General features: G+C 39.9%; 2 protein-coding genes and 1 pseudogene across 4 annotated transcripts; 1 reads left to right on the top strand and 2 right to left on the bottom strand.

Moving 5' to 3' along the window:
- Positions 1 to 1,729: 1,729 nt before the first annotated feature.
- NCK1 (NCK adaptor protein 1) lies at positions 1,730 to 70,090 on the bottom strand. 2 transcript variants are annotated; one of them, XM_081106195.1, is made up of 4 exons: positions 70,008 to 70,090; positions 19,557 to 19,800; positions 4,665 to 5,377; positions 1,730 to 2,651 (listed from the first exon to the last, which is right to left on the bottom strand). In XM_081106195.1, the coding sequence occupies exons 2-4, from the start codon at positions 19,780 to 19,782 to the stop codon at positions 2,457 to 2,459; spliced, it is 1,134 nt and encodes a 377-aa protein (XP_080962321.1). In that variant the 5' UTR covers positions 19,783 to 19,800; positions 70,008 to 70,090; the 3' UTR covers positions 1,730 to 2,456. The 2 variants fall into 2 exon arrangements, with proteins under 2 accessions (XP_080962321.1, XP_080962322.1); XM_081106196.1 differs by lacking the exons at positions 19,557 to 19,800; positions 70,008 to 70,090 and adding an exon at positions 16,952 to 17,044.
- LOC308529845 (small ribosomal subunit protein mS33-like) lies at positions 9,936 to 10,295 on the top strand (annotated as a pseudogene). The gene has a single exon. The product of its transcript is annotated as a small ribosomal subunit protein mS33-like (transcript).
- A 6,347-nt stretch (positions 70,091 to 76,437) lies between the features above and the next one.
- SLC35G2 (solute carrier family 35 member G2) lies at positions 76,438 to 106,878 on the bottom strand. Its single transcript, XM_081106166.1, has 2 exons — positions 106,697 to 106,878; positions 76,438 to 77,871 (listed from the first exon to the last, which is right to left on the bottom strand). Exon 2 carries the CDS (start codon positions 77,855 to 77,857, stop codon positions 76,619 to 76,621), a length of 1,239 nt encoding a protein of 412 aa, XP_080962292.1. The 5' UTR covers positions 77,858 to 77,871; positions 106,697 to 106,878; the 3' UTR covers positions 76,438 to 76,618.
- Between the last annotated feature and the right edge of the window lie 1,796 nt (positions 106,879 to 108,674).

A 108,674-nucleotide genomic window follows, 5' to 3' on the forward strand; every position in this document is an offset into this window, starting at 1 on the left:
TTCTATTTCTTATGAAAATGGCTTCAAGTAAAATTCATGCTTATAAAACCAACCATTGGTGTGAAGACTGGTTTAAAACTTTTTAAAAAATTGCTAAAATGTTACAGCACAAAATTAAGTAATTCCTAGTGAGGTTTTTGTCCCATAATATGAAGAGATCAGAGTAGGTATTACTGGCATATATGGGCTATCTGGGAACTCTCTAGTTATTATAAATCTATTTATGGCACAAAAATATGCAGTTTCCAGTGCTACTCTCTTCCTAGCTATTTTCTCAAAACCAACTCACTGGGGTTTGCTATAAATTGTTCATGTCTATGATGCAAAGTATTAATTGCTCCCTTTATAAAAAATCAATTTTTTAATAACACTGGATAAAAAAGTGATGGAGAAAACAAAACATCATCAAACGTTTGTTTGAAATTAAATAAAAAGATGTTTCCTATCTAGTCATTTAAAGAGCACTTTATAACTGTTTTCTTCAATTTATGTTCAAGTGATTTTACAGCAAAAAGATAAGCATACATAACTTTTTTTTCATTAAACTTATTTACTAATAATCACCTTAAACAAAGGGAGACTGATGTCTAACCACTATGCTGTACACCAGACACTAATACAAAATAATACTGAATATAAATTGTAATTTTAAAAATTAAAAAAATAAAGGGGGGGCTGAGAAAGATAATGAAATATAAACTAAAAGGCTTTAAATGCAGATGCAATGCAGATGAAAGCTTGTACATCGATGTCTTATTTATATTTGCTGACTCCTGTTGCTTAGTGGGAGAAGCCAGGCCTGCCACCCAGTGGCAACATCTTTTAAAATGATTTTAAAATAATTTTAAGATTAAAAAAGTATTTTTTTACTAAAACAAATTAAAAAAAAAAATTCAGCCCTAGCCAGTTTGGCTCAGTGGATAGAGTTACGGGTTCGATTCTGGCCAAGGACACATGCCTGGGTTGCAGGCCCAATCCCTCGTAGGGGGTGTGCAGAAGGCAGCCAATCAATGATTCTCTTTCATCAGTGATGTTTCTCTCTTCCTCTCCCTTCCTCTCTGAAATCAATAAAATATATATATATATATAAACTTATACATTAGATGACTTTAATTTTAGCATCAGTAATTCTGATGTATTAAGTGTTTGCTTATAACATATTAAGAATGGAAACATTAATTTGCTTAGGTTGCACTGGGAAATTTTTCAAAATATATGACTTCTATTTACAAGTTTTGTGATTTTAGTAAGAACTGTCAATTAAAATACTAAAGGTTGCTTTGCTCAAATTTCAATCTATAGAATAATGGAGGGAGAAGCTATGACCACAAAATACAACTGGTTTTCTTCTGTGACCTATAGAATTAAATTTAATACTCTACAGTAGCCTCTCATCCATACACCCAAACTTCTGCTTGGTAAACAAAAACATAATAGAAGCACTTGCAAAAATAAGATTTAAAAATATTTTCTCTAACTATGAGTTCATCCCAGGTATACATCAATTTTAGTGTCCCAGTCAACAAAACTCAAGCTGAAAGGCGGAAATAGAAATAGTAGGAATATCATGTCTGATAATTATTGATGTTAAGGAATGGGGGTGGGAGGGAGACCAAGTATCTCATTGCCTCTTGTTTACCCCAAATTTGGCCATAGCTTTTTTTACACTGGCACAGATATATCTTAACACAAGATGCTTTGGGAAAAAATAACACTAGAGCCTCCATTTACAGTTTGAAAAACGGCTTTGTTCTCTTGAATAACCAGATGAAAAAGAAGCACCCCAAGAAAGTCTTAGAAATTTAGAGATTTTTGTTTCCAACACTTGTAAATTAAAATTGTACAAGATATGTTTTCTAACCTATGTCCCATTTACAGTGAAGACAAATGAATTTTTAAAAATGGCAGACAAAACATACTTGATTGGTATTTACAATGGCTTATGACAAATATAATACCTAAAAATAATTTCTAATTTTCCATTTATTATTGCTATTTAGTCACAGAAATGATTAACACTCTCCAAGAAATTTATTTTAGCATATGTCATATATTGATATAATTTTATATGAAGAGAAACCATTGAGAAAGTGACTAATATGGTGCCCTTACAAGGAAATAAAAGAGAGACAATAAGGAAATTCTTCCATAAAAAGACTTTTGATTTGCATCATTTTTTCAAAATATAAAACCTTATTATTAGAAGCAAAGAAAAAAACAACAAAGGAAACAATAAAACAGAAGACCAAGGAAAAAGAATCGCTTATGCAGATGCTTTGCATACGTAGTATATATGTATGGGCCGAGTTATAATAAAAATACTTATGTATTATAGTCATTCTCATATAGAGTTAGAAATAGCAATATCCAATCAAGTATGATTGGACTGACAGTTTCTCAGTCTTCAATTACATGACGAATTAGAGCTGTGCAGCAATCATTTCTGGTCAGCAGTATCATGATAAATGCTTGATAAGATATAATTTTTCTCCTTGTTCACTTGTAAAAATTGGTGCCTTTTTGTAATGTTCTACAAGTTCTTCCATGGTGCTGAATTTACGCTGCCCAATGCAGTAGACAGTCTCTTTTAGTTGGACTTTAAAATGCTTGTTTTTCCCTTGTGCTTTCAGTGATACTGAGAAATCATTTGGCTAAAAGAGAAAAAACATGTAGGGTAAACATTTTGAAAGACATCTGTTAGCATTTTTATATTAAACTAATAACAGTTAAAATGTGAACACTTATTAGGTGCTAGGCACTATGCTAAATTACTTATGTCTCAAAACAAACCCATTTTACTGATGAGAAAATTGAGGATGAGAGAAGCTAAATTATCCAAGATCATCCATCTAGTTAACAATAGTCAGGATTCAAACCCAAGCAGTAAGATTCCGAAGTCTCAACATGTTCTGCCTAACACCATAGCAAATCCTTTTAGTTTAATATCTGAAGCACATCTGGAGCTATCTTCTCTCTAGTCAGACTACTAGAGAAAATCCAAGACATCTACATCTACCTCTTTCCAATTAGTAATGAATAGTAGCTGTCTTACAGAGTAGCTGGTACAATATTCTGAATTCTCAAAGAAGCAGAATAATGTAAACTTATGAGAGGTCATAAACTCAAATGCCTACGGGGCGGGGGTGGGGGGGTGGGTGTAAATAAGTGACAGGATAGATAGAGGGAACTACAGTGCTATTCTTCCCTATCAAGCACCTGCTCTTCCTGAGGGTTATACAAGGCCCCAGTCTAAGGGAGGTGGCCACTTAGCTGTGATTGCTGCCCTGTAGGAATATGGACTTAATGTTGACAGGTCTTCCAATTTTAAAAGGGAGGTCTGCTATCTAAATTTTTATAATTAATCTCCCAATATTTAAATGCTGAAAATATATTCAAATGTTTTTTAAAAACATTGTGCAGGTCAAACAAAATATGCCTAAGATCTCTACTTCAAAACCTCTGCTGCTAAAAAACAACGGTATATTTTGGTTAATATCTATGCTCAATTAGCCACAAGAAAATATACAGTATTCTGTAATTAAGCTACTTCCTTAGACTTTTTAATTTAACTTAACACTCTTTTGAATAGTCAGTATTAACCCCAGAATCCTCTTTTATCCAATTACTGCCAAAGCTTCAAACAGTGGGCTACTTGGAAACATCCCCATACTTTACCAATCACTCCAAGGTCACTCCCTTCCTAACCCGCCCATTGCTTGTCCTGGAAAGCAGGGCCAGGTCAGGCATCCAACCGCTTCCCTATGGTCAATCACCTGCTCTTCCTGGGGGGTTGGGTATGCATGTTACAGGCTTCATTTCCTGAACTTTAGACTTTGGCAGTTCAGTCATTATCTTTCCTCCCTCTATCCCTTCCTTCCTCTTGTGCGCATGCGTGCATACACACACACACACACACACACACACACACACACACACACACACACCCCTTGCACCAGATAGCTAACTTCTGACTTTTTTTCAACCTTTGTACAATCACACATTCACTTTTGTACAACTACATACACACAGACAAAACCAATACTAATCATAATTTGAAAGTGGAAACACAGTGGTATCCTTTATCAAAGAAAAATACAGGCCATTTTTAAGGGAAATGAGTATCATCAAATTCTAATATCCCTAGACAGTACCCAAGAGTCCACATAACTATTTTTTATGGTTTATAGCTTTGTTAGTATTAGAATAAAATTTAACTTTTATCACAAGTGCATTTTAAATACCATAACCGTTTTAAAAAAGTTTTTGAAGTACATAATAAAAGTGTATTCCAATTTCTAAACAAGCAATTTATGAAGAAACTTAAATATAAAATTTTTAAATTTAAGAATTCCCTTTATTATATGGACAATAGTGCATCCAATATGCAATTTAAGAAATGTTTTCAAAAGAAATATTTTCCCAGTTTCTCCCCTTTTCAGTTTAATGCAACAGAAAATAATTCAGGAATGCAAAACCAACAATACTAGACTAGACCAAATAATCCAGTAGAGTATCACTACTAGGGCTGTATTATATTAAAAATAAAGTTGGAAAAAATGTTGACTTAAGCTTCAGAACATTTATAGGGAAGCCAATTAACCCCTCCAATTTTTTTTTTTAATACCCAGTGCTCTACTTCCATTTACCTTTGAAAACCAACTTACCGAAGACTCACTATCACGAATGAGGAAATCACCTTCATGCCCCCTTTCATTTAATGCCATTTCTGCTTGATGCCTGGTGACTTTCCCATAATACCAAGGATTGCCAGCAAACTTTCCAGTGAGTGAAGGCCTAATGTAATCACACTGTGGAGGTGATGGTTCCAAACCTGAGGTTAATGGATTATTCTGCATAATGGTAACGTAGTTTTTTGGTACCAGACCAACCATTCCATTGATCTTCCTGCATTTCCACCACTCGGGGTCATTTTCAGGTTTTTCAAGAACATCCATTACATCTCCTTTCTCAAAATTAAGTTCTTCATCATTGGATGAGCTGAATGGGTAAAGAGCCTGTACCACATGCAACACTTGCCCAGTATTTAGGTTATTGACGACTGCTGCTAATTTCTCTGACAGAGAACCCACATGGTCACCCAAAGGACTGTCACCTTCCTCAGTTACATAGTTTGAAGGGAACCATCCAACTTGTCCATTGTAGCTACCTCGCCACCACCCATCACTGCACTTCTCCATGACGATCACCTTCGTCCCTTTTATCAATGATAATTCATCCTCTCTCTCTGCCATGTAGTTAAATTTCACATATGCAGGCATGTTGAGGTCATAGAGACGTTCCCCTGGGTCAACAAAGCTATCATCAGCAGGAGATGCAGAATCTGGTACACTGGGTTTTCTTTTCACTTTTCCAATGCCTGTTTAAATTAGAAAAAAAAGTAATGAGAAAACAAAACAATGATAACCTAAAAAACCAATTTGCTCATTAAGAAATCTTTGGCTAGTTTTGTAAGCCTTTAAAGTTAAATTCCTCTTTCTTTCTTTCCACCCACCCTCTTCTCCCTTCCTTCCATTCCCATGACTAATAACTAGAAATTTGTACTTTTTGACCACCTCCTTTACCAATTCTCTTTTCATAACCACTTAACTGTAGTTATATGACAATTTACCTTTTCATCTTTCTTATCAAAGACCCTAAAATAACTGCACAATTATAAAATTGTCCTAAATTAATGCATTTTCTCTGAAATGTAAATACAGATTATTTCTCTCATACCTACAATCTAAGTACATACATAAAGGATCCACCAAACCCATCTTCTTCTTGTCTTATTTTTAAAACCTAGATTTTTATAATTAAAGTAAACAATAAATTAATTTAGAACTTGATGTATACAATATAAAATTGTAGTTATGTCTGGGTAATACTCTCATTTGCTTTCTTAGTTCTAAGACCCAAGTTGCTCTTATTTGTTTCCTATGTTTATTTTAAAATAATATATTATTTGTTTGCTTCCTATCATTCCATTCACATGTAAGCTCCACAAGGGTAGGAATTTTGTTTACTTTGTTCATGGATGTAATCCCAAGGATCTCACAATGGGTGATTAATATAAACTTGTTGAAAGATATGAAAAAATCATCAAATGGTGCCATCATCACAAATGTATGTTACATCAACTCTAATCAGGCATTTTCACCACTGCTCATTTCTTATCACATGATTTTATATTCTATTTTTAGCAAGAAAATGAAGGCATTCCTAGGTAAAATTTTTCAAATACCTTCTCACTCTCTCAAAACTTTCTCATTACTCTTACTCCATTTCTTCACCCAAGTTTCTAACTACTGATCCTTCTGGGTTCTTGCCATCTTTACTGCCTCTTTTATGACACTTGATCATCCTTGTTTCCTATCTACTCTATTGTTTAAAACCACACTCAGATCACCTCTATTCTTAAATAATTTTATTTCAACTCTGCTACTCCCTTTAAACTATGCCATTATTTAAAAAGTTGTCTTCCCTTTTTCCTTCAATTTTTTCACCATTCACTCCTAACTTCTTATAATATTAAATTTTTATTCTAAACCTTGTTATAAAATTGCATTCTATTTGTTTACTAGTCTGTCTTCTTAATAAGAGAATTAGCTTCCCTCGGATAGAAAACGATTTTATTACCTTGTATCTCCAGTGCTTAGCAGTACAGCACCTACACTAGTAGTAGAAACAAAGTCAATTTTTGTGGATGAATCCAAAGGCGAATGATTCCTTAGTTGAAAGTGTTTCCTGAGATGTCATGCTTGGACTTCCCCTATACCTCAAGGAAATCATACACTTTCATTTTCTATAACTTCTGTATAGACGGTTCCAAGGTCTCTTTGCAGCTCTAAGCTTTTTCTGGAATTCAAGCACTACAATTCCAATTGTCACTAGATATCTACAGATTGTACCACAGCACCTCAAATACAAACACCCATGTCCAAATAAAATATGCATAAATCAACTCCATTCCTCCCAATTTTCTTATTTCTGGTTAGTAGTACCATCATCCTTTAAAATCCTCACATTAGAATTCCTATGGAGTAGAAAACTCTAGGCCTCCATTCATCCACCAAAAAGTAATGAATGAGCTGGCAAATACGGTCAGAATCAACTTTTCCAGAATTCTGGAATGTAGTAAAAAACTAGGGCCAGATTTAAAAAAAAATCGGGAAGAAGCTGCTGCTTTGTAGCATAGCAGTGGCATTCTAAGTTGCTTGCCAACAATCACTTATATCCCCAAACAGTAGTGGTTGTGAGAATAGCAATCTGCACTCCTAATGCCAGAAGAAGCACCAAAGATCTTATTCTCAAAGAACTGTAGTTGTGGGTTTCAATCTATCTCAGCTACCTGAAGGACCAGCACAATGGCTTGCTTTAGTTTCACCTGACTTGGAGCATTCCCAGGGCAAGAGTGTCTTTTGCTGAAATCATTAATTGATACAGCAGTCTGGGGCAAGTGACAACAATTGGACAAGAAACAGACATTAAAAACCTGAGAAAGAAGAGTTTGCGAAAGGATATACATGGGGTAATAAGGGCTTTTAAATGTTGCTGTGTATACCAGATAATCAAGATCTCTGAAATACATCCATACATAAATGGTCAACTGATTTTCAACAAGGAGGCAAACATCATTCAATGGGGAAAAGAATAGTCTCTTCAACAAATGGTGCTAGGACAACTGGATATCCACATGCAAAAGAATGAAGTTGAACTCCTACTTGACAACACATAAAAAATTAACTCAAAATGGATCAAAGAGCCGAAACCGGTTTGGCTCAGTGGATGGAGCGTCGGCCTGCGGACTGAAGGGTCCCAGGTTCGATTCCGGTCAGGGGCATGTACCTGGGTTGCGGGCACATCCCCAGTGGGGGATGTGCAGGAGGCGGCTGATCGATGTTTCTCTCTCATCGATGTTTCTGACTCTCTGTCTCTCTCCCTTCCTCTCTGTAAAAAATCAATAAAATATATTTTTAAAAAAATGGATCAAAGACACAAATATAATAGTTAAAACTTTAAAACTTTCAGAAAAAAACATACAGTGAAGTTTTCCTGAGCTTGGATATAGCAATGAATCCTTAAGATTTGACACCAAAAAAGCACAAGCAAAAAAGATAAATTGTACTTCATTAAAGTAAACATTTGTGCAAAGACTATCAAGAAAATGAAAAGACAACCTACAGAATTAGGAAAGAATATTTTCAAGTCATATTCTGTTAAAGGTATATATCTTAGAACATATATATGTTAGAACCAACAACAAAAAGAAAAATCCCATTTTAAAAAATGGGCAAAGAATTTGAATAAACGTTTCTCCAATGAATATATGCAAATGCCCCAAAAGCACATGAAAAGATGCTCAATATCATTAGTCATTAGGGAAATGTAGATCAAAACCACAATGCAATACCACTTCACACCTACTGGGATGGCGATAATAAAACCAAACCAAAATAAATAAGAAAGTAAGGGTTGGTGAGAATATGGAGAAACTGGAACTCTTCTTACATGGCTGGGCAAAGTGTAAAAAGGTGCAAGTGCTATGGAAACAGTATGATGGCTCCTCAAAATGTTAAACACAGAATTACCATATGATCCAGTAATTCCATTCCAGGTGTAGGCCCCCCCCCCCCAAAAAAAAGGTATTCAAATACTTGTACACAAATGTTCACAGCTTCACTATTCACAATAACCAAAAAGTAGAAACAACTTAAATGTCCATCAACAAATGAATGGATAAACAAAGTGGTATATTCATATAATGTAACATTATTTGACCATAAAAGGGTTGAAACAGTGATACATGCTACAACATGGGTGCACCTTAAAAACAGTGTGCTAAATGAAAGAAATTGGACACAAAAGGACACATATTATACACATTTATATTAAATAGCTAGAATAGGTAAATCCATACAGACCAATTTTTTATTTATTGACACCCACATTTTCAGAGGAGAACACTAAGATACCAGAAAGCTAAGTCAGTTTTCTAAGTTAACTCAGCTGAAGTCTAAATCTGGCCTGGACATAGAGCTAGATTTGGACAGAAAGCAGATTAGTGCTTGCTAGAGGCTGAAGGAAAGGGGTAACAGGGAGTGACTGCTTAACAGGGATGGGTTTCCTTTTGGGATAAAAACGGCTTGCAATCAGATAGATGTAATTACACATCATTGTTAATGTTCTAAACTGCATTAAATTGTACACCTTAAAAAGATTAATTTTATGTTACATAAATTTTACCTCATAAATTTTTTTCTTAAAAGATTCCCACATCAGAATCTATAAAACAAAATAAAAAAACAAGCAAAACAGAAATAAGCTAATAGATACTGAAAACTTTTTTTTTCTTCTTGATACTCCTCTCCCCAGGATATTTTTTTCCACTGATTTTTTTAAAAAAGAGAGTGGCCCCTTGCCGTAACTGGTTTGGCTCAGTGGAAAGAGCATCGGCCTGCGGACTCAAGGGTCCCAGGTTCAATTCCGGTCAAGGGCATGTACCTTGGTTGCGGGCACATCCCCGGTGGGAGGTGTACAGGAGGCAGCTGATCGATATTTCTCTCTCATCGATGTTTCTGACTCTCTCTCTCTCTCTCTCTCTCCCTTCCTCTCTGTAAAAAAATCAATAAAATATGTTTAAAAAATTTTTTAAAAAAAGGAGAGTGGCCCCTTAAATCAATTTCCTGAATAGATATTTCCACCTTCATGACTTAGTTTACCTTGTTGGCTAGTTTCTTACCCAAATCTTATTAAAACTTCTACCTTTCAAAAATCTATTCAAGGACCATTTCAAATTAACAATTTTATTATTTTATTCATCTTTCCACTCCATGTTTCTCAACATCCTTCATTTCCCACCTTCACTCTCAGTAGTGAGCAACTTCACTCCTTTCTTTTTTTAAGAACTGCAGGGAAGGGCGCTTGGGAGAGGAAGGTCACCACTGGGGACTCTTCCTCCCTCCTGCCCCAGAAATGTCTTCACTTTCAGAATATGCCTTGCGCATGACTCGCCTGAGTGCCCAGCTATTTGGTGAAGTTGCCAGGCCTACTGATTCCAAATCCATGAAAGTGGTGAAACTGTTTAGTGAGCAGCCTTTGGCCAAGAGGAAGGAGACATATGACTGGTATCCAAATCACAACACTTATTTTGCGCTCATGGGGATACTGCGTTTTTATGGCCTCTACAGAGACGAGATCAGGACTTCAAGGAGGAGCAGAGACGTTTGAAGAAACTTCGTGGAAAGGGGAAACCAAGAAAAGGAGAAGGAAAAAGAGCAGCAAAAAAGAAATAGTGTTTGTTAGTGCAGAGAGAAACTTCCTCCTCTGCAACTGAGAGCAGAAGCAAGAGTTTATTCCCGTTCCCCAAGTTGAATGAGGAACATAAATGCTCCGTGTTGAAGTCTGATCCAGTTAGTGTGACCGGTTTCTTGACCACATTCTAATTCTGCAAAGTTATTTTGGCCTTGGTTTTGTAATCTGAGGTTTACCACACTCCCTAAAGAAATGAATGCAGCCTAGCCGGTGTGGCTCAGAGGCTGAGCACTGACCCAGGAACCAAGAGGTCATCGATTGGATTCCAGGTTGTAGGCTCAATCCCCAGTGGAGGGCATGGAGGAGGCTATCGATCAATGATGTTGCTCTCTCACTCATAAGTGTTTCTCTCCTTCGCCCATCCTCTCTCTAAAAATCGATAAAAACATTTATAAATGTATATATATATAAAACAAAAAACAAAAAACACCTCTAGCACCTTATATTTCTGGAATCCTTGTATGACAATGTTTCCTGTGTCTGTCTTTTAAGCCCCCCCCCCCCCTTTTTTAGCATAAGCTTCCAGAGAAGAGCATTCTGTCTCACTGATCTTTTTATTTTCCTATACTTTAGAACTGTGTAATAGCAGATGCTCAATAAATGTTTGTTAAATTGATTAAAATTGAATACTGATAAAAGAAAATACAAAATTTTAAACCTGAAAATAAAGGCAAGTTACAAAATGATTTTTTAAAAATTAAATTTATTGGGATGACTTGGTTAATAAGATACAGGTTTCAAGCATACATTTATATGATACATGATCTGTATATTATATTGTGTGCCCATTTAAAAATTTCTGAATAAGATAACCTTTAAGACTAATTATACAGTGTCAAAAAGAAAAAGAAAAAAGAATTTTTGGACAGACCCAAAAATGAAAGTCCCTAATGGGAAAACACAAAAAATAACCTATTTTAACCTTGGAAGCCAGAAATATTTTAGGGAAAACATAAGCTTAGAATATTCATTTTTCTATGCAATACAAAGCCTTTTGTGATCTCTCTTTTGAGCATGTCTTTAACCTCATACCTAATACCTAATGCTATAGCCATACAAGCTCCTCCGTTACCAAAATACACATTCTATTTCAAGGATATGAGCCTTTGCACATGGTGTTTTTCTGCCCTAGGACATTCACCACCCTCAGTCTTCAAGATTCAGTCATGGTATCTTCTCACTAAAGATTGTCCTATTTCATACTAAGTGTTCCATTACCATTTATCATGTGAACAACAGACAAATGTATGCATAATCAACAACTTGCTTTTTTACCCTGCTTCTACAATTCTTTGGGAAGGGCCTGTTTACTGCCCTTTGTTTCTGTTGCTAAAAAATAGTCTTCCCAATCTTTCAGCAATGAGAGTCGATGTGAAACTACTTTATAAAGTTATACAAATATAAAGTATTAATACCTCTTAATTTCTAAATTATGTTATAACTAGTAGCCCGGTGCACGAAATTTGTGCACATTAAAAGGGAATTAATTGCCCTGACCGGTTTGGCTCAGTGGATAGAGCATTGGCCTGCAGACTCAAGGGTCCCAGGTTCGATTCTGATCAAGAGCATGTACCTTGGTTGCAGGCACATCCCCAGTGGGGAGTGTGCAGGAGGCAGCTGATTGATGTTTCTCTCTCATTGATGTTTCTAACTCTCTATCCTTCTCCCTTCCTCTCTGTAAAAAAATCAGTATTTTTTTTAAAAAGGGAATTAATTAGCAGAGATATTTTAATATTGCTATTTGCCCTTTCTCTATAATAGAAGTGTGAGAGATGAAAGGGAATTAGTAAAATGTATATGAAAATAATATATAAATTTATTAATAAATAAACAGTAACAAAAGGATATAACAACAGACGCATGATATAAAAATGACAAAAACATATGAAAACAACAAAAACATGATATAAAAACAACAGTGATGAAAACAATGACTGATAAAGTGATTAAACTTATTCTAATATCTCCCTGTATACCATATTAAGAGTGAAAACACTTTCAGGGTGTTGGACTAATTTCCCTTGTGATGAAGTACTTAGAACTTTAACTGTAACATCACATGCTCTTCAAACTCGAGAGAAAGTAACATATAACTGACCATGTGCAAAAACGGGTTCAGGTAGGAACATGCCTACTCTGTCTAGAGTTTGTCCTTGTGATTTATTAATAGTCATCACAAATGCTGGCATCACGGGAAACCGCCGTCGAATCAATTTAAATGGGAGGCCAGTGTCAGATGGGGACAAATTAATTCTTGGAATCAGAACAGTCTCTCCCTCTGCAGATCCTGTTAATACTTCAGCTTCGATACTGTTAGGGCGTAATCTTTTGATAATAAATCTGGTACCATTACAAAGACCCCATTTACTATTGAGATTTCTCAATAGCATGATGATTGCACCCACTTTCAATTTTAATTTATGACATGGCATTCCCGAAGGAGTAATACTATTCAGAAATTCGATGGGGAAATTTTCCTTTGTTTCTTTGTTATGGGGTGGGGCCACAAAATTAGTAACAAAGAAACAGAATTAAAACTTTATTGTGAGGAGCCGCTACAGTGTTTTGGACAAGTTCAAGCCTTGGACGTGCAAGTCCCAGCTTGGAGGGCAGGGCCCTCCCAGCACAATTATAGCCAACAGCTGTAGCTGTAAGCTTGAACCTATGGTCCGAACACATGGCCCACATGCCTGAGTGATGTGGGCTTGACAGAGTTCAGGTACATGTAGTTGAGTAGGATTGAAACCCAGGAGAATGTTTGTAAACATCACGGTCATGCCCTTACTTTGCCTCGTAGCATCTGCTATAAAATAAAGGCATGGCTGTGGGCATGGTCGCTGTCTCTCAGAGAAGCAGTGTCCCACCGAGACCGGCTTTCATTCTCTTGTCTGTCTTTTCTAAGCCTTTCAGCCGCCCCACTCAGGTTCACCCCGTGTTGGCGCGACACACTTTAGAAAGATCTGCCTCCACGCTCCCAGGGTGGGTTCCTGCCTCAAATTCCGCCCTTACAGGAAACAGTTCTGGGAAACAGCTTGGGGGAAGGCACAGCAGTTGTCAAGACAACCACTGGAGGACTGGCTTCCTTCAGCTGTACGTTCGTCTGTATTTGACCAACACCACCCATGGTTTTTATATAAGTAGATCAGCAACAATTAAATCACCTTACAAGTAGACTTGCACAGGTATTTTTCTCTTTTGTTAATCCTCACCTGAGGAGATTTCTTCCATTGATTTTTAGAGAGTGGAAGGGATGGAGTAGGGGGGAGAGAGAGAAATTTGTTTGCCTCCCGCATGTGGCCCGACTACCCACTTGCAACTCAGGTACATATCCTTGAGCTGGAATCAAACCGTCAACCCTTTGATGCAAGGGGGGTGGGGGGGAGGGAGGGGGAGGGAGTGCTTTAACTGCTGAGCCACACTGGCCAGGGCCTCTCTCAGGTTTGTTTTTCCTAAATTCTTCCCAACTTCCCAGTTAGTATACCTCCTAATCTCAATTGGTCCCTTTTGCATTAAATCTTTCTAATCCATTGCTTGACTCTAACCTTCTCTAATCGTTAGTCAATATGGGTACAAAAGAGACCCTAAATATAAATTTCGTCCTGCTATTTACTGGTTAATTTGATCTTGGTCAAGTTATTTAATCTTCTTTAAACTCTGGTTGCCTTGCTTGTGAAATGATGGTGCGGTATTAAGTACCTACCTCATAAAATTTTTGTTAAGCACTCAGCATAGTGCATAGCACATAGCAAGCAATGGTAGTTACTACTTTTCAACCCCTAGTATTGGTATTTACTTTTTCAAAAATACTTAAACCTTTATTATAGCATTATATAGCTGACCCTGGCCAGGACTGGGAGGGAAATGACCAGGTCTAAACACTGAGGAGTTGCATAACTCTGAGGCATTCATTTTTATTGTTAGCTTTGTTTTGGAAAAAAAAAAACAAAACAAACAAGTGTCAGTATACCTTCCAATCCTTCCCTTGCTCCTAACCACTGGTCTAACTTCTCTCTTCCTACAACAGTTTCTTAACCAAAACAATATACTGATAACTCCAAAAGTTGTTAAGAACCCTGGTTAAGAAGTGTGAATATTGCATCTTCACATGATAGTTGTCCTCTTCCTAAGGTAAATCTTTGTACCCACAACTATTCTTTATGTAACCTGGTTTTCAAATCTTTAATATACTGGATGCCAAGATTTGGAAGCATCTGAGTTTCTCAATACCCCTGGTTAAAGTATGCCTATCCAAAGTATATAAACTAAGCCATGCTTTATTTGGCCAATATACACAGAAAGAAGCTATAGCATCCCATCACCCGAGCACCTCATAAATTTGAATCGATGCCATTATGAACTGTCTTGAGATCTTTTAGCATCTAACTATCACAGCAGCTCTTACTAAGTCTTTTTTACTCATGCAAACCGCTGCCAGGCCAGATTCTCAACACTTTCAATTTCTTTTAAAAACTTAAATTTATGTTAATGTCTGTTCCTACTTACCTTGTTTATTTCTGTTGCAGTTTTTAGCTTTCAAATATATTTCTGTACACAATGTATTTGTCATTCTTCCAGCATTAGGTCTTTACGTTAAGCATGTTATTTTCCCTCCATCTAAATCACTGAGTAAATAAATGTTCAATAGACTGAGGCCAAAGAAAGTATTCTTCTTTCTTGAGGGAACTATAATTCTGTTATGTTCATACTTCAAAACCAGTTTCTCCCTCCTGGATATCCCCAGGTTTTTATGGCACATCTAAGATTGGTCAGCTGTTTACCAGGACTATAAGACTTCTAGAGTTCAAAGGGACTTTCCAGGGTCATAGTCTTGCCCAATTCTCTCATTTACAAATAAGGAATAGGAAAAGTTTAGTTATATACCCTTGGCCACATGACTAATAATTGGTGTATCTGGAGGCAGAACTAAGGAATTCTAAATACAAATATATGGTGTTCTTCCCATTAAAGAGTTTTATTTAATTTGTTTGTATTTTCTGTTCATTTTTATCTACATAAAATAGAGAAATTAATGTTTTTTATTATTCTGCTTGATCTAAACTATTGTGCACTTTTTGTTTTCAAGGGTATTTTCACTGCCACACAAGGAGCACACATACTATTTCCTCAAATTTTTAAGTCCATTTAGGGACTAGGTGGGTGAATAGCCTAGATCTACTCTGACAAGCTGGAAAGCAAGATAAATGTAAACTCTGGCTTGCTGCTAGTGAGGAAAGGAGTATTTTGGTTACAAATCTCAAATCCTGACCCTAAACCTACAAATGTATTTAGGATTAACTATCAACTTTCTATGACTCAAGAGAGAATGATGATTTTATCATTGTATTGACAGTATATACTGAATCATTATATAAATGATACAATATATTCATTTTATACTATTTCTGGTTGATTTATAGTCAACATCAATTATGACCAGACTTAGATACAAAAATCCACTATGTAATTAGTAAGTAACCACCACCATCTACCTCCCCACCAGAACGTCAATTCTGTGAGAGTATTAGTTTTATATTCTATTATTTTTGCCTTGCTTGCAGTAGGCTCTCAATAAAAATATGCTGATAAACAAATAAATGAATAAGTTAAAGAATAAACTGTAAAAGGAACACTGACCAAAAAAGCAGACCTAAAAATTTTTATAACTCCCCAAAAAGCAAACAAAAGAGATATATCTCTTGGCCACTAAAGTTAACTAAATAATAAAAGGAGTCTTAATATTACAATTACAATATTCTTTTTCAACGAAGTGCTTGCTCCTTTTCCATTTTGCCCCTTACCTTGAAATTTCAACAGGTTACACTTCGTTTCCTTACACTCCCTATGTATGAGACTTGTACAACAATTCTCTGTTCATTTTTCTAGAAATATCAAGTAAATGTTCAGAGACCAAATCAATTTCATTGTCATAAGATTATAAGAAGTCCATCACTAGATAGAAAGATTAGGCTCTTGTATTAGTATTACTTTATGATCAGATCTTAAAAACAAGCCAAATAATTTCCTATTTTCCGCACTGTTTTTATTTTCTTTGCAAGCAGTTGTTGTCAGAAATCATTTCAAACTATAAAATTTCACATTTACTGAAACAGTAACTTCTAACAATCCTACATGGATTAAATGAAAACATTGCATTTACTGTGCTTTTATTAAATGTTTTCGTCTACATTGGTCCTCTAAAATCTAAGTAAAAAGTACTAAAACAATAGTGTGTTAATTCAAATGTTGAGGATCATGTGAAAATCATGTTGACAATAAAGGAACTTGCTTACCCAATCCTTTTTTCTGTTTTTAATTTATTTAATTCACTTCAAATGTCTACGCTAAGTTCAAAGTTACTGAATTAGAACTGCATCAAAGTCAAATCATTTATTTATATCCTTTTGCTATCTGTTAAAGAGTGATACAATATTTTAAAACTACATTACTTATAAAGTCAAAACTAATATTATTTATCACAAATCATTTAGCTTATGTTTAATAAACCACATAAGCACCAGCCCATATAAACCCCCTCCCGTAGGTTCTCTCCATACAGTTTTCCTTTAAATTACAAAAGTGAAAAATCTAATTTGAAAACTACAAGAAAACTATGGATTTAATAAACAGATTAACTTACTGAAAAAATCTTTAAAGGCGTTTAACCAATCCATTTAGAATAAAAATCCCGTGTTTTCTTTTGTCAGTTACAGCTCAGGATAATTCTGAGTGAGCTTCCTGGTCTGTTCTGCAACACTGAAACTTCCCACACCCAAGCCATGTGACTTGGCCCACACCCAGGCAATAGAAAGTTTTTCTAAGGCTCCTCTCTTTCCAAACATTTCCCCCCCCCCGAATTATAACAGAACCTGTAAAGCAAGTATATCATGATGGCCACAAATGTGACCTTATTATTCAGAGTTATTTTAGAAGAAGCTTTATGTCATATATATTTTCAACAGTTGAAAATATATTCACATATTCATTTTTTTCTGTGTTTTCTTAACTTTCAAACAATGTCTATCAGCATGATCATTGTGAAACAAATTAATTATATGGGACATTTAAGTTACCAATAAGGAGTTCAGAAATTCTGAGAAAGGAGAGAAGGCTGTCTGATGCAAACGCTGAATTTACATCACTATACAAGGCTAACTACAGATCACTAACTTAAAATGAATAATTAAAAAATGTACCTAATTGGACTTTAAAATTTATATGCAGTAATATCTAAAACTGGGAAACTTATCCTCTTTGCTCTATGATATTAGTTTTTTCACTACCTTTTGTTAATTACCATCACATTTGCTCTAGTTGCAGGATACCAGCATTCTTTAAAAATACCTATTTAGATGTGGTTCTAGTCCTTTTCGTGCTTTCATCACTATAAGGCACACTTTCTTCACAAAAGTTACCTTAATTATCCCCAATAGCTCTAATCAACATGCTTTAAATCAGTGGTTCTCGACCTTCTGGCCCTTTAAATACAGTTCCTCATGTTGTGACCCAACTATAAAATTATTTTCGTTGCTACTTCATGACAGTAATGTTGCTACTGCTATGAATCGTAATGTAAATATGTGATATGCAGGATGGTCTTAGGCGACCCCTGTGAAAGGGCTGTTTGACCGCCAAATGGGTCGCGCCCCACAGGTTGAGAATAGCTGCTTTAAATAAATGTCCAGTATTCACAAAATAATAAATATTCCTGGTTCTAACTCTGGTCTCTTTTAGCTACTCAAGGAAAATCTCTTTCTGGTTTGTCTTCCAATAAAAAACTAATAATGGTCTTATATGCAAAACCTTAAAAATCTCAAAAAGGTAACCTCACTACAGCAGTTAAATGTCATGGTGAAAATTTAGATTAATAACTTCATTTATTAAGTTATTTAGAATACTGAATTTTTGGTTTAGAAACCAATTTTCTAATACTTTATATCTTACTTTGAATTGTGCAATAAATTTTTGCTATTTTATAATGGTTAAAAACAAAAAAAGATTTGTCTTCTATTGCTGATTTAGTCTAGAATAACAATAATAAATAAGAAATAAAAAATAATATAAAGTAGTTAATCAATAATATTTTATATTTGTCAGTTATGCCATATTACTTTCAAACTTTCACAAGGAAAAATTTTATTTTCTCTTCTACATATATACAAAGAATCCTTAAGTAATAGAATGTCTGCATGCTTGCCTGAATACAAAAAATGAAATTCTGTCCCTCCCAATTCCTTCCTGTCAGCCAAGGAGACTTTAATTAAAAAAAAAAAAAAAAAGAGGCCACTCCTCATCTGGACATATTTCCTTCCTATCAGCTCAGCCAAGGCAAGTGTGAAAGCAGGTTCCACTATCTTTGGCCCTAATGAGGGCCAGTAAAAACACACAAACTTTACAGCTATAGCAGTGGTTCTCAACCTTCTGGCTCTTTAAATACAGTTCCTCATGTTGTGACGCAACCATAAAATTATTTTCGTTGCTACTTCATAACTGTAATGTTGCTACTGTTATGAATCGTAATGTAAATATCTGATATGCAGGATGGTTTTAGGCGACCTGTGAAAGGGTCATTCGACCACCAAAGGGGTCGCGACCCACAGGTTGAGAACCGCTGAGCTAGAGGAAGAAAGAATGGGGGGAAAAGGAGAAACAAAATAAAAAAGATCAGCCTTATAGAGGCTAATCTACAGTAATGAATCTAATTTACTTTTATACAGTAATGATTCACAATTTAAAATTCTATTATCAACTATAAGAATAAAATAATGGTTTGCTTTTAAAAGTTAAGTTCAAAGTGTAAACCATTAGATATTTAAAATATAGCAATGTGCCAGGCAAAATAAACTGCCTTAATTTCAAGGCGGTAATTCTGCATCTTACTCATTTATCCCTGTATCATTTAGATGCAGAATTTGCCTAACTCCATCAGGTACTCAGAGTTCAAGAAGCCCCTGCTACATCAGTCAGTTCTGCTCCTTAGCACCACCCTGGCTTGATTTTTGAACTCCGGCCAGACCCACCAGAGCTAGATTCATAGAAACTTCCCACAAACACTTATGACGTCCACTGGTCTCCTGATGTGAACACCTACTATGAGCCAAACTTACCTTGTCTTGCTAAAATTCCAGTTCAGCCCTTTTCTAGTCAGATCTGCCCACTGCTGCCAAAATTATGTACAAAGAACCAAGCTCTAACATCTACTTAAAAGAAAGTATTGTTGCTGTTTTAGTACAAGAATAACTTACCTAATGTATCCTTTAGGTTTTTTACAATAGATGCTTTCCGAGCACTGTTTTTCCTTTCCACATAGTTAGAAGGCACAAAACCTGTTTTATTCATAGAATTTCGAACTCGCCACCAAGACTTAGAATCATCTAGAAGCCATAATCTCTCATTCTTCTTGATGTCCAGCTCTTGTTCTTGTTGGGCCACATAATCAAATTTGGCTACTACAACCACTTCCTCTGCCATCTTTCAGCAGCTTCAGCACTGTAACCACATAGAAAATATTTTTAAGATGTAAATAATAGCAGTCTACATACTTTTCAAAAGAGATACACCTAAAAAACCTAAGAGCACTGAAAGGTTAAAAGTAAAAATATGAAAAAACAAATACACCAAGCAAATACAAATCAAAACACAATTGGTTTAGCTATATTAATAACACACTAAAAGACTTTGAGGCAAAACCATTACTGATAATAAAGAAGTTTACTATACAGTGATAAAAAGCCTATAACCTCTATACTTATGATTGACATAGCTCCAAAATAGATTACTAGAACTACAAAGAAAAATAGACATCTATGGTCACAGAGGACAATTTTTAACAACATATTTATCTCAGTTAACACATTGTATGCGGGAAATGTATTTATACATTTTACGTATTTATACGTTCTACCAGTGTAGTAGAGCGCGGGACACGTATTAATACGTTTTTTATAGACTAGCGGTAGAATGCGGGTAACGTATAAATACGTAAACTAAAGTTATAGTAATTTTACTGAACGTTGCCATTTGCGCAAAAAATTAGCAAAAATGGCCGGTGTCACCTGTTAGCGCACGATAAAAACTACCCGCAAACAATGTGTTAATAAATAAAGGAGACCAAAAAATTAGTAAAGCTAGAACAGAACTGATATCATAACCATGTAGTTTGAACTAATCTATAATAATCTATTTTAATAATAGAGATATATGCAAAGTGTCTGGGACACTGTAACAGTAATAACAATGATCAAACAGCAGGCTGAGTGGGGCGACCAGGCTGGCGGGGGGGCGGGGGGGAGTTAGGAGCGGCCAGGCCGGCAGAGGGAGGCAATTGGGGTGATCAGGCCGGCAGGGGAGAGGGCAATTAGGGGCAATCAGGCAGTCAGGCAGGTGAGCAGTTAGGAGCCAGCGGTCCTGGACTGTGAGAGTGATGTCCGACTGCCAGCTTAGGCCCTATAAATTGGCAGTTGGACATTTTCCAAGGGGTCCCGGATTGGAGAGGGTGCAGGCTGGGTTGAGGGGTCCCCCCCTCCCCCCCCACGAATTTTGTGCACCGGGCCTCTAGTCTATAATAATAAAAGCACATAATATGCAAATCAACTGAATAGCCAAACAGCAGGATGACCTTCCAGACAAAGCTGGGGCTGTGAGGGCCGAGGCAGTAAGGGGCTGAAAAGGCCTACTCTTGCACAGATCTCGTGCATTGGGCCTCTAGCCCTATATAATAAAAGTGTAATATGCAAATCGACCAAACAGCAAAACAACCGGTCCCTATGATGCGCACTGACCACCAGGGGAACGCTGCTCAGCCAGAAGCCCAGCTAACAGCTGGCGAGCGTAGCAGCAGTAAGGAGCGAGGGGCCAGAGCTGTGAGAGCCCCAGATTGCGAGAGGGGTTCTGCCTGCCGGGGTATCGGCCCTAAGCCGGCAGGCAGACATCCCCTGAGGAGTCCTGGACTGCGAGAGGGCACAGGCCGGGCTGAGGGATAACCCCCCTCATCAGTGCACAAATCTCATGCACCAGGCCTCTAGTAAACATAAAAATACTAGAGGCCCGATGCACAAAATTCGTGCAAGGGGCTTGGCCCTTGCAACCGTGGCAGCTGCCTCAGCTTCATCTGGAAGGTCATCCAGAAGGTCGTTTGGCCATCTGGTCTAATTAGCATATTATACTTTTATTCTAATTTCCAAACAGACAAATATAAAAATTCATCAAATGCCAGGCAATTAAAAAAAGTCTCAAGAACTTTAATGTACTTGATATCCTACAACCACATTCTCTGACAACCATAACAGAAAGATAGCTTTTTAAAAAACCACGTTTAGAAATTTCTAAAAACTCATGTGTCAGAAAATAAATAACAGAATTTAAAAAATATTAAAAGTAAAGTAATAAAGACTATACTGCCAACCTGTGGGGTGCAGCAAAAGGAATAAATAGGGTGGGGCAAAAGTAGGTCCTTAGTTGTACACAGTTACAACAGAAAAATAAGAAAACTAAAAATAAATTAATGAACTGAGCATGTCTCTTAAGCAGTTAGAAATGCTGAAGAATATAAAAAAGGTAGATAAAAGGAAATAATACAAATAAAAGCAGGACTTAATGAAACAGAAAATAAACATAGAGGACAAAAGCTAAAAAAAAAAACTAACAAGAAAAACCTAAACCAAAAAAACCAACCACAAAAAGGTAGCTCTTTGTCAAAACTAACAAAATGGATATAATTCTGGTAAGATTCAGTAATGAAAAAAGGAAGATGCACAACCAAATACTAGGAAAGAAAGGGAGTTATACTTATAGATACTGCAGACATTCAAAAAATAATTTTTATAAACAACTTCAATAGCTCTAAAAACAAGTACAATATACACATATGAAAACAAATGCAAATGTCCCTTAAGTTTGGGAAACGATGTTCAATCTCATTGTAATAGAGAAATGCAAATAAAAACTGCTCCGTAATATGATTTTTTACCTATCCGGTTAGCAAAAATCCAAAAGATTGACAACACAGATTGTTGGCAAGGCTATCAGGAAGTAATCACTCTCATATATCTAATCTAATAAATGACAAACATGCAAATTAACTGTACCTTTGCTATGCCTTAAGCCACACCCACCAGCCAATCAGAGCAACTATATGCAAATTAACCCAACCAAGATGGCAGCCAGCAGCCATGGAGCTGAAGCGAGCAGGAGGCTTGGTTGCTCCAGTGATGGAGGAAGCCAAGCTTCCCGGCCGGCTCTGAGCTCCACCGAAGGCAACAACGTTTCAATTATAGAAGGTAAATAAACCCCAGAATAAAAAAGAAAAAGAAAAAAAGGAGAGGCTGGGAGCTTCTGTCCCTGGGGGGCTTGGCCAGCCTGAAAACAGCCCTTAGCCCCTCACCCAGACTGGCCAGGCACCCCAGTGGGGACCCCGTACCCTAAAGGGGGTGTGACCAGCCTGCAAACACCCATCAGCCCCTCACCCAGGCTGGCCAGGCACCCAAGCAGGACCCCCACCCTGATCCGGGACACCCTTCAGGGCAAACCAGCAGGCCCCCACCCGTGCACCAGGCCTCGATCCTATATAATAAAAGGGTAATATGCAAACTGACCCTAACAGCAGAAAGACTGGGACTGACTGGTCATTGTGACACACACTGACCACTAGGGAGCAGACGCTCAATGTAGGAGCTGCCCCCTGGTGGTCAGTGCACTCCCACAGGGGGAGCCCTGCTCAGCCACAAGCCAGGCTGATGGCTGCCAGTACAGCGGTGGTGGTGGGAGCCTCTCCTGCCTCCTAGGCAGCGGTAAGGATGTCCAAATGCAGCTTAGGCCTGCTTCCCGTTGGAAAGTGGACATCCCCCGAGGGCTCCCGGGCTGCCAGAGTGATGTCTGACTGCCAGCTTAGGCCCAATTCCCCAGGGAGCGAGCCTAAACCAACAGGTGGTCATCCCCCAAGGGGTCCCAGTCTGCGAGAGGGCATAGGCCAGGCTGAGGGACCCCCCCCAAGTGCACAAATTTTTGTGCACCAGGCCTCTAGTTGAGAATATAAAAAGATTAACAGCCTATGGATAGGGAATTTGGCAATATTTTACAAAATTATATAAACCTTAAGCTTCAACTCAACATATACTGTCAAGGTTCAGATAGTATTCCTGGAGGCAAAGACCAGCAGTCATATAAATGAGAGAAGTCCCTGGAAGGCTAATGGACTCTGATATTCAGCAAGGGCTGAAAATCAGCATTGTATTACCCTGCTGCTGGCTGAATGGTTGAAGACAATCCGCTAACCTGATCATCTTTTATTGTTTACCAAACCTTGCCATTCAAATGTGTGTTTGCTTTGCTAAAGGGCAAATGTGTATTCTAGTAAATAAAAAGCTATGGGTCTGGAGATTCAGGGAACATCTCCGCTAGAGAGTAAGGTCTCCGCCTGACTCCCCCATGCCTTCTAAATTTATATTTCTTATCTAGTATATCCGTTTGTGTGCAGCCCCTTCTCCAGACCTTGAACCCTAGCCACAGACGGATGCAGCATTCACAAGTATACATAATGTGTGTACATATTTTGTTGTGGGGGAGCATGAAAATTAGAATTTCCAATTTATCTTTATTCACAAAGAAACACTAAAAAGATAAAACCAAAAAATGGTTATCCTGTGGGAAGAAAAGAGAGAGAACCTCAGTATGGGAGCAGACCTCTCTGGGTGTACTTTTAGAAGCACCTAAATCAATGGTTTTCAACCTTCATAATGCCACGCCCCTTTAATTCAGTTCCTCATGTTGTGGTGACCCCTAATTTCATTGTTACAAATTGAACATAATTAAAGCATACGATTAATCACAAAAACAATATGTAATTATATATGTGTTTTCCGATGGTCTTAGGCGACCCCTGTGAAAGGGTCGTCAGACCCCCCAAAGGGGTCTCGACCCACAGGTTAAGAACCACTGTCCTAGGGTTTTGTGGAAGGTATAACTGTGAGGATGAAATTGGCTATTTGGCCGCAGCAATTACTAAGCAAAGTGTTGAAAGTGTAACTTTACTTCTCTTGGATGCTCAGAGTAAAATTTGAGAAGAGAAAAAACATAAAGATGAATTGTTAATCAAAAGGGAAGCAGAAATTTAATTTAAATGTTGGAAAATTCTCAGACTATCCATATTGCAAAAAATATGTTATGAACTCTAAAGGTATGTACGGCCAAGGGACGGGACTCTTTGATACATTAGTTTGGGTGTGAATACCAGACTCAATCAGCCACCGTAATTATGGAGAAATTAAAAATTACATGCTAGTCTGAAACAAATGCTAATTAAAATAAAGGCCTTTATTTTAAACGATAGGTCAAATAAAATGCCACCTTACACTATTCACTTTTGGAAATATCACTTTGGAAACATCCACAATATGAAAAACCACAAAATTATGACAAAGGCAATCTGTACTGGCAGAAATCAGGAAGGAATAATGGAAGATTGTTGGCCAGTCTTCTTAGATTTTACAGGATAAGACCACAGATATTCTTCAAGACAAGGAAAGAAGAACCACAAAGGCTGCCTCCTCCATTTCAAAAGGGGCCATTGCCTGGGTTTCAACCCAAAGATGTGGGGCCCAGGCCAGGAGAGCCACTGGCATGTGATTGTAGCACAGCAAGAGCTGCCTTGAGCTGCACTCAGCAAAGCCATAGGGGAAACACAGGTAAGTATTTAATAGTTTTAAATAGAGAACAAACATAAACAGATATTTCACACACAAAAAAGGAATCTGAATGGCATATAAGCACATGAAAAGATTCTCAAATTCATTAGTCATTATAGGAATGAAAATTAAAACCACCAAGTGATATCACTACACAGCTATTAAATGGCTTACGAAGAGAAGAGAGGTGGAGAAGAATGAAAGGGGGAAAGAAATAGGGGAGAGGAAAGATAGAGATACAGAGATAGAGAGATAAAGATAAAGATAGGGAAGGAAACAAAGAAAAAAAAGTACTAAGTTGCCAATGAGGATGCTAATCAACTGGAAATAATGCATTGCTTGTGGGAATGCAAAAGTAGTACAACCATTATGGGTAACAGTTTGACAGCTTCAAGTTCAACATACCTTTACCATATGACACAGCAATCTCACTGACCTAGACTCAAAAGGCTATGTATGGCCCTGACCAGTTTGGCTCAGTGGATAGAGCATCGGCCTGAGGACTCAAGGGTCCCAGGTTCGATTCCGGTCAAGGGCATGTACCTTGGTTGCGGGCACATACCCAGCAGGAGGCAGCTGATCGATGTTTCTCACTCACTATCCCTCTCCCTTCCTCTTTATAAAATATCAGTAAAAATATATTTTTTAAAAAAAGGCTATGTATGACATTCTAGAAAAGGCAAAATTATAGGGATTAGTGGTTTTCATAGGTTAATGGTGAGGGTAAGAGTCTGACTATAAAGCATGAGAAAATTTTATTTTCTTGAGAGGGGGTGAAGAAACTGTTCTGCATTCAGGCTGTGGTAGTGATTAACTTAGATGCACAAAGTGTGTTAACTTCCATGCACAAGGTATGTTAACTCAGATATACAAGAACAATGGACAGGGCTGCTTAAGGCAAAAACAAATCTTTTACTAAAGAAGTCATTTGCCTCTCGATATGTCTAATCTCCTTCACACTCAAAAACGTATGAATCTTACTATATTTAAACTAAATATATAGCAGAAAACATTCATTGCACTTTCTTATACTTTAAATGGACCTGTTTTTATAATTTTATGTCACCATGCAATATACATTCACTAAGTTTTGCAGATCTTCCAAATGTTGACATCTTATAAAATATCATTGCATTTCATGCAGTCTCTGGAAACTTGAGTGAAAATGAAAATTAACATCCCAGTATATGAAAATAGTTTTGGCCTTACAGACTCCCTAAAAGGTCTACTTTAGGAACTCTGCTCATCTAAATATGGGAATAACATCAGGACAAATACCTAAAAACATGTTCTTCCCCAACCTACTTTTACAAATTAATTCGGTATATCTACAGATTAATGGCACTAAGTTTGTCAAATCATTTTACCAATCATATTGTGTATGACATGTAAACTATGCGAAAGGGCACTGTTTGCTATGTATGACAAATATCACCATTTTTGGCAAGCCAGTTGTTATATTCTGAGGAAAAAGGAACCAGCTAGTGATAGAAAAAATTCTAAAGGGAAATCTCTCAGGCAAGTACAAATACAATTTTAGAGTCTGTCGTACTTTGACATGTAACTTGACAATTTCCTGTTTCTGATAAAAATCAGCAGAGTGACAATACCCAAGTGACTAACTCCGGAAGTTTGGTTGGGCTATAGATCTCTCAGTAAACAATTAAGAGGGAAAAATCCCCAAATAAGTAACTTCAATATTCTACAAGTAATGCAAAAAGACAAGGCAATTCATAAGATAATTTTATTCTATTCAATGTATTATACCTTACTATTTTGTCTAGTTATTTTAATTGTTAAATACTCTTATTAATGAAACAACATAGACAAGAAACCCAGCATGGGGAAATTAAAAATTACATGCTAGTCTGAAACAAAGGCTACTTAAAATAAGGCCTTTATTTTAAATGATGGATCAAATAAAATGCCACCCTATATTATTCACTTTTGGAAATATCACTTTGGAAATATCCCCAATATGAAAAAGCACAAAATAATGACAAAGGTAAAAGTTATTAAATAGTTATTACAGATGAAGAATACACTGAGCTAAGGCCTGAGAATAACTATAGGCACATCAAGCAAAAATCCTGCTCTCTAAAAATATCAACTATAATTCTATTTCAACAACTTATTTAATGTCTTAGGCATTACTCCCTATATGATTACTTTGTGAAGCATCACAAAATTTTACTTATTACCCTCTCTGAATTAAAATGTCACGTAGTGCTGTGGGGTGAGGGCATGTGCCAGGGGTTAGGGGAGGCCGGGGAAAGGTCAGTGGGGAAAAAAAGGAGACATATGTACTACTATTTGTAATACTTTAAACAATAAAAAAATTTTAAAAAAATGTCACGTAGTGCTAAGAGGTCTATAACAAAAGTAACAGTAAGTCTAGTATCCATCTGACACCATATAGTTATTACAGTATTATTGATTATATTCCCTTACATATATTTTTAAAATTGTGATAAAATACCTATTATGGGCTGAATTTCACCCCCACCCCACCCCCAAAATTCAAATGCTTAAGTCCTATCCTCCAGTACCTCAGACTATAACTATATTTGGAGTTAAGTTCTTTAAAGAAGTAATTAAGGTAAAATAGGTGGATCCTAATCAAGTATGACTAGTGTCATTATAATTTGGTTCGGCCAGAGTGGCTCAGTTGGTTGAGTATCGCCCTGTGCACCAAAAGGCTGCCACAGTTCAATTCCCGGTCAAGGTACACAGGTAGATTGTGGGTTCGATCCCCAATTGGGGCATGTATGGAAGGCAACCTATAAGTCTCTCAGTCTTCCCCACCCCTTCCCCTTCCTCTAAGCATATCCTCAGGTGATATTTAAAAATAATCTATATATAAAAAAAGCTAATATGCTAAGTGCCCAACCGTCCAACCGGTCGCTGACTCACAATGACCACCAAGAGGCAGATACTCAACGCTGGAACTGCCATGACCCACACTGCCCCTTTACAGAGAAAGGGCACCATGGACTTGGCGCCCACAAAGCAACACTTGCCTTCCCCCAAGTGGTACACAGGCCCTACCACCACCTCAGAGTGATACCCCACCAAATCGCAGCCAGTGGTGCCAAGACTCCATGGCGCAAAATGTGGCCCACAGCCCAGCCCAGCCCAGTCCAACCCAGAAACGGTTGCTGTGGGTGCCAGGTAATGATGTCACGTAGCAATGCCTGGCTTCCTCTCCCTAGAAACTGGACTCCTTGGAATTGCTTTTTTTAAAAAAAATGTATTGTATTGATTTTTTACAGAGAGGAAGGGAGAGAGAGAATCAGAAAGATCGATGAGAGGGAAACATCGATTGAGCTGCCTCCTGCATACTCCCTACTGGGGATGTGCCCACAACCAAGGTGCATGCCCTTGACTGGAATCGAACCTGGGACCCTTCAGTCCGCAGGCCAATGCTCCATCCACTGAGCCAAACCAGTCAGGGCCTCCTTGGAATTTCTTTAGCCCAGAAACCTGAATTGCTTTACAGCCAGGTGCAAACATTTTACAGTTTAACCAAATGTCTGTGAAGCATTTTCTGGTGCCTCATCTCATTTGATCCTAACAGAAATCCTGGAGTAGGTAGATAGGAGACTCGGTGGAATACTATTTTCTCTTTATTAGCCAGAAAAACAGATTTAGAAAGCTTAGAAACTTGACCCGACTGAAAAGAAGAAATGGTGGACCTTGAAAACGACTTCAGGTTTTCTCACTGCGCAGAATATAGTCAAACACTGCTGCCATTAAATATTTTACCCTTTGTTCTCCCTGCGTGATCTACAATAATAATCTGCTTCATGTTGGTATTTACTGCTGTGTTGCTGACAATTACCTGAAAGAGAAGATGAGGTGCTTCACTGGGCTGGAAAAAGTTTAGCTAAATCAGAAAGCAGGTCTAATTAAGCAAGTTTATTTTATACATATAAAAGGCTAAGCTGACTCGCACCTGCGCGATACATATAAAGCTCTTGCTGGCGCCAATCACACACATGTGTTTTGATCTGTCAATGTCAATCGTGAATTTGGTTGACACTTCTATTATAAAGAAAGGGCAAATAGCGATATTAAATTATTTCTTCTAATAATTTCCTTTCAATGTGCATGAATCTACGTTCCGGGACACTAGTAATAAAATAAGAAGAGCCAATTTTAACACAGACATGCTCCATTTGAAAACTATATGAAGACATTGGGAGAAGACAACCATCTACAAGCCAAGGAGAGGCCTCCGAAGAAACAACCATGATAACAACTTGATCTCTCAGACTTTAGCCTCCAGAATTTTGAGAAAATAAATTTCTGTTGTTTAACCACCCAGTCTGTGATACTTTGCTATGGCAGCCTTACCTAACTAATCCATATAAAATGTAACATCTGAACCATTTTTAAGTGTACAGTTAAGTGGCATCAAATATATTTACAATGTTGATGAACAAGTATAGCCATCCATTGCCAGAACAATTTTCATCTTGCAAAACTGAAACTCTATACCCAGTAAAAAATTACTCCCTCATATACAGCCAAACTGGTACTGTTAGCTAGATATTAATGTGGGAAAGGAAGCAAAAGGGAGTCAGAAATTGGTGAGCATATTCAGCTGGGAAACAGAGGCCTGTTGGCTTCACCAGGAAGCTACAGCTCAGGGAACCACCAGTCCATTCCCAGCAGATGACTGGGGGAAGGGATAGAACAAAAGGGCAGGTAAACATATACGCAGTAAAGTCAAAATGGTGCAAGGGGTATAGGTGACCATGGAGACCTGTCAGTCTTATCTGGGGAAAGGATCACTCAGCAGTGGGTGCACCCTATCAGAAGCCCATGAAGGTTTGAGAAGCTGACTGGCTATTTTGAATAATCTCCTGGTTAAAACCCCAGGAGAACAAAGCGCGCGTGCTCTCTCTCTCTCTCTCTCTCTCTTGCTTGGGACTGTAACCGCACTCGCCCTGAGTGGTCTCTTCTTCCTGGGAGCATGCGACCCTGTGGGTCTAGTGGCCACCTGGAGCCTGAGAAAGGCCATGCAGGCCCAAATGAAGCAGAAGCTCTGGACATTGGCCTTGGCCTTTGCCCTGATAAAGACTCAATTGGACTTTTTCCACGGCGGCATGGACGAAATGGGACATTGGAAAGCCAGGAGAACTCTTTCGATATTGCATCACAAATAAACCACCTTGCCACATCACAATCAAATCGCTGATTTTTACCAAGCTTTTACTTAGAAAGATGTTTCCCAGGTTTTCTGAGGTCCCACTATATGCCAGGCACAGTATGAGCTATCCAGCTCATAAAGCTAAAGCTGTCGTGGAAGAGTTTACAGACTAGTGGGGAAAGTTCTGTTTCTTTGCTAATCTTATTTTATCTTTAATGCTAACATACTCTGCTTCCATTAACATCATAAAATATGCTAACTACCTCTATAAACTAGGTTAAATGTGCTGCTACTGTTTATATATTTAACCACCTCTGACTGGACTAATAAAACCACCTGTCTTTTCACTTTATAAAGTCTTATTTAGTCTTCAGCAGTAACTGGTTTGGCTCAGTGGATAGAGCAGGGGTGGGCAAACTTTTTGACTCGAGGGCCACAATGGGCTCTTAAACTGGACCGGAGGGCCGGAACAAAAGCATGGATGGAGTGTTTGTGTGAACTAATATAAATTCAAAGTAAACACCATTACATAAAAGGGTACGGTCTTTTTTTTTTTTTTTAGTTTTATTCATTTCAAAAGGGCCGGATCCGGCCCGCGGGCCATAGTTTGCCCATGGCTGGGATAGAGTGTCAGCCTGTGGACTGAAGGGTCCCGGGTTCAATTCCAGTCAAGGGCACATGCCCAGATTGCAGGCTGGATCCCCAGTAGGGGGCGTGAAGGTAGCAGTCAATGATTCTCTCCCATCATTGATGTTTCTATCTCTCTCTCCTTCTCCCTTTCTCTCTCTGAAATCAATAAAAACATATTCTGTAAAAAAAGGGAAAAAGAAGAATAGGAACCAGTCAGGCCTGAGTTATTATTCTTAAATAAAGTGAAGCAATGATCCACAGGTTCTTGCAAACTTCGATTACTGCATACAGAGGACTAGGTCTTAAAGACTAATTCTCTTCTATCTTCACTGTATCTAAGCTTCCTCCAGCTATCCCTAATCTGGAGGGCTGAGAGGTGCCGCTTAGCACTATTTGACATTTTAAGCCATGTTCATATATTACTTGCAAGAGTTTGCACCTAGTCCAAGTCGTGCTTTAATGCCGCTATAAATAAAATATGCTTATGATACATTCAATTTACTTTCTTAACTTCATAATTCTGTACTAGACACTGTTCTGCCATTAGCTATGACTCTGGGAATGTCCTATCAACCTCCCAGAAACTCCATGTTCTTATCTGTAAAGCAAAAGAACTGAATCAGATAAGATCAAAAAGTCTCTTTTGAGTGCCAAAACTATGATCTAAGTTCCTCCTTAAATTTTCTGGACTAAACAAAACCAGATTTGTATTGTGTTTTCTAAGTATTTTCATTACAAGAGGTGGCAAAAAGTAGGTTTACAGATGTAATACAAATAAATAATCTATAGTGATAAAAAGCTAATATGCAAAGTGTCCCCTCAAGAGTTTGACCAGGAGACTGGGAGTTCGGTCACTCACTATAACGTGCGCTGACCACCAGGGGGCAGCACGGAATGAAGGAAGGCCCCAGCTGGCAGCTGGGGAAGGGAGGCCCCAGCCGGCAGCCTTGATCTCTAGCCAGCAGCCTTGATCTCTAGCCAGCCCTAGGGACCCTACTAGTGCATGAATTTTGTGCACTGGGCCTCTAGCTAGTAAATAATAAGAATAAACTTGTATTTTGTGTACTCACAACTATAAGCCTACTTTTGCCAACCCCTGTATATTACCACTATTCCAATCATTTAAAAAATATATTTTTATTGATTTCAGAGAGGAAGAGAGAGAGAAACATCAATGATGAGAGAGAGTCAACGATTGGCTGCTTGCTGCATGCCTCCTACTAGGAATTGAGCCTGCAACCCGGGCATATGCCCTGAATAGGAATCAAACCATGACCACGGGGTTCATAGGTGGAAGCTCAACCATTGAGCCACACCCACTGGGCAATCTTTATTCTTTTATATTCTACCTAGTGTCCCGGGGCATGGATTCGTGCACATTAAAAGGAAATTAATTAGAAGAAATATTTCAATATTGCTATTTGACCTTTTTCTATGAGAAATGTCAACCAAATTATTGACAATGAAACACACGCGTGAGACTGGTGCCAGCAAGAGCTTTATATGTATCGCGCATGTGTGAGTCAACTTAGCCTTTTATATATATAGAATAAACTTACTTAATTAGACCTGCTTTCTGATTTAGCTAAACTTTTTCCAGCCCAGGGAAGCACCTCATCTTCTCTTTCAGGTAATTGTCAGCAACACAGCAGTAAGCATCAACACGAAGCAGATTATTAATGTAGATCATGTAGGGAAAACAAAGGGTAAAATATTTAATGGCAGCAGTGTTTTGACTATATTCTGCACAGTGAGAAAACCTGAAGTCATTTTCAAGGTCCACCATTTCTTATTTCTTTTCAGTCGGGTCAAGTTTCTAAGCTTTCTAAATCTCCGTTTTCTGGCTAATAAAAAGAAAATAGTATTCCACCGAGTCTCCTATCTACCTACTCCAGGACTTCTGTGAGGATCAAATGAGATGAGGCACCAGAAAATGCTTCACAGACATTTGGTTAAACTGTAAAATGTTTGCACCTGGCTATAAAGCAAGTCAGGTTCCTGGGCTGAAGAAACTCAAAGGAAGCTAGTCGCTAGGGAGAGGAAGCCAGGCGTTGCTACATGACGTCATTATCAGGAGCCCATAGCAACCATTTCTGGGCTGTGCGCTGCATTTTGTGCCATGGGGTCTTGGCAGTGTAGGCTGTGATTTGGTGGGGTGTCACTCTGGGGTGGTGGCAGGGCCTGTGTCCCACTTGGGGGAAGTGGAGTATTTATTTGTCAGTGTCAGGTCCATGGTATTGTTTATTTTTAAATGGCCAGTGTGCATCATGGCAGCTCCAGCGCTGAGCATCTGCCCCCTGGTGGTCAGTGTGTGTCATAGCTATCAGTCAGTAGGACGTATGGACACTTAGCTTTTTATATACATAGATTACTATGTCTCTTAAAAGTGTCACTCAAGTTGTACATATTCTCAAAAGAATACACACATCTCAGGAACAATAGTACTACCATTTCCCCATACTGTACAGTATAAGTAAGGTTAAGATTATGGCATCATTTTTAGCAACCATATTCTCCTGACACACCAAACTGTGGTCACCTGAAATCCCAGACATATTTAACATGATTTTAACCATAACATTTGAGTATCTTTCACATTAATTGCTGTCCTTAATTCTTTTTTTTAAATCCTCACCTGAGAATATTTTTTCTTTATATTTTATTGATTGTTTTTTTACAGAGAGGAAGGGAGAAGGACAGAGAGCTAGAAACATCAATGAGAAACATTGATCAGCCGCTTCCTGCACCCCACCCCACCCCGCCCCACTGGGGATGTGCCCGCAACCAAGGCACATGCCCCTGACCGGAATGGAAGGTGGGTCCCCTCAGTCCGCAGGCTGACACTCCATCCACTGAGCAAAACCAGCTAGGGCCCATGGATTTTTTTAGAGAGTGTAAGACAGTGGTTCTCAACCTTCCTAATGCCACATGACCCTTTAATACTGTTCCTCATGTTGTGATGACCCCCAATTTCATTGTTACAAATTGAACATAATTAAAGCATAGTGATTAATCACAAAAATATGTAATTATATATGTGTTTTCCGATGGCCTTAAGCGACCCCTGTGAAAGGGTCGTTTGACCCCCAAAGGGGTCACGACTCACGGATTGAGAACCGCTGGTGTAAGAGAAAGGGAAAGACAGAGAAATATCAATGTGAGAGAAACACATCAATTGTTTGCCTCCTGCACAAGCCCCGACCAGGGCAGGGGCCAGGGAAGAGCCTGCAACTGAGGTACATGCCCTTGACTGGAATCGAATCCAGAATCATTCGGTCCATAGGCTGACACTCTAGCCAGAGTCAAACTGGCTAGGATTGCCCTTAATTCTAATGTTTCCTCTCAGGCCCACCATTGCTTATATAATTTTTATTCAAAAACAGTTTTAGGACATTACCACTTAGCCCTATTAAAGTTTATTGTGCCTCCCATTATCCTTTTGGCCTATGCATACAATAGGACCCATTGGAGTTACAGGAAACCAGTACACTAGTACTTAAAAACTCCTAAGTATAAAAATGTGTGCTAAATTGTAAAGCATTGTGCATGTCTACTCCTTAAGCACCTCACACTTAACTTTCCCTGCAGTTTCTGCATCTGTGTTTTATAATTCAGTAAATAGTACCACTATCAATCCAATTATCTGAATTAATGAAACCTACTCAGTCAACCCCCACATCTCAAGTCATTTAGATGAAGTATAAGAAATTTCTGAGAGAATCTACCTCTTGCTGTTGGCCTCTCCTTTGATTCTAGCTGTATTTGCTTCCTATTGCTGTGTAACAAATTGCCACAAATTTAGTGGCTTAAAACACAAATTTAACTATAACTGGAAAATAAATTAATTTTTAAAATCACAAATTTACTGTCTTTTTTTTAAAAAATATATTTTATTGATTTTTTACAGAGAGGAAGGTAGAGGGATAGAGTTGGAAACATCAGATGAGAGAAAAACATCGATCAGCTGCCTCCTGCACAACCCCCACTGGGAATGTGCCCGCAACCAAGATACATGCCCTTGACCCTTTAGTCCCCAGGCCGACGCTCTATCCACAGAGCCAAACCGGTTAGGGCACAAATTTATTGTCTTTAAGTACTAGAGATAAGAAGGTTGAAACTGGATTTACAGAGCTAAAATCAAAGTCTGTATTCCCACAGGAGGCTCTAGGGCAGCGGTTCTCAACCTGTGGGTCGCGACCACTTTGGGGGTCGAACGACCCTTTCACAGGGGTCGCCTAAGACCATCGGAGAACACATATGTAATTATGTGAACGAAAGGGGCCACATGCTGGCTGACCTGACAATCTCAGGGGAGGCCTGCATGGCGGTCTTGCAAACACAGAGACCTAAAGTAACCACAAAGGATGGTCAGAAATTAAACTTTAACTAAAAGCAGTTATGGTGGGCAGTTACATCCTAGGGCAGTATCTTCACTGACAAGGTCAACCTTTACCTTAACTGAGCCTGTCTGTCTTTTTGCATCTATAATAACACACCTTTGAAATGTCTGGGTAACTTGTAGCTTCCCTTTTTCTGGAGCCCCTGGGGAACAACCAGATACGCTGGGCGCCAGGACAGATACCACAAATTCCTTCATTATCATGTTAATTGATCCTGCACCCACCTAAGTATGCGTCCATCATTTTACTTTTTATCCAATCCCAAGGATTTCCCTGCTTTGCTTTATCCCTCCTCCTTAATCTATCACCAATGAATTTCATGTAACCCACCTATGTCCCTCCTTTGATTGCAAATGTATAAATACAAATGTAACCCCACCATTCTCCGGAGCACTATCCCAATTAGTTGAGGTTCTGCTTCCCGGCATATGTCAACAGTTTGGCTCAAATAAACTCACAAAAAATTCTTTACAGGTTTCAATGGGTTTTTTTACGTTAACATTTAAATATTGTTTTTGTGATTAATCACTATGCTTTACTTATGTTCAATTTGTTGTTTTTAAAAAATATATATTTTATTGATTTTTTACAGAGAGGAAGGGAGAGGGATAGAGAGTTAGAAACATCGATGAGAGAGAAACATCAATCAGCTGCCTCCTGCACACCCCCTACTGGGGATGTGCCAGCAACTAAGGTACATGCCCTTGACCAGAATCGAACCCGGGACCCTTCAGTCTGTAGGTCGACACTCTAAGCCAAACCAGTCAGGGCTAATTATGTTCAATTTGTAACAATGAAATTGGGGGTCACCCCAACATGAGGGACTGTATTAAAGGGTCCTGGGGCATTAGGAAGATTGAGAACCACTGCTCTAGGGGAAAATCCATTCTATGCTAATTCCTTAGCCCCCAGCCATATCATCTTGACCTCAGCTTCCATTGCCACTTTCTTTCTTACACTCCTGCCTTCCTCTTATGAGATTCCTTGTGATTACACTGGGCCCAGGGATAGATAATCCAGGAAAATCCGCAAAGTCCTTTTTGCCATACAAGGTAACATATTCACAATTTTAGAAGACTAGACTGGAGACATCTTTGGGAGACCATCATTCTACTGACCATGATAATCTTAAACTTAGGCTAATGATTCCAGGTAGATCTGACTAAATTTCCCCATATTACTCACTGTGATTCTTTTGCTTTCTGCTCTGGGACTTCCTGAGGCAATGAAATGAGATACCACTGGGAACACAATTGGCAGGCTCTTATGTGCAGCTGAAAGTGGGGGAGGGAAGGAGAAAGAATTTATACCACACTGGGGAAACTGCCAACTGATGGGAGAACAAGAGCAGATGAGTAGAAAATATGAGACTAGATCAGGGGTGGGCAACTTTTTTGAGTGCGTGCCAAAACCAGCAAAATCTCTGACTCAAAATTCTGCATGCCAACCCTAATTTTTTGAGAACATGTTACGCCTACTTGATATCTCTTAAGGTGTACGTATGTGAAGAACCTTGAAGAAATAATAAAATTCATTCGAGCGACAAAAACACAGTATATGATGATGAAAGTACATTAATTTTTTAATGTATACATGTTATATAAGATTATTTCTTTATCTAAGATGTACCTACACTGAATTTATCTGAAAAATAAAAAAGTCAATATTAAGAAAAAAATTGTAAATGGAAGATTATAAGAGAGGGTTTCGCGTGCCAGCAAAAGTTACTGGCATGCCATGTTTGGCACGCGTGCCAAGGGTTGCCCACCCCTGATCCAGATCCTCAGAAGTTCCTACTGGAATTGAGCCCTAGTTGCAACAGCAGTGAATAATTCAATAACAGTCTTATACTGGCTTTTCTTTTTTTTATTCACTCTGGTCCCTCACTCTTGTTCCCTAAAAACATCCACAAATAAATTACCTGCACACAACTCCTTCGCTTTTAGATTGTTGTACTTTAGGGGAGAGGATGAGAAGGATAACTGGTTAAGACAATCAAGTAAAGAGTTTTACAACACAGAAAAGGAAAACACGATGACTTAACAAAATGAAAGCTATATACATAGTAGGGTATCTAGTCTTAATGCTATAACGTATAACTTTAGGTCAAATCTCTAAGTTTTATCAACTGTAAAATGAACAGCTTGACTCCTATTATTATCTACTAGAGGCCCAGTGCACAAAAATTTGTGCACTTGGGGGTAAGGGGGGGGGGTCCCTCAGCCTGGCCTGTGCCCTCTCGCAGTCTGGGACCCCTCGGGAGATAACGCCCTGCTGGCTTAGGCCTGCTCCCAGGTGGCAGAGGGCAGGCCCAATCCCTAGGTGCAGCCCCTGGTCAGGCTCAGAGCAGGGTCGATTGCGGAGTTGAGGCACCGCCCCCTGTCATGCACAGAGCAGGGCGGATTGGGAGGTTTCGATGCCACCCTCAGTCACGCTCAGGGTAGAGCCGATTGGGGGGTTGGGGCACCGCCCCCTGTCACACTCAAGGCAGGGTCGATAGGGAGGTTGCGGCACCACCCCCTGGCATGCACAGAGCAGGGCCCATGGGGGGGGGGGGAGGGGGTTGGGGCGCCGCACCCTGTCACACACAGGGCCGCAGGGCAATCAGGGGGTTGGGGAGCTCCCCCATCACACACAGAGCCGCAGGGGGATCAGGGGGTTGGGGAGCTCCCCCGTATCAGGCACAGAGCAGGGCTGATCAGGAGGTTGGAGCGCCTTCCCCTGTCACGAACAGAGCAGGACGGAGAGGGAGGTTGTGGCCCCGCCCCCTGTCACACACAGAGCCGCAGGGCAATCGGGGTTTGGGCGCTGCCCCGTCACACTGATCCCGGTGCTGGAAGGCCTCATGGCTCTGCTGATCCTGGTGCTGGGAGGCATATTACCCTTTTACTATATAGGATAGAGGCCTGGTGCATGGGTGGGGCTGCCTGGTTTGCCCTGAAGGGTGTCCTGGATCAGGGTGGGGGTCCCCACTGGGGTGCCTGGCCAGCCTGGGTGAGGGGATGATGGCTGTTTGCAGCTGGTCACACACCCTTCAGGGTGGGGGTCCCCACTGGGGTGCCTGGCCAGTCTGGGTGAGGGGCTGAGGGCTGAAGCTCCCAACTGCTCCTTTTTTTCTTTTCTTTTTTTTTTATTCTGGGCCAGCTTTAGCTCTGGCTCCAGCTCTGAGGCCTCTGCTGCTGAAAGCAGGTATCTGGTTTGTTTGGGTTCTATAATTGAAACAATGTATAACTCCAGCTCTGAGATCCCGGCTCGATGAAAGCAGGTTTCTGGGGTTTTGTTTAGCTTCTATATTTGTTACAATGTTTCCAACTGCAGGCTCAGAGGCCGGCAAGGCAGGCGGGGAACGTTGGTTTCCTCCGTCACTGAAGCAAGAAAGCCTCATGTTAGTTTTAAGCTGCCTGGCTGACGGCAGCCATCTTGGCTGGCAGTTGATTTGCATATCGCCCTGATTAGCCAATGGGAAGGGTAGTGGTCGTACGCTAATTACCATGTTTCTCTTTTATTAGATAGGATAGTTCCTTTCAGCTGTAAACTTTTATGACATAGTATAAGCATCATTATGGATTGGTGAAAAGGGACAGCAGAAAGGCAGAGTAGTGAGATTATCACCAAAGAGACCAGCCAAGGAAATTCTGAAATAAGCCAGTCAGCAGGTAATATAATTTGGATTTGAAAAGCCATGGAAAAATTAAAACCCTCATACAGTGCTGGAGGGAACGTAAAATGGTATACCCACTTTGGAAAACAGTTCAGCAGTTCCTTCAAAAGGTCAAACATAGTTACCATAGAACCCAGGAATTCCATTCCTAATAATACACCAAGAGAAATTAAAACATATCTATATGTCTATATCTCTATATCTCTATATCTCTCTATCTCTATCTCTATCTCTATCTCTATCTCTATCTCTATCTCTATCTATATCTAAAAGGCTAATATGCAAAGTGTCCCCTTGGGATTTCGAATGGGAGACCGGGAGTTCGATTGCTCGGTATGACGTGCACTGACCACCACGGGGAGGCGAGGAACAAAGGAAGGCCCGGCCGACAGCTGGAAGGCCCCGATCAGCCCTGATCACAGGCCAGGCTTAGGGACCCTACCTGTACACAAATTTCGTGCACCAGGCCTCTAGTACAGGCAGTCCTCGGATTACGTTGGACTCGTTGTACGTCGTTTTGTGGTTACATCGCCAACTCCCATTTATTTATATATATTAAAAAAGGTTCCGTCATTTCGACATATGTACATATGTGCTTTATGTTTTTTGGTTTTTTGTTTTTATTTTTATTTTTTATTTATTAAATCTTTATTGTTCAGATTATTACATTTGTTCCTCTTTTTTTTTCCCCATAGCTCCCCTCCACCCAGTTCCCACCCCACCCTCTGCCCTTACCCCCCACTGTCCTCATCCATAGGTGCACGATTTTTATCCAGTCTCTTCCCGCATCTCCCACACCCCTTTCCCCCCCAAGAATAGTCAGTCCATTCCCTTTCTATGTCCCTGATTCTATTATAATCAACAGTCCATTCTGTTCATCAGATTATTTATTCACTTGATTCTTAGATTCAGTTGTTGATAGATGCATATTTGTTGTTCATAATTTGTATGTTTACCTTTTTCTTCTTCTTCCTCTTCTTAAAGGATACCTTTCAGCATTTCATATAATCCTGGTTTGGTGGTGATGAACTCCTTTAGCTTTTCCTTATCTGTGAAGCTCTTTATCTGACCTTCAGTTCTGAATGATAGCTTTGCTGGATAAAGTAATCTTGGTTGTAGGTTCTTCCTATTCATCACTTTGAATATTTCTTGCCATTCCCTTCTGGCCTGCAAAGTTTCTGTTGAGAAATCAGCAGACAGTCATATGGGTATTCCCTTGTAGGTAACTGAGTTTCTTTCTCTTGCTGCTTTTAAGATTCTCTCTTTATCTTTTGCTCTTAGCATTTTAATTATGATGTGTCTTGGTGTGGTCCTCTTTGGATTCCTTTTGTATGAGGTTCTCGGTGCTTCCTGGACTTGTAAGTCTATTTCTTTCACCAGGTAGGGGAAGTTTTCTGTCATTATTTCTTCAAATAGGTTTTCAATATCTTGCTCTCTCTCATCTTCTGGCACCCCTATAATTCTGATGTTGGTACGCTTGAAGCTGTCCCAGAGGCTCCTTACACTATCCTCGCATTTTTGGATTCTTTTTTCATTCCGCCCCTCCGGTTGGGTGTTTTTTTGCTTCCTTGCATTTCAAATCATTGACTTGATTCTTGCACTCCTCTGGTCTGCTGTTGGGAGTCTGTATAATATTCTTTATTTCAGTCCGTGTATGCTTAATTTCTAGTTGGTTCTTTATCACATCGAGGGTCTCATTAGATTTCTTGTAGATCTCAATAAGTTTATCGGCGGCTTCTAGACAGTTCGAGAGACCTTAAAAGTGTGGTTCTGAACTCTATATCTTCCATTGACAATTTTGTCCTGTTTCTTTGTCTCCGCATTTTTTATGCTTTCTTGGTGCACCCACTAGTGGTCTTTGTGTGCAGTCTTGTTGTAGTTAAGCCTTGATTGTTGTAGTTAATACTAGGGGGATTTGACCTCCAGGCCAACTGGCTGTGAGAATCAGCTGTGTCTGCAGTGGGAAAACTTCTGTCCTCTGGGGAGGTGCTAATCTAGCCTTTGCCTGAGGCTATCTGGCAAATGGCTCTGTGCAGGGCTTGGGGGGGCGGGTCGCACGGGATCAACAGGGTGGGTGGAGGGAGCAGTTATGGCTGCTCTCAGTCCCGTCCCCAGAGGCTCTGCCTCTCAGAGTCCCAGCAAACGCTGCAAACCTCAGAGAGAAAGCTGCCCTCGCGTTCCGACCGATGCCAGACAGTCCTGCTTCTCCCGTTTGAGTCTGGGTCCCTAGAGACTTGCCCAGAACTTGAGCTCAGAATCTGAGACTCCCTCCCGATTGAAAATGACAACCGCTCCCTCAGCCACCAGCCCGCTCCGTGCGCACCTCCGCACCTTTGTATTTTCCGCACTGCGCCTCCTCTGAGTCTTGGTATGCTGTTCTCTTTCCTTCTAGTTGAAGAATTTCCCCTCAGCCAGCTTTCCTGTGGTTCTGGGCGATGTCCGTTCCGTCTTTTAGTTGTATTTTTGAAGTGGTTGTTCAAGGCAGCAAACTCCGGTGTTTACCTATGCCACCATCTTGGTTTTCCGCGCTTTATGTTTTTTATTATTTATTTACCACAAGTAAAGGTCAGAAATTATTATCTTTCTTTTCAATTTTTTTACTGTTTCACTTCATTACTGCTGTGTATGTGCTCCATGTGAGTGACGTGGGTGTTTATGTAGGTGGGTTCCAATTTACGGCAAAAATCACGTTACATCGCGCCATAGGAACAGATCTCCAACGTAACCTGAGGACCTACTGTATTCACATAAGAACATAAAATGAAGTTGAACCTGTACACTACACTCTGTGCCCTCCCCCCCAGAAATAAAACAAAACAAAAAACCCTAAAATGAATCAAAGACCTAAAATAAGAGCCAAAACTATAAAATTCTTAGAAGAAAACAAGGCAAAAGCTTCATGGCATTTCTCAGATCTAACACCAAAAGCACAGGCATCAAAAGAAAAAATAGATAAATTGGGCTTCATCAAAATTAAACTCTTGTGCACCAAAGAACACAATCAGGAAATGTGAGATAATAGCTGCAATATATCTAATAAAGGATTGATATCCAGAATATATAAAGAACCTTATAACAAAACAACAAAAACAAACAACCCAATTAAACAATGTGCAAAAGATCTGAATAGACATTTCTCCAAATAAGATATACAAATGGCCAAGAAGCACAAGAAAAGATGCTCAACACCACTGTTGTTAGAAAAAAGCAACTCAAACCATAATGAGATACCACTTCACATTTAATTAGGATAGCTATTTAGAAAAAAAAAAAATACACGGAAAATAACAAGTATTGAGGAAGACGTACAGCAAGCAGAACTCTTGTGCAGTGCTGGTAAATGTAAAGTGGTGCAACCACCTTGGAAAACAGGTATTTCCTCAAAAATTTAAAAACAGAATTATGTACCACATGACTTAGCAATTCTACTTCTAGGTCCATACTCAAAAGAAATTAAAGCAGGACTTTGAATGGACATTTGTACACCCAAATTCATAGTAGCAATATTCACGAAAGAAAAAAATTAGAAGCTACCAAAGTATCCATCAAAAAATACATGGGCAGCTCAGTTGGTGTGGCTCAGTGGTTGAGCATCAACCTATGAACCAGGGAGTCAAAATTCGTTTCCCAGTCAGATTGCGGGCTCAATACCCATTGGGGGTGTGTGTGTGTGTGTGTGTGTGTGTACAGGAGGCAGCCAATCAATGATTCTCTCTCCTTGATGTTTCCCTCTCCCTTCCTTTATGAAATCAGTTTAAAAAAAAATAGGTAAATGTGAAATATACAATCAATGGAATATTACCACCCTTAAAAAGGAAATTCTTTTTTTGTTGTTGTTAATCCTCACCCAAGGATATTTTTCCAGTGATTTTTAGAGAGAGTGGATGGGAGAAGGAGAGACTGAAAGACACATTGATTGGCTATCTCCTGCACTTGTCCCTGCAACTGAGGTACATGCCCTTGACTGGAACTGGACTCGGGACCCTTCAGTCCACTGGCTGTTGCTCTATCCACAGAGCCAAACTGGCTAGGGCTGGAAATTCTGACAGATGTCACAAAAAAGATAAATCATATAATATGCTAAGTGAAGTAAGTCAATCATAAAAGGACAAATATTGTATGATTCCACTTATATAAGGATCCTACTAGAGTAGTCAAATACATAGAGACTGAAAGTAGAATGGTGGTTGCCAGGAGCTAGGGGATGGGAGAATGGGAAGTTAGTTTTTAATGAATACAGTTAAGGAAGATGAAAATATTCTAGAAATAGATGATGGTAATGGTTGTTCAACAATGTGAATGTACTTAAAGCCATAGAACTATACACTTAAAATGGTAAGTTTTATGTTATATGTATCTTACCACAATAAAAAACTTGTACATGAATGTTCATTGCAGTATTACTCATAACAGTCAAAGGGGAGAAACAATTCAAATGTCATCAACTGATGAATAATTGATGTATCCATATAATGGAACATTATTCAGCAATAAAAAGGAATGAGTACTGATACATGCGATAATATGAACCTTAAAAAATTATGCCAAGGGAAAGAAGGCAGTCACAAAGGACCACATATTGTATGATTCCATTTATATGAAATGTCCAGAATGAGCAAATCTATAGTGACAAAAAGCAGATTAATGGTTGACTAGGGTAGGGGATAGGGAATATTAAAAGGTGATGACTAAGAGCAGTGGAGTTTCTTTTTGGGGTGATGTAAATGTTCTAAATTGTGGTGATAGTGAAAATACTAAAAGCAACTGTGAAAATACTAAAAGCCACCGAATTATATACTTTAAGTGGGACAATTATACGCTATGTGGATTATATCTCAATAAAGCTTTTTTTCTTTTTTTTTTAAGCCAAGACTCAGTGGCTGAATGGAATTGTAAAATAAAGCAAAGGAATGAATTAAAGGGTAGTTTGAAATCTTGCTCTGCCATTCATTATGTGTGTGACAATGAGCAAGGTACTTAACCTTTCTATGCTTCGGTAACACCTACCTATAGGGTTGTTATAAAGATTAAACAAAATAATATGTAAAACACTTAGTACAGTGTCTGCTATACACCACTGTCCTTCCTTACCCTCTCCTCCTACCTAATGCTAAAAACTCCACCACCAGTTGTATGGAAATATAAATTCAATAATAGTTATATCTGAATTTCATGATAAGGAAGTTATGTTTATTCCAGGTAGCAAATAACCTAAAAGATGCCAATTACGCTACTGAGAGCAATTTTCAAGTGCTAATTAACTGCAAGTTGAAACCCAAGACAAATGAAAATAAACTTTAGATAACACTTTTCACCAATTATCTCAACAACAGTTCCCCCTTCTTCCTTCATTTCCAAACACTTCTTTCTTTACCTACCTGCCTTTTTACCTTATCCTTTATTTAAAACTATTCTTACTTAGGCTGTTATTAATAATGAGAAAAACAACAATAATTTACTTTTTTCCATTTTAATACCTGTTAGGATTTTTAAAATGACTAATGCCAGCTATGGGACAGCATCAAACTCTGCCCCGGTAACCCACCAGAGTTTCTTGAACAAAATGAAGAAACTTTAAAAGATGAGAATGAGAAGGAATACAAGAAAGCTCCTGCTTTCTCTTGTGCCCTAGCTGTCTTACTTGTTTATCCAGAGACAGAACCCTTTGGCATCTACAGAGAAGAACTACAATTTCTCCACATTATCCATAACCAAGTTTCACTCCCAAAAAAGTCAGATGTTCCAATAATTTGGTATTAGTACAACCTGGCATACAAAACTATACATTTTAAATAGATCCTCATTTCATTTTAATGTTAAATAACAATTTACTCTCAAATTATTTTAAAGGACAATGTCTTTCAAAGGAGCACCTGCATTATAAATACTTCCGGAATAAGATGCAGTAAAAGGATGTGGTTAAGAAGCATAAACAGATGAATTGCCATTGTATTGTTATAATTCTGTACATTTTCAAGATCAGAAAATTCCTACTAAAAACATTTCAAAGTAAATTCATAAATGTTATCTCTATGTAGGCTTTCAGTACAATTATAACTTATTGTAACATTAAAAAAGACTATCTCTAAAGAACAGTTGCTACAACAAGCTCAGAACTCTGTATTGCCTAACTTAATTTCTCCTTGATGCCTAACTACATTGTCTCATTGTATTTCACTTCAGAAATGTTTACTGGATACTCAGTACAGAGAGCAAGTATGCCAAGTACTTTTAGTACAATATGTTAATAATTCTCACAGCAACCTTATGAATTAAATTACCATTTTATAACCTTCACAGAACCTCCAAAGTACATCACAAAGAATAGCTATAGTGTAAGCAGCCAAACTAACCTCCCTCTTTCCTACACTGATGGTTTCCTTGGCCCTATATTAAATTGGTCCTCCTCCTCCCTTGCCACCTACTCCTGGTTTCTATTTCTGGCTCCTCTTTTTTCTCCCCTTCAGCCATCTACTCTTCTCAATATATACCCTCCCCTCTCTAAATAGATCATCCATTTTTATGATTTCATCTTATCACCTTCGGCCACTTGACTCTCAAATCTGTAAGTCCAAGTGTGTTCGCTAATAGAAGCTACCATTTTTCAACATTTCTACTTGAAAATCTTGTTATCACCTCAAACTCAACATGTATCATTCCCAATTCATTATCTCCAAAAAGCCAACTCTTCCATCCTCTTTACTAATTTCTGTTAATTACACTATCATCCCACCTATCCAGTCTCCTCCAATAAATCACACAGCAATTTGTGTAGGTTTTGCCTTTGAAATGTCTATGGTTCATCTTTTTCTGTTCCACTGACACTGCCACCACTAAACCCCAAGCCCTCAGTAATTCACCTAATTTATAAGAGTTCTTGGTTATAATTCATGCCAGTCTATCCACTTTAGTCTTTTCTATATAATAGTCATTCATCCATACAACATATTCACTGAAAGATTAGTGTGTGCTAAATAAGCATCAGCTATCTACTGCAGGGATAGGACAGTGAGAAGGATATCTCTTTCTAGCAGAGGATACAGGTAATGCAAACAAAAGTTTTCTCAAATAAATAATTATTGACTTTGATAAATGCTGTGATAGATGTAAACACAGTGCTACAATAAGGACAGAGAATAGGAGGGCTACTTTAGGTAGAGACTTTAGTTAGAGATGGATTTTATGCTGACACTTTAAGAAGAAAAGGAGGCAGTCATGTTAATACTTAGAGTGCTCCAAGCAAAGGAAACTACAAAACACGCAGTCGGTTGTAGGAGGGGAAAAGCTTGGCATGTTACGAGATATGATTGAGCCTCCTGTGCCTTGAGAATAGTAAGAGAGAAAGTGATACAAGGTATGGTTGGAACAGAGGCCAATTTTATTCTATGCATATAATTAATTAAAGGGTTTTTTTTAAAGCAGGGGAGTTCTAACTCAATATACACTGTGACAGAGACTTCATTAATAGCTGTGTTCTCCTCTCCATTAGCACACTGCTTTACTACATTCCCAGGCACTCCTGTAATTAGGTGTGATCATGTGACTCAGTTCTGACCAACAGAATGTGGGTAAAAGTGATATGTGCTACGTCCAGCCTGGGTCCTAAAATCTTCCTCTGTATTCTCTTCCTTTCTCAAGACAACCTCAAAAGATACATGGTGATGATAGTGATGACTTAAAAGGATAGAGGAACCTGTGTCCCTGAGTTACCGCGTGGAGTAAAGGTGTCCCCCCACTCCTATTCCATCACACATATAAACTAGATTGTGATGTAAGAAAGTAATATAAACTTCCATTGTTTTAAGCCACTACAATTTGTTGCTTATTAGAGTTATTAGCATATCATGACTAATACTAACACAGAAATCTAAAAACATTTCTCTGACTGCTCTGTGAAGAATGAGTTAAAAGGGAAAAAATAGGCCGAACCGGTCTGGCTCAGTGGATAGAGCGTCGGCCCGTGGAATCAAGGGTCCCGGGTTCGATTCCGGTCAGGGGCATGTGCCTTGGTTGCGGCCACATCCCCACTGGGGGGCGTGCAGGAGGCAGCTGATCGATGTTTCTCTCTCATCGATGTTTCTGACTCTCTGTCCCTCTCCCTTCTTCTCTGTAAAAAATCAATAAAATATATTTAAAAAAAAAAGGGGGGAGGAATAGTAAAATAAAAAGACCACTTAAGACTCAACAACAAAAATGTAAAGCATAGGACTTAAAAAACAGACATTTCTCCAAAGATGTCCAAGTGACCAACAAGCATATGAAGGATGCTCAACATCAGAATTTACTAGGAAAAAGCAAATCAAAACCACAAAGAGGTATCACTTCACCCCATTACAACAGCTACTATTGTTACTGCTTTAATTAGCTAGTTTTTAATATTAATAACTAGAGGCCTGGTGCACAAAAATTTGTGCACTTGGGGGGTCCCTCAGCCTGGCCTATGCCCTCTTGCAGTCTGGGACCCCTCGGAGGATGTCCACCTTCTGGCTTAGGCACGCTCCCTGGGGGATCGAGCCCAAACTGGCAGTCTGGCAGCCTGGCAGCCCTTGAGGGATGTCCACTTCCCAGCAGGGAGCAGACCTAAGCTGCAGTAGGACATCCTTAGTGCTGCTGGGGAGGCGGAAGAGGCTCCCGCCACCACTGCTGTGCTGGCAGCCATCAGCCTGGCTTGTGGCTGAGCAGAGCTCCCCCTGTGGGAGGGCACTGACCACCAGGGGGCAGCTCCTGCATTGAGCGCCTGCCCCTGGTGGTCAGTGTGTGTCATAGTGACCAGTCATTCCCAGTCTTTGTGCCCTTAGGGTCAGTTTGCATATTACCCTTTTATTATATGGGATAGGAAGAAAGCAAAAGGGAAGGGCAGACATTATGAGCATGGTCATCTGGGCAGCTTCAACTTAATACTCCCCACTGGTCCATTCCCTACAAATCACTGGGAATAAGGAAGATGGACCCATGTGCAGTGAAGTTGGGGTGAGTAGGAAAGTGCTTGCCTGTCAGTCTAACCTGGGGAAAAGATCACTGGTTAGTGGGGATGGAGCCACTGCAAGTATGCAAAATCCTGAAGGATTCATTGGGTAAGTTCCCAGTTAAATCCCTAAAACAAAAAGTTGTCTCTTGTTCCTCTTGCTTTGCTCCAGTTTCCTTGCAGTCACTTGTTCTGCGACCCACAGTGCTCGCCCACCATGTGGCTGTAGAAGCTGCATGGCCTATATGGGCATGGGGACCCCACAAGCAATGGACTGCAGCTGGGAATACAAGCTAAGCTAACCAGATGATGGAATGGACTATGCCTCAACATGGAATGGAAACTCTGGAAACTCTGGGCAATGGCTTTGATTCTAGCTCTGAAGACAAAATGGAACTTTTTCCATGGCAAGACGAAAGGAGACGGGACCTTGGAGGGAAACTCCCTGAATGTTACATCACCAAAAAAGTTTCCACAATACTTCATTGTCCCATGGGGACCTCCAGAAATTCTTTTTCCTACGGCACCCCAAGAAGCCCACTTCCACCAGTAATAGGTGGAGACATGGAGGACACCCCACCAATAACACTATTAGGGAGGGAGGGAGAAGGGAAGGGGGGAGGGAAGAAGGAAGGGAGGCAAGGAGGGGGAAAAATAATTTATGAGGATGTGGAGAAATTGAAACCTTTGTGTACTGTTGGTGGAAATGTAAAATGGTCCAACCACTATGGAAAACAGTATGGCAGTTACTAAAAAAATTAAACAGAGCTATTCCTGAAAGTAGAGACTTGGATATGAATTTGTACATCCATGTTCATAGCATCATTATTCATAATAGCTAAAAGGTGGAAGCAACCAAGTGTCCATCAAGAGATGAATGGATAAACAAAATATGGTGTATATATTCAATGGGATAATACCAGCGTTAAAAGGGAAGGAAATTTTGACGAGGCAACATGAATAAACCTTGAGGACATTACAGTAAGTGAAATAAAGCAGTCACCAAAAAGACAAATACTACATGATTCCCCTTACATGAGGTACCTAAAGCAATCATATTCATAGAAAAAGAAAGTAAAATGGTGGTTTTCAGGGGCGAGGAGAATGGCAGAATGGGGAGTTGTTTAATGCATACAAAGTTTCAGTCTTGCAAGATGAAAAAGTTCTCAAGATTGGTTGCATAACAATGTGAATATTAACAATACTGAAGTGTACACTAAGTGGATGGTTAGATGATAAATTTTATGTGTATTTTTCCATAATAAAAAAATAGAGAGGGAGGGGTGTAGAGAATAAAAAGACCAGTGTGGATGAAAAAGGAGCCTCAAACTAAACCTGACAAGTTCAGGCACGGCAGGCCTTACAAATTCAGAGACCTTAAGAACCACATAGGATGTGGTTACTTAAATTAAAACTTCCTAACTAAAAGCAAGTCATGGCAGGTAGTCGTGTCCTAGGCCCATATCTTCCTTGACAAAAGTCAATCTTACCATAACCGACCCTACTGTCTCTTGGCATCTAGGATAACATAACTTTAGAATGTCAGGACACAATCTCCCACCAGAGCAGAAGACCATTGACCCCTCATTGTTATCTTGTTCCCCACATACTATTTCTATGTGCTATAAATGTTTAATACCCTGCACCCACCAATATAAAAGAATTTTTCTGTTTTACTCTTTATCCGATCTCAGATTTCTCTGCTTTGCTTTCTCTCTCCTCCATAATAACTACCACCAAAGAATTTCATGTAACTTTCCTTATGCCTCCTCCTTTGATTATAACATATAAAATAAACTGCAAAACTGCTATTCTCCGGAGCATTTTCTTAACCTACTGATATTTTGCTTCCTGGCAATTGTCAGTTTGGCTCATATAAACTCATAAAATCTCTAAAGGTTTGGATGTTTCTTATATTGACACTAGCAAGTACAGTCGTCATAATGTGCACCTGAAACTAATATAATACTATTATGTCAATTATCTACATATATAAAAGCTCAGTGACCGGAAGGGTGGAACGACCAGAAAGACTGAGACGACGGGTCACTATGACATGCACTGAGCAGGCAGGCAGGCAGGCAGGCGAGTGGTTAGGAGCGGGAGGTCCCAGATTGCGAGAGGGATGTCCGACTGCCTGCAGGGATCAGGCCTAAACTGGTAGTCAGACATCCCCCAAGGGGTCCGATTGTGAGAAGGCCCAGGCCTGGCTGAGGGACCCCCTCCCACCCCGTGCACAAAATTTGTGCACCAGGCCTCTAGTCTATATATAAAAGGCTAACATGCAAAGTGTCCCCTCAGGAGTTCCACTGGGAGACTGGGAGTTCGATCACTTGCTATGGCATGTGCTGACCACCAGGGGGCAGCACGGAATAAAGGAAGGCCCCATTGGGCAGCTGGCAGCTGGGGAAGTTCCCGGCCGACAACCAAAAGGCCCTGATTGGCCCTGATCGCCGGCCAGGCCTAGGGACCCTACCTGTGCACAAATTTCATGCACCAGGCCTCTAGTATTTCATAAAATAACAGGATGTTACAAATCACCAATCAAAAACAATCCCACAGAAAACAGAAGGCCAACAGTCCAAGTGAAGATAAGATGAGTGGTATAATGACCATGTAGATAGAGAACCAAAAAATTCAAGTTGTATATAGAGATGGAAGAGACAAGACTTGATGATGGATTGAGGTGGTGAAAAAGGAGTCAGATATGACACCTACCTGGCTTATAGCTACTGAGTGGATGACAACACCATTTAACAAAATGGTAAATACTGAGGAGTGGACAAACGGGGATGGGGGTGCAGATTAAGAGTAAAGGAATGAAGACTTGTTTTTATTATCTTTAAGTTCAAAATGCCTATGAGATATCCAAATGGCAATATCAAGGAAACAGCTTGATATGTGGCATATTGCATTTCAAAGACAGCTAAGATAGAATCTCCCATCCTATTTGTTTTTCTTACTAAGTGATTTAGACCACACCTCCAAATGGGAGGAGAGCCAGTGAATCTGGGTACGCTTATTACTATGCAGAATTAAAGCTACTCAACTTCTAAGGCTGTCATAAATGATATTACAGCTTCTGCCGAACACCCTAGAGATGCTTGTTTATGGAGCTATGATGAAGCCCAAGCAGCCTCTATAAAGATCCACATGGAGAGGAATCAAGGTCCCTAACCCACAGCCAGCCAAGCAGGTCTCAGCCAACTGTTAACACCAACTTGTCAACAATGTAAATAAGCTATTTTAAAAATAAATCTTTCAGGCCAGCCTAAATGATAACACATGGAACTTAGAAACAAGCCATCTCCACCCAAACCCTGTCCACATGCAAATCACAGAAACACTGGGAGGCAGGGGCGGGTAAGGGAGGTTATTGTTTAAGCCATTCAGTTTTGGAGTGATTTTTATACAGCAGTAGATAATGGATATAATATGACTCTGGCGTTCAGGGCAGAGATCTTCCCTAGAGACATAAATTTGTGAACCAGCCACATACCAATACTATTTAAAATCATAGGACAGAATGAGATCATCTAAGAAAGAGTGATGATGCACTAAAACAGGGGTCCTCAAACTTTTTAAACAGGGGGCCAGTTCACTGTCCCTCAGACCGTTGAAGGGCTGAACTATAGTTTTTAAAAAAAAACTATGAACAAATTCCTATGCACACTGCACATATCTTATTTTGAAGTAACAAAACAAAACGGGAATACAATATTTGTATTTGCATGTGGCCCGCGGGCCGTAGTTTGAGGACCCTTGCTCTAAAACTTCAGTATAAAAAGCTAAACAAAGAAAAGACATCACTAATTCAACTTTAAACTCTTTGCCAATTGCCTAAATTATTGTCTAATACAGACATCAGGTATTCTATTATTTTCATTTTCAAAAATCTACCATCACCTTCTCACATGCTCAAATCTGGACTTACTGTTCTTTTATCTGATAACTAGAGGCCCTGTGCATGACATTTGTGCACTGAGGGTGGGGGGGGAGGGGAGGGACGGTGTCTCTCAGCCCAGCCCAGGCAGGGAGCCCTCGAGGGATGGCCAACTTAGGACGGCTCCCTGTGGGCCCAAGCTGGCAGTCGGACATCTTTAGCCTCTCCCACCACCGCCACTGCACTCACCAGCCATGAGCACAGCTCTAGCTGAGTGGCACTTCCCCTGTGGGAGCATACTGACCACCAAGGGGCAGCTCCTGCATTGAGCATCCGTCCCCTGGTGGTCAGTGCTTGTCAGAGCGACTGGTTGTTCCACCATTCAGTCTACTTGCATATTACCCTTTTATTATATAGGATTATTATATAGGATCAGTTAGCATTCAGGGAATCCTCTTTACTAACACCTTAGGTATCCCATTTGTCTCTCTAGAATTTAATTTCCTGTATCATTGTCCTCTTTCATTGAAGTTTACTCCTCCTTTTTGGTGGGTGAAGCAAATCAGACAATAGCTTTCTAAGAAAAGCAGCAAGAGAAATTTTTGGTTGTAAGTCTTAAAATGTCTATACTATATTTATGCTCAATAATTTTGGCTGGATAAAGAATTCTAGCTTGGATATCATTTTCCCTCAGATTTTGAGGGCATTGCTCACAGTCTTTTAGCTTGTGAGGTTGCACTTGAGAATGCTGAATCTCTGAAATGTGACTCATTTGCCCCCTAAGAAAGTTTATAGGATCTGCTTTGTCCCAGATACTACAAAATTTCACGACACACCTCAGTGTCTGTGTATGTGGATTTTTAAGCTAATAGGCTTCAAACCTACTCTATTCCACTGTGCTTTGTAATATGGGAAGGGGGCTGGAACCCTGCAAATCACACTTCTTTGCTAGCATGCTCTATCAGATAGCCTATAGGGGCACCAGAAAGACACTAAAACAAAGGAGGGAACAAAGAGATACTCCTTCAGGTCAGCATCAACCAACAACCAACAACCAACAACCAATGACCTTCACTCTGCCAATAGCAGTGGTCTCAATAGCAGCATTGGTTCTAAGTTAGCCATTTTTTGCTTTTGTGTTTTACCTACCATTCCCAGACCAACCTCAGCAAGTCTCCTAAGATACCTACACTTCCTGAGCAGGCAGCTCAGAAATCTGAGTTTCACCTCTTCAGGGCCACTCTTCAAGTTTCTAAATTCTAATAAACCCAATCTCTTTCTTCTTCCAGCCCTAGGGACTAGTAATTATAGTAAATCCTCACTTAATATAGTTGACTAGTTCTGTGATTGTAAGTGAAACAATTTTATCATAAGCTAATTTATATAACAAGCGTTATATTCCTATGGCATTTCATTGAATAAGGAAACATGGTTGAACAAAATGACTTTATTCCACGACTTTAAGGATCTGCTATACTTACTAAAGTTACTGTTTCTGTGATATCTAAGTGTTTGCTTACTTCCTTTTCAGCTCCCCAATTATCTAGTGTATTGGTTTCTGAGGGCTGCTGTAACAAACACACAATGGATTGGCTTAAAACAGAAATCCATACCACCTTTGTGGCCACCAGAAGTCTGAAATCAAGGTATGGGTGGGCCATCCTCTCTCTGAAGGCACTAATTAGCCAGTTAACTGTCACATGTCCAAAACAGAAACCATCCCCACACACCATGATATTTTGAATTTAATTGTGTCTATAGATGCTTACGGTGTACAAAGGGTTAAGGAAGGATCTGTTCTAGGCCCTTCTTCCAGTTTCAGGTAGCCTCAGGCATTCTTCTGTGTGCATCTATGTCCAAATTTCCCGTTTTAAAATGCCAAACATATTGGATTAGAATACATTCTAATGATCTCACTGTTAACTTGATTATCTCTATAAAGATTCTATTTCCAAATAAAATCATATTCTAACATGTTAGGGGTTAGGTCCAGCTGTGGGCAAACTACGGCCCGCGGGCCGGATCCGGCCCGTTTGAAATGAATAAAACTAAAAAAAAAAAAAAAAGACTGTACCCTTTTATGTAATGATGTTTACTTTGAATGTATATTAGTTCACACAAACACTCCATCCATGCTTTTGTTCCAGCCCTCCGGTCCAGTTTAAGAACCCATTGTGGCCCTCGAGTCAAAAAGTTTGCCCACCCCTGGGTTAGGACTTCAACATATCTTTGGGGGGAAGGGGCACAATTCAACCTATATCATCTGGCTAAACAATTCTTTTTTTTTTTAAATTAAATCTTTATTGTTCAGATTATTACATTTGTTCCTCTTTTTTCCCCCCATAACTCCCCTCCTCACAGTTCCCGCCCCACCATCCGCCCTCACTCCCCACCCACTGTCCTCATCCATAGGTGCACAATTTTTGTCCAGTCTCTTCCCGCATCTCCCACACCCCTTTCCCCCCCAAGAATAGTCAGTCCATTCCCTTTCTATGTCCCTGATTCTATTATAATCACCAGTTCATTCTGTTCATCGGATTATTTATTCACTTGATTCTTAGATTCACTTGTTGTTAGATGCATATTTGTTGTTCATAATTTGTATCTTTACCTTTTTCTTCCTCTTCCTCTTCTTAAAGGATACCTTTCAGCATTTCATATAATCCTGGTTTGGTGGTGATGAACTCCTTTAGCTTTTCCTTATCTGTGAAGCTCTTTATCTGACCTTCAATTCTGAATGATAGCTTTGCTGGATAAAGTAATCTTGGTTGTAGGTTCTTGGTATTCATCACTTTGAATATTTCTTGCCACTCCCTTCTGGCCTGCAAAGTTTCTGTTGAGAAATCAGCAGACAGTCGTATGGTATTCCCTTGTAGGTAACTGAGTTTCTTTCTCTTGCTGTTTTTAAGATTCTCTCTTTATCTTTTGCTCTTGGCATTTTAATTATGATGTGTCTTGGTGTGGTCCTCTTTGGATTCCTTTTGTTTGGGGTTCTCCGTGCTTCCTGGACTTGTAAGTCTATTTCTTTCACCAGGTGGGGGAAGTTTTCTGTCATTATTTCTTCAAATAGGTTTTCAATATCTTGCTCTCTCTCATCTTCTGGCACCCCTATAATTCTGATGTTGGTACGCTTGAAGCTGTCCCAGAGTCTCCTTACACTATCCTCGCATTTTTGGATTCTTTTTTCATTCCGCCCCTCCGGTTGGGTGTTTTTTGCTTCCTCACATTTCAAATCATTGACTTGATTCTTGCGCTCCTCTGGTCTGCTGTTGGGAGTCTGTATAATATTCTTTATTTCAGTCCGTGTATGCTTAATTTCTAGTTGGTTCCCCAATATAATATCGAGGGTCTCATTAGTTTTCTTGTAGATCTCATTAAGTTTATCGGCGGCTTCTAAACAGTTCTTGAGAGACCTTAAAAGTGTGGTTCGGAACTCTATATCTTCCATTGACAATTTTGTCCTGTTTCTTTGTCTCCGCATTTTGTTATGCTTCCTTGGTGCACCCCCTAGTGGTCTTTGTGCGCAGTCTTATAGTTAAACCTTGATTGTTGTAGCTAATACCAGGGAGGGTTTGACCTCCAGGCCAAGTGGCTATGAGAATGGCTAAACAATTCTTTATATTAAATTCTGTTATAAGTGGTGTGGCCTCCATTTTCCTGACTAGACCCGATTGAAAGTGTGTATCTATATTCAACCACTGTCCTGGGCACCCAAAGGGCTCTCAATCTGCAAAATGTTTCTCAATTGTGGATTTTAAAAATACTTCACTGATATTTCTACTCTGTTCTTTTCTGTTCTCTCTCACTGGCACTAGTATTACTTGAAAGTTGATCTCCTAAACTGACCTTTAAATTTTCTTTTTCACCTATCTTCCATCTTTTCCTGTACATTTTGAGAGGTTTTCTCTACTTCTGCTGAACCTTTTCTTCTTCTTCTCCTCTAATTTTCAGCAGTTGTTTTTTGGGGTTTTTTTGTCTTGATTGGTCCTAATTCTTTTTTTCTATTTGTTTTGGTCTCATATTAAAAGCTTTTCTCATATTTAAAAGTAGGCTTTAAAAGCTGATAATGAATAACATAGTTTTTCTTCTTGGGCTAGTATAATAGTAAAAGCATCCTCTAAGTTCTGAATTGATTACCAGGTTCTGGGAGCCAAATAGGAGAGGTGGTTTCAATAAGGATCCTAACACTAAGCATATTTCATTTAATCCAAGTGTTTTCAGTAGGACACCTGCCCTTCAGTTATGGTATGTCTAGTGCCCAACCCTCTCTAAAAGATGCTTTATTTGACACCTACAGAGAATAAATTTTCAGTCTTCTGACAGAGCAGTCACTTAGCTATACAAATTGACAGAGACCTAGGTTGAAGCTTTTTTTAAAATAGCTTACTGAGATATAACTCACATGCTATGCAACTCACCCATTTAAAGTGCACATTTTCAATGGTTTTTAGTATATTGAGTTGTGCAACCATCACCACAATCAATTTTAGAACACTTAATCATACCAAAAAAACCCCTAGTACCCTTGGTCAGGTATTTCCCTCGAATCTTCTCCTGCTCCAGCCCTAGCCAACCACTAATTTATTATGTCTCTATAGATAATACATTTTCTGGATATTTCATACAAGGAGAATCATATAATATGTGGTCTTTTTGTGACTGGCTATTTCACTTACCATAATGTTTTCAAGGTTCATTCATGTTATAACATGTATCACCACTTCATTCCTTTCATTCCTTTTTATTGCCAAATAATATTCCATTGTATGGATATGCATTTTATTTACCCACTAGAGGCCCGATGCATGAAATTCGTGCAAGAGTAGGCCTTCGCAGCCCCGGCTTCGTCCAGAAGGTCATCTGGATGGTCGTTCTGCTGGTGGGCCGTTCGGTCGATTTGCATATTACACTTTTATTATTATAGATGATTCAATTGGTAGAAATTTGGGTTGTTTATTCTTTTTAGCCATTATGACTGACTGGGCTGGTTCATTTTTTGGTTGCCTTGTTAATTCTCACCTAAGGATATTTTTTCCCCACTGATTTTTAGAGAGCCCTGGTGGGTGTGGCTAGAATGGGAGGGAGGGAGGGAGGGAGGGAGGGAGGGGAAAGAGAGAAACATGGATGTGTGAGAGAGACATGGATTGGTTGCCTGGGGGGCAGAGGGGGTGGTGGTGAGAGAAGCATGATTGACCCACACTAGCCAGGGCTGAGCTGCTTCTTAAACAGTTTCAAGCAATCCTATTTTTAGCACCATTCTCACCCCTTTGACAAAAATGCCTGATGCTACCTATCTATTCCTGATCCTGAGGATTCTTTTCTATTAGGATTGAACACTTTTTTAAGTCTACTAAGAAGTTTCTATTAGTCCATTTGCTTTCCAGTTTGCAAATTTTATTTCTTCTTGAATACTTTTTACCTGTGTAGTTCAAATCTTTAAAAAAATATCCTTTAGTGTATCACCTCAGTAAGCTTTGTAATTAAAGCAAATGCATCTTTCACTTATCTTTTACCCAAAAGTCCTCTTAATTGATTTTAGCCTTTATTCTTTCTACTATATGCATTTCAAGGCTATAAACTTTCTTTTAAGCATGGCTTACCTCTTGCTCTTTTTTTTTGTTATTAATCCTACCTGAAGATATTTTTCTGATTGATTTTTAGACAGAGTGGAAGGGAGGGGGAGACAGAGAGAAACAGTGATGCGAGAGAGACACATCGATTGGTTGCTTCCTGCATACAACCAAGCCTGCAACCACGGTACATGACCTTGAACGGAATTGAACCCAGGATCCTTTAGTCTGCAGGCTGATGCTCTACCCACTGAGCTAAACTGGTTAGGGCAGTATCTCATAAGTTATATGTCATATTTTCATCACTCAGTTCAAAAGTCTAATGTTATTTCTTCTTTACTCTCTGGGTTGCCTAGGAATATATTATTTAGTTTTCAAAACAGCTGACAATTTTTTAGTTATTTTTTTGCAATAAACTTCTGGCTTAATTCCAGTATTTCAAAGCATACACTTTTCATATTTTTTTATGGTCCAGCATATGTCAATTTAGGTAAAATTTCCATAGGCAATTGAAAAAAAATCTATATTCTGCAGGTGCTGAGTAAAATGTTCAATGTATGTCATTTAGACTCATTTGTAAATTATGTTGTTCAAAATCTTTTTTTACTTATTGTTCTACTAATTATTCAGAGAGTTATGCTAATATATACCATATTATACTCATGAATTTGTCTAATTCTATTAGTTCTGTCAGTTTTTGCCTACTAGGTTAGCAAAAATTAGAATAATGACACAGAGTTAAGGAACACTATTTGTTGGTAAGATGTTTGTTTATGTTTTTATGAATAGCAGTTTGGCAACAGAAACATTTTAAACATTTATATCTTTGGACCCAGTTAGTTCACATCTAGAAATTAATTCTAAAGCTTTTAAATGTTCATCAAACACTGCTTAGCAGTTAAATGGATTAACAGATTCTCATTTCAACCTTATAGCAGCCGTGGGCAAACTACGGCCCGCGGGCTGGATCCAGCCCGTTTGAAATGAATAAAACTAAAAAAAAAAAAGACTGTACCCTTTTATGTAATGATGTTTACTTTGAATTTATATTAGTTCACACAAACACTCCATCCATGCTTTTGTTCCGGCCCTCTGGTCCAGTTTAAGAAACCATTGTGGCCCTCGAGTCAAAAAGTTTGCCCACCCCTGCCTTATAGTAATCTTTTGATTAGGTATCATCCCCATTTTACAGATCAGAAAAATGAGGCTTACAGTGGCCTAAGCCCAAATAGTTATGAAGCCTATGTCAGAATTTAAGCTGACTCCAGAATACTTAAATTTATATATACTGACATAGAAGAACATTTATTTATAAGGCCAAGTCAGAAAACAATATATAGCATGTGATCCTATTTTTTTTAAGTGAGCATAAATTTGTATATTCATAGAAACAAATCTGGAATATAATATGCATATTAAAAAATAAGTGACAAGATACCATTTAGAGGAGAGAAAGAATTTCATAAGAAAATTGTAATGAGACTCCTCATACAATTAAGACTAAACATATTTGAGTATGTCTGCAGTCAGGACTTTAAAGAAAAGATATTTCCTATAACAATGTAATTCCTATTTCTCCCACTCTGACATCTGGCATGTGGCTCACATTAATATTCCCTCTCATTTCAGGTAGGAAAATACAATCACATATATATGTATGCATACACACACACACACACACACACACACTCTCTCTCTCTAGAGGCCTGGTGCATGAATTCATGCACAGGTGGGGTCCCTAGGCCTGGCCGGTGATCAGGGCCGATCAGAGTCAGGTCAATTGGGGACTGCCAGCCAGGGGAGGGACAGGCTGCATCCACCACCACCCACCTTTGGGTCCCCGTCCCATGGGCGGGGTTGGGAGAGGTGGTGACAGTCACCAGCTGGGCACAGAAGGAACGGACGCCGCCAGACAGCCACAAGTGGTTGGCTGTGGGAGCGCACTGACCACCAGGGGGCAGCTCCTGCGTTGAGCATGTGCCCCCTGGTGGTCAGTGCGGGTCATAGCGACTGGTCGACCGTTTGTTCGGTTGTTCAGTCCTAATGGTCGCTTAGGCTTTTATACATATAGATACATGTATATATACACATACTTACACATATACAGATTATTATGACCACCTGACATTTGTAGGCAAATTAGCTATAATTTCGCACTGAAGTTGCTAGAAGGCCAGACCATTATAAATAGGTAAGCAGGTTGTTTATCACGACAGTAGAAGTGATATTTTTCTGAAGGTATGGGTAAACAATGCGATTTAACAGCCTTTGAACGTGGGATTATTGTTGGCGCTCAGAGCCATGGAGCAAAACAGCTGAATTTGTTAAATGTTCAAGAGCAGCTGTTGTTAAAGTGTTTAAAGACTGGACTGTCAACCGAAAATCTGGGTCTGAACGTGTGAATTGTGGCTGTCAGCAACTAGTCAATGTTAGGGCAGAACGGAGAGTGGCAACACTGGTACAAGACAACTGAAGGGCAACAGTGCATCAAATTACCGCAGATCTTAATCAGGGATCCTCTCAAATGATCTCTGAACGCACTGTTCACCATACACTGCATCGTATGGGATATGGAAGCCGAAGGCCTGTTCGAACACCTTTGCTATCTGCAGTTACCAAGATAAAACGTCTCCAATTTGCACAGAAACACAAGGATTGGACAGTCGAGCATTGGAAAAAAGTCATGTGGTCCAATGAATCACGTTTCCAGTTGCATCACGAGGATGGCAGAGTGAGAATTTGGCGGAAACAGCATGAAAGCATGCACCCCCACATGCATGAATAGAACCCTTCAAGCTGGTGGGGGCAGTTATGGTTTGGGGCATGTTTTCCTGGCATGATTTGAGCCCTTTAATTCGTGTGGAACAACATCTGAATAGCACAACATACCTAAGTATCGTTGCTGATCAGGTTCATCCTAACATGTTGATGGCGTATCCCAATGGAGATGGCTTCTTCCAACAAGACAATGCGCCATGCCACGGTGCTTGTATTGTGCAGGAGTGGTATCAAGAACATAAGGGAGACTTTACCTTGCTTAGGTGGCCCCCACAATCACCAGATCTCAATCCAATTGAGCATTTGTGGGACGAAGTTAAAAGAGCCATCAGGCAGCTAGTTCCACAACCATCAGATCTCACAGAACTGGACAGTGCTATTCATCAGGCATGGTGTCAGATTCCTCGCATCACCTTTCAACATCTCGTGGAGTTAATGCCAAGAAGAATCGCTGCAGTATTGAAGGCAAAATGTGGCCCAACGAAGTACTGATGGGGTGGTCATAATAATCTGGCCACTCAGTGTATATGTACTAGAGGCCCGGTGCAAGGCAATTGTACACTGGGGGTGGGGGAGTCCCTCAGCCCAGCCTGCACCCTCTCGCAGTTCTTAGCGCTGCTGTGAAGGCAGGAGAGGCCCCCGCCACTGCCACTGCACTCGCTGGCCGTGAACCCGGCTTCTGGCTGAGCGGCACTCCCCCTGTGGGAGCACACTGACCACTAGGGAGCAGCTCCTGTGTTGAGCGTCTGCCCCCTGGTGGTCAGTGTACCTCATAGCAACTGGTCATTCTGCCGTTTGGTTGATTTGCATATTAGGGTTTTATTATATAGGATATGTATTGTCACTGCCTGGAACAGCTTCTTGCCCAGAATAGATTTATTCTGCCAGTTATGATTTTCCAACTACAGAGAGGGCTGATGAAAATGACTCATTTAAAATATGACTTGGGCTGTTCTCAATATTACAACTGCCCCTTTTCCCATTCTTCAAAGTACATGCACCTATGTTTTGCACTTAGATGACAAGACAAAGAACAATGCATACATACGCATATTATGTGTTCTGTGACTTATTTCATCAACATTTTGCTTTTCCCACTCTTTGATATTTTACATTTTTTAAAAATCTCACAGCTCTGATAATAGAGTATATCCTACCAATTCTTAGTCATTACTTCCATGACATGCACTAAACTAATTAAAACAAAAAGCTCCAGGAAGTTCCAAGATTGTAAAGCTTGAGTGCAAGTAAAAATAGTAGTAGGCTAGAAACAGCTTTATTAAAGGAAACGGGAAACTTTGTAACAAGGACAGGGTAGGCAAATTTTTTCTGTGAAGAGCCAGATAGTAAATATTTTAGGCTTTTTGGGACATACACAGTCTCTGTCATATATTCCTTTTTTATACATAAATCATTTTTAAATAAGGGCAGTAAAAAGAGCATTTTTGAGGAGTTGCAGTTAAAACGGTGGAATCCAGAAAAGTTTTTTAAAAAAGAAATTTACACAGGGCAAACAGGAAAGGAAACAATAAGCAACAAAATATCGGAAGCTAAAAGACAGATGGACAATGGCAACTACTCAGTGAACTCCGGAAAAGTGAAGCTAACCCTAACTCCTAAATAGGAGTTGAAAAATCCAATTTATACCTTGGAATTCTCAAAAGATTCAGGAACTGGTAGTACCTCATACTACTTAAATTGAGGCAAGAGTTAAATACGGAAGACTGGGTAAAAGTTGAGAAGCAGTTAAATCCCCAAATCTACCTGATGGTTGGCTACCCCACTCTGCTACTTAAATTGAGGCAAGAGTTAAATACGGAAGACTGGGTAAAAGTTGAGAAGCAGTTAAATCCCCAAATCTACCTGATGGCTGGCTACCCTGCTCTGAATGAGGAGTAACCAGATGTAATTAAAAGTGTGCATACCCTTCCGAAAGTGGGGGAATGAGAAATCCAGTCCCCCCAAGTCCCCTCACACACACATAACCCTGGTGGACAAACTTTCAGCCCTCAAGCAGACTGAGTTTTCCCCTCATGAACCTGACACAAGAGGAAACACCTCTCATATAACAGGGTTTTCTCAAAAACTGGCTCACTCAAACCACCATGCAATTAAGTCCAGTATTTAAGTCACCATTAAATCAGGTTTACTATCAGGAGATAATAGACAAAGATTAATGACTTTTGAAATAAGCCTCCAACATAAAAGTTAGGGGTCAATATAGAAGAAATAGTCTGCAAAAAGAAAAGAACATTTTTAAAGAAATAATAATTTGTAGCCTCAGAAATTAAAAAAGTACAACAATGAAACAAGTACAGGATGCTCTCTATACAAAAAATTTGAGAGAATAAAAAGAGCTCTTGAGAAATCAAATTCTTTTTTCCCCTCAATAGTTTATTGATTTTTAGAGTGAGAGGAAGGGAGAGGGGGAGAGAAACATCGATGTGAGAGCATAGCATCCATTGGCTGCCTCCTGCATGCTCCCTACCAGGGATCGAGCCTGCAACCTGGGCATGTGCTCAGACCAGGATTCAACTAGCAACCTTTCAGTGCACAGGACAACGCCCAACCACCTGAGCCACACAGACCAGGGCAGGAAATTAGTATCTTGACAGCAAAAATGAAATTTTCAACAGAAGGCTTAGAAAATATTAAAGAAGCCTTTCACATAAAATAGAGCAAAAAAGATTATGAGATGAAAAACAGCAGAAAAAAACGAAGAGAGGACTAGCCTAAGAGATTCAAACAAATAAGGGAAGTTTCAGAGAGAAACAGAAGGAAGAGGAAACCACCCACTGTAATGGACTAAATTGTGTCACCCCAAAAATTCATGTTGAAACTCTAGATAAGGACTATAACAGACAACTGAGGGTAATGAGGTCATAAGGGTGGAGCCGTAAATAATCCAAAAGGACTGATGCCCCTAAAGAAGGAGAGAGCAAGAAAGGTTTTGTGAAAAAGGAGACTGTCTATAAATCAGGAAGAAATCTCATCAGAAACCAACCCTGACAGCACCTTGATCTTGGACTTCCAGTCTCAAGAACTGTGAGAAAATAAATTTCTGTTATTTGTCCCACCCAGTCTGTGGTATTTTGTGATGGCAGTCCCAGAAAACTAATATAACCATCATGAAATAATTGAAGACTTCCCAGAACTGATGAACATAATTTTGCAGATTTGGAGGACACGATATCCAGGAAAACACAAAAAATGAATGCATGCCAAGTCACACACTCATTAAATTTCAGTACAAGAGATACAAAATTCCAGAAAAGCAGAAAACATTAGGATTAGGAATCAGAATGTCTTCGGAATTCTCAAAAGCTAGAAAATAACAGAGAGATGCCTTCAGAATTTTGAAGAAAAATTATTTCCAATCTAGAATTCATTACTGAACCAAATCAAGCAGGAAGACAAGAAAAAAAATATTTTCATTAATGCAAGATTGCAACCTTTCACAGGAATCTATGGTGGTATATATACTCCATCAAAAGGAGGCATCAAGTCCAGCCGGCAGTCGTTGAGTGTCAAACCTATGAACCAGGAGGTCAAAAGTTCGATTCCAGGTTGCAGGCTTAATCCCAGGTGGGGTGTGTGCAGAAGGGAGCCAATCAATGATTCTCTCTCATCATTGATATTTCTATCTCTCCCTCTCCCTTCCTCTCTGAAATCAATATATATAAATATATATATATATATATATATATATATATATATATATATATATTTTTTTTAAAGGAGGGATCAAATTCACAGGCAACAGATTTAACACAGGGGAAAAGCAGAGTCACCAGTTTTGTTGTAAAAGGAGAAAGCTGGATCAAGCCGGTTCAAAAACTGGTAGACAAGGATAGTGCAATTCTACTCCCAGGTATTCATACCAAAAAGAAATGAGTTAGCCCAGCTGGTGTGGCCCAGTGGCTGAGCATCAACCCACGAAGCAGATCACAGTTCAATTCCCAGTCAGGGCACATGCCTGGGTTTCGGGCTCAACCCCCAGTAGGGGGTGTGCAGGAGGCAGCCGATCAATAATTCTCATCATTGATGTTATGTGTCTCTCTCTCCCCCTTCTCCCTTACTTGTAGAAATCAATAAAAACATTAAAAATAAAAAATGTGTGTATGTCTACTAAAAGACTTCTAAGTAAATGTTTTTAACAGCTTTATTCATAATAGTTAAAAAAAACTGGGAAAAACCAAATACCCATTAGTAGCTCATTTTTTAAAATTGTGTATTATTTCAATGGAATACTATCATCAGTGGGGGAAAAAAATAAAATAAAAAAACTATTGCTGCACCCAACATCATGGATAAATCTCATAAACACAATGCTAAGCAAAACAGCCATCCACAAAAGAGTACATACTGTATGGTTCCATTTCTATTAAGTTCAAGAACGGGCAAAAATAATCTATGATTATGTAAGTTAGAATAGTGATTTCTTTTGAGGATAGGAGATACTGATTGAGAAGCATGACAGAGTATTCTGGAGCACTACAAATAGTCTCTATACCTTGATCTGGGTGATGGGTATATGTCTACAAATGCAAAAATAGGCCTTTTAAAGAAAAAAAAGAAAGAAAAAGAAAAACTTCCCCGGGAAGAATTCTGGGAAGAAGGGGTTGTACACAAAGTATTCTAAATGTTTCTAAAAGTAAAAATTGTTATCATTCAAGAACATGTAGTACCTTGAGGTGATCAAGCATTTCCAAAGAAACATTTCCAATGCCTTAAACATTTCTGTAATATAGCTGGAATACAAGGCACATTAAATTCTTCGCTATATCTTTTATTTGAATTGATCTAGAGGCAAGATGATTTGGGAAATATGTACTGAAATTTTTGGAAGGCTGATTCTTTAAAAACAAACAACAAAATCCTTTTCAGATGCATCTGTTTTTTAAAAGATGTCCCCAAGCCATATTCTCACTGCTTTATTCAATTGGTCTGTATGAACAAAAGTGGAAATTATTCATACCATACTTATGTCCTTAAGTACAATTTCAGGAATAAAAAAAGAAACAAGAATCAGTGTTTCAACTGTTTATTTTAGCAGATAATTTACTTAAACAAATAAAAACCATTATAAACAACCAAAAGTTAAAAGAATAATAGCTTCTAAACTTGTTTCAGACCAAAAGAGTAAAGCATCCGCTCCAGGGATATTTCACCTGATATCTTTCTGTGCTACCTACCTGTCTTACATCATTCAACTCTTGCTATATAAATAAATGTGAAAAAGCAACAACACCAAGGCAGCCCTAGCTGGTTTGGCTGGGTAGATGGGTGTCAACCTGCGGAGTGAAGGGTCCCGGGTTTGATTCCAGTTAAGGGCACATGCCTGGGCTGCAGTGCTCGATCCTCAGTGGGGGACATGCAGGAGGCAGCCAATCAATGATTCTCCCTCATCATTGATGTTTCTCTCTCTCCCTCTCCCTTCCTCTCTGAATTCAATATATATATATACATATGTATATATATATAAATATATCAAGGCAACCGTGTGTGTGTGTGTGTGTGTGTGTGTGTGTGTGTGTGTGTAAATATCAAGGCTGCTATTCAGAGAAACTTTAGAGTTAAAGGGGGGAAGGGAGGAATATGAAGAACAAATATATGTATGTATAAAAGATCTAACTTCCCAAAAAGAACAAATGATTTTCAGAATGTTTTGCTCAATAAGTGGATTGCTCAATAATCTGGTTCTTCACAGATGAACAACTTGACAAAGTAGCAAAATGTAAAAGTGTTACTGTTCTAAGAATCAACAAGATCACTTTTAGAAAAATCATTACATTTATCAGGGGTTCTCAACCTGTGGGTCGCGACCCCTTTGGCGGTCGAACGACCCTTTCACAGGGGTCGCCTAAGACCATCCAGCATATCAGATATTTACATTACGATTCATAACAGTAGCAACATTACAGTTATGAAGTAGCAACGAAGATAATTTTATGGTTGGGTCACAACATGAGGAACTGTATTTAAAGGGCCAGAAGGTTGAGAATCACTGAATGAAGGGATAAAGCCTCAGGGGTTTCCTCCAAACCATCACATTGTTCCCATCTACTTTCAAGGCCCCCAAATACTCAGTCTCTTTATCAAGAGATTCAAACAAACTCCAGCAGTAAAACTTTTAAGAGATTCATTCACTTTTTAGTGAGTCAGAAGACACAACTGTAGAGAACATTATTTTTGTTAGTGCTGTTGATACATCTAACAAGCATAGAAAAAGACTGCAAGTATACTTTTAAATCATTGTTTCAATTGATCATGAAGGTTCCCCTGTCCTCATAAAAAAAAGTTCTGAATTTAATGAAGGCATAAATACACAAAATGCAAAGTAATATGAAGTAAGCAATAAAAAACAACATTGCAAGAGATGAGTAGTATAGTTTCATAAAGAATAAACAGAAAATTTGTAAAAACACACAGTACTAGAGTTAGGAAATCAAAGGTTAAGTCTCAGCTCTGACACCATCACTAGATGTGTGCATTTTAATTCAGATATTCTGTATGGGTTGCATTTTCCTTATAAACAGAAGGTGGAATTCCAACTTTCCCACAATACTGTCCCATGATATGATGATACAAGCCCACATCAGATTAAAAAAACTAAAGGAATGATAAAACAATAAAGGCTATGGGTTCAAAAGAAAACAACACAGAGAACAAAAGATCTGGAAGGCTGCACTGATGGACCAAAAATGAAACTTAACAAAATTTGAGTTCCTTTGCTATTTGGGTACCTTAGGAGGGCAATTTTCTTTTAAAAGAATAGGCAGGCTATGCGTAGACATTCAAAGTCTCAACAGATATAAAGGTAGAAAAATACAAAGTCTAAATGAGAACCAGAGATTGGTTTGGTTAGGTCAGTGGTCGGCAAACTGCGGCTCGTGAGCCACATGCGGCTCTTTGGCCCCTTGAGTGTGGCTCTTCCACAAAATACCATGTGCGGGCGTGCATGTACAGTGTGATTGAAACTTCGTGGCCCATGCTCAGAAGTCGGTATTTTGTGGAAGAGCCACACTCAAGGGGCCAAAGAGCCGCATGTGGCTCACGAGCCGCAGTTTGCCGACCACTGGGTTAGGTGGACAGTTCCTACAGAGAAACTGTGCTGTAATTAGGAAGAACAGGTTTTGAGCAGATTGTTAAAAGGCTAATAATGTGAACTATAGTCTATAGCAGCGGTTCTCAACCTGTGGGTCGCGACCCCTTTGGTGGTCAAACGATGCTTTCACAGGGGTCACCTAAGACCATCCTGCTTATCAGGTATTTACATTACGATTCATAACAGTAGCAACATTACAGTTATGAAGTAGCAATGAAAATAATTTTATGGCCAAAACCGGTTTGGCTCAGTGGATAGAGCGTCGGCCTGCGGACTGAAAGGTCCCAGGTTCGATTCCGGTCAAGGGCATGTGCCTGGGTTGCGGGCATATCCCCAGTAGGAGATGTGCAGGAGGCAGCTGATCGATGTTTCTCTCTCATCGATGTTTCTAACTCTCTATCTCTTTCCCTTCCTCTCTGTAAAAAAATCAATAAAATATATTTTTAAAAAAAAAAAAAAGAAAAGAAAATAATTTTATGGTTGGGTCACAACATGAGGAACTGTATTTAAAGGGCCAGAAGGCTGAGAACCACTGGTCTATAGGTAACGGGGAGCTATTGGTTTAACAATGAGAGATACGTTCAAAACATTATTTTATGATTAGGACAGGCCAGTATGGCTCAGCAGTTGAGTCTTAATCCAGGAACCAAGAGCTCACTGGTTCGATTCCTGGGTTGCAGCTTAATCCGCACGAGGGGGTATGCGGGAGGCAGCTGATTGATGTTTCTCTCTCATCTCATGGATGTTTCTATCCCTCTTCCTTCCTTTCTCTCTAAAAATCAATAAAAACATATTTTTTTAAAAACAGATTAGGCAGAAGGTTGGATATACTGAGTAGGAAGAAAAGGCAGACAGAAAACCTAGTTAAAAGCTAGAGGAAATAAACAGGTATCTGAGAGAAATTTCATAAAAATGGCTGAAAAATTAGCCAATGATATGTGAATCGAGGAAATCAAAGGTAAAACCAAGATTTGTGTCTGGGCAATTGAAAGCATAATATCACCATAACATATGGAATCAATTTTGAAGGAAAGACTATAAATTCTAACTCTGAAATAGTTTAGTGAGGATCATCCAGACAAAATTGTTGCCTTCATCTTTAAATGTCATTTTTGGCCCTGTTAGTTGTCTTCCTAAAACAGCACAGCAGAGTATTTATGAAGATCTTTTAAGTGCTTAGTGATTTCCAGAGTTTCCTCTGATTTTTATGTATCAACTAAATGATGATTTAATCTTCTGGTGTAGGTAGAGAACATTTGGTATTTTTCTATATTAAAAGTTATAAAACTATGATAAGAAAAAAGGACTACATCTGTATTTATCAAATCAAGTCTTCCTGACAAGTAATTTGTAACAATAATCACATCAAATCTACCTTGAACTTTGGCAGGTCCAAAAGGTCCATAAGAAAAATAAACCCAGGGCACAAAGTATCTCTCAATAAACTAAAAAGACATTGTATGTATACTTCAAGTTTTATTTACATGGACTAAAAGATAGTGCTTAGAAAAATAAAGTACACGATTTAAAATTAAGCAAGTGAACAAGCACAGTTAAGGAGTCTTGAACACTTGGCAACTAGTGTTCACAGATACCACAGCTAATTCTCACAGATCACAATTTTCCCAAAGAAAAAATCTCAGAGTTTGTAATCAAGATGGAATGAAACTACCAATGCATATTTCTTGAGTTACTATCCAACTGTGAATGGGATGCCTATTTAAACACTGAATATTATCGACAATTCCCCAACAAAACCTTCTTCTTGAATTCTCACCCTTCACTTTGTGACCTCGCTGAAAACTGAACCTTTAGGCACAGTGCTCTCCAGATGCTTAATAAACTGTACAGTTGAGTTTTCATAAATCTACCAAAGATTTTTAAAAATGAGTAACTTCTGCAACACTTACCCATTTTGACCGGACATTGAGCTTCTTTGCTCACCACCCAAGGTGGGATTTTAAAAAATTCTCCTTAACTTCATTCTTCCCTACCTTGTCAGCTTTCTTACAGAATCTAATGGGTAGAATTATTTTTAGCTGATCAGTTCATCAGCTCGAATTTAATTGAGCGTCTATAATGTCACTGTTCTCAGCCCTGAACAAAACCCAGCTTCCTGAGCTTCTAACGGCAAATTTAACTTTTATGGGAACGCATAAGGTTACAAAATCAGCCAACCAAGGTCGGTTTTTACCGGATATATTACAAGGCAAGTCAAAAGCTCACAACCCAAGCAACTCAGGTAGGAACCTACCACAGGTCCCTCCGATGAAAATACCCCCGATCTCCCAAGGACCAGGGAACCGGCTGGGGCTGGGGCTGGGGCTGGGGCTGGGGGAGGGGCAGAGGGAGCATCCCGAGGATGTCCACCCGCCGCACGGGGCTCAGGCTAGAGGCGAACGCCCCCCTTCCCTCCTCTCCCACGTCCCTACCTTCCTGGCTGCATTAGATCACAACCGGCAACGGGATTTGGGGAGGAAAAGAAGCAGAGAAGCACGCACGCCGCACACAGGACCTCCCAACCTCGCAGGGGTGGCCGCCCGGGGTGCTCACCGGGACCGGGCACTCCGGAGGCGGACAGGAAAGCCGCGGGGCCCCGCCTCTCACCCCCGAGATAGTGGCCGGAGGGTCGCGCGAAACCTCCGTGCAGACGCCCAGGCCGGGCCGACGGGCCTCCCCGCCCCCTTCGGCTCAGCTCCGGGCCGGCAGACGGCGCCCGGGGCTAACTTCGCCTGGGAAGAGGAAGCGACGCCGCGAATAGCAGGCTGTGTGAGCGCCAGGGACAAGGAAGGGCTCCCCGTGCATCTGCCCGCCGGCAAGGCCGTCTCTCCGTCCCTCCGCCGAGCCTCGGCGGCCCCAGCTCACCTGACGAGGGCACCCAGACGCCGCCGCGGCCGCCGCGATGGCCGTTACGGCACGAGGCCTCCGCTCAGCCGCCGCGTAGCTCTGGGGAAAGGGGCGGGGCTCGCGCAGCGGGCGGGCGGAGATGCAACGCCGACTGGCCGCGAGGCTGTGGGCGGGTCCGCTCGGGCAGGAAACCCTCTCTTGACCTCTTCTGATAGGCTCGGTCTCCCCGTCCCTTCCATCCGCCGCACCGGGATTGGGCGGAGCTGCCTGTCAGTCAAGCGCTGTGCTGGGCGTGGACTGAGCTGAGGCTGCGCGGCGGAGAACGAGCCGGAGAGTGAGAAGCGCCGGCCTTCATCAGGCGCCCGTCGCTTTTTTCCTCTCCGGCTGCCTGCTGTGGGCCTTCCTCCTCCGCGCTGCGGAGAGAGACTCCACAGCCAAAAAAAAAAAATGACTGCTTCCCGAGGTCAGCCCCATCCGCTCTGGGATCTTCCCTCGGGTCTCTGCACCTGAAAAGAGTCTTGGCAGATGAAGATTCTTGGGGGCAGACAGCAAAAAAAGAAAAACCAAAAGGCCTGAAAATGGGAACTTGGGAGAAAAATGTAAGACATATGCTTAATTTGAGCCACAACCCGAAATAGAGTCCGAGGACCTTCGAAGGGTCCTGGTGTGTAGGGAGCATCAAGTCTTGCCTGCAGTGGTCATGCTGCGAAGAGAAAGGACAGTGACTTTCGGGGACAGGTCTGCCGGCTCTCAGGGGCTCAGCCCCAGCCCCCTGCCTGGCCATCAGGATCCCGACACGAGCTGCAGCCCCGCAGCCCGCAGCCGGCCCATGCCTTCCTCACCAACTTCTCAGGGACCCTGCGTGGGGTGTTGGTCTTTTCCCCATCCACGCTGTTGAAGTAGTTTCCCCGCATCCTATTTAAACTCCTTTTAAGGTAGGAACCATATCAGCTTTCAGTTTTCCCCCAGTGCCTGGCACGCGACAGCACGTCAGTAAATATCGTTGAAGGCATTATCAATACCTCGCCCTTCCCCAACTTTCATCCGGGCCCTGACGTTACGTCCCACGAGTTCACACCTTTCTGCATTGAACTTCAAAATTATTCATTTGAATACCGGTGATTGTATGTGGTTTGCTTGCCATATACAGGATCGCAAGGTCGACCTCAAATCACCAGCGGCCGCTTCCTGGCTTCAAGTAGGCTGAGGCAAATAATGTCATGAAACTCTGAACAACAGCTACTCTCTCTCTCTGTTTACATCTTATTATTGGCATCTGCAGTGAATAATGTAAGTGAATTTTGAATTCACTATTAGGATCTCAGTGCCATATTTTATCATGGCTGCCTCCCAAAACTTATATATTGAACCCTAAGCCCCCATCTGGCTATATTTGAAGATAGGGCCTTTAGGCAGTACTTAAGTTGACTGAGGTGGTAAGAGTGGGGGCCCTAATCTTACAGGATTAGTGTCTTTATAAGAAGAGACACTAGAGAGCTTGCTCTCCGGCTTCACCATGAGAGGACACAGTGAGAAGGCAGCCATGTACAAGACAGAAAGAGAGATCTCACCAGAAGCTGACCATGCTGGCAACCTGATGTGGAACTAAGCCGGCAGCACTGTGAGACATTTTTATTGTTTGAGCCACTCACTCTGTGGCATTTTGTTATGGCAGCCTGAGCTGACTAATACAACACTTTTATTGATACACCTTATAAAGTTTATGGACTGAGGTATTACACTCACTTTTTTTAAGCTGGAGAAACCATTGTCCAGAAGTTAAAAGTATTTATCCAAAATCACACTGCGAACTGTTAGGGAAACCTAGCTCAATTCAATACTACTTACACATTTAACATGTGTTAGGGGCAGGGGGATGTGAATACAAATACAATAGGTAAAGTAATCCTTGCCGTCAGGTAACTTATGCCACCTACCTTAAGTAGGGAACATATACCCAGGAAAAAATATGCTGAAGTCATAAGTTTAGTTTTTATTTTGAAAAGGAATATGTATTTTGAATGGGCCAAGGATCAGAACAGACCCTTGATAAGACTGCAGATTTCTTGACAACCATGTGCCACCTGTTTAAACAATAGAAGAATTAAGGGATTTTAAAGTGTTTTAGTTCCTTGTAAATATGTTTTTTTTAAATATATATTTTTAGTGATTTCAAAAATAAACTAATCTCATTTAAAGAAGTCTAAAAGAGCCCTGGTGGGTTTGGCTCAGTGGTTGGACCATCAGCCCGCAGACTGAAGGGTCTCAGGTTCTATTGCTGTCCAGGGCAGGTACCTGGGTTGCATGATTGATCCCCAGCACATCAGCATCAGTCTGGGTGCGTGCAGGAGGCAACCGGTCGATGTGTCTTTCTCACATTGATGTTTCTGTCTCTGTCCCTCCCCTCCCTTACACTCACTATAAAAAATCAACGGAAAAATACCCTCCGGTGAGCGTTAACAACAACAAAAAGTTGAAAGACCAAATAGTTAATTTATTTAAGACTTGTTAAAATAAAAAGTTATACCTAAGCCCAGCCAGCATGGCTCAGTGGTTGAGCACTAACCTATGAACCAGGAGGTCACTGTTCGATTCTCCGGCAAGGAACATGCTTGGGTTGTGGGCTCCATCCCCAGTGTGGGGCGTGCAGGAGGCAGCCAATCAACGATTCTCTCATCATCATTGATGTTTCTATCTCTCCCTCTCCCTTCCTCTCTGAAACCAATAAAAATATTTTTAAATGAGAAAGAAATTAAAAGTAAGGAAAGAGCGATGAAAGAGGAATGGTAGATAGGCATAAAGTAATATATCAAATTGTAGTATGATGTAGTTAACAGGAATGGAGTCCATGTTCTTATGGGGTAGGAGTTATTCCAGAGGCTTCCTTTCACACGATGTCTTCCCAACTTCCAAACATAAGCATGCATATTACTTCTTTTACCAGAACTCAAACGAAAAACAGTAATCACCCTTGCTAATTAGTGCTGAGTGGACCAGGGTCTAAGCAGAATAAAATGACAAAATTTAGGTCAAAACTTAAAAGACCTAAGGACTGGAAATGGAGCTTTAGCTGGGTAGCTAATCTGTCTGGGATGAGAACTTGCATTAATTCCAAAGGAAGCATATAGGAAGACAAGGAAGGGAAAAAATGAGCCTCCATGTCTCAAGGCCTTTCCCAGGAAACTACTGATAGTTAGTTCATGGTGAGAACTGATTCGAGAGCATGATCTGTTTTAGCATCATCAGGCAGGGCTCTTTAGGACCAAAAAGAACCATATCTACTAATCAAGAAGTATCTAATCACAGGCTCAACTGTGAGGTATAGAAATTAGTAGACCCTGGGAACTAAATTTCTGGATTGAGCATTGCTATGCTTTTAAGGGAATTAATTCAACAAAAATGTTTTAAGAATCCACTCTGTAATAGGCACTATAATAAGTGCTGGAGATCTAAAGATCAGTCTTAAACTTAAAGGAGTTCAATCCAGTGTCAGAGAATGAAATTTAAACAGATACTTATTATTAATATAGTAAGTACAGCAATGCTATGTACAGGGGAACATTAAGTCACTGTGGAAGGGGAGTTGCGTGGTGAGGCTAGTCAGACCATTAAGTAGGCAAAAGAAGGGATTCTTACATAGAGGAGTCTGCATAAACATTCTATTGCACAATAGTAGAATATTGCTGGAGCAGAAGATGACTGGAAATGTAAGCAATATTGGGTTGTTGAAGTTAAGGACCTTAAACTTTACCCTGTAGACAATGAGAAGCCATTAAAGGGTTTCTTTTAGCACGTTAACATGTCATTCTGTTCTTTTCTGGCCTCATTGTTTCTGATAAGAAACCAGCTGTAATTCTTATCATTGTTTTCCTGAATGTCTTTTTTTTCTGGCTGCGTTTAAGATTTTGGTTTTTTAATCTTTGTTTATCATCATTTACACTATGTTACTAGGTGTGGTTTTCTTTGTATTTATCTTGCTTGGGTTCACTTATCCCTGTTTTTGAGGATTTCTGGTGGTTGTTGCTGTTTTCTCTTTTGTCAAATTTAGAAAACTTTTGGCCAAATATTGCTTAAAGTATTTTTTTCTGCTCGATTTCTCTCTGCTCTTCTGAGACTATACTTACGCTAAACTTCTTAGTCCTTAATACATGTGGTTCCAGGCTCTGTTCATTTTTTTCCACATCTTTTTCTTTCTATATTGGTTTGGGTAATTTTTTTTTAGAGCCAGTGTCTAGTAATTCTTGGAAAACCTAAATGTTAACATTTTTCCAAAAACACAGACACCCTACTAATGACTATGGGTTTATTTGGGGAAGGTTTGGAGACACATTAGTGAAGAAAATAGAAAATATAAATCACAAAATATTACAACAGAGAGAATTTAGCACTGGATGTTGGTGTGAGGCAGGAAGTAAAGTTCCTTGGCAGTGCAATGGGAAAACAGATACAGAGCTGAACAAACTGGCAGAGCAATATATAGTCAGATAATAAATCACAAGGTCTTATCTTACACATTCTAGACCTTCTTGGGGCAGACCCAGACCCACCTTGGTCTCAGTCCCTTTTAGGTGACATCTTTGAAGGTGAAACTGACCAGAGAATGACCTATATGCTCATTTTGATGCATCAGCATATTAAAGGACACACTTGGAAACTGATGAATATGCTATTGAGATCCTCCCAAGACCTGCCCTAAAATTCTGGCTTTTAGAAAATAGACAAAACCCCTTAAGACAAGGGACCCAGTGTGTGGGCTTTCTTATTAGAGCATGCCCATGCCTTCTTTCTTCAGGCATGTATCTTTGCTTTCTTTCTCCTAATCCCTTAAGGGTCCCCACAAGACTTGCAACCAAGGGAGCAGCAGGCAGCAGCAGCCCGTCCTGGGCTAACCCTCTGAACCTGTTTCCAAGGGCCCTTCTTTTGCCTCTGTAACTTGTTTCCTGAGTCCACGAGCCCAGCTGGCTCATTTCTTCTTTATTTGTGACTTTATTTCTAAAAGCCAAGGCAGCTCTCTGAGCAGCCCACTCAAATATTTTCTTCGACTATACTTTCACATTGCATGCTAAATAAACTTCCTCTTGTGCTAGAGTACTTGGCCCTGAATTCTTTCTTTGCCAAACTCAAGAACCAAGAGCCAACTTCACTGGTAACAGATGGACTGAAAACGCAAAAAGAGAACACTGAAGTAGCCCACAGGTGATAATTGTAGAGTATTTCACTAAATCTAGTGAAAAAGAGGAATTGAGGTTGGACTATCAGGTCTCAGAATCTCAGAGGACTGATCCAGCTGAACTGTAGCTCCAATCACAAGAGAATGCTGTCCATCTGATCCTGCTACTAATAAGGGATATGATGAGGCTGGTTGGGGTTAGAGGTGTGCCAAAAGCTGAAGGCTAAAATCAGTTATTGATCAAGGATTCATTGCTTATTGCTGAGGTAACAATGCCAGAAACTGTAAACAAATGCAAAGTAGGAAGTCCTTTTGTCCCTGCTGACTTCCAGTATCCCTCTAATGGCCTTTATTGGTGGAACCTAGTGAGGCATCAGCTAACATAGGAAAAATGTAGTTTGTAGAGTCTGAGCCATAGATCACAGAGGAAAGTATAGAAAGGTGAATTTGGAGCTAAGATATCTCAATAAGAATAATAATAGCTTAATAACCAGTACCATATCAACATTGGTTTATGCTAAATTTGTAAAAATTTCCCAAATTAATGCCACCTTATATGCTTTTACAGACTTTTAGGCCCTTTAAAAAAGAATCTGAAGACACCATGTTGTATCAATTTTCTGCTATACTATATTACTGCTAGTGCATTTCAGGGCTAAGGAGTACCTTTACTGAAGCTATACATATACTGGCTACAAAATCTAAACAAGGGCAATTTGGGAAGAGATCCTATAACTGAGGATAAGCAGACCTTGCCCCAACATTAGGCCTCCCACCATCAGGCAAAAATAAAATAAAATAAAATAAAATGGCTAGACTAAGTAGAACTGGCAAGAATCCAGTCTTCTCCCTACCTCCATTTCCTATGCATTGTCTAAGGTGGCCATTGCAAGAGGAAGACCAACTTCCTGTTCTAAGGTAGGCTAAGCACCATTGTCATGGAATAATCAGCTCCTTTCTTTTATTCCCTCTTCTTGCCTTAACTCAAGCTTCCTTGCCCAACCCAATCACCTCTAGTTTTCTAACGCACGTAGATGACAAAACGGAGGTTGGTGTTCAGCATTTCACCTTATAGTGTACTTTTCACAAATGCCAATTTTTGAATATTGAAGGATTTTTGTTGAACATTTGTAAAACATTGGGCATGAACATTTTTCTAACCTTCGAACTTTAGGACCACAGAAGTTCCATTTGAAAGGGGTCATTTCTTCAATGAAAGTTAACATTCCCCTTATACCACAATTACCTTTTGTTAATAACAATAAAGACAAGGGTTCATGACATTTCATATATTTCATGTTTGTTTTTTAATATAATAGACTAGAATATATTTTCTATATCTGCATATGTTAAATATTATATAGCACTCTGTCAATTATACGACACAAAAAATAGGTGAATATTAAAATGGCAGTGTACGTATTAATAACTGATTGTTAAGAGGATAATAATCAGGTATTCATTTAATGGGAGAGTCTACTATGTCCTGGTAATCCTGCCTTCTTAAATTCCTCCAGTAAAGTTTATAGCCAGCAAGGACAAAAACACTAATCATAATGATTACCCCTCCGAAGACATCATAGATACTAGGAAATATGTGTAACACTAGAAGCTGCAAGACCATTGCTACCACAATCTCCAAATGTTGTACTGTGCTGACCAAAGCTGGATGGAATTTATCCAAGGCATAATAAACCCCTAAGAATGCTGCAGTAGAACAGACACAAATAGCAATGAGATAACTCCAGGCTTCTACATCTAATGGGATAATGGGTTCTTGAAGAACAAACATAGTAGATATTCCCCAGACTGTCCCAGTCCAACCAAAGGTAAACAGTGCAGTCCACATGCTGATCTTCTCCTTAATGGATCTGTATACTATCATGGAAAGAGCAGTGGTCAGCCCAGCCATCACAGTCATAGTATAGCCAAAGGCTTCTTTCCAAGCATTTAACAAGGAATTTTCTTCATTAACTATGTTGGGGATCATGACAAGACAAACGCCTAAGATGCTACAAATAACTGTAGCCATGTCAATATAAGCCATTTTCTCATCTACAAGTAAAAAAGCCAAAATGGCACTGAAGACTGTGGTTGTGGCTCTCCACATAGTGGTCCCATTGCTGGGAGGAACTATAGAAAATGATGTGTAAGCACAGGTGATAGAGATGACATTGCATATACCATAAAAGAAGAGTCGTAATCTATATCCACTGGGCCCAAAGGGGGCCTCCTGGTAGTAACACACAACTAACACAGATAAGACCTGCAAGACAGAACGGATAAAAATCAGTTCTAGAGATGGAACTTTAGAACGATCAGAAACAAGCCTAGTGATAAGAGCTACACATCCATGAGCCAAAGCAGATCCAAATAGCACTATCCACATTTTTCTGGATTGAAACATGTTTTTTTCTGCAAAGCTTTGGAATTGTCCAATCTCATTTGTCATGGGGTCTTCTGTGGGTGGAGGCCGGGTATCCATGGTTCCAAAAAAAGTTCTTCCTTTTCTTTTCATTTCACTCAACAGGCCTTTCTTTGGATTTTCTTCCATAAAATTTCCATAATCTTCATTAATTTCTTCATATCCATTATCCCCAGGCTGGGGATAATGAGAAGTGTATTTCACCGTCACTGTGTTAGGATGTATTTTCACCCGTTTTTTAACTGGATATTTTTTGGAGGGAGAAGTATCCATTTCTTCAGGTAATTCTATTTAGGAAGAAAAAAAAGAGACAAATGTACATATTCAATTGAAATTTAGTTTTAATTTGTATGATCATCATATATACCAATTCAATAATAGAAAGAGCTTGTAACAGTTTTTTTTATTAATATGTATATATTTTTTTATTGTTGACAGTATTACAGCTGTCTCCCAGGAGTTTTTCTTTGTAAGTAACAGGAAGAGATCATTGGAATAGGCCTCATCAGATGTATGAGACCCAATGAAATGATCTACCTTTTTCATTCTCATCTTAAGTCTGCCCCTGTTTCTCATTCTGCTTGTTCCTTGACTCATCCAGCTCTATTTCATATCTTTACATCACAGACAACTGATATTTTTCCATCTTTTCATTCCTACCTGTGTGTCTACCCATCCAATAGGAAAAGCATAACCTAGATCAGAACTTTCCTTCCCATTATGTTCATTTGTCTATATTATAAATTGTGGGTGGATAAGTCTAAGTCTTTTGTAAAATCACTTCTGTATAATACCAGAATTAGCCTTATATTACAAATTATAGTGATTTTTTAACATTTATTCTAGGCTCTCCATACATTTTTCAGATATATGGATACAAAGAAATTAAAAAATAAAACGGATTTAGTGACATTCATACATTGTTGCTGTACAACCTTCCTGATGACCATTTGGACAATATGTTTCTTAACAGATTTTACTGGATTTACTTCATACAATGGAACACTATGCTATGCATCCATTAAAAACAACAATGCAGATTTTTACTGACATGAAAAGATGTTCATGACACATTGTTGAGTGGGAAAAAGTTAAGCTTCTTGTAAGGATTATATGAGATTAATGCATATAGATAATTTTCCACAGTGCTGACATACTGTAAACTCTCAAAAAATGTTAACAATAAATTCAGTTACCTTTCCCATATAATTAACTCTTTCGGAACACTGGATATCTTATACAATGTTATTCTTTTCTTAAAAACTTGTGTTTGGCCTAGCCAGTGTGGGTAAGTGATTGAGCATCGACCTATGAACCAGGAGGTCACAGTTTGATTCCTGGTCAAGGCATATGCCTGGGTTACGGGCTCAATCCCCAGTAGGGGGTGTGCAGGAGGCAGCCAATCAATGATTCTCTCTCATCATGGATGTTTCTATCTCTCTGTCCCTCTCCCTTCCTCTCTTAAATAAATTAAAATACGTATTTTTTTTTAAAAAAAAAACACCTGTTTGTTCACTCAGCTTTCTTTCATTATTCATCCATCTAAGAACAATTTCTTTTCAAATGATTCCTCCTCTCCCCTCTAACTGTAACCTCCTGGTTCAGAGGTCAATGCTTAACCACTGAGCTACACTGGCTGAGCTATCTTTTGTCTTTAAAATGTTTTCCTGTCCTAACTGGTTTGGCTCAGCGGATAGAGCATCGGCCTGGGGACTGAAGGGTCCCAGGTTCGATTCCAGTCAAGGGCATGTACCCCGGTTGCCAGCACATCCCCAGTAGGGGGTGTGCAAGAGGCAGCTGAATCGATGTTTCTCTCATAGATGTTTCTATCATTCTCCCTCTCCCTTCCTCTCTGTAAAAAATCAATAAAATATATATATTTTTAAATTTCTTAAAAAAATAAAATAAAATAAAATAAAACATTTTCCTTTCTCCAATTCCATTTTCCTTTCTGTTTTGATTCTGTTTTGGTTATTGCTAATTCCTATTTAGAATATTGCAATAGCATTCTAACTAGCCCCTTTGAATCTCAATCCTTCCCCAAAATACATCTGTTTTATACCACTATTATATTAATCTGTCTTTAAAAGACTCAAAACAAAAACTTCTCTTAAGCTTCCCCATTCTCTATTCCTCTGCCTGGTTCTCAAGTCCCTGTCTAGTGTAGCTCGTATCAATACTTAGCTCCTTAACACACATACTTTAATCCTGTGTTCTCCCTGTCCTCACTCCCCACATACATATCATTTCTCTAAGTCTTTATTCTCAATAGTTTCCCCTCTGCTCCAACTTTCTAAATAATGTTCATCTTTTATGAAGGTCCAGTCCCAATCTGCCTTTTAGAAATTAGCCTTCCCTAACCACTCTAGCCACTTTTTTTTTCTTCTTTGTTTAGTATCTGCAGTAGTTCTTCTAATTTTTGTAATCTAATCATTTTGTTATTTAGTTGTCTCCGCTCAGTAGGGTTTTGTCTCCAGTCATTGGACCCAAACTTGCTATATTAAATCTCCTTTCCTTGCTAGTCATCCAGTATCTTAATGATATTTCAGATCATATAACTTCCCACTTGCTGTCCATTGTTAAAATTATGACATATCCATTCAGAGCTCCCCCTTTCCCTACTGCCTGCCAGATTTATAGCTCCAAGGCCATGAATAGGGAGAGGATGTGGTCTGTTATTTTAACTCTCCCTTTGGAGAGTGTTGGGAGAGCAATATGGTCTGCCTCTGGGACACTTCCTCCATATCCCTCTTCTAGGCTCTAGCTCCCCTGGTTTATTGGCACAGGGAGGAAGGAAAAGAAAAGGGACACGTGTCTCATATATTGGCTGATGTTGTGTGATGGCTTTTTGATGTTTAAACTTGGCTAGGCTGAACTACATTCCCCAGTTATATTTTACCCTTTGATTGGCTTGATCCCTAAAAGTGGTAAAAAGTCTTAGGTATAAAGCTGGCTATTGAAGCTTGATTATAATATAGTGGTGTAATGTAGGCACTAATGTGATATTTGACACTAAAGAGCTGATAGGTTACTACCTTATACCTAAACAGCCCCAATGTACTTAAACATCCTTGCCCTGAATAAATGTGAAAAGACTACAACCTAACTGGTCACCTAAAATGAAGGCCGCAACAACCATCTTTTTCAGGCTATCTTGAGACAACAGGACATACATAGGATCTGTGTTCTTAAATGTTTCTCCTGAGACCTGCTGAGAGAAGCCATTCCTTCCTCTGAACTGATGAAAAGGGGCTCGTGTACTGAGGCCCCAAAGGCTGTCAGCATGATTCTACCCTCCTTATTCTGAACCCTGCCTGGAATGATAAGGTATAACCCTTAACTTCCCTCTGTGAATAGAGATTCTTCTCTCCCTTTCTCACTGCAACTCATGAGGATCAGGAGGACTAGAGGCAGCATTTAACTTTATATATATATATCTACACTAATAAAAGAGAAAAATGGTAATTGGCGTACGACGATACCCTTTTCATTGGCTAATCAGGGCTATATGCAAATTAACTGCCAACTAAGATTGGCAGTTAACTGCCAACAAGATGGGGTAATTTGCATATGTAGGCACAATGCAGGGAGGCGAAAGGGAAAGCAGGAAGAAGCCCCCTGCCACTGACAGTGATCGGAAACCCTGGAGGGAACTAAGAGCTGGGGGGCAGGGCAAAGGCGGCCCTGGGGCCGCCTTTGCCCTGCCCCCCCAGCCATGATCGGAGAATCAGGCACCTTTGCCACCCTGGCCAGTGATAGCAGGAAGTAGGGGTGGAGCCAGTGATGGGAGCTGGGCACGGTCGAAGCTGGCAGTCCCGGGAGCTAGGGGCCCCTTGCCTGGGCCTAAAGCGAAGCCCACGATCGCGGGGCCGCTACAGCTGTGGGTCCCTGCTGCCCGGGCTGGACGCCTCAGCCAGAGGCATCCTGCAGAGGCAGGGGTGGAGCCCACGCAATCGCAGCCCTGCCCCCCCCCCCCTCGCTGCCACTGCAGGTCCCCGCTGCCCGGGCCGGACGCCTAGGCCAGAGGCATCAGGCTCGGGCAAGGGGCCAATCCTGTGATTGGAGGGTGATGGGGGTCAACGCCTGAGGGCTCCCAGTATGTGAGAGGGGGCAGGCTGGGCTGAGGGATACTCCCCACACACACACACACACACACACACACACACACACACAACCAGTGCATGAATTTCGTGCACCGGGCCCCTAGTGTGTGTGTGTGTGTGTGTGTGTATATATATATATATATATATATATATATATGTTTATTTATTATTATTATTATTATTTCAGAGAGGAAGGGAGAGGGAGAGAGAAATATCAATGATGAGAGAGAATCATCGATTGGTTGCCTCCTGCACGCCCTGCAACTCAGCATGTGCCCTGACCAGGGAATCGAACTGTGACCTCCTGGTTCATAGGTCGATGCTCAACCACTGAGCCCCGCTGGCCTGGTAGCATTTAAGTTTGTTTGTGCTTTATTAAAACTTTTCAAGTCTCTATCTTTGTGTTAAAGCCCACTGCTTTAGAGAAAAAAGAATCTGCTTCTACGCTCTCTTTCAGAAAAGAAACTATTTTCATTTTCCTGAAATCATAAGTTCTCTGACAGGAAACAGTGGTGATGATGACAAAATATCTGTGTAGAATGTGGGAGAAAAGTCTCAGTCACATGGCCATCCCTGCTACTGAGAATCCTACCCTAAAACCTGGCTTCCAAACTGAATTGCACACATTTTCACTCCTCTGGGCCTTTTCCCTGTGCCTCCTTTTGTCATTTTATTTTCTTAGTGTATGACATAGTTAAGTTTTAAAAAATAGTATTTCCTCCAGTGTGTGTTTAGCAGGGAGGAGAGGAGACAATCTAAGTGCTTAAACAGATGAATGAATAAAGAAAATGTGGTATACCCATATAAACAAATATTATTCAGCCATAAGAAGGAATGAAGTTCCAAAATATACTACAGTATGGATGAACCTTGAAGACATTGTGCTAACTTAAATAAGCCAGATACAAAAGAACAAATATTGTATGATACCACTTATAAGAGGTATTTAGAATAGGCAAATTCATAAAAACAAAATAGATTAGAGGTTACAAGGCCTGGGCGGAGCGGGTTGGGGGGGTGGGGGGAGAGAAACAGGTAATTATATTTAAAGGTTAGAGTTTCTGTTTGGGGAAATGAAAAAGTTTTAGAAATAGTGGTGATTATTACACAATATTGTGAATGTATTTAATACCATTGAATTGTTTAGTTAAAATGGTAAGATTGTGTTATGTATATTTTAACAAAACTTAAAATACAAAAAGATAAAAGAAAGGGAAGGAGAAAATAGTGGTTCCTTCAGTATGGTTTTAGGAGAGGGGGAGGAAATGCTAGGCATTGATATTTTTAAAACCTCCTCGGTAGTCCTAATGTATAATTTATTTGTGTGTGAACTACTTGACTCGATTATCTAAGGGCCCTTCTGGCTTTAAGAATTTAATGAGCGTATGGGCTACTGCATACTGACTAAGGAAGACAGGGAGTGGCACAGGGCTGGAATTTTTTTTTAAGTGGATACTGAAGCCAGGCTGCCTGGATTGGAATCCTAGCTACATGTGATATTGTGATTTATAAGAAATATATATTTTGGTCATCTGAATGACCAAAATATATATTTCTTATATATATTTGGATTTTATCCACAGTTCCTGGCTCAGAGCTCCCAAAACCCTTGGAATATCTTAAGTGATGAGAGCATAAATATGTCCTTGGTTTTGAAAAACACGCAAGGATGGGGGCTGGTTGCAGGGGAAGCCAACCAAATGATTTGAGGATTAGAAATTTTAGTCCCATCCATTACCTCTGGTGAGAGGAGAGTGCCTGGAGGTTGAATCAATGGCCAGTTGTGAATGATCGAATCAATCATGACTATGTAATGGAGCATCCATAAAAACCCAAGAGGACAAAGTTTGGAGAACTACTGCGTTGGTGAACACATGGACATTTGGGGAGAGTGGCATGCTCAGAAAGGCATGGAAGCTCTGTGACCTTTTTTTTAAAAAAAATTCTTTATTGTTTAAAGTATTACATATAGTATTACATATGTCTCCTTTTTCCCCCATTGACCTCTCCTTGGCCACCACCCTCCAGCACATGCCCTCACCGCCCCCCCCCCCCCCAGTGTCTGTGTCCATTGGTTATGCTTATATGCAAGCATACAAGTCCTTTGGTTGATCTCTTACTGCTCCCCTCCCCCGTGACCTTTTGACATACCTTACCCTAAGCATCTATTCCATCTGGCTGTTTCTGAGCTATATCCCTTCATAATAAACTGGTAAACTAGTAAGTAAAATGTTTCTCTGAGTTCTGTGAGCTTCTCTGGCAAACTAACCTAAGGAGGAGGTTGTGGGAAACTCTGATCTATAGATTGGCCAGAGGCTCAGATGACAATCGAGACTTTTTAAAAAAAATTATTTATTTTTTTAAATATATATTTTTATTGATTTCAGAGAGGAAGGGAGAGGGAGAGAGAGATAGAAACATCAATGATGAGAGAGAATCATTGATCGGCTGCCTCCTGCATGCCCCACACTGGGGAATTGAACCCACAACCCAGGCATGTGCCCTTGACTGGAATCAAACCCGGGATCCTTCAGTCTGCAGGCTGATGCTCTATCCACTGAGTCAAACCAGCTAGGGCGACAATCTGGACTTTTGACTGGCATCTGAAAGGCAGGGATCGGGTAGAGGAAGGCAATTTTGTAAGAATGAGCTCTCAACCTGTTGGATCTTATACTATCTCCAAGTAGTTAGTGTCAGAATTGAATTGAATTGTAGAACACCCAGCTACTGTCAGAACATTGTTTGTTGATGTGGGGAACCCCTCATCACAGTGGAATTGGTTACAGAACCCTTACTATAGAACTTATTAAATATGTGACCCAGGGCAACTTAACCTCTTTTCCAATTTCCTCTTCTGTAAAATAAAAATTGTATTATCTCATGAGGTAGAATAAGATATTAAATCAGTTAATGCATACAAAACACTTAGTATCTGGCACCTAGCAAGTGTTCAATAAATTTTAATTCTTTTTTCACATTATTCTGTCTGCCTGGAATAACCGGGTCCTCCTCATTTCTGCCCTTATCTACCTGTTGAGCTCCCATCTGTGCTTGATTGGTTTGCTCAAGTGCTATTTCCTCCTTTGCAGTCTTCTCTAGCCTTTCTCACCTCTGTGCCCCTCTGTCTAAGTATTCATGTGTTTATATCCTGTCTTTCCCATCAGACTTTACACTTCTTGGTAGCAGATTTCCCCACCATTAAATCCTCTGCCCTTCACACAGTGCCTGGCACATACTAGCACTCAAATGTTTGTTGGATGAAACAGAATGGATTTGAAAGCCAAAAAGAAGGAAACATGGAAAAGAATGGGGAATGATATTAAAACTACTGATATTTTATTTGCAGATGACATGATGCTGTATATAGAGAACCCTAATGGTTCTACCAAAAAATTCAGTAAAGTAGCAGGATTCAAAATAAATCTATTGCATTATTGCATTTTTATACAGAACTATTAGAAAGGGAAACTAAGAAAACAATCCCATTTACAATTTCATCAAAAAAAAAAAAAGTACTTAGGAGTAAATTTAACCAAGGAGGTAAAAGAACTGTCTGTATTCAGAAAATTATAAGACTATGAGGACAGAAACTGAAGAAGATACAAATAAATGGAAGTGCATTCCATGCTTATGGATAGGGAGACTTGGCATTGTTAATTCAATCTATAGCTTCAACGCGATTCCTATCAACATACCAATGTGTATTTCACAGCACTAGAATAAATAATTAAAAAATTTATATGGAACCACAAAGACCTTGAATAGCCACAACAATCTTGAGAAAGAAGAACAAAATTGGAGGAATAATTATTACACTACAAGGCCATGGTAATCAAAACAGCATGGCATTGGCATAAAAACAGATATATAGATCAGCGGAACAGAATAGAGAACCCAGAAATAAACCCACACCTATATAGTCAATTCATATTTGACAAAAGAGACAAGAACATACAATGGGGTATAGACAGTCTATCAATAAATTGTGTTAGGGAATTGGACAGATATTTACCAAAAAAAAATGAAACTACACCACCTTCTTACACCATATATGATAATAAACTCAAAATGGATTAGACTTAAATCTAAGACTCGATACTACAAAAATCCTAGATGAAAATCTAGGCAGTAAAATCTTAGACATTTCTCTTAGTAATATTTTTTCTGGTATATCTCTTTGGGCAAAGGAAACAAAAGAAAAATAAACAATTGGGACTACAGCAAACTAAAAAGCTGCACAGTCAAGGAAACCATCAAAATGAAAAGACAACCCACTGAATAGAAGGGCATATCTGCCAATGGTACATCTGATAAGGGGTTAGTAAGCAAAATTTATGAAGAACTTATATAACTCAACACCAAAAAAAAAAAAAAAAAATCCAATGAAGAAATGGACAGAGAACCTAAATGGACACTTCTCCAAAGAGTACATACAGATGGCCAATAGACATGAAAAGATGCTCAATGTCATTAATCATCAGAGAAATGCAAATTAAAACCACAATGAGATATCACTTCACACCTGTCAGAATGGCTATCATCAATAAATCAAACAAGCGGTGGTGAGGATGTTGAGAAAACAGAACTGTGCACTGTTGGTGGGAACGCAGATTGTTGCAGCCACTGTGGAAAATAGTATGGAGTTTCCTCAAAAAATTAAAAATGGAACTACCTTATGACCCAGCAATTCCACTTCTGGGTATATATCTGAAGAAACCCAAAACACTAATTCAAAGAATATATGCACCCCTATGTTCATTGCAGCATTACTTATGATAGTCATGGAAGCAACCCATTTGCCCACACACATACACACACACACACACACACACACACACACACACACACACACACACTGGAATATTACTTGGCCATGAAAAAGAGCGAAATCTTAACATTTGCAACAGCATGAATGAATCTAGAAAGTATTATGTTAAATGAAATGAGGCAGTCAGAGAAAGACAGATATCTATGATTTCACTTACATGTGGAATCTAAAGAGCAATATAAATGAACAAACAAAACAGAAACAGACTTGAGAATAGACTGATGGTTACCAGAGGGGAGAGGTTTTGAGAAATTGGGTGAAAAAGGTGAAGGGATTGAGAAGTACAGATTAGTAGTTACAACATAGGAAATATAGTCAACAATATAATAACTATGTATGGTGCCAGTTGGGTAGTGGAAATACCGGGGGAGAAGGGGAACACTTGGAAGGTGTATGCTTGTCTAATCACTATGCTGTACACCTGAAACTAGTACAAAATAGTATTGAATGTAACCTATAATTGAAAAAAATTAAAATATTTTTTAAAAGACTACTGATATTTCTATATGATCTTATAGGCCTCGATAGCCACATCTGCTCTCTTGGTATCGCTGCTCAATCAACGGAAATTTTAGGTAACTGAAAACCTAGTTTCCTTTGATAATTTAAACTGAAATGTTCAGAAGAAGTCTCCCTATCCTCTGCCTTTAGCCTCTATTAGGGTTATCCAGAGAAACAGAATCAATAGGATTGATTCAAATATATGTAATTTTTCAAAGGAATTTACTCATGTGATTATGGAGGCTAGCAAGTCCAAAATCTGCAGTGGGGAACAAGCTGGAGACCCAGAGAAGAGACGGTGCTGTAGTGCGAATGCAGAGGCTGTCCAGGGCAGAATTCCCCTCTTACTCAAGGGCAGTCTTTTGCTCTATTCAGGCCTTCAGCTGATTGGAAGAGGCCACCCACATTATGGAAGGCAATCTGCTTTACTCAGGTCCACCAATTTAAATATAAATCTTATCTGAAAACATCCAAAGTAATCTTTGACCAACCTAGCTGACACGTTAATTATCACAGCCTCATGCTCTGCTTGTCTTCCATATGCTCACAAATTCTGGCTATTCCAAACTACAGGAAATTCTTTGAATATGATCTGCTCTTTCATGTCTCTGGGTTTTTACATATGCCATTCCTACTTTGTGGAATATTCTCTTCCTGCTTTTTCACCTGGTAAATTTCTTCTCATTCTTCAAGGCCCACATTAAATATCACTTTCTCTGGAAAACTTTCCTAGGCTACCTTCCATCCCAACCTGAATTTTATACCCACCCCAGGACTTTCATTATGTCTTCAATCATAGAATATATTGCATTGAATTACAACTGTGTTTTTGCTTTCTCTTTCACTAGAATGTAAGGGTTTTAACCCCACAGGTATTAAAATTAGGTATCACTAATTGTTATATTTGCAGCACTTAGCACAGTTCTTGGCATGAAATAGGTATTTAATAAGTGTTTGTTGAATGAATTAATGGACTATTTTTTTAAATAAGTCAAATTTTGTTAACAAAATATAAATAATATAAATGGATTTACAAGGCTAATGACTCAAATAGGGAGCCTTATTCATTAAAACACTTTAAAATCCTTAATGATATGCAAGAACAATAAAACATTAAGGTGTGCAGTTTGGCTAAAAGAGAATTTGTGTATTTGGCTTCTGTACTGCTAGCTCTATTTCTGCTGCTAGGTCTCCCATATTTCCTTTAACATTAAGTTCCTCAGGTATAACTGAATCTGTTCCTTAAGTAATGTGTATCTGCTTTTTTAAAAAAAAAATATATTTTTTATTGATTAAGATATTACATATGTGTCCTTATCCCCACGTTGCCCCCTTCCCCCCCCTGCCCCCCCCCTCATGCCCTCACCCCCCCCCCACCCCCCCGTTGTCCGTGTCCATTGGTTAGGCCTATATGCTTGCATATAAGTCCTTTGGTTGATCTTTCCCCCTTACCCCCACCCTCCGCTACCTTCCCTCCAAGGCCCGACAGTCCAATCAATGCCTCTCCATCTCTGGATCAGTCCTTGTTCATCAGTTTATGTTGTTCATTATATTCCACAAATGAGTGAGATCATGTGGTATTTATCCGCTCTCCAGTTCCATCCATGCTGTGGCAAATGGTAAGAGTTCCTTTTTCTTCTTCCTCTTCTTAAAGAATACCTTTCAGAATTTCATATAATGCTGGTTTGGGGGTGATGAACTCCTTTAGTTTTTTCTTATCTGTGAAGCTCTTTATCTGACCTTCTATTCTGAATGATAGCTTTGCTGGATAAAGTAATCTTGGTTATAGGTTCTTGCTATTCATCACTTCTAATATTTCTTGCCACTCTCTTCTGGCCTGCATGGTTTCTGTTGAGAAATCAGCTGACAGTCGTATGGGTACTCCCTTGTAGGTAACTGACTGTCTTTCTCTTGCTGCTTTTAAGATTCTCTCTTTGTCTTTTGCTCTTGGCATTTTAATTATGATGTGTCTTGGTGTGGTCCTCTTTGGGTTCCTTTTGTTTGGGGTTCTCTGCGCTTCCTGGACTTGTAAGTCTATTTCTTTGACCAGGTAGGGGAAGTTTTCTGTCATTATTTCTTCAAATAGGTTTTCAATATCTTGCCCTCTCTCTTCTTCTGGTACCCCAATAATTCTGATGTTGGTACGCTTGAAGTTGTCCCAGAGGCTCCTTACACTGTCTTCATATTTTTGGAATCATTTTTCTTTTTCAGTTGGGTATTTTTTGTTTCTTCGTATTTCAAATCTTTGACTTGATTCTTGGGATCCTCTTGTCTGCTGTTGGATCTCTGTATATTATTCTTTATTTCAGTCAGTGTATGCTTAATTTCTAGTTGGTCTTTTTTCATATCCTCCAGGGTCTCACTAAATTTATTGGCGGTTTCCATACAATTCTTGAAAAACCTTATAAACATGGTTTTGAACTCTATATCCAGTCGTTTGCTTTCCTCCATTTCTGTCATTTGTGACCTGTTCCTTTGTCTCTGCATTTTTTATGCTTCCCTGTGTTGGTAGAGTGGTTTTGTGTGCTAGGTGTCCTGTAGGGCCCAGTGGCTCAGCCTCCCCAATTACCTGAGGTGGACACTCATGGTGCACCCCCTTGTGGGCTTTGTGCACAGTCTTGTTGTAGTTATGCCTTGATTGTTGTAGGATCACTGGGAGAAATTGACCTCCAGGCCAGTTGGCAGTGAGAATCAGCTGTGTCTGCAGTGGGAGAACTTCTGTGCTGAAGACACCCTTCTGGGGCAAGACTTGCTTCAGTGGGGCTTTGGTGCTCACTGAGTCTGCGCCCTGAGTGTGTCCCTGATGGATCTGAGGAGTTGTAATCTGGATGGTCCCACTCTGACCACTGGGTACACCGGCTCTTGGATCTAAGGAGGTGCTAATTTAGCCTCTGCCTGAGGTTACCCAGCAGGCGCTACGGAGAGAGCTCCAGATTCCCCTTCCTTTTTTGGAGTTTGGAGGTGCCCTGATGAGGTCCAGCTGTGAAGCAATGCAAGCTGCTGTGGGGCCTTGGGCCTTCTCTTGGAAGTTCTGGGTCTGTCTGGCCCAGCTGCAATTTGTTAGGTAATTTTCAGGTTGCAAAGGGCCAGGGCATTCATATGCAAAAGCCTCTGCAGCAGCCTGGGTGGGGTGGGGTCTCAGGGAATCAAAGGGTGGAGCAAGCAGCTATGGCAGGTCCTCAGCCCTGCCCTAAGGGGCCGCACATTTCAGTGTCCCGATAATTGCTGCAAGCACCTCTGAGGGAAAGCCGCCCTCAAGTTCAGAGTTCTGCCTGCTGCCAGACAGTCCAGTTTCTCCCCGTATGAGTCCTGCATCCCCGGAGTTCAGAGCAGTCGGGAGCTTGTGACTCCCTCCTGATTCAAAAAGACAGCCACGTCCTCAGGTACCAGCCCCTTTCCGCGCACGCGCTCAAGCCTCCGTACCTTTGCACTTTACTTCCGCAGCTCCTCTGAATCTCAGTGTGCTTTTCTCTTTTCTTCTAGTTGTAGAATTTACACTCAGCCAGCCTTCCTGTAGTTCTGGATGATGTCCGTTCTGTCTTTTCGTTGTATTTTTGAAGTTGTTGTGGGAGGCAGCAATTTCTTGGTGTTTACCTATGCCGCCATCTTAGTTTCTCTATCTGCTTTTCTTAAACCATTCTTAATCAATTAGGAAGGGTACTAGAGATAAATGTCTTTCAGCATCACCAGAATGAACTTCTGTTGCTATTTCCCTGCTTCCCAGTGCACATCTCAAAGTTTGGTCCAGTCAAGTGAGTCCCACCACCAAGTATACAGTAGTTCCTCATCAGGCTTCCCGGGCTTGATCAGGACAAGCTTCTCACTCAGGAGCTATTTACCACCATCAGATCTCTAAGTAAATAACAACTTTTTGTTTATCCCTATTACAAAAGCAACATATGTTTATTGTAGAAAATACAGAAATGTGGTAAAATAAAGAAAATAAAAATCACTTAGAATCCTACCCCCCAGAAATAACTACTGACCCTCTCTAGGCCTTTTTGTATTTGTGAACATTCCACACCCCCCGCAAATGGTATCAAACACTATATCTTATTTTATAACTTTCCCACTTTACTTACCAATACATTGTAAATATTTTTCTGTGTCATTAAATACTCTACAATATCACCTTTAATGGCTAGTTAATATAGGTCCAACAGTGGGCTTTGAACACAATAGGTTGATCATTAACTTCAGCTTTCTGAGAGCTGCAAGGCAAATGGGATGACCAACTGCCATTAATCCTTTATGCAAGAATAGACCCATAACCATTTTGTGAAAAGCCACATATGTGAAAATGAACAGATAACAACTTTGAAGTCTTCCCACTGAATGTCAATGATGAAATGGTTTTTGATGGCCAGAGGCAGATGGTAGAAAAACAAATAGGAGATAAATCAAGAGTATTCATGTTTGTCTTTGTTCTCCATTCAGATATGATCTATGGAGAGAACCTAGCTGAGATTAAAAGTGAAATAAAGTGTGTCTTTATTCATGTTTGTGTGTTTATTTAGGATCAACACACTGTTTGGTTTTGAAAGGGTTTGAGGCAACCATTTAATTAGAGTTAAAAGAAAAATGAAACCACAAGAAATATCAAGAACAGATGCTCCCAAGCACCTGGGATGTGCTCTTTCGGATTGTTTGGTCCTGAATATGGCTCTGGATTCTCTAATTATAATTACATAATTATAATAATTATGTTTATTTAACCCTTCTCTGTGCCAGGCATATGCTAGAACCTTGATTTTTCCATTTAACAGTCAAAACAACTCTATAAAGTCGGTATTATAATCTCCATTTTAATGTGAGGAAATAGGTTCCGGGAGGTTAGGTCACTTGCAAGCCAGTGGTGACATAACCTGTTAATGGTAGGGACAAGATTCAGATCCAGATCTGCCTTCCCAAACCCTTTCTTCTATACTACACTGCAGAGTAACTATCCATGGTGGGCAGAATAATGATCCTCAACCCCTCACAGAGATGTCCACATTCTAATTCCCAGAACCTGTGAATACATTATATGACAAAGGGGAATTAAGGTTGCAGATGGAATTAAGGCTGCTAATCAGCTAACCTTAAAATAGGAAAACTACCCTGGATTATCTAGTTAAGTCCAATATAATCAGAAGGGCCCTTAAGTGGAAGACAGCAACAGGAAACTCAGGGGAGATATGAAAACAGAAGCAAGGTCAGAGTGATACAATGCAAGGACTCAGCCTTCTGTTGCTGGCATTGAAGATAAGAAGGGAGTCATGAGCCAAGGAATATGGGCACTCTCTAAAACTGGAAAAGGCAAGGAAACGAGTCCTTCCCTTGATCCTCTAGAAGGGAACAGACCCAGCCAACACCTTGGTTTTAGTCCAGTGATGCACGTATTAGACCTCTAACTTACAGAACTGCAAGATAATAAATTTGTGTTGTTTTAAGCCACCAAGTTTGTAGGCAATTTGTTACAACAGCTAACAGAAAACTCACACCATAATTCTGTGAACATCTAAAGATTAGATTTTTATTCTTAGAAAACTCACAAAAGGTATATATAAAAGAACTCCCTACATGCTATCCATGATATTCCCTAGAAAAGAATTTTTTTAAGATCTGGGAAATTGCCCTGGCCAGATCGCTCAGTTGGTTGGAGTGTTGTCCCATGCACCAAAATGTTGCAGGTTCAATTACCAGTCAGGGCACATATTGAGGTTGTGAGTTCAATCCCCAGTCAGGGAGCCTGCAGAAGCAGCCAATTGATGTTTCTCTCTCAACCTGATGTTTCTCTCTCTCCACCTCCACCCTCCCTTCTACTCTCTCTAAAAATCAATGGGAAAAAATACCCTTGGGTGAACATTAAAAAACAAAACAAAAACAAGAATTGCTAAATTAGGGATTTTTAAAATATAAAACCATGCATTCTTGGAAATATGCCTGGAGACCCCGCTTGAAATCTGCTCCTCCAGCCCTTCCACTGATTTTAAAAACTTCCGATTCTTTGTGTTACATTATCTTTCTGATTCCTAGTATTATACCTCTTTCTCTTTGAAAGAGCTAGAGTGAGTTTTGTTATCTGCAACTAAACCCTGTCAAATATACAGACACACTGGCAAACCATGTAATATTTACAATGGAATCCTGTCGTCAAGGAACCTTTCCTGCCTACTCTGCTCTTAACAATATTATTTTAATACAGATGCCAGTAAAGCATTAATATTTTGAAATTTATGGAAGAGTATCCATTCACATATAATGACAGACTAGTGAATCAAAGACCGAAGATAATGCTGGTGATCCCTTCAATAGCCTTAAATTGCTATTAACTCTTTTCTTGATGAGATAGGATGGTGTATAATAGTAATTTATAATAGATAATTTGCCTACATTTTGTTCCTCATGTAGTTATTATTTGGCGAAAATAGCCTACAATTTGTCAAGAAAGCTAGAATCGATTTTTGAAAGAATCTCCCAGCATGGGTTGGTAGACTGAGATAATAATAACTTAAGGTTTCTTTAACGATGGGTAGACAGCACTTTGAGCTCCTACTGAAGAAATGCTTGCCAATCGTGGTAAACATGGATTTAGGACTGCTAATTGGGACAGAATCTGAATAATTCTTTCAAGCTATCCTTTACTATTTTATGTGATTACTCTGGAAATGCAATTGTCAAGGCAAATTTGTTTTCTTATAACTCCCTCCAAACTCTGTCCACTCTCCCAACCACTTCTATTCAAATCTTCATCCAGAGCCAACTAGCAAATTCCAGGACAAGGGGCAAGCACTAATATTCACTCAGACCTCTGATAATTAATTATTATTATTTCTGAGAAGACTCAGAGCCACAGAGAAGAGCCTTCATAATATCACTCTACCTCTTCCCACATCCATGCTGGGCAGGACTTGTGAGAACATCTCAAGTTTTCTGGGTTGTGTGCAGCCCATGGTGGCTCCTTTAATTTGCCATTTCCACTGTTTCAAGAGATCTAGGCACCAAAGAGGGTGTGCCTTTGTGGCCTGGTGATTTCCATGAAAGGAAAAGAGTTTTCATGCATATTGTGTTCCTGGCAAACAAGCACATTTAATATATGCTGATTGAACAAAAATACTCAGTCCTGAACTGCATTCTACAACTGTTCCTTGAACTTCATTCCAACCTGCTATCAGCTATCACAAGCTTTGCTATTTATTCTCCCATTTCTATCTTGATTTCACCTTTGGAATCATGCTCACGTTGTTATTTTTGCCATTCAGCTGCAATTCCGACTCTTTGTGCAGGGATACTGGTTCCAGATCCCTGAAGAACCCCCATCTCTTGGTTTGGCCTACTCCTGGACTCTATGCTGGCCCAGGATTGTGAGAACACCCAGCTAGGTTTCACCTGGAAAGGGGTCAGCATCTCTGCAAAGTTCTTGGGGATTGAGATAACTTTCATTTGGGCTACATCATTAAAGAACTTCCAATCTAAAAATAGGAAGTTCCTGCCTGGAGAGTATTATGCTAAGAGAAATAAGCCAGAAAAAGACAAGTATCACATGATCTCACTCATATGGGGAATCTAAAGAACAAAACAAACTGATGAACAAGAGTCATAGAAGCATGGAACAGACTGTTGAATCTCAGAGGAAAGGCAGAGGTGGGTAGGTGGGAAGAGATTAACCAAAGAACTTGTATGCACATATGTATAACCTATGGACACAGACAATAGTGTGGTAAAGGCCTGGGGTTGGGGGCGGGTGTGGGCTAAAAGAGGTCAAAAGGGGAGAAAGGAGATATCTATAATACTTTCAACAATAAATATTTAAATAATAATAATAATAGAAAGCCCATTCATCATACCTCCTTGTCATTTGAAGCAGATCCTGAATCATCCACCCACCAGGAAGAAATAAGGAAAAAAACCTAAGTTACCACCCTTAGTCATGTCCACAAATCATATGGGAAAAAAAAACAGCCTATAGCCAATATAAAGGGAGTACTTGGGGATGAATTCTGATGTTTATATCCACATTATTTTTTTAAAATATATTTTTATTGATTTCAGAGAGGAAGGTAGAGGAAGAGAGAGATAGAAACATCAATGATGAGAGAGAATCATTGATCAGCTGCCTCCTGCATACCCACACTGGGGATCAAGCCCACAACGCGGGCATGTGCCCTAGCTGGGAATTGAACCATGACCTCCTGGGTTCATAGGTTGACACTCAACCACTGAGCCACACCAGCTGAGCCACATTATTAATCAGTTATTGATCTTATTATAAACTGTTATTGGGTTGAAAAATTAGTAGAATATGAAATCCTTCACTCCCTCCAGGAGCCTCTTGTTCTTGGGAAAAATAATTTACTCTGAGGCTGAAGAATGGCAAGCTTGTTGCATTTTGGAATATGGTTTTGGTGCTCTGAGCTTGACAGTTCATTCTTTAGAAAGGGCTAGGTTCTTATAGCAATAGCTAACTTTTGAATCCACAGCCATTGACTGAGTCCCCTGTCCCCGTCAACCATCTCACAAATGCACCTTATTACTCAGAAGAATCAGGGGATAAATCAGTCCAAATCTGTCCTCATCACTGTACTTCGCTGGTAACAGGCCAAATATGACATCATCTGTGAGGATCACTCCCTGAATGCTAGCAGATGCACAACAGCACCAAGACTGGATGACAGCTTACCTATTGTAGGCTAGAAGGGACTTGGGGCACATAAGGCTGAAGAATAAGCTCCTCAGCATGTTAGCAAACATCAGCTTAAAAGAGGAATGCTTCTGTGAAAAAGAATTCTTATTTTGAGCGAAAAGCAGAAGCTGCCCAAGAGGGTGTGGGTCAAGGCTGCTTTTGTGGGGCTGGATGAGGCTGAAGCTGGGGATATGGCTGGTTAGGTTGGGGATGAAGGCTGCTTAGTTGAACCAGGAAAGGCAATTGGTATTGGATTCCAGAGTGGGCCAGGCTGGGAGGAGCAAAGTAGGACGTGGTCTAACGGGTCTAAGAAGAGTTGGGTTAAACTGGCCTATGGGAGAATGGAAGAGGCCCGAGGATTTTGCTGATCTCTATACATCTGGATTTATAGGAGAGGAGAAAATTATAGCTAAGAAACGTGGAGATGAAGTGAGGTAAGGAGAAATCTGATGGAATGGGTGTGAGGGTTATGGGATTGATGGGAAAGAGAAGTAGAAAAGATGTACCAAACAAGTGGCCTAGTCCAAGTTTGAGCTGGAGACTCAGCTGACAGATCTAGGGCAGAAAGTTAGGGAAGGTATAGGGTTGCCAGCTGTGCAGGAGTTGCTAGGACTCAACACCTGTCTCTAGGACGGGCAAAGACTGAGAGAAAGGAAAACTAAAGAGCAGAAGGTGGAAAATCAGTCTGATTAGAGCTGGGTTAAATATTCTCTTTTGCCAACAACTTGGAAGCACTGGGCCTGTTACTTACTATGTAAGCAAAATTGAACTGAGAAGCCTGACTCCTTTATATTCAATGGCGGTTAATGACTTTAGTAGATTGTAATGAACCATGCATACCAGGAAAGGAAAGGGTTAACTGAGGGTAAAAAAAAAAAAAAAAAAAAAAAAAAAAGCAGCCTATGTGGCAGTTTTCAAACAAGAAGGCTGATTTGGCTTGTGTGAAGGCAATGATGCCTGATTTGGAGCTGAGCAATTCATGTCGTACTGTGTTAAAATCCATTCTGGCACGCTGTGATGAATGTGTCGGCTGGCAGCTAAGAACTTGCTGGAATGCAGGAGCCTTTCACCATTTATAATCGACACGTCCCCTTCCAGGAAAGAGCCATTCTCATCTCTGAAGCAATGGACTTATCAATTTGCATAAAATATGCCATTCTCAATGAACACAGATTTATCATCTACCACTTTTCAACTGTCTTTTAAAAAAGCAAATCAGTTAAATGCAATGAGGCATCATCTTTAAATTCAGCTATGCTTGGTAAATCTTTTTAAGAGTGGCAGGGAGTCCTGCTAGAAGGGGAAAAGGCAGGAATAAAATGATCCTTTTCTATTTCCACGATCTTTGCGTATGTATCTAAGTGGTTAAATCACCAATTAGGTTAGATGCTAATTAAATGTAAAACGGATTACAGGGCTATTCTGATATGCTTGTTAAAGTTGTACGTATTGGTTGCTTATCCTTTACCTAACTCTCATGAGAAAGAATGAAACAACCTATCTGTATACAAAGAAGCCTGCCAACCCCCCAGGATTTACATCAGTTCCCGAACAAAAAAGGAATACCCAGGGTCAACAGTCTATTCTCAAATACCGCATATACCACCTGCTCACATTTATCCTGTACCTGCTGCTGTTTATCCAAGAGAAAGCCAAGACTGAAATCCCTTTTGAGGATAAGACTTATGGAAATGCCAGAGAATTAGTCCAAATTTTTAAAAATTTGGTTTTTTAATCATAACATTTAATCATAACATTCTTCACACTAGATACATCACACAATGAAATTGTAATTCAGTCATATCCCCCTTGTACCACATTTTATCAAACTTAGATAAGATAAGGCAATTTTAAAATGGTAACCAGATGCCATCTTGTTTCAGACCATATCATAAGTCAAATTTTAAATGAAACTGGCAAAACCTGGTTGGTTAAATGGCATAGCTAGATTTATTAATATATATGTGTGTATTCATATATATATATATATATATATATATATATATATATATATATTCCCATCATTGGTAGGGACAAGCACAGTATAATCCATCTCCTCAAGTGTTAATTTTACCAGCAACATTTTAAAAAAATATATTTTTATTTATTTCAGAGAGGAAGGGAGAGGAAGAGATAGAAACATCAATGATCAGAGTAAACCATTGATTGGCTGCCTCCTGCGTTAGACCGAGCCCGCAACCCAGGCATGTGCCCTTGACCAGAATTGAACCTGGAAACTTTGGGTCTGCAGGTTGACGCTCAATCCACTGAACCAAACCAGCTAGGGCAACATTTATCAAAATGTAAGAGGTGTGCACTCTTTGACCCAGTAATGCCATTTCCAGGAATATATCCTAAGGAGATCACTAGTAAAGTACATAAAGATGTCATTCAAAGATATGCATCATGGCTTTCTTTGCACAATGAAAAATTGAAAATAATAATTGTCCTCTAATGGGAGACTGATTAAATAAAAACATCAATGCAATATTATGCAGTCATCCCAAAACATTATGTATTATATATCTGTTGACATAAAAAATCTTCATGTCACATTGCTAAGTAAAAAGAAATGTATAAAAGAGTATTCATGGTATGGTTCTATTTATATAAAACAATGTATATCTATATTTATGGTGAGATTTCAATTATTCAGAATTCCTTCCTTTTACTTTAAATTTTTTTCCGTATTTAAAAATCAGGAGGGGGAAAATCAAGCTATTTTCATCAGAAGAAAAAAACAAAATATTACTCTTTATTTCAGTCAGACCAGAATAGTCACCCAGGAAGACAAATGTAGCTGTTGTATTTCTGTACCTTCTGTCGGAAGGAAAACTGTGGATAAACAGACCATGCTACCAAGAGAATTTGAATCAATGGTGTCTAGAACCCAAACCAAAACAGAGGTGAAATACTAAATAAACTAAGGAGGATGCCTTCATCATACATAGTGTTGAAAGAATTAACTCATCGTGCATATGTGCGTGTATTACTATATTTTGTGACTAACAAAAAAAATGTGGATTCCAAATGGCAACAAAGAATATAATATAAATACCATTGATTTTTCTTACATAAGTTACCACTCCATAAATTTTCGTGTTAATGGGGAAAAATCTGACCTGAACAGATGGACCTCATACTGTTTTCTAAAACATGAACAGATTTCTGATCTTCTGGACCAGGAAATGAAGTCAGCACTAAAACAATAGACACTATCATCCACCTCCTAAAATTTTAATTTAAGAGGCTGCTAATAAAAGCAACATTTCCCTCTGTAGAAATATAGCACAATGATTATGTTTCTGTCTTAATGGATCGTGCTCTTCATACAGTAACTAAACATAGTGGGATATTTGTAACACCAGAGGTACTGGTTGACTGATTCCCGAACTACACCAATTTTGGAGAACTGTCCTTAGCAGGTGGCTACCTACACCCTTCATTCTTCAAGTTTCCAGGTTGGAAGGCACAACCCCAAGGGCTGCCATTCTGCCTGGTTAAATCTTCATCTCATTCGCCCAAGGGCCTCATTTCCTTGAGCATCTTCACAAGAGCAGTTTCACAAATAGATGCCCTTGGGCTTGAAGACCCAGTAAAGGGGTCTCTGTCAAGTAATTAGCAGCTTTGAATTTTTTCCCCTGTTCCATCACTGTCTAGCTGTGCAACTAGCCTGAGGCTGTGAGGAGGCTGGTGAGGCCAAAGGACTGGGCATGAGGAGGAGCTGGGGTCAAGGAGGTGGCCCGTGAGTTCAGGATATTGGTTATATAAAAGGAAAATGAGCAAGTAGTTAAATATATTGATAATGGAAGTCATATTTCTCACCATTAGAGAAGGAAGTTACAAATAGAAAAAAGGTGAAGACTAGAATGAACCCTGTAGTATTAGAGTCGGATTTATTAAATTCATCAATTTTAACATAGAGATTAATTAATATAAAGAGATTTCTAAATTTATAGAAATAGAGATGTATGTGTATACGTGTTTGTCAGTTTCCTGATTCTGTCTCTTACAGTGGCTTAAAAATAAGGACACCCAATAGCAATGACCACACCTAGCACCCAGATTTACATTTTCTATTAAAAAGAATCAGGGCTGGTTGGAGAAATAGCTTTTGAAATGACTGAAATGGTTAGGGCAGGAAAAGCACAAGATGAGCCTAAAACATCTTACACTAGAAAGTATTTCAATAAAAATATATCTGTGTCAAAAGCACATGAAAACCAGCTTGAATGGGATTCCAATGGCCAAATTTCAGCATCAAAATCAATAATAATAATAATGGCCTATAATCCATTGAGTAAAACAGAAATCCACAAGTCCATACTGATGTAAAAGAATGAATTAAAAAAAGAGAGCGAGAAAACTCTTCCTTGCAATAGAATACCAACTAGTAAATGTAAAATAAATGTTGAATTTAGAAAAATTGCCATTTGACAGTCATCACATAATAATATATTCAAGCAAAAATCATCATAAAATATGTGACTGAAAGTTTGTTGAAGAACAGAATGTTTACATAGTCTCAAAGTATCTCCCCACAAAATGCTTATTAATTACAAAAGGAAAAATATCTTTACAGTGGAGAAGTTATCACCTTAACCAAGTCATCAAAGTTAACACCAGTAACAAAAGGACAAATCAATAGTGTGTCTTTTAATAAGATAAACTGAGAAGAACACAATATCACTTTTATCGTATTCCTACCAAAAATGTATAATTTGCATCTAATCATGAAGAAACATCAAACAAAATGAGGGACATTCTACAAAATTAATTGCCCGAACTTTAAAAAATGTCAAGGTCACTAAAGAAAAGGAAGGAAGGAAGAATGGTCACAGCCCTGACCTGTATGATTCAGTTGGTTGAGCACCATCCATACATGGAAAAGTTGCCAATTGAATTCCTGGTTAGGGCACATGCCAGGGTTGCAGATTCCATCCCCAGTAGGGAATATTGCAGGAAGCCCTGACCGAGAATCAAATCCAAAACCTTATGGTGTATGGGACAATGCTCCAACCAACTGAGCCACTTGACCAGGCTGAAAAGTAATTTTTACCCTTCATTAATTTAGGCAAAATTATGATATTGAGACTGTATAAGTCATATATACAAATGTATATCTACCGTTATGTATACACATATATGATATATACACTAGCATGTCTATATTTAATATAGGGTAAATCATATACAATACCTTAATAATATACACAGAATTAAGTACCATGAGAACTGAAAAAGATTTTGGAATTCATCTATTCAATTCCTTTTTAAGTAACTATATCCTCTACAACATTCCCAATAATAGTACAGTTTCTGTTTCAATACCCATGAAACTAGGAAAGTCACTCCTCAAGGCAGCCACCTGGAAGTCATTCTCATGGTTAGAAAATTATTTTTTAACATTGAGTCAAAATTCTCCATATAATTTCCAGAGGCTGTTCTTATGTATTTCCTCTGGAGTCAATAACTAATTCCCTCTTCCATATGACAACATTTCAATATCAGGAACTACTATTTCCTACCCTCCTATCATGAGTTTTTCTTCTCCAGACTGAAAATCTTTCCTTTTTTCTATTATTTCATGTATAACTATGGTTTTCAGTCTTCTCACCACCCTTTTTTTTATTATTATTATTATTCTCACCCAAGGATATTTTTCCGTTGATTTTTAGAGAGGGTAGGAGAGGGAAAGCCAGAGAGAAACATCAATGTGAGAAACACATCGATTGGTTGCCTCCTGCATGCGCCCTGAACCAGGGCCTGGGCTGGGGAGGAGCCTGCATCTGAGGTACGTGCCCTTGATGGGAATTGAACCCAGGACCCTTTGGTCCACAGGCTGATGCTCTATCCACTGAGCCAAACCAGTTTGGGCTCTTCTCACCATTTTAACCACTCTTTCCTTTCTTTTTTTCCCCCATACAATGTCACTTTATTACTTGGGGAAAATTGGATAACTACTCTTTTCTATAATCTCTCCTATTGAGGAGATCATATTTCTGAGGTCAGCCTGAGACTACAACAGCTGTTCTGGCAGTCATTTAGTCAATATTTATTGAGTGTCTTTGATGCTAAGACATTATAAGAGATGAGATTAAGACAAACTTTCTTGCGCTGGCCGGGTGCTTAGTTGGTTGGAGTGTCCTCTTGTGTACAAAAAGGTTGCAAGATCAATCCCCAGTCAGGGCACATACCTAGGTTGTGGGTTTGATCCCTAGTTGGGGCCTGTATGGGAGGCAACGGATGGGCCTCTTTCTCTCTCTCTCTCTCTCTCTCTCTCTCTCTCTCTCTCTCTCTCTCTCTCCCTCTTTCTCTCTAAAAATCAATATCCTTGGGTGAAGATTTAAAAAGAGAGAAACTTACATGTTCATTTGAGAGAAAATATCTATAGTAACATGCCACAAAACAGATGCAAGTGCTATACACATTAAAGGAAGGAAATTATAAAATTAAATATGTTATTTGCTTTAACATCAGAGTACTAAAGAACAAAGCAAAAGTAATGAAAATTCCATACTAAACCTATTTTGCTTGGGGATAGCATGAAAATTGGTAAAAAATGGCACACTATATTTAAGACACATTAAAAGAGAAACTTCCAGATTAGAATTATCACACAGTTTTAGAAGACACAAGGGTTTATATAGTCATTTTACCCTTGAGAGCTCTGACAATAGGATCAATAATCATTTGTCCAGAATAATTTACATGCAACTTTATAGGGAGGCAAAAAAAAAAAAAAAAAAAGACTATTGGTCTAGTAAAAAAAAAGACTAGACTATTACCAGGCTTATAACAAGTTCTCTAAATGTTATTATTTTACTTAATCCCACAACAACCCCAACAAAGTAGAAACTAACATTACTCAAATAATAATAATAATAGCCATAAGTGAAGCTTACTTTGGTGCTTATTATGGCAGCCAGGCTCCAAATCCAGGCTGTCATCTTCCAGCCCAATTTGAGGCCATAACTACTTATTACCAAACAAAACGATCTCAGGCAAACTACCACTCACATCCCCACAATCTTCCTGATGAACTATTCAAGAAGCTTCTCACTGAACAATCTGTTCCTCCTCTGAGTTCAAGAAGAACACTTGCTTCGGGGCTCTATTATAGTACTTGCCACACAGTATCACTGTGAATTGTGTATGTAACACTAACCCCTGATAAAGTGTTACTGTTCCAAGAACAGAGATCGAGCATGTTCTTATCTTCTTGGTATCCCCAGGTCATAGGACAATGCCAGACTCAACAAATGCTGGGAGAATGAATGAGTCCTGTAGCATAGCTTTGGAGAAAGTCACTCTCTTAACAGGTGACCTCTAATTCCGTGATTCAGAGCTTTGGTTGCCACCATTCTGCAACCTAACTCTTATCTTCTATCTCCTAACTCGAAATTAAGGGAATCCAAGAGGTAATGTGAGTATCTGGCTTTAGTTCATTACCACCATCAGCAGCCTTATTCACCTTTGGGATCCTCACCCTATGTAGAACAATGGCTCATCCAGAGTTACACAGAGACCAGAGGTAAAATAAATGGGAAATTAGATTACCTAATATTTCTACTTTCCTTTATCAAGCTCTTTTTAAAATTTTTAAAAATATGTTTTTATTTATTTCAGAGAGAGGAGAGGGAGAGATAGAAACATCAATGATGAGAATCACTTATCGGCTACCCCCTACACACCCCTTACTGGGGATCGAACCCACAACCCAGGCATATGCCTTGACCAGGAATCAAACCCTGACTCTTGGTTCATGGGCCAGTGCTCAACCACTGAACCATACCAGCCTGGCTCCTTAATCAAGTTCTTAAAATAAAAGCCAGAGTTCAGTAAAGCTGCTGGTACTTTGGAGTCTTAAATAAAAGGAAAGAGATACAAAGCAAGTGATTTTGATAAGTCAGGGAATGATTAACAAAACTTGAGTAAAGATGACTGGCATGTGGATTGAGTTCATATATAATTAAAACTGTGAAATAGTGTTAAGTGCACATAAAATATTATACAGGCCCACTGATCACACATAATTCTACAGCAATGACTACAGGAGAAACTAAAGCAAATAAATAGTTTAATGTGTATAATGCTATGTAAGTGCCAAATTTTGAAATTATATATGTACATTAACATTTATAAGGCAAAATAAAGTTTTTGTCCACAAAGGATAAAAAGCTCTGTGATCTTAGCTCATCTTTGACATTTCCTTACCACGTAGAAGGGTATTTCCTGTGCCCAAACTAGAAGGTAGGTAGATGAAAAGTGACAAAGGAGGAGGTACTGGTGTGATTACCATTCTCCTTCCCATACCCATGCCAGTGGCCAGCAGACAGTGTCAGTGAATATAACAATTTGGTTAGTTGGAGAATCTATTGCTAAGAGCAGAACCGCAGAAAGAAAACCATGTGTGGCGATGGAAAAGAGTACTTTGTCTGATTTTATAATCAAAATAATGCAGGAGAAACATGAGATAAGGATGGAAATATAGCAGTAGACCATAAGATCCTGGAATTGTGACTTATCAGAGTGTGTAAGAATACCATCCATGGTGCAAGGTGGCCTCTCAGCAAGGAAGATGAAACATGACTCATTACCAGTGAAATATTTAAAAGTGATAAGGAAAAAAAAAAAAGTGGGCCTGGTTAGAATATGATTAATGCCATCACCATTTTCTCGCCATCAAACTCCAATCCCAAACTGAAAGAGTATATTTCTACTAGGGTCACCAGGAAGCAGACTTCTTAAACACCTAATAATTGAGGAGGGTTCTAACCTCTATAATAACTGCAAAGTGTCAGGTTGCTAGATAGACAAACAACTGCTGAGATTAGCTAGGAGATCTAAGTGTCATTCCATGCACCAAAGGGCTATGGGTTCGATTTCTGGTCAGGGCACATATCTAGATTGTGCGTTTGATCCTGGGTTGTTTCTCTGTCTGTCTGTCTCTCTCTCAAAAAAAAAAATAGAAAACAGAAACAAAAAACATATCCTCAGGTGAAGATTAAAAAATTAAAAAGAATGAAGTGGGAGTAAAAACGTAGAGTTTAAAAAGTAATCTATAATAATAAAAGGGTACTATGCTAATTAGACCAGATGTCCTTCCTGACAAGGGGGGTGGGAGGAGTCAGCCCAGTCCCGGGTGCCTGGGGGCGGCCCAAAATGAGCTAAGATCTCATTTTCTCTGGGTTTATGCACTTCTCTAGTATCTAAACTTCTTACAATGAACATATTTTGTGGGAGAAAAATCATAGATATCAATGTTTTGAAAGATATCTTTGTAACTTTTAAGATGTTCATAAACCATATAACACCAGTATATTTGAAATTGCCAGAATTATAATACATCTCAAACACATTTTCTTCAGATAACTTCCCATAAGATTGTTATCTAGATATTGTTCTGTATTAAAATTTTCATTAATTCTTTTTGTTTAAACTTCCTTTAGGAATATCTACTTTGTATATACCTAATATGTCAATTTTATATCTTTCTAGACTATCTTTGTTTTGGAATGAAAATACTATATGTGTAAATAATTGCTCTGCAAAATATCAAACACTAATCCACAGGCTCTGTGACTTTGGAACAGATGATTATGAAAAGTAATGATTTTGCAGAGTTCAGAAACAATAGAGGTGTCAAAAAATAACGATGGATTACTAAAAAGCTCTGGAAAAGTGTGTGACTTGTAGTGTGTGATGGCGTTGGAAATGGACCAGTGTATTTACATGTGCGCTGTTCTTGTGTATATGTACATACTTTTATCCTACATATGTACAGATGAGATTCATGTTTATGCTCACTATGTGTACTTGCATATAGGTAATCAAGCCTGTTCCGCATACACTTTCTTTATCTACACCCCTAAGGCGACTCACGTTTGCCCGCAGGAAACTAACATCAACCCATCTGCAAAGGTTCGGGCCAGTTCCCTTCTGGCCATTGCCTTGGAGATGGGCTATTTCTGGCAAAAGTGCAGAATAGAGCTGCGAGTCGGGCCAAGCCCAGGAAGCACGCAGACGACGGAGCTTGAGGCACTTCAGCACCACGGACACGGTCAACCCCAATCAAAGTCTCTTCCCGCGGAGAGCGCCCCCACCCCCCTCCTAGTGCGTCACTACCTCGTGGCTCTCAATCATCACTCAGAAGCGGTCTGTCCGTCCCCTCCTTGGCAAGCCCGGCCAAAGCTTGGACGGAGATGCAGGTCGGTGCAGCGCCCCCACTCACCCCAACACGGAGTGTCCTTCCTGCTGCCAGCGCAACCCTTCTACCCACACCTCCTCTCAAAAGAGGCCAAACCGGGGCACGTGGCGTAGACACTCTATGGCGCCCGCAGGCGGGTCAGGGAGGGTCGGTGCTTTCCTCCCGGGTGGGAACCTGTCCTGGGCCTCCAGCCACTCGGCCACAGCCTGTCCCTTCCTCCACTGCCTGCTCACCCTTTTGTTGTTGAAAGATTTCTACAAACCGTTTATTCTCCACGAAAATCTCAATCCATATGGACTGGCGTTCAAGAATCACAGACATTGAGACAAGAGATTAACGGAAAATACTAATTTGGGCCATATTTCTAAAACCATCCAGGATTCTTAAAAAAAAAAACACAAAAAACTGTATTTGAAATCGAACCTTTGACTCCATAGGGGCTCACCCTTGTTTGGGTGGGCTTCTGGGCCCGAGGAAAGCAATCGCCCCTCGCCTTTATCACGGAGGTTGGCAAGGATCCATACACCCGACAGGAAACGGGGGTGCAGGGGTCGTAGTTGATGCTGACTCGACCGACCCGTGCCTGGGTTCTCGCAGAGAGCAGCGCAGGTAACTGGGGTCTCCGCAGCCCTTCAGACGTGAGCAGAGGGCGGGGTGCTTTGCCCAACCCCAAAACAGGGACTCTTCCCCTATAAGTGCCATGGCTAAAAACGGGTTATGGGGTTCGCGGCACGCTCCCACTTTCCTGTGGGGCTGCCGGGTCAGGGTCCCAGCCGCTGCCCTCCGGCTTTCGGGGCCCGATTACCTGCGTGTCGCGGCGAGGAAGGCGCGTTTGGTACTCCCGCCTGGACTGCCCGCTGCCCCACGCCTCAGCCCGCCGAGTCCGCCGAGCACTGTGCCAAGAAAACCGCCGCCCGGGCAGCTGAGGCTGCCAGGCGGGGCGGGGAGAGGGGCGCCGCCGGTGCGGGCACTGCGCCTGCGCTCTCCGCTGCCCACCTCCCAACCCCCGGTCGGTACCCACGTGGAAGAAGCCGAGGGATGCCCGGGATTGGTGCCTGAACTGAGGGACTTCCCCTACCGGCGCCGTGGGATAGTCCAAGGCCCCGGGAAACTGCCTGCCCAGGTCGTTTTAGCCTTTGTCCTTGTAGAGAACGGGTTTGAAGCGATCGCGGATCAACCAGGGTGACCCGGTCTTCAGGAAGGAGGCAGGGTGCAGCCTCAGTCCATTTCCACCTGTCTGTTTGCGTTTAGAAGTTGCAAGTCAACTCCTTGATATTTAAAAAATATGTCTAGCATCAGTACGTTCGTGGTCCAGGAAGGCCTTCCTTTGGGCATCCCCGAGTATATCTGCTATTTTACTAATCAGGTCTCTGAAGGAAGGGTCTCTTGATACTGCAGAATTGGGTCCTGGACTCAGGTGTATACCCTATCTCGTGCAGAATGAATATAGTCTCTTGGAAACAGATCTGAGTATCAAAGCAATGGACTAGATGCGTCAAGAGGACAGGCAGAAAAGCCATTGCCCTAAGCCAGGCAAGAAAGGGTGAGGCCCGAGCCAAGGTGCTAGCTGTGAGAAACGATAGGATGTAACTGCTGATTTTTCTTCTGTCCCCCCAGATCCACTCTTTACCCTGCCCTGTGATTCGGGGCTGACTTTTATGGACTATATAACTCTATTTGCTTTACTTGGTTTGGCCAATGGGAGACAGCTGCAGGAGATCACCGAGCAGAATATTATTATTCAGGACATCTCCCTACACCCACACTCTGTTAGCAGTGGTTGTATTTTTTTTATCTGAAACCCATTACTCCAATCCTGCGGCCCTCTCTATAGTTCTCTCTTGGTTCTGTTTTTCACTTGCTGCCCTTTCCCCTTTCAGGCCTGGGGCTGGTAATGACTCCCAGGGGTGTCCTTTAACCCTGCTCACACCTTTTTGAATACTCCTTTAAATTCTCAAATATCTGAATATGCCATGCCATCTTTTTCCTATTATCTTTTTTCCTACCATTCCAGGACACTATAATAGATTTTATTTCATTGTGGTTGGGAAGATTCATAAGAAGAAGGGAAAAGGTGTAAAAGAAAGATGGGGCTTTTAAAAAGTGATATATCTCCGTGACAGTTCCCTGGGCAGCCATCATGCTAGGTGATCTCCCCACTGGAGGCATCAAAGACAGTTTGAGGAGACTCAAGAATGGTATCCAGACCACTCATAACTAACGTTTTCACAAGAAGGCTGGGGGATCAACTGAGTGTCCAGCATAATAGAACTTTTGGATGTCTCTTGATATGGAAAGGCAATCTAGATCTTTATGGAACAAGTGTTGGTACTCTCCCAACCGCAGCTGGACTGCTTTTGAATGAGTCGATATTCTTAAATGTATTTATGAAGGAGCTGCTGAGTGAGGCAATTGTCACTGAGAGTCTCCGGCTGTTTCTGTAGAAAACTCCAAGAATGTTCCCAAAGAGGATGAGAATAAAAGGCAATAGAGCGAGTGACATCATTCAATTGTCCCTAGCACTCATATCAGCTTGGTCTGGATCCAGGACCTGACCATTTCTCTGACTTGCATAAAAACCAAACTGTTATAACTAGTTCAATTCTTCATCCAAACCCCTTCCAAAAAACACAAAACAAAACCCCGAGGCACTGTCTTGGCAAAACTTACCCAAAGGGAAGTCCAGGAGTAGCTGTTTGCAAACAGAATTAATGTTCAAGCAAACACACTATTTGTGCTGAATATAAATGAAACCAGAACAGAAAATTTACATGTATTTCTAG

This window comes from Myotis nattereri (genome assembly GCF_964212035.1).
Source record: "Myotis nattereri genome assembly, chromosome: 14".
In the NCBI taxonomy this organism is placed as follows: Eukaryota; Metazoa; Chordata; class Mammalia; order Chiroptera; family Vespertilionidae; genus Myotis; species Myotis nattereri.

What these genes read in the sequence shown, in the direction of transcription:
- SLC35G2 (XM_081106166.1), bottom strand. Translation starts at nt 77,857, where the DNA reads ATGGATACTTCTCCCTCCAAAAAATATCCAGTTAAAAAACGGGTGAAA.
- NCK1 (XM_081106195.1), bottom strand. Translation starts at nt 19,782, where the DNA reads ATGGCAGAGGAAGTGGTTGTAGTAGCCAAATTTGATTATGTGGCCCAA. An exon ending in AAACCTAAAGGATACATTAG is followed by an intron (nt 5,378 to 19,556) that starts GTAAGTTATTCT and finishes TAATTTAAACAG; the next exon opens with GCATTGGAAAAGTGAAAAGA. An exon ending in TTCGTGATAGTGAGTCTTCG is followed by an intron (nt 2,652 to 4,664) that starts GTAAGTTGGTTT and finishes TTTCTCTTTTAG; the next exon opens with CCAAATGATTTCTCAGTATC.